Source organism: Ambystoma mexicanum, chromosome 5q (genome assembly GCF_040938575.1).
Source record: "Ambystoma mexicanum isolate Mex_15411 chromosome 5q, UKY_AmexF1_1, whole genome shotgun sequence".
Classification (NCBI taxonomy): Eukaryota; Metazoa; Chordata; class Amphibia; order Caudata; family Ambystomatidae; genus Ambystoma; species Ambystoma mexicanum.
In genome coordinates, this window is record NC_090933.1 from 930,378,140 (window position 1) to 930,522,318 (window position 144,179).

Here is a 144,179-nt window from a genome sequence, read left to right on the forward strand (position 1 = left end):
GGGCGCCGCTCTTCCCTCTGCTACTGGTTGGTGGGCATTTAGTGTGCCTTTTCCTGCTCATGGGCCATCTCGATGCCGTTTTTCTGCGACCCGGCGGTTTGTTTCTCCGGACCCAGTGACAACTTGGGCCCAGTAAGCTGGTCTGCTGGTCCTCCGCCTTGTTATTTGGACAGCTGTTTTGTGATGCAGTGCTGGCTCTGTGCCTAAGCCTCATCCTCCAGTGGGGCTTGTGAGTCCCCAACCTCCCAGTCTGGTCCGATTGAGGCAGCTGTTGTTGTGCCCCTCACCCGCCTCGTCTCGTCCGGGGCAGCCTGCGACCTCTCAGCACCAGGGTCCATACACAATCTGTTTGCTTGCTGCCTGAGCTCCAGTGCAGCCCAGGCCGTGTCCCTCCTCACCGCCAAGGCTCCGGTGGAGCCGCGTTCCGCCCGAGCGTCCCGCTCCCAGGCACAGTGTGAGCCTCTCCCCTCTTCTTTGCTGGAGCTCCCTCCTCTGCGGTGGTGCCCCGGCTGCAGCGTTTGCCCAGGGAGTAGGACCCGCGTAACCGCCGTCTCCAGTTCACTGTTCTTCACTGGCACTGGGGGCTCAGTTGTGCATCCAAGCGCCTCTTGAGGTGTCCGCTATGTCCAGTGTACAGATTATTGTTCACTACCGTCCTTTCCGTGACCCGCAACAGCTTCCATCACTTGTGCGTTTTCCTCCGCCGCGGCTCGCTTATCTGTTACGGGCGCCGCCATCTTGTGCGCCGTAGGGGCTCCACTTCACTCGCTCTGTTAACCCACAATGCGAGTCCATTTTTGAATACAGCGTCAGGAGTCGGAAAACGGTTCCCCTTCCAAATGCTGTAAAGTTTATAACAGTTTGCTATCTTTTGCTGGATTTAGACGGTCCGTGGCAGGATCGCGGGCAAGAGCGCTGGCGGTTCCCATCTTCATGCCATGCACGCCGGCCACGCCCCCCCCAGACTTGCATAAACATATACGTCGCATTTCGCATTCCAGTCTTGATCGTCTGCTCCCCGCACGCCCTCCAAATCCTCCCACCCCTTCCCTGGCCTGCTATGCACTCAATAATGCAACCACCTTGCAACTCTATACATTAGCAACCACCTGAGCATCAGTCTCCTCCTGCACAGGTGTATTGTCCAGTGCTGTAGAACCCTGTTCAAAGATGGCCAGCTCTGTTATCAACTGCCTCCAGGCATCCATCTCTTCATCGTTCTGTTCAGTGTACCGACCCCCTGCATCTTGCCATACCACACTCTCTGCGTTCACCCATTTCAGCAGATCCGTCTACCATACCCGCACCGCTGGCATCGTATATGCTTTCCATCCCGTTGATATCCTGCGTTTTGCAAGTATATATGCCAAATCCTTAAGCATACTCACATGCCTCGCTCTTTTGGGCCTTGTAAATCCTCCCAGCAGGCATGCTAGAGGGGATGCAATATCCAGGGTGATGTCCGCCCATGCTAACATTTGGGCACCTCCACCCAGAAACGTCTAATTTCTGTGCAGGCCCATGACATATGAACCAGATATGCATTGATCTCTCTGAACTTCGGACATGACCGTACTGCTGCTTGGCTGAACTTGGCTATTCTGTTCATGGTAAGATATGTTCTGTGGGTCACGTATAATTGAATCAGTTGTAACCGTTCATTTCTAGACACCTTTTAATGGTACGCTATAGCTCTATTCCACATGGCCTCAGACATTGGTTCCTGAAGTCTGCCTCTCACCTTCACCTCGTCTGCAGTAACACATCTCCCATTTTGGACATCAATAGCTCATATATCTTCGAGGCTTCATGACCTCCCTCTGACACTTCGTAAAATGTCTCTATCGTCTCGTCTGACTGCAAAGGCACCAGGCCATCTGCATCTCAGACTCCTTAAAAGGCTGGTATACGTGGAGTGTTGCCCCTGGTAAACCCCATTGTCCTCTGTTAGTTCCCCAAACTCCCTGGGTAACCCTTCCATTAATACATCTCTCACTGCCGCCACTCCCCTCGGTTCTGAGTACTTCCTCACATTTAACCTAAATTGCTTATCGACTCCTTCCAACGACACCAATGGGATATGTGGTGAATACTGTGCAGGGTTCCCCAGCAAATGGCAAGCCCCACGCAACATTACACATCCTAGCCTCAGCAGCAAGGGCGCGCAAGTTGCCCGAGGGTTGTTTATATATGTCACTTCTTTCAGAAAAAATTAGCACTAACTGCCTGCAGTAACCATGATTCCGGCGTTTGCTCATAAGACAGCCATTTGCCACAAATTGTAACTGGCTAGCAACAAAATACACTTCGAAATTAGGCACTTTTATTCCCCACTGTTCATACGAATTCTGAAGCTTCCCCAGCACCATCCTGTACCTCAAATTATGCATTAGGAAGCTCCTACATATACCATTCATCCTTTTAAAAAAGTTTTCGGTATTGCAAACGGGACATTTGCAAAATAATGAGGGAGCCTCAGTAGCACCACCATCTTCAGTAATGCCGCACTCCTCATTATGAATAGCGTAAATCTGGCCCATAAGGATATGGAGTTCTCAATTGTGTCCACGGCTCTCACCCTGTTCTGTGCGTATTCTGTCCTAGGATCATGATAAATGTCCACACCCAAGTACCTAAAAGTGTCTACCTCACATTTGATTGGTAGCACTGGCAAGACATGCGTGGCGTTCCCGGAATATTCCCCTAAAGGGAACAGACTTGACTTCTGTGGGTTAATTGTTATGCCTAACAATGCCGCATAGCGTTCCATCACATCCAGGATGTACTGCAAATTCGTCTCGGGATGCTGCAAATACAGGAGCATGCCATCCGCATACAATGAAATCAGATGTTGCCCTCCTGGTGTGATTATGCCGCCCTCCCCATATTCTTCCCATAAATAGACTGCTAATGGCTCCAACGCTAAAATGAACAGCATCGGGGACCACGGACATGATCTGGCTTGTTTTGACCCTTTCTATCAGTTCATTATACAGCAAGCCCACCCACTTGATGTATGTGGGTCCCATACCAAACCTCTCTAGCACTGTTAATAGCCAAGGCCACCTGACAGAGTCAAACACCTTAACTGCATCAAGTGATGCCACTGCTAACTGTTGGGTATCTCCTTGGATACAGTCTATTATATGGTGTAATCTTCTCAGGTTATTTGTAATATTTCTATGTGGGACATATCCCGTTTGGTCTCAATGTATAAGCTTGGCGATGGCCGGCTTAAGCCTATTTGCCATTAACGCTGTAATAATCTTCCCATCTTGATTCAATAGTGAGAGGGGTCTATATGAGCCACAGTCTGTAAAAGGTGTGTTCAGTTTAAGAAGGGGAACAATGATCGACTCTCTCAGAGACCCGGGCAGCCTGCCCGTATTCAGCGCTTCGTCCAGCATTGCTAACAATGGGGCTAATACTTCCGCCCTATATTCCATATAGAATTTGGTCCGAAGCCCATCCGCACCTGGGACCTTGCCCGGCAGTAGTTCTTTTATTACATGCTCTAGTTCCTCTATAGTGATGGGGCCTTCTAGCCTGTCCCTCTCCTCCCTGCTTAACCTGGGGAGACTAATTTCTAACAGTGCTTCTTCTATCTCTAACATGTCACACTCAGGTTTCCCCATACAGCTGTTTGTAATAATCATAAAAACATTAATTTACCCCATCCTGCATCTCGCACACTTCAGCGTCACTTCCCACAATCGCTCTAATTGTCTCCCATATGGTCTCCTTCCCACAAAGCCAGGCTAACAGCCACTCGGACTTGTCCCCTTCGGCATGCTGTCTCTCCACATACCTCCTGTAGCTCAGGTTACTTAGCCTGTTCCAGTGCTCTCGACATTCTTGCTGTAGGTGGGACACCTCCTAAGCCTCCTCTAGGGACCTATCTCCAGCTTGCTCTAGGGCTTTTAGTCTGTCTAATAACATCCTGAATCCCTTTCAATTTCGCCATAGCTGCCCCTCTCACCACCACTTTAAAGGCCTCCCACAGTGTACCTGCATATTCCGCACTTACCGTGTTGTACTCAAAATATTCTTTCACCTCTTTCCTCATGTGTTCCCTAAACCCTACATCTTTAAGTGCCTCAACCCTAAGTCTCCATGTGGGAATACTAGCTCGGGGGGAAAGGGACTTCCAGGTAACCAGCACAGGGGCATGGTCCGAGAGGACACTTGCTTTAGTTTCAGCCTTTTTGTTGTTGTAACACAGAGACTGCCTTTGTTTTCTCATTGCAGTTCTTCTAATTTGATTGCACCTCATTTTCCAACATGCTTGTGAGTTCCGCTAACACCCTAACATCTTGTCTCAGGAGGTTTACTTCCATACTTATCGCGTCTATCTTATATTCCAATGAGGACTTTAAAGCTCCTATGGCTTCTAACATTTTCTGATCCCACTCACAGGGGCCTCTGTCTCTGGGGTCCCCGGAGCACCATCTTCATGCTTCCCAGTGCCGGAGCAGGCTTAGCGAACGTTTCTATAGAAGATTGTTTCCCTATGTTCTTGTTGGCTTTGGACAATATAGTTGCCGCAAACTGTTGCTGCGCTCTTCGCCCGCTACTCGGACCCAAGCCCTCTTCTGCCCTCGAGGGTCCATGGCGTAGATTTTCACTGTGCTTCTATGTGCATCTCTTGTGTGGGCTGTATAGTAGGAAGGTCCTTGTGCTCAGCAGGTTTTAATCACCGCCGCCTGCAGTGTATGTGCACTGACTGTTAGAATCTTTGATGTGTCCACTGCTTAATAGCTCAGCCTGGAGTTGCACCCGGTGTCTCCTTTCTCCTATCATGCTTTACGCCTCAAGCTGACCCTCCAGGGCTGTTCTGACTAGTAGCCGTGCTGTGATACCAAACAATGTTAAAGGCGCTGTCTCATTCGCCAGTCCTAGTCCCCACTGAAGTATTAGGCCACAGTGGGGTTAAGTTTTGCTTCCGTAGCCAATAAACAGTTTGCCAGCCTCCCCAGCCCCCCCGCCAGTGCTATCTAGCATAAGGATTGGTCTCCACCTTTGCCTCGCAGCCACACAGTGTTTACTTCTCCTGCAGGCGTTGCCTCTGCTCCTAAAGTCTCTGTGCTTTTAGATTGCCATCATTCGTCTGCCTCATTTAATGCCTCGAAAGTCTTAGCAGCAACCAGTAGAATCCTCTCACGTACCTTGCGTGCTGAGAGTACAAACGCTCCTCTCTTCGGCCGGACCATAGGGGGGACACCATCGTATGTTTTCTCATTTCTATGCTTTGCTATTCCGTATGGGCCTAGCCGTGATGCTGTGTGTGTACCTCGTATTACTGTGCGCGCTGCAGGACAATATCAGGTTAGACTGCAAAGGAGTCTTCGTCCATGCACTTTTTCTACAGCAGTGGGCTCTGTCCGCCGGCCATAGGTCGAGCTGGCTGAGTACATCCAGCCAAGTGTCCCGCAGTAACCCGCTCACCGAACTTGTTGAAAAACATAAGCCGGGCTTGCCGCCGAGTGTTCGATGAAGGCAGGTCAGAGTGGGAACACCAACCTCCACTTCAAGCGCGGGCCGGTTCTGCTGCTGAATGCCCTCGCAGGCAGCACCTCCCGCTGTCCAATGGATCCAAGTGGGTGCCCCCCACAGCAAACATACTCGCTTCGGGCCTGCTTCTCCTACATGCCAATCCGGACCGGGAACTCTCACAGCTCCACTTCGTTCATGTCATCCGCTGCATTCGCTACCATGGGCAGACCAGAGTGGAAGCCACTCGCCACCTGGTGTACTTCGCTGACTCACATGCGTGTTATGCATCCGGACCGCAGTGGAAGCTGCTTATTATTTCTTGTCTTTGTTCACCAGCTCATGCGGCTGTTTCGCTCGTTGGCTTTATGCGCAATCTGTCAGCTGACTGGGCTACGGGTTTCCTACCCTGCTGTCGGCCAGTGTACGGTCCGTGGCTCTTCGGTGGAAGCGCTGCTGCATCCATAGCATGCAACAACTCTGCCGTGCTGCTCACCGTCCTCTCCGCTGCATTAGTCCATTACACACGAACCAGCCTTGTATATCAGGTCTCAGTGGGTTGTCAGCTGCAACGGCTTCACCCGCAATGCTTGCTCTGCTGCGTGGCGTCCCCTGGTGACTTGCTGCTTCTTTTGCCCGCATCCATTAACTCCTTTGTTCTTCGGCCACTGCCATCTTGATTGCTCGTTCTTCTTCAGGTCTCACACTTTCCTTAACGCATAAGTCTGGCGATATTGCTCATTATAATCTGAGAGTCAATCGTTCATCTGCTCAGTCACTTCACGCATCTGGTAGCAGTTTACTTGCACGGGCACAACGTTTCACCGTAGTTAATGCACAGGGTCAGAACGGATTGGCAGGAGCTTGTCGGAAGAGCGTCCGATTGCATGGCTCTATAGCCCCATACCCCTGGATAAATCTATTAATTACCCGGTGGAATGGGGAGAGGGTAACCAGAGAGTTAACACCCAGCTGTGGATAGAGGAAAATGGGCTTAAATACTTAGGGGTGATTGTACAAAAGGTTGAGAGCCTATTTGGCAGACTCAACTTTGAACCAACAATAAGAAGATTCAAACATGATCCAAAGAAATGGACAACTCTACCCATCTCACGGATGGGAAGCGTGGCCATTGTACAAAATGGTGATGATTCCCGACTTCTGTATATAATTCAACACAACCCAAGGGCAAGCAAAGTAGGGTAATTTGATAGAATTGACAAAACGATAAGGGAATTCCTATGGGAATAGAAAAACGAGAGTCAAATTGGAGACGCTGTACAACTTTGACTGAGAGGACGGGGTTGGGGCTTCTGAACATGAGGCTGTACTACTGAGTGTCACAAGTAGCCATAGTAAATGGGTGGGCGTACTGAGAAGGTAAGGACATACTATGTGGAGCTGGCCCTGCTGGGGAGTAATGGTTGGGAGAAGCCATTGTATGGGAGCACACAAACCTTGAAGGTGCTGTCGGTTACAAAAGCGGTGGGGATGGCTTGGATACACTTTGTCTGCCAGACTGTGCGAAAACAGATTAGTTAAACGGATTTACCATCTGAAATTGAGGGGGGGGGAATTGAAGCAAAAAGGAATGAAGCAAAAAGGAATAGTAAAGGAGGGAGACGTGGCGTAGGCCTCACATATTACATAATTCCAGGAGCTACGGGAAGAATGGGGATTGACCACTCACGACCATACCATAATAGATACCTACAAATCAGACATGCCCTGGCACCACACACTGGGAAACGGGGTGAAATCCCACAGGCTTCCTCATTAAAACGAAACCTGTTAGATGGGGAGATTACAGAGAAGCAAGTATCGACCCTTTATAGAGCAATTGTGCTGCATTCAACGAGACAATTGACAGAATTGAAGTTGAGATGGGAAAGGGATTTGCGGGACATGGACAAAGAGGATAAGAGGGAGGCGTTGCAGCACCCAAAGGAGGTGGCGATAGATGCCAAGTTACATGTAACACAATTTAAATATCTGCATACAGTCTATTATTCCAAGGAGAAGCTGAGAAAGATACATGCCCTAAGTGTAGGATAGCTATAGGTACTTACTATCATATGGTCTGGGAATGTCCGGTTTTACAAAAAGACTGTTGTAGAGTGCAGAGGGAGGTGGACTGGGTAATTGAAAGACCAATGTCACTGAACCCCAGAGGGAAATTTCTGGGATTTTGGACGGAAATGGAAACGGATAGATATAGCAAGATATTTCTGAATATAGCATGCTTATCAGCCAAGAGAGTAATAGCGTGAAGATGGATGGGAACAGGGGCCCCAACTATAGCGGCATGGGGGATGGGTATGGACATCATTAAAAGATGGGACTAACTGGTATGCAAGGGCAGAGGCTACTCACATATATTCTAGAAGATCTCGGGGGGATGAGAGGGAGGAGTAAGACGCCAACCAGGTAGAGTGGGAGGAGATCTTTCGGGGGAAAATAAGGAGAGGGGGGAAGAGATCCATTGGGTCCAAATCAATGAGGAGCAGGAGGAGGTACCCCAGATGGGCATGGAGGGGGTCTGGGAATGGGGCGGGACAGCAGAGCGGAGGGGAGATGCTAAGGTGGCAAGGTAATTCAACTGTCTGTACTGACTGTAGTAACGTCTCTGTGATAAAATATGAATTAGGTAAGTTTGTTTAAAAAAAGGCATATATAGAATGTTACTCTACCTGCTTTGAATTTCTGCTCTTGGCGGAACTTGACATCAGTGTTGGGAATTAATCATTTAATTTCTAATAATGTGGGATACCTCCAACAATCCTTGATTTCAGCTTCTTGATTGCTTATACAACATAGCTCTGGAGACATCTTGATAGGGTGTGATTGTCCACTGGATACCTTTATGCAATCTGCCCTTTTGCTTACAGTTGACAAATATTGAGCGTGTGTTTGGGTGTGTGCGGCTGGATAGTGTAGCTTTGTGCCCTAAATTTCATTTTGGGCTTTGTAACTTCCCTCTCCACTCTGGTATTGACAGAGTTGTGCCTTTCATCACGCCCGTCTATCAACACATGATTAAAGACTCTTTATCGATCACGCAAGCTGTTACTGGGCTGAGTGGGTTAGATTACCTTACCTAGTTTGGCCTCAGGGTATTCTCTTTGTGTTTGACTATTTGCTTTTTGGACACCCAAATGGCACACCCCTCTTTGGCAATTACCTATATCCTTTGCAAATTATCAGAATGATTCATAATTGATCTGTTCAATGTAGATGATTTTGGCCTGTTATGAGCACTGTGGAAGGACTCCACTTCATGTGTGACACTAGGCTGTATGCCACAGATTGGAGATGTAAGTGGTCACAATGTTAAGTTATGGGGACCACAGTTTCTGAATTAGGCAATAGGTCCAGTGGTGACTAACTCAGGCTTTTGCATCTTTCTTATCTTGTTGTAGAGTGGCTCACCCTTCAAAGCCGACCACTTGTTCAGAGATGTGTAGGATAGCCTGGGTCTATCTATCATTTGCATGGGTACTTTCAGCACAGATGAAACTTCAGGATTATTCGTACACATCTGGGTTGGGCATCCCACACCTCTATTTTGATAGACTATGGTCACAGGCTCTTTGGGTAGTATTCACTGCCGCTCAGGAACAGGCTTCCTGATTTCATTTTCATATGTGTTTTGCTATCCAATATTTCATAACCATAGGAGACAGCGCTCTTGCAAATGACATAGGGCCTCATTACGAGTTTGGCGGCAGCCATGGAGCTATTAGCTCCATGTCTACCGCCAAACCGGGCTCCTTTACTGGGTTCCCTAAATGGGAATTACCGGGCCATTCCGAGTTCGGAGGACCCGGTAATTCCTCCCTCAGGGAACCCGGGCCCGGACCTTCCCCATTCCCATTTGAGGCCCCATAGGGCTCAATGGGAATGGGAGAGGGAGCTAACAATGGGCCGATTACGACCGGCCCGTTGTTAGCTCCCTCTTCGCCTTGCGGGACCCAGTAATGATGCCTGGTTTTACCAGGCGTCCTTACCGGGTCCCGCGAGGGACCTCGTAATCAGGCGGAATGGTGTTAACGGGCCCGCCACCATTAGCGGAGCCAGTTAACCCATTTCGCCTGACTTGTAATGAGGCCCATAGTGTTTTTAAACGTTGTGTGATAATTGTTGATGATTCTTGGAGCATCTAGTCATGGTACTGCACTCACTAGACCGCCTCCTGTTCACTTCTCTCTCTTTTTCTTTTCTTATTACGCTTGTGTCCCCATAAAGGAACAAAAAGAATAATGAGTTCTTTCATTAATTAATAACTCGTTATTCACATTGTCAACAATGTTGCTATTCGACTGCGATTTTTTGTGATAAAATGTTGTATTTACAATTGTTCTCTATTTTAAATTCTTTAGAATATATCTGGCCCTGGTTGGAGGCTCTTCCTCTAGAGGTGGATACTTTAGCTACAAGTACCTTCTTTCAAACGCATGTACTTGGATTAAAACAGCCACATTATTTGTTATCAGTATATTTTTGAATATATCTGGCTCTGGAGAAGGCTCCATACCTCTGTACTGGATAATCTAGCCACAACCGTATGGCCATGTAAGTGCATTCTTTCAAAAGTATGGACTTAGATTAATCAGCTACATAAGAGCCATATTGTCCTCTTTTTTAAGGGGCTGTGTGGATGAGGACTTGAAAATGTCAACACTAAAGAATTCCACAATAACAGCTTCCTGCCCTACCACTCTAATCGTAAAACAATTAACAAAACAATCTTATTTTCAGTCTATTCTACTAGTCTGCAATCATGTGTTTTGACACATGATTGCAGACTAGTAGAATAGGTCTGTTTTGAAACAAAGTTGAGAGCTCAGTTGTTGAAGTCATGATTTCTCTTTTGTTTATGGCAATATTGTTTCCTTCACATTCATTTAATTAGGATGAATCAAGACTGTGAAAATGAGATTGTTTTGTTAATTGGTCTACGATTATTTTTATATGTGTATATAGAAATTGTATTTTGTTCAAATTAAAATATGAAATAATTTTGTAAGGTGATGTACCTTCAGTCCAATTAATCTAGTGTATACTTTGTCATAAAATAAGGGGGATACTCATAACAGCACAGAGTGGTAGGACAGGAAGCTGTTATTGAAGAATTCTTTTGTGTGGACTTAGAATAGATTAAAACAGGCAAATTAATTTTTAGATGTTTATTTTTGAAAAGGTCGTGGTTGGCTTAAAATGTCCAAACCACCTGTTCCTCATTTTTATTTTGCTTTTTTTGCATGCATTTTTAGATGCGTTATGGATGATTAAAGTGAATGGGATATGATTGAGGAGTATGTATTGAACAGAAAAATTAACTGTTATATGATTTACACATTGTTAATGGATTATAATGTTGTACACTGATCCACATTTACTGTATAAATGCACTGTTTAATTTTGTATACAATATATATTCCTTTACAAAATTCAAAGATTATGATATAGTGATGTTGTGTTGATACAAAGAATTTGTGGATCATGGCTGCATTGTCTACCGTTATAAGTACCCTAGAGAATTCCATGAAATATGGCTGTCTGGCAGATGCGAGATCTTGGAGTGAATTCATCTCCGGGACAAAATGACATCAGGGATATTAATTCACCAAAATAACGTGGGTAGCGGAAGTGACATCACATGCATAATAACATCATAGGAAGTTCATTGCATGACCATTGGCCCCAATTACATTTCAGGAAGTGACATCCCAAATGTAAAATGACACAATAAATACATGATAAAAAAATAATAACACGAAAGCCAGCAGAAGTCTGTTTTCGTTGCCAACCCTTCTGCCTCAAAATGCCGTGGATGCATCCATGACATGTCAAGAACAGAACAAGCCATCATAGACTGGGGAACACCCTCCATATGCTCGCCCAGCATTATAGGGCCATTATCAGTACCACCTTTGGTCTGTTATAATTATAGTTGGTTATTTACAATGTGCTTAATACCAAAGAGGTTTCTAAGCGTCTCCGCCGTCTTGTTGCCACTGAGGTATACTACCCGTTTCTAGTTCAAGTCCGATTTATTTATCTTATTCTAAATATAGCCAAACATACTCAGGCACTGCCACAGTAGGCAAGGTGCATCCTATAATACATACATAGTACCTTCTTATGCCTTGTTAAGCCACACATGAACACAAACTGCCACCATATTCATTCTCAGTCTATATATAACAAAACATAACCAAAATGTTACACTATTTCCTTCCACGGCACTGGTCCTTCAATATGTTTATGTTGGCATACATGTATGGCACACTGGGGTGGGGCACCTGCTCCTGATTCCTCTTCCCCTGTGTTTCCACCTCATTCACTTTGCACACTGTCCACTCCAGGCTCTGTCACATTTGACAGCCAGCTGGGTAATTCCGGAATTATCTCCCTGGGGTCTGTCAGGTTTCCTGACCCTCTAACGGGCAAACAAAGCTACACGCTTCATGAGTACACTGGCACCCATCTCAAGCCCACCGGGCAACACGTTACAGTCTAGTTTCAGTGCTAGAAACTGCCAACACAGGCATATGCTAATCTGCAGGATCATTAAGCATTACCCCTTTTCCGATCAGTGCTGCGCTTTGATTGTTCTGCACTGTTTCTACAGGGTTAGACACTATCACAAACGCCATCCCTACTTCTCATGACCTTTCTTACTTGTACCAATGTTTCATGTAAGGTAACCTATACCCTCCTTTGATCTTCCCTTCATCTCTCACACACCAAGGTCTTGATACTCCTGGCAGGGGCACAGTATGTCGCTCTCGGGACAGGTCTCGGAGCTTAGACCACTGCGGTGGTGACTAGCACAGCATAAAAATCTCTTAACATATGATGCACAACACCTTTGCCAGTAACACCTTTCCGTTCCCTTATTCAAAATCCCCTTCTCTTTTAGCCAAAGGGCCATGAAGGTTCTACACAATTAGGAAATAAAGCAGTACGTTCCTCCACCCCCTGATTTTGTGCATACTTCCCGCTACTCCCCTCTCTTCTTTCCCTTTCATCAGGGTACAGTCAGACATCAAATTGATCTCCCAATTGTTCTTCTTCAACACAGAACACAGCACCTTGAATTGAAATGTTTCACCTCTGCTGCTTGGTTGGATGCAAATGTTGTTGAATTTGAGGTGTGGTTGTTTATATGTTTGTGTTGCATGGAAGGAGGGCATTTAAAACTCGGTCTACTTTATCCCTCCAGCAAATACACAGAAGTGTTTCATGTTCCCCTTGGCTTTCGCTGGAAAATCAAAGGAAAATTGTATTTGGAAAACATTTGAATGAACAAAAATCCTTTTCGAGCCTGAAAGTCCATTTTGGTGCTAATTCATTTCTTTCCACATATTTCGTTTGGAAATGTTTTGTGAAGGATTCTCAACCTTGCCGACTGAACAAAATTCCCATTTCTCCTCCAGATGCTGGCAAAGGGCCTAGTCTGGGAGTCTGTTTTTGGGTCAAATGTATTTTTGGTTTTGATAAGCGTTAATGCAATCCTGCCTGTATATATGAAGGATTTCTAAGCGTGCGAGCTGCTCAGATGACCATTTCTGCCATTTGAGTCCATTTTGGAACAACATAATTTGTACTTCAATCCCATTTTCCTCACTTTAAACCTGAAAAGTGTCCTGCTTCTTGCCCATTTCTACCCTATATGGAAATCTTGCCACACACAAGGCATTCAATTCCTAATGATTCAGTAGAATATACCAAAACTACTTGCAGGGATCAGCCTATTTTCTAATGGTTGTCAAGTAAGTTTGGCCTCTCCAAATGCCCCTTCCCTTGCCTTTCCTTCCACTTCCTCTCTCACCCTTCTGCAATTTTGTTGGTCCAGTGCTCTAAAGAGTGCAGGTTACCAAGTAAACTAAGCCGCTTTCTCAAGGTTATATGGGTTAATTCTACTGCCACTTGTTCACCAAACTAGGCAACTGCAGCCCAGCGAAGTAGTTATGAAGGGGTGTATATAGGCCGATTATTCCCAGAGGATCCCAGGAACCGCCCAAGGGGGCCCAGGCTCCACAACACTAAAGTAATCCCCCCCCATATGTTGATAGCAGGCCTGGTAAATGCTCAAGCTACTGCCTCAGGATGTACTCTCCCAACGAACCTACAAACTGACGGCCATCTTAACATGGAAATGTCCTCAGGGCCCCCTCTTAGCCCTACTATAGAACTAGCTGCAGGGTTTGGCCTGGGGTGACTCGGAAGACGAGTCACCCCAGGCCAAACCCTGCAGCCTCTGCTGGACAAAGGCCCGGTCCTGGGATATTCTCTGCTTCACTACTAAAATTAATTTTTTAGAGTTCAAACTGTTGCATTTAGAGAGCAGGAACGACAGGAAAGCCACCAGGTGGAAGAAGATGAAACGCACAAGGAAGACCAGACGGGGACAAAAGTGTGGAAAATGGCTCCTCCACCGGGCGGACAACTCCTTCTGGGAGAGGACAAAATGTCAAATGGAGAGGTCGAAAGTCTCAGGAACTAAATGCCAAAGTGTTCAACATATCTGAAAGAGCAATCACAAAAACAGAGCAACACAGTCTAGAGCTTGGCCTTTCTTTCCCTCCAACGCAAAACTGTGACTTTGCCCAAACTGGTATTGATCTTTTCCGATTCTTGCGAAAAGTTAAATTAAAAAAGTGATTTCTTACCAAGGTAAGTGGATATTGCCCTACAACAGGGGCTCCTCCCCCTGAGCCTAGCCTATTAAGTGTCAATGATTTAGAATGTCTTATCTGCCTTGACACACTAACACAAGAGGGAAATGAATCGATTTCTGTAGATCTGAATGATGAACAAATTCTGACCAGGTTCTATATCCCTACAGATCTTACCGAAGAAAGTGGAGTAAGAAACAAATCCACTTTGAACCTACAAAAGCTGTCTAATAATATAGAGATATTTGAAGAGTGCGTTATCAAGTATCTGAGAAACCTCATGGAAAAATCTAATAATAGACATTCCAATTTGAATGGTGAACAGAGAAAAACACTTCTTGAATTGAAAAAAGACACGTCAATAGTTATTAGGCAGGTGGATAAGGGAGGAGGTGTGGTTCTTTGGGCGAGAACCAAATATCTTGTAGAAGCAGATAAGCAGTTGAATGATGATGCATGCTATGAACAAGTACCAAAAGATGATAGTATCTATTCAATCAAAATGAAGAACTTGTTGGAACCAGAGGAAGTTACATTTATGAATAAAGACTTCCCTATCACACCCATTCTGTATTTCATCCCGAAAATACATAAATGTCTGCTACACCACCAGGGAGAACAATAGTTTCTTCGAGAGGTTCATTGCTGGAAAATGTTTCAAAATATTTAGACATTTTTCTCCAGCCATTTGTGAAAGACCTTAATTCATATGTGAGAGATACTACAGACCTGCTGAGTAAAGTACAGGCAATAGAATGGGAACCGGATTATATATGGGTCACAATGTAGTATCCCTTTATACCTCAATAATGCACCAAAATGGCCTTAGAGCCTGTGGACACTTTCTCAATTGAAGACCTATTAGCTTCAAACAACACAATGAAGTCATACTAACACTCGTAGAATTTTGCCTAGAACACAACTTGTTCTTGTTTGAGGATAAGTTGTATAGACAAAAATGTGGGACTGCTATGGGGTCCTGGATAGCGCCCACATATGCTAATCTCTATATGGGATGGTGGGAAAAGGAGTGTGCATGGTCAGAACGGTTTGAAGTATTTCTGGGACAAATAGTCTCATGGCACAGGCATATTGTTGATCTGTTCCTAATTTGGAAAGGGACAGAGGAATCATTTGTTGAATACATCTCACTCCTCAATATCAACAAATTGAATCTCAAGTTGACTTTTTCTAGTAGTCCTAACCGAGTGATGTTTCTGGATGTAGACTTGTTCATACTGAACAACAAAATGTGTAGTAAACTACACAGGAAACCCACTGCTTCTAATACTATCTTACATGGGAAGAGCCACCATCCAAAACATTTGATCAAAAGTATTCCTTGTGGCAAAATGGTCAGAGCTAAAAGAAACTGTTTGTTGGATGAGGATTTTGAGTTACAAGCTAGCAATATGGGAGCACGTTTTTTTAGAAAGAAGATACTCCAGACAAAGTGTGACTAATGCCTATGACAAAACCATAAAACGCAATAGAGAGCAACTCCTGAAGGTGAAAGATAAGAAAGATTACAATGACTGTATAAGAATTATTACACACAATTCAGTCTTCAATCACAACAGATTAGGACCATACTACATAAACATTGGCCAATCTTAAAATATGATAATGATCTTAATACAGTACTGTGGCAATCTCACCTAATGATGTTTTCCAGAGACAAATCATTAAAAGATTGAATTTCACCTAGTATGTTGAAACCAATACCCCAGAAAACGAATTGGCTAGGCAGTACGACAGTGAAAAAAGGTTTTGACAAGTGCAAATATTGTAAAATGTGCACATTTGCAGAATAGAAAACTATGGTAGAATATGGAAGCATTAAGAAGTGGTATATCTCGCATAAGATTAACTGCCTAACCAGCTATGTAATGTAAGCCATTAGATGCCCATGCGAAAAAATCTATATAGGGTCAACTATCTGCCAGCTTAAAATCCTTATTCTGCAACACTATCGAGCAATTTTGCATAAAGATCCAAACTTCCCTTTGGGAAGTGCACTTTGCTGATAAGCATAACAGTGATGTGACCCAACTAAAGTACTATGCGCTAGCACAAGTTCCAGAATTGGTAAGAAAAGGTGATAGAGACTACAGAAGTTAGAATCCAAACTATTCATACGAATTTAGTACAAAAAAGGCGTTTGGCATAACTCAGATGATGAGCTGGCTATTCAACTACTTGATGATTAGATTGGTTGGATATGAATGCCAAAATGGAAGTTATGGTCTAATTTCCTCAATTTTATTGTAATGGTTGATTGATTCTACTCTCTCTCTCTTTTCTACATACTGTGTAATACTTGATTGCTTAACCATGAGAGACCTAGAGGTGAAATGTAAACAAAAGAAATTGAGGCACTTCTTTTATAGATATTATTTCACCTTAGCCCACAGGGGCGATTAGATAGATGGTATACGTAGCACAAAGCACTTTAGATATTGTTGCACTTAATCCCACTTGGGCAGGATAAAGATGAAATGATGAAAGCACAAAGCACTTTATGGGGTGTAGTCCACTCGGGCTTGATTAAAGCAAGTTGAATACAAGCACATAAGAGGCTGCTGCGATCCCGAGGTACGTGCCACGCATAATTCAACTGTAGTGGTGTTTATTCATTCACAGGCCATTGGGCTCAAGGGTTGTAAATACAAAAGAAAACATAAACACTTTACCAAGACACAAAGTAATACATATGGTGCTTGCTTATTTGAAGCAATAGACTAGTTAAGTATAAGCTAAGCAATACTTAATTGCTTTACTAATAAATTACAAAATGGCCACCAGGTATATGTATCCTGCAGAGCCAGTTAACTTAGAAGTCATATGACCATAAACATCATGTGCCTTGGTAAAATGTAGAAATAAAAAACAGCCTAACACAATGATTTGTAATTTCGTCTGAGGAAGTCCCTGAAGGAGGGATGGAACACGTGGCACAATTCAACACGGCAGGACTGTAACAAGCCTTTCAGTAAAACCATGTTTGTTATTTTAAAATAACATATTATATATGCGTTTTTATGAAAAGTCAAGATGAAAGTTATTTTTGCACCTCATTTAGACCAAGTGCTCTCGTGTTCACTAGCCTGTTTTTGTTTAAACCTTCTGTAAACATTACGTAGAGTTGAACACGCACACTCAATATATATATAACAATTTAAAACATGTTTTGTTGTGTTTATTGGTTTATCAAATGTTTTACAAATAAAATCCTATGAAAAACTTACAATTACTCATACAAATATAAGAATTCTCCAATATAATTAAATATCCCAATTAACAAAAGGAACAAAAAAGACAGTCACATAACCAAATCATGTTATCAACAGCAGACACTAGTCCAATTACTACAACCATTGCACTTTGCAATAGCCTCCTGATTGGCTACTACTTCTTTTCTTATGCGTTAATATGCCAAACTAATCCTAAACCTTCATTAATAAAATTAATCACAGCAATACAAAGAGAAATTTGAATCCCTCTCACCATTTTCCCCCAGATCTCCTCATCATTCTTATTTGTAAAGGAGCCTATACATTTGGAAAAGTGTGACATGCATTTTTGTTGCACGTCAGGGCAGTCCAAGGTCACATGTTCTTGCGTTTCATGCACTTCCATCTCTTTGCAATATCTGCATGAACCCACTTCTTCCTTAATGCTAGCTCTTATTTTAATAATCTCACAGGTGGGAAGAAGGTTAAGCATAAACCCGAGAAAGTTATATCCCCACCTCTGATTGGGAGATTTTCTTTTTTTCTGTCAAATCATTTTATTACATTTTATAACAGATACAAACAACGAAGCAAAAACAATAAGCAAGTTATTAGAAATGCAGTAGAAATATGCCAACAACAGTAAATACGTTTCCATGTATGGAGAAATGAAAAGGAGCGGGGAAAAAGAAGGGGGGGAAATAGGGAGGGGGAAAATGGACGTTAGACATACAGTTCATTAAAAGCATCCAAAATATCAGAATCTAGCCTTAAGTTTTTCTTGATCTGAAAAGACACTTTCTCCCTGCCATAGGGAATTGATAAGTCATGCAACCAGTCATCAACGGTAGGCTTGAGATCACTCTTCCAAAATGTCCCCAAAAGCTTTATGGCCACTAAAAAGGCTCTATAAACCCAAAAAACAAGCTAATAGGCAGCTTAATGCCAGCTCAGGCACAACACACAGATTGTGGGAGCAAGCCCAACACAAGATCAATACGCTGAAGGACTTCTCTCCAAAAGAAGAGAACTTTCGGACACAGCCAAAACATATGCAGAAAGGTGCCCCCTCCCTCTTGCAGTTCCAACAAGTGTCATCTTGGCGAAACTTGCCGTGCTTCATTTTTCAAGGGGACCAGTAAATACAATGATAGATCCGCTGATGGGTATAAACCTGCAGGGGCCCACACATATACTCCACTCACTATCAGAAATCGTACATCCTAAATCTGAGCTCCAAGTATTTGTACCATGCTCAGATGCAGTTCCAAGTTTGCCGGCGTGAGAAGTTTAGAAAGTAAGAAAGCGGAAAGTGCCATGCCCTTAGCTAAATGCAGAACCGTAGGCATGCCATGTAAAGTAGCATTTGGGGGCAAAAAAGTATCTCAAAAAGATTACGTGAAGCCTGATAATGGAGAGCCTCTGAAGAATGCAGCTTATATTTAAAGTGCAAAAAATATCAAAGTCAAGCATGGAGAGGCCGTCATAAACTTACACCAATCTCCAGATGTTTTCCCTCTGCCAGGAAACTCGAGGGAGAGTGTGATTATCGACCTGCAGCACCACATTTTTCCATAAAGAGGAATCTAAACTAAGCAGGTATATCACACTACAGACGTCACAACTATTCTTCCATTCTCTCATGACATGCTTCACAAACGTCGGGGTCAGACTAACCGGAAGTTTCTCCTTCATATAAAGTAAACAATCTAGCAGGGAAGACTGACAGATTCTCTCTCAATGACAACACAGTTTGGACAGTCTGCCCAATCCGGCATGAGCCAGTAAGAGATTCTCTTAAGTAAGGGGAGATAAAGCAAGGACCTTTTTCAATTAGATGTAAAAAACAAAACAATTTATATTTTGAAAGTGAATATCTGGTTATAATCACAGATCTCCACTGCTTGCATGAGGCACCGCCGAGTTCACGTTCTTCGCAGGATCTCAACGATCCATGGCTCATGCTTTAAAGGGAGCCGCTTAAGAAGGATCCGTCGGCGACCCGTCGACAAACTCTGCTATTCCAGGTACATTGGGGTGGTAGAAACATTGTAGAAGGAAATAAGACTAAATTGAACAATAGATGGACTGGGCTTGTGATATAACTTTATTTTACAGGTTTCCCAGGTGGGGGGATCTCCACACAGAACTGTGTCTAGTGGTAGGAGCCAATTCTTCTAACCAACTGCTTTCCTCCTATATCTATTGTTGGTTATCTTTATTACGTGATTTGTGTGACATTTAACCAGCGTACAGTTGATGCACTTTGATGAAATCTAATAATCATTGTGGTACCACCTAGAACTGTAATTATTTGCCATTGTAGATTAACTAAGCACAAAGTGTCATGATGCCTACCCCCGGAGCACCAGGCCAGGCCCAGCACCCCCGGGAGCAGGCATCACGCCCCCGGGTAAAAGCCCAGCGGCCCTTTATAGGGGCTCTTTGGACTCTGTCCTGGCACCGTTGGCGCCAGGCTCATGTTGGATATCAGTCCTGGCGCCATAGGCGCCAGGCTCATAAAGGGAAGTGTTTGGTGCACTTACCTGAAGCAGACCATGCTGCACACTCACCTGATGCAGACCATGCTACATGAAGAACCAAGCCAAATGAGGCTTAGGAGGGACTATTTTTCTGAAGGAACTATTTTGTTACTTGGGTGGGGCTGTAGAAGAATACTCACCTGGAACTTCTTCCAAGGCTATTTAAGCCACACCCGGACAGCCACACGTGCTTCGCGTTGTTCTGCATCCCAGCAGCTGAACGCTCACCGTGTCTGCTCCTGCACCTGGACTCCAGCCACGCCCGCCTCGAACCTGGAACACATGTAAGGGAATAAGAAAAGAGAAAGGTGAAAACCAAGAACTATTTCAACCTTCTTACCTGCATCCGGAATCTTCACGCCAGCATTCCTGAAGGAAGACTTCCATTTAAAAGCACCGCGTTGCTCGCTGCAGCGCCGCGCTTCACTCACTTGTTCCCGAGAAGCCGCCTAGCTCCAGCGCGGCTCTCAGTGCCGGTCGCCACATCTCTGCACCGCACCTAAGGAGAGAAGAAGAGACAAAAGGTGAGCAAGGGAACACAAGAGGAAAGCCGGATTTTCAGCCATATTACTTACCGGCTATTCTTGGTGAGCCATTCCACATCTCGGGTCGGCGCCACATCTCTGGCAGGTACCACACCCCGGCCCCTATGGGGAAAGGACAAAAGACATTACTGGGGAATTATAAAGACATTTAGAGGGGTCGCCCTCATCACTGACTCACCTGATTTTACCCCGGCAATTTAACCCTTCAACGCATCGCCTTTGTTCTGCACCTGAAATAAAGGACAGAAAAAGACAGCATAAAAGGAGGCTCACACTTGAACTTTTGCATCTTCATACTTACGGCGTATCGCTCAGTAAAGTCAAGCGGATTTGCCAGTGCCATTCTGAAAACCAGTGAAGTAACTGGACGAACGCGCGCCCCTGCACCAGAAGCAGGATGGAGAGTTCATCCTTCCAAACCATAAGGTGAGCTTAAACCGGGGGTTTTGGAGGAAGTCAGAGGAGAACGAAGGGGGAAACGGGGGAGCAAGCACATTATTCAGCAGACAGTTAATCCCCTTTCTCATCTGCAGAAGGATATTCCTACGGGCCAGACAAGCAAGATTTGGGGGTCCTGTTCAATCGGTGGTCCGAATTCTGCGCATCACGCTTGAAGAGGCCACAGCAACCCAGACCAGACCAGCACCTCCGTGGGAGCCAGGAGAGCATTTCAGAACGTGAAGCCTTCCTACAAATTCCCACCCAGGCACTATGGAAACTTCCGAGACTGACCAGTTGGCCCAACTACTGGGGGAATTACGGGCCGAAGTACACACCGCTCGTCAAGAGACTAATGCTCTCAGAAGGGAAGTGATTGTAACAAAGGAAAGAGCTGATGACCTGGCTAGACAGCTTTTGCAAGGTCAAGCTGGACAAACTCCTTTACCCGGTTCCGGAGGGAACCCCGCTCCTGTGCTTTCCAGTAACCCGGTGCAGATTAATCTACCTGGATACATGCCGCTGGCCCCACCCGAACGCTTTGCTGGCGACCCCAAACGATTCCCCATATTCATGAATCAGTGTCGTTTGCATTTCCTGTGCAGATCTGGGGCCTTCCCTAATGACCAGACCAAGGTAGCCTTTGTATTGTCATATCTCAGCGGCAGTGCTGCCGATTGGTCAGTTCCACTGGTAACTCAAGATGACCCGATTCTTTGTGATTTTCAAAGATTTCAAGCAAGCATGGAAAGGCTCATCACTCCCAGGGGCAGGCTCTGGATGACAAACTTTTATCTCTGCGACAGGGCAATCAACACCTCCTTTCCTACATTGCAAACTTTAATAGACTAATTGTGGAAACTGGGTGGCCAGAGGATAAAAGAATCACGTCATTTTATCGAGGTGTACGCGGAGAACTTAAAGATGTCCTGTCCCAAGTTGTAAATCCGCCCCAAGAGTGCTCTGAATATATAGACTTAGTGGTCCAATTGGATCACAGACTGCAAAACAGAAAAGCAGATCGGTCCAAGTTTGAGACCCGGGTGTTAGTCAAGACCCACGCTAACCTCAAGGGGGCTGAAGCCTCAGAGCCAATGCAAATCGGAGGAGTTAAAGGACCTTTAACGCAAAAGGAACGTGAAAGAAGACGGCAGATGCACTTATGTCTTTATTGTGGATCCTCTGGACACTTTCTACGAGATTGCCCGGCAAGGCCGCCCAGGAAGGTGGTAGGAGCCGCTGAAAAAATCCATGAAACCTCTGTATCGGGAAACGACCCCTCCCGACAAGCGTAGGGGTCTGCTTGCCGAGCTTCAAAACGAACTCTCAGACCTCGCATTTCACTGTGCCAATGGTCCTCGTAGATCCGGGACAGCCTAAGCGGTTGCATGCAATAAAGGCGTACATCGATAGTGGGGCTATAGGAAACTACGTGGATCGTGAATTGGTCTCCAGGATTAACCTCCCCCTGCGTCCTAAAACCAGCAAAGATGTCATCACCACAGTCGATGGAACTGAAATTGCCTCAGGACCGGTAACACATTCCACAGCTGAGGTAAGACTTGTAGGTCCGGACGGCCATCGGGAGGCAGTTGTGTTTGATGTAATCAAGGCTCCACAGTTTCAGGTTCTACTCGGAATCCTTTGGTTAGAGACACATAATCCTCGAATTGATTGGCGAGCGAAGAGAATAACCTTTCCAGAGTGTGCACGAACCTGCTACCCAGAAAATCTGAAGGTCAGTCTAGCATCAGTAACCTCTGTCTCCATGCAACTACCTCCGGAATACCAAGACTTCCAGGTTGTCTTCCAAAAGGAACAGGCCAACACGTTACCTCCTCACAGATCGTACGATTGCCAAATCGATCTGGTGCCCGGTGCACAACCCCTTTGTAGCAGGATTTATGCCCTTACTGAGCCGGAGAATCTGCATTTGAGACAATATTTAGATCAATACCTAGCCAATGGTTTCATTCGCCCGTCAAAGTCTCCGGCATCCTCGGCTTTGTTCTTCATGCCAAAAAAAGAAGGCGACCTTAGAACTTGTATTGATTACCGCGCATTGAACCAGATAACTGTTAAAAATCGTTACCCTCTGCCTTTGATCCCTGAACTCCTTGACCAGGTGAAGGACGCTTGCATATACACCAAGTTAGATCTCTGGGGGGCTTATCATCTGGTACGAGTTAAAGAAGGCGACGAATGGAAAACGGCCTTCCGTACAAAATATGGACTATTCGAATACCAGGTGATGCCTTTCGGGTTGTGCAACGCGCCTGCTGCCTTCCAATTCTTCATGAACGATGTCCTTCGGGAACTCATCGACGTCTGTGTTGTCGTGCATATCGATGACATTCTGGTGTACTCCTCTTCAGAATCTGATCACAGAAAACATGTCAGGGCCGTCCTTGAGAAATTGCGCCAGCACAAACTGTTTGCAAAGCTGGAAAAATGCGTTTTTCATACCACCAAGGTTGAATTTCTTGGATTCATCCTAACACCTAAAGGGGTCCGAATGGACTCACGGAAAGTGGATGCCATCCTCAAATGGCCATCACCTAGTTCGGTGAAAGGTGTCCAAAGCATGCTTGGTTTTGCCAATTTTTATCACAGGTTTATCCCAGAATTTTCACGGGTGGTGCAACCCATCACTGCACTCTTGCGGAAGAATAAACGTTTTGAATGGACCGAGGAAGCTGAACAGGCCTTTCAGGAATTAAAAGCTAAATTTACGTCCGCACCTATTTTGAAACATCCACGTCCTGATCTCCCATATATAGTCGAAACCGATGCATCCAGCTTAGCCATGGGAGCTGTCCTGTCTCAGAGAGACCCCGAAACCAACTAACTGCACCCCGTAGCATTTTGGTCCAGAAAGTTCTCGCCGCCGGAGATAAATTATGCAATCACCGATAAGGAATTATTAGCCATTAAGTCCGCCTTTAAGGCATGGCGGCATTATCTTCTTGGCGCCAGGCATACCAAAACCGTGATCACTGATCACCGAAATTTACAATATTTAAAAACTGCCAAGGCTCAGTCTTCACGACAGCTCCGATGGGCTTTATTCTTTGCTGAGTTCGATTTTGTAATCACCTACCGTCCTGGCTGTAAGGATGGCAAAGCGGACGCGCTATCTCGAATTGGAATGGGAGAAATGGACACAAATTCAGAACCTGTGCCGATAATTCCCGAACAAAGAATCTTGGGGATAACCACTTTACAAACCCTTGAAGACATTCAAGCACGGGTAAAACTATTCTTGGACTCTTCAGCCTTGCAGGATTGGATGAAAAGTGGGTCTGCCTTTTCAATCAACGATGGCTTACCTTACTTCCAAGGACGTTTATTTTTGCCAGAAAAGGAATTGCAAGAACTGGTTATTTCCCGTCATCACGATACTCTGATGGAAGGATATCCTGGCATTGCCAAAACAGAGGAAAAAATTAAACGACAATTATGGTGGCCGTCCTGGCAAAAGGATACTAAATCTTTTGTGATGTCCTGTGGAGTTTGCGCCCAAAACAAAGGTCAAAAAACAAAATCCACCGGTCTTCTTCAACCCTTAGACATTCCACCAGCACCTTGGCACACCTTGTCACTAGATTTTATCACGGACCTGCCCTCTTGTAATGGATACAATACTATTCTGGTGGTGGTGGATTTATTTTCCAAGATGGCCCATTTTATTCCGTTGAAAGGATTACCTTCAGCTTTTGTTCTTGCCAAGGAATTCCTCGAAAATGTCATCCGTCTGCATGGATTCCCGTCCATACTAATCTCCGATCGGGGAAGCCAGTTCATTTCTCATTTTTGGAAAAAGTGTTGTCAACTGGCACAAATCGACATAAGACTCTCAACCAGTCACCACCCACAAACCGATGGTCAGACGGAGAGAACGAACCAGACCCTTGAACAATATCTACGATGTATGTTGCACCAATTGGAAGGTAATTGGAAGGACATTTTATGGGTGGCTGAATATGCATACAATAACTCGATACACTCTGGAACTGGTCAGAGCCCCTTTTATACCCTATATGGACATCACCCTCGTACTTCAGACCTGGTGTCAGGGTACCAGCAGTGCCAGGCAGAAGTATAGACTGTCCAGCGTGCGAGGGAATAGTGATTTGCCCTACAGAAGGCTTCTTCATCCTTTCCATAGGAAGAAACCTTCCAGGACCACATTTCCCAGCACACCCGGCGGCAGGAACTACACTTCTCAGGCCACATGGGGTGTGGCGAGCCAGCGCGCATGCGCGAAGCTCCGAGCACGGGGCTTGTGCTCAGAACTTCATCGTGAGCGGTCGCATCTTCCGGAGCTCCAGCCTGAGGGGACTACGCGAGGGGCCACGCCCCACGGATCCTTCAACCCGGCCCCTCGAGGCTCTCAGATAAGTGTCGCATGCTTGCCCAGCTGCGAGAGAGAGAGTTAACGGGGAATCACGCGCAGGGGGTTAACGCCCACACTCTTAAGCCCCCCTGCGCACGGCTAAGTTAAGTTCTGTGCACAGTTGCACTGGATGACATTTAATCCAGGAGGCAACGTACTTTTGAGTTTCACATTAACCCATGCGAATGTGAACTAACAGCGCTTGCGGTTGATCGTAGGCCACGTGCGGCTCCCGCATGTCATGCCCAGAACCCCAAAACAATGCCGGAGCGTCTTTAACCTTGTGCGGTTCTTTTTAAACGCACGGATTGACGACCAGGAGACACAGCCGGCTCAAAACAGTACTAGTTGAAGCGTGAGGTCGCTTCAGCCTTATGAGCCCCTATTCTGGTGTGAGAGTTGGGGGGAACAAAGACACGGCAGGGGCCCCGCGTGGCTTACACACTAATCTCCGTGTACAATGTGCATGCAGGAGTGAATAATCGCTGTGTCGCTGTAATTCAGAGCTATAGGGAGCATTGCCTAATTCTTGCTCTTTTACAGCGATCGATCGCTTCTGATACCAACCGGACCTGGAGTGCGCAGGCAGGTGGCCAGCACTCAACCCAGAGCTAAGTGCCCTATTGTTTTGTTTGTTTGGAATCACTCCCCAAATGGGTGTGGCAATGCATGAGTGAATGTAATGTCATAACTTGGTTTTGAATGACTTTTTCCCTGCTTTTCCCGTGTCCTATCAATACTGTACCCTGCAACCTCAATCCGGTATTCCTACTTCCCCGTACCCATCCAACCAGCGTTCCCTAACCCTCTTTCCCCGCTGGGGTTGCGGATGTCTGCGTAAGCCTTCGCTTGCAGGCGCCAAAACCCTAGAGGGGGTGGTTGGTTCATGCCACTCCTGCGCCTGGACTCCTGGAGCCCTGATACCTGGACTCACCTTTGAGCCTCGAAATTCCCCGCAGTCGACCATTTGCATTCTACGATTACTCAAGCCTTCAAGGATGCTACTGCACACTTACAACATGCAAAAGAGAAATACAAAAAGAATGCGGATCTGCATCGCAAGGAGGCGCCTCCATACCAAATAGGGGATCAAGTATGGTTGGCTACCAAACACTTATCTCTCAAGGGACCTCGGACTTTTAATCCAAGGTATGTAGGCCCTTACTCGATCAAAGCTATAATTAACCCAGTGGCAGTCAAGCTAGATCTACCAGCTAACATGCGGATTCATCCCGTCTTTCATGTGTCGCTTTTGAAACCAGTGCAACCAGGAACCAGATTAATAAAGCCACCAGAACCAATCCAGATAGATGGGGAGCCTGAATTCGAGGTGAAGAACATTTTAGACTCTAAGATCTCAAAATCAAAACTTTTCTATCTAATTGATTGGAAGGGGTACGGGCCTCAGGAAAGATCTTGGGAACCCAGCGACCACGTACATGCACCTCGGCTAGTAAAAAGATTCCACCGGAAATTCCCAAACAAACTGAAACCTCCTGGGGAAAAGGCCTTGGGAGGGGCCTTGGGGGGGAGTGCTGTCATGATGCCTACCCCCGGAGCACCAGGCCAGGCCCAGCACCCCCGGGAGCAGGCATCATGCCCCCGGGTAAAAGCCCAGCTGCCCTTTATAGGGGCTCTTTGGACTCTGTCCTGGCGCCGTTGGCGCCAGGCTCATGTTGGACATCAGTCCTGGCGCCATAGGCGCCAGGCTCATAAAGGGAAGTGTTTGGTGCACTTACCTGAAGCAGACCATGCTGCACACTCACCTGATGCAGACCATGCTGCATGAAGAACCAAGCCAAATGAGGCTTAGGAGGGACTATTTTTCTGAAGGAACTATTTTGTTACTTGGGTGGGGCTGTGGAAGAATACTCACCTGGAACTTCTTCCAAGGCTATTTAAGCCACACCCGGACAGCCACACGTGCTTCGCGTTGTTCCGCATCCCAGCAGCTGAACGCTCACCGTGTCTGCTCCTGCACCTGGACTCCAGCCACGCCCGCCTCAAACCTGGAACACCTGTAAGGGAATAAGAGAAGAGAAAGGTGAAAACCAAGAACTATTTCAACCTTCTTACCTGCATCCGGAATCTTCACGCCAGCATTCCTGAAGGAAGACTTCCATTTAAAAGCACTGCGTTGCTCGCTGCAGCGCCGCGCTTCACTCACCTGTTCCCTAGACGCCGCCCGGCTCCATCGCGGCTCTCAGTGCCGGTCGCCACATCTCTGCACCGCACCTAAGGAGAGAAGAAGAGACAAAAGGTGAGCAAGGGAACACAAGAGGAAAGCCGGATTTTCAGCCATATTACTTACCGGCTATTCTTGGTGAGCCATTCCACATCTCGGGTCGGCGCCACATCTCTGTCAGGTACCGCACCCCGGTCCCTATGGGGAAAGGACAAAAGACATTACTGGGGAATTATAAAGACATTTAGAGGGGTCGCCCTCATCACTGACTCACCTGATTTTACCCCGGCAATTTAACCCTTCAACGCATCGCCTTTGTTCTGCACCTGAAATAAAGTACAGAAAAAGACAACATAAAAGGAGGCTCACACTTGAACTTTTGCATCTTCATACTTACGGCGTATCGTTCAGTAAAGTCAAGTGGATTTGCTAGCGCCATTCTGAAAACCAGTGAAGTAACTGGATGAACGCGCGCCCCTGCACCAGAAGCAGGATGGAGAGTTCATCCTTCCAAACCATAAGGTGAGCTTAAACCGGGGGTTTTGGAGGAAGTCAGAGGAGAATGAAGGGGGAAAGGGGGGAGCAAGCACATTATTCAGCAGACAGTTAATCCCCTTTCTCATCTGCAGAAGGATATTCCTACGGGCCAGACAAGCAAGATTTGGGGGTCCTGTTCAATCGGTGGTCCGAATTCTGCGCATCACGCTTGAAGAGGCCACAGCAACCCAGACCAGACCAGCGCCTCTGTGGGAGCCAGGTGAGCGTTACACAAAGTGAGTTATTGTGATATTGTACATAACCTTGAACCTAATTATATAAAGACTGTGTTTTAACTAATACAGTGTGGACATTCCTTTGTGGGTGCTTGGGGACTACACTGTACTTAAGAACCAGCCTGCATCACCTTCTGAGAAGCTAGGCCTTGATTGCTCGACCATAGCTACCAAATAGAGAATCTTGGCTGGGGTCCTCTGTGCCTCTCCTCTGCCATATCGAGAGCAGGAGTACAGACATCCCCCTCCAGTCTTTACAGGAAGGAGTGGTACAAGCAAGTGAAAAGGCAAGATGTGAATAAATCCAACTGCGGAAGGGTTCCTTCCACACCACCTTAGGAGGAGGCGAATGAGGAGTCTTTGTGGACGCCTCTACCATTTCAGCCGACTTATGCTGGTTTATGGAAAGTTGTGAGCGCCATGTTGGAGACAGAGTCCAAATACGCACAACTAAAATATAATTAGGATTGTGGTCAAATTCTGGTAGCGGCTGCCCTACTTAAGGTAGAAAACGGCCTCATGTGAATATGAAATTATTTTGGCAATCGGGAAATACACAAGAAGTTTGCCCCTTAATTGATACCGGGGCGGAGGCCTCATTGATTCATGGGAATCCTTCAAAGTAAGCATTTCTCCACAACAGGGTTTGGAGGTAAAGGGACTCCCACAGTCCAAACCACAGTTTACATGAAAATTGTTAATTTGAAAAGGAATAAATATCAATTGCTGATTGTTCCTATACCACAATAAATCATTGGCTTTGTTATTCTGCAGGGGTTGACACTAGGGTTGGAATGTAAAACCTATCGATTTGGGGTGAGTGCATTGAGATGTACTGCCGTCTTTGTAGGAAGATCGAAAATGCCTCCCGTTCAGATTCCCCTAGCCACCAAACAAGTATTGGTGAAACAATACTGTAACCCTAGGGGGCAGAAGGAGATTATAGACATAAAGGATATGTTGAAGCAAGTGGGCTATGACCCGTGACTAGGGCTTGGAACAATCTGGTCTGGCCGGCTAAAAAGCTGGATGGAAGCTATAGGATGACTGTGGACTATCGGGAGTTGAATAAGTAGTGCCCGCAGTTCCAGATGCGGTTACCTTGATAGAGAATCTGCAAAAGTTTGAAGCAACCTGGTATGCGGTAATTGATCTGGCAAATGCCTTTTTCACAGTACCGATTTCAGAAGAATGCCAAGAGCAGTTTGCATTCTCGTGGAATGGGAGGCAGTATAAATTTCAACATTTGCCTATGGGGTACATGCATAGTCCAAACATCTGTCACTGGTTGGTTGCAGAACACTTAGATAAGATTCTGTGTCAGACAGATATGCAATTTTCACACTATGTCGATGATATCTTGATACAGGGGAAGGATGTGCAGAGCGTGCAGATGCACTTGGACCTCATTACTGAGGGACTGAGGAAGGAAGGATGGGAAATTAATGAGACGAAAACCCAAGGTCCTGCAGAGACTGATCTTTTTGATTGTTCAGTGGCATAATTGGGCATTGGGAAATGGTGCCAAAGGCTAAACAAAAGATCCTTGAATTCTCCACACTTGTGAATTTGAAATAAGCTCAACAATTCATAGGTCTGTTTGGGTTTTGGAGACAGCATACACCACATTTGGGGCAGATTCTTGCACCCCTTTACTAGGTAACACGAAAGAAATTTCACTTTGAGTGAGGAGAGGAGCAAGAAAAAGCATTTCAATTGGCGAAAGATATGATACACAGGGTGCTTGATTTATGGCCATTGAGGGCAAGAGAAGTGGAGTTGAATGTTTCAGTGCAGGAACCTATGCAAACTGGAGTTTGTGGCAAGAACAGGACCGGAAGCGTGTCCCTTTGGGGCTCTGGAGTCGTAAGTTATCCGATGCTGATGACCGCTATTCTCCTTTTGACAAACAGTTACTGGCATGTTACTGGGCTCTTGTGGATACAGAACAAATGACGGTAGGCCATGATGTATTGATCCGACCGGAAATTCTGATTATGCAATGGGTATTGAGCCCTCCTAAGACACATCAAATAGGGCATGCAAAAGAGGCAAGCATTATTAAATAGAAATGGTACATTAAAGATCGTGCCAACGGGAAAAGGGGGAATTGCAAAACTGCATGAACAGGTAGCTGGTGTTCCATTGGTTGATTTGGAACCTTCGGAGGAGGCTGAAGTGAGGGAGTCTCCTGTGAAATGGGGGGTCCCGTATGGGGAGCTGAAGAGTGAACAAATTGAGCATGCATGGTTTACTGATGGTTCCGTCAAATACGTGGGGAGCGAGCAGCACTGGACAGCTGTGGCATATAATCCCAAAATGAAGAAAATATTGACCACGTCAGGAAAAGGGAAGAGTAGACAATTTGCAGAATTGTATGCAGTATATCAGCCATTAAAGCAGGAGACACCTGGTTATTGTTATGTATGCACAGACTCCTGGTCAGTGGCGAATGGGCTAGCTGTCTGGTTGCCAACATGGCAAAAGAATGGATGGAAGATCCATGTTAAGGAGGTGTGGGGGAAAGAGTTGTGGCAGGATATTGCTGAAATGTTGACGCATAGTACAGTGACTGTGTATCATGTAGACGACCATTGTACAACCGACCCATTGGAACGTTGGTACAATTCTGTTGTAGGTGACCATGCCAAAATGTCAGTCATAGAAATAAGGTATGAGGAGGATGATCTGGAAGGGCTTGCTAAGTGGGCACACCAGAAAAGTGGGCATCTCAGAGAAAAGGCTACTATCAGGTGCGGACAATATCGAGGGATTACTCTTCTGTTAGTGATTGTGAAAACTGTGATTCTACAATGCCCCGTGTGCCAACATCACAAACAAAGGTCTATCCCGCATATCATTGAGGGTACATTGAAAAGGGGCAAGTTGCCTGGACAAATCTGGCCGATCGATTATATCGGTGCAATGCCAATTAGAGGATTTCAATATGCGTGTACTATTGTGGACACATGTTCTGGATATTTGATGGTAATGCCATGCAAGAGAGCTACCCAATTGAATATTACATTATTATACCAAGGGCATTGTATTACAGAATACTTTTACAAATTCAGAGTGACAATGGGTCACATTTCAAAGGAAAACTGATTCAAGACTATTGTCAAGAAAAGGGGGCTGAATGGATTTTTCACATCCCCTATCATCCCGAGGCTTCGGGGTTAATTGAGAGAATTAATGGCTTGTCGAAAGAACAGTTGCGATAAACTGGAGAATGGAGTCTGAAAGGGTGGCGTGAACGAGTTTTGGATGGAGTTCAAGTGCTCAACAATAGGCCCATTGCTAATGGAGAGACCCCTTTGATGAATATGTTAACACCACCTTTACAAATGAAACCGAATAGAGTTGTTGAAACCTTGGTGTATCAGGAAATGTCAGATGGGGCATTAGCCCCTTATCGAGTCACACCAGAATCTGCAAGGGAGGAAATGAGACTGGAGCCAAGGGGAATTGGTGTAATTGACACAGGAATCGGAGTACACATTCCATCAGAGCATATGGGATTAATTGCCCCTACATCTGGGTTAGCTTTAAGAGGAATCCAGGTATTGGGAAGGATTGTTGATGCTGACTACCAAGGGGAAATCAAAGTAATTTTGATTAATAGTGGAGAGAATATGCTGCCTATCCATAGGGAGGATAGGGTGGTGCCGTTAATCATTGTACCTGTAAAAATGTCTATGGTGAATAACTACACGTGGGGATAGAGGTTTTGGCTCTCTTTGTAGAACGTAGCGGGTGAGAGCAGCTCCCCGGCAGTCCAGCTGCTGGTTTAGACCCCAGCCGGTCCATCAGGGCCTCGTGTGAGTTACTTTGTTTTATTTGTAAATTGCTCTCCGAGCGCTTGTGGTCCCCTCCTCCCTCCTACCTCCCTGCCCGCCCATGCCCCCTTCCCCTCCCCCTTGGGTGCACTTCGTGTCTTATACTGACCCTCCTGGGCAGCCCCCTGCCCGGCAGCCCCCACGGCTAAGGGCCCCTTAGACAAATGTCGCTCCCTCGGCTGCGGCTCCTGTTTGTGTCTGCAGGTGTTCGCAGGGGACGCCTGTTGCCTGCCAGTATCCATTGATTTGTCCCACTCACCTCCCTGCCAACCCCTCCTCAGACTAATTAACACAGCTGTGCCATTCCCCTTTTTGGTAATACACACTGTACCAGTATTTAAATTTGCACTGTGAAACTAGGCCTTTTCTCCCCTTTTTAGGATTCTCGTACTTAGGTGGTCTCTACAAAGTTGCTTAATACAAACTGTACCAGTATTTAAATGTGCACTGTGAAACTAGGCCTTTTCTCCCCTTTTTAGAATTCTCATACATAGGTGGCTTCCCCTGGTTTATTTTTAGTATTGGAGCTCTTTAACCCTGAGAGTCTGTTTTGCTGCGCTACTCGATTGCCACCCACTATCTTGTCCGCCTGCTTTCTCCTGTGTCTTCCCCTCTCCCCCCGCCTCTGCTATCCCTACTCTATGGTGCTCTCTATCTCTCCTATCTTCTCTAATTGCTTCTCTATTGACTATCCTGCTCTCCCCACTAAATCTGGTAGGAATAAGTTTAAAAAGGACATCCTGGTCTTCAATCCAGGCCTCCCTATCGCTGACACCTACACCAGTGCCTCCTCCAAGGAAACTCTCACCGACTTCCTCTTTGTCGTGCCTTCACCTGACCTATGGACCCTTCATATGGTCTCTGTGCTTGCTCCTTTCTCCTCTTCTCCCATTAATGGTGGCACCCGTTGGGATGTCCTCTTGGCCTCCTTCCACTCCTCCAAAGTCATCATTAATGTTTACTCTAATGGGACTGTCTTGGTCCAAGGCCCTCAGGCCAACCTTCACCTCTTTGATAGACGCTTCCCACGCCTCATCAACTTCCTTTCTTCTCCTGCTGTCCCCCATCCCCTTTCCTGGGCTACCTTGCCTTCTCCCTCCCTCTCTGCCCCCTGTCGGGCTCTATCTAAACCTCTGCAGGGCGTACCGCTGAGCTGTACCCCTCGACGGAAGTCCTTCAAGGATGGCAACCTTCTCCCCATTGCCACTCTCAACTCTCGTTCTGCTGTCAAACATTCCTCTGATATCTGCCACCTTCTCGAAGAACTTGACCTTGATGTTCTCGGTCTCACTGAGACCTGGTTCAAGACCAGTTCTGTCACTACCTTTGACATGCTCCTACCTGACGGCCACAAGATCCTCTCTGTGCCCAGGCCCAACCGCTCTGGTGGGGGTGTTGCCCTTATCTTCCCAGAGTGGATTCCTGCCTCTGTCACTCCTACGCAGACCTACTCCTCTTTTGAATGCCTTGTCTGCCGGCTCTCTCTTTCTCCTAGCCATTCCCTTACCGTGGCTACTATCTATCGACCACCTGGTCAGATTTCCTCCTTCCTCTCCGAGTGGGCAGACCTCTCCTCCTCTCTCTTGGCCTCAACCACTCAACTCTTCCTTCTTGGAGACTTCAACATCCACTTGGATGCCTCCTGTCCCCCCTCTGGACACTTTCGTGACCTCTGCGACTCTCTTTCACTAACCATTCTCCCCTCCGGCCCGACCCATTCTGCAGGGCACTCTCTCGATGCTCTGATCTTCCCCTCTCTGTCCCCCTCTCCACTCCTCTCTCCTGGAGTGATCAATTTCTCCTATCCTCCCACCTCACCCTCCCTACCCCTCACGCCAAGCCACCTTCATCACTGCCACCCACCTTCGCGGTCATCCGACCCATGAAGCGCGTGTCAGTTGTGGCTTTCGCCGCCACCTTCTCACCTCCTCCTCCCCCTTTGCCTCCCACCCTGACACAGCCCTCTCCATGCTCCACGCTGCTATATCCGATACTCTTGATATCCTTGCCCCTGTCATGAGAATCCGCCTGAAGCCCAAAGCCAAGTGTAACTCCTGGTATGACTCCGATCTCGTCACCCTGAAAGGCAAGTGCAGGGTGGCAGAGAGGAAATGGCGTGCCTCATGTTCATCCTCTGACAAACTGGCCTGCCGCCTGCTGCAACGGCAACACCGTCTCTCCGCTTTCACCAAAAAGACAGCCCATATCCAAGCCCGGATCTCTGTGGCATCTAACAACTTGGCTGAACTCTTTCAAATATGCAAGGAACTGGCCAATCCTGCTGCAGTCTCTACCTCTCCTGTCCCCTCCCAGGCCCTCTGCACGGCACTGGCTTCTCACTTCATTTCCAAAACCCAGGACATCCTGTCCTCACTCTCCTCCTATCAACTCCCTCCCTCTATCCCCTGCTCTTCCTCTGGCCCTTCTGCTGCCACCCCCCTCCCTCCCTCTCTTCATTTCCCCTTTTTTCTGCAGACAAGGTTTCTCGACAAGTCCGATCTATGAAAATCTCGTCAAAACAGGTTCACCCCTGTTCCTCCAAAACTATCAAGGACCACATTGACTCCCTGGCTTCTGCCCTGGCTGATTTCTGCAATCACCCCTTCGCCACTGGAGTCTTCCCATCCCCCTGAAGCCCTCCCTTGTGCACCCTCTTCTTAAGAAACCCTCTGCTGACCCCTCCTGCCCGGCTACCTATCGCCCAAACTCCATCACTCCCTTCCTGGGCAAGCTTCTGGAGAAACTGGCCATCTCCCATCTTAATCTCCACACCGAATCTGTTGGTTGTCTTCATGACCATCAGTCTGGCTTCAGGGCTGTCAGAAGCACGGAAACTGCTCTCCTGAACATCTGTGATGACCTTCTCTCCAACCGTGACTCCAACACCCTGTGTGTCCTTATCTTGCTTGATTTCTCTTCTGCCTTTGACACTGTCAACCACTCCATCCTGCTCAACCACCTCCATGATAACCTGGGTATCACTGGACAGGCTCTGGCGTGGCTGACTTCTTTCCTCTCCGACCGACCCTCCCAGGTCCAACTTGGGTCCTTCCTCTCCGATATCTTTTTCTCTACATGTGGCGTCTTCCAGGGTGCTAACCTCTCTCCTTTCCGATCTTGGGGCCAGGTCCCACCTTTTGCTCACCTGCCCTGTCTCCCTGGCAACCCCCTGCACTTGGGGACTGGTTCTGTATCCCTTTAGTCCCTTTATCAGCACTTATGTCTGCTCTTACCTTGCACTTGCCACCATCAGGCCATTTTAATTATCGTATTTATTCTTCTTTCCCATGTACTGCACTTTCCCCTTTCCCTTCCCCAGGCACTCTTCCCTTTCCCCCTACCCTCGCACTGCGCGATCTGAATGATCTAGTAGGATCGTTGTCTGTCTTCCACTGTTTTCCCCTCCCTTGACTCTTCGCGCCTTGAAACACTTGTGTATAGGTGCGTTATAAATGCCATATCATATCATATCAGACAAAATGGTTCTGGGAGCGAAAGTCTGGGTCAAGAAACCTTGTGGTCCACCGGTTCTGGCAGATGTAATGGCAGCAGGAGAGGACCAAGTAGTCCCTGTAATGGAACCAGGGAAGAGGAAGTGTAGTCATGTTCCCGCTGACAAATGTTATTTACGTGAGTGATGTACTCCACTGATATCTTGCTCTCTTTTGACATTTTGTTTTGAGACCCTGGTCGTGGTGTTTGCACTTGTGGATGTGTGTGGAGTGCATTTGGGCAGGTCCAGGGACATGCGAGAAACGGTGGCAAATGTCTCCATAGTGCAACTGAATTCAACGATCTGGACGACGAATGACGATATTGATTTTATCACGAGGCCTACGGCCAGTTCCGGTGTGGGATATCGTGGCTCCTGGAGGAAGCGTTTCAGGCATGATGTTTGCCCGCTTCTGCAGTTTCCATGTCTTTTGTTCCACATGGCTATGCCTCCATTGTGGATCAACCTGAGAATATATGGGGCTTTTTGGCCCGACGTTTACTGAACATTCCACATTTCTGTTTGGCTGACATACATGATGCTATTAATTTGATTTCAACATGCCTTGTGGGTGTGCCTACGCCGGCCCCTGTGTTGTGGCATATTTTTGGAGTATTGCATAACGACTCCCTCGTGGAGGATTCGGATGCCAGAAACTATTTTTCTGTTTATGAGTACTGCCGATTTTGCGCTGACACTGATTGCAAATGGAGAAACATGACTTGTATTATTACCTACAATATCGCTCCTGCTGATGTGTGATATTTAATGACTTGTGATCCTCAGCGCATTGGCAAGTGCCAACAACTAGACTTGACCAATGATCATAGTGGCACTGACTTGGAAAAACGTGTTTGTGCTCTATCTAAATCTATGTGTATTGATGTATCTAATAATATGTTTTGCAATCTCACTGCTCTGGCAGCCAGTCTCATTTGGCATGTTAAGCTCCCTACTAGCTCGCTGTTTTCCTGTGGTAAGAGTACATATTCATATATATTGCTGCTAACATTTCTGGTGGCCCTTGTGCCTTAACATGCCTTAGCTTAATGATGTTTCCTTTGCAGGCTGTTTTTCGCCGTTCTACGTGAGCTGTTCACCATATCGGTTTATCTCCTGATTGCGATTCTAATGTGCGATTGATGTCCGAAGCTGAAGTGTTAGCACTGGCCTTTTCATTGGTGGGGATGTTTGGGTTAGCTGCGGGGGCTATAAATCTTTAATCAAACTGGCTTGTGTTGTTGTGAAATGCTTAATGAAACCTCTCAAGCTCTAACCGAGCTTCTGTTAAACAACAAGAATTTTAGGAAAGCTATTTTGCAAAACCGGGCAGCTATTGATTATTTGTTTTTGAAACACAATTTGGGTTGCAATGTCGTGGAAGGGATGTGTTGTTTTAATCTAGAGGATCATTCCTTTTCCATCGACAAGCATATCGGTGGTTTAAAAGACCTGATTTCACAAGTCACTCAGGATCAGGGAGGGATCTGGTGGAATCAAATATTCTCATGGATTCCCGGGGCATTGCATTATATTTTTATTTTGATTTTAGCTGTATTGATGGTTCTGATTATTTGTTGTTGTTTTAATTCTTGTATCCCAAATTTATTGGGTATGCTTCTTCGGTGGCAAAGACTGGCTTTTTATCCATCGGGATATGGAAATTGATTGTCCAAAGGGTGGAGTGTAACGCGTGTGTTAAAATTAGCTAAAAAACATGGCACCTGTGCATGGCCATTTTGGACATTCATTTCCATAGACATAATGAAAGTCTATGTATCCGTGAACTTAATTAGCAGACATGAGTTCTGCCATGGTTGCAATGTTTATATTTGGAAGCAGATGAGTTAATTATGGAATATATTATGTGCATTGTTTAATCAAGGATGCGCCAAGAAGGGAGTCAGAGCTGTGCAGGTGCAGTGATAAGGGGTGCTGGGAGCGAGTGCATGAGAGACAAGCTGGGATTTTTCACTATTAACTGTATAATACCACTCTGTGCCCCCATGCTTCCTGGCTGTCCTTTGGCCGGGGACGGTTGGCAAAACATGGAGGGCGGGGACTTCGTTCCCCTTAAGAGAGCGGTATCCAGGTAGTTGAATCAGAATTGGAACCCCGGGTGAAGAAATCTCGCTGAGAGGGAGGACGCTCCGTTTCAGACCCCATTAGAACGTGTGATCTCTCTGCCCACCTGCCTTGGGACTCTGGGTGGTGTTGTCGGGGCTGAGAGGAAGTTCTCCTCTTCAACTACTCTAACGGTGAAGTGTTTTCTTTATTCTTATTGATGTATATGCTGATCTATAGCCGACCTTATCCATTTATAATGTTGTGTGCATGTTTACGCGTATGCGAATAAAGGGCCTCCAAAGAGACAAATTATAGTCTATAATATAAGTGTCGATTATTACCTCCCTGAGTCCAAGAACTTTTTGTCTGTGTGGTCTGTTAAGTGGTTCCTAGGGTAATGACACACGAGACAAAAGCAAAACACCAGGGTACGGCCATCGCCTTTGGATCCAGGCCCTGTGGGTGGACTAGTGAGGGAGGATCACCTGACCTGGGTGAGGGATTTTCGGGAGTGGGGTTGAGGCAACCGATGGAGAGACACAGTATTCCACCCTTTCCCCTACCCATGCCCCATCCTATTTTATAGGATTCTCCAATGTCCCAACACCCCTCCCTTCTGCACAAAAAGTGGGCCGAGGAAGAGGGGACTGAGAGTAAAGAGGCTAACCCTTACATATCTCATTGCACAGGTCCCGCTAATCGGGTCAGGCAAAGTCAGGCACTTGACTATAGTCACATACATCTGAAACCCACTAGCTCTCCCTACACAGATAAAAGGCAGAATATAAAGACAGACTCTGAGCAAGGTGGAACACGAGAAGGAGCAGATCTTCCAGGGCAATGGCAAACCCACTGGAACAGAACAACCGATCGAGTGACGAGAGAAAAGGGCAGCAAACTCCAGGAGATCCCTATAAGAGGTTGTTGCCTCCGAAGAGCTGTGAAAGATATGCATAGAAGGCCAAATCCCAGACAAGATGATTCAAGTTGTTGCTCACAATGTTAATTGTTGTTATTTCTCTGTGTTTTTTGTTCCATTGTACAGCGCCTTGGTGTAAGGTGCTCAATAAATCAATCAATCAATCAATCAATTGTGTTTCAAGCACACCAGAAACCCTCCCGGGTGAACGACAGAATTGGTGAGGCGAGGCCAAGCCTGTTGTTTTAACCTTAACTTGTGAATTAAAGCCGCAAAGACAAGAAAGGAATGCACATAACACGATATGATGGCCGGTATGTCTTAAGGAAAGATTGAAGTTGTAACGGTATATCTCACGATTGAAGGCTGTGCGCGTGCTGAGGAGACACGAAGGAAGGTAGACCTGTGGTGAACTTGAAATTACTGATAACTGTGAAGTCAGTGATACAGAGTAGCAGAGTGGTCTGGCAAGAGGAAATAGCCCACTCGAAAGTCTGCACGAAATATGTGTTATCTTGTTGACCAAGAGACATTGGGGCAAATAACACAAGAGTGTGAGCTGAAGAGAAAGTCGAAGTCCTGTGGAGGTCTATAGTAAAAGCCTTGCACATTCGAAAGTCTTCGACATCCACGAAATGTCCGAGTCCGACTGAGGGAGACCGGAAGTGTGATAAGTTAGGAGAAGGGAACCCCTAACGAATGTGAATAAAGCTTGAGGAAGGGAACCCCTGCAAGGGCTGTGATTGCGAGACCCAAGCCCGACCAAGGGAGATCTACATTGAATCAGGTACTTTTTGGTTGAAAGGTCCGAGCCCGACCGGGGGAGGCCTACGTGAACCTTTGTTGAACTGTGAAAGAACTTTTGAAAGCTAGAATAAGTGACTTTAACGTGGAAGGCCAAGCGGGCCTCATCCACGTTTTGAACTGCCTTTGTTTTCAGAGCCATAGTGTGTCATCCCATTTAAAGGGCCGCCTTACTCCGTGCTGTCCAAGGTGGGAAGGAGCGCTGACACAGCCACCTTGATTCTTTATGTTACAACACTGATTTTCCTTTGCATACATATTCCCCTTTACACACTTTTTGTATAGGAGATATGGCAGGCATTAGGTTTTGTTGGTATAGGCCATTTTGATTTGACATAGACTGACTAGGACTGCATTTTCTTTATTATTTGATGGTGGAGACTACTCCTATCTTAGCTATAGGGCAGAGTAGGAGTTTCTGCAAACCCCAAACAGATAACAATGTTTTGAAATGTGTAACTCTTGTGTCAGTGTCATACTTGTGATACCATGCCTCCCTTACAGCAAACAGATGAATGTTATTCAGTGCCCTTGGAAGGATAGCTCTCCCTGCCCGAGTTCTACAATTGTCACATCAGCGTCTAATCAATTCAGGGACCCGGGCTTAAAATAAAGATTTGAAAAGCAGGGACTACAATATTGGCTACTGGGTTATAGAGCATCCCCATTCCCTTACGATATCTGGGAAAGAGGACTTACGTGTTTGCCACACAGCTGAGCTAGGTGCAATGCATGCATCAGCTCGCACTCAGTCACACACAATCACACATGTCAGTCACGGTTACCAGTCATTTGGTCGACAACCAAATGGTCGAATGACGATTTGGTCGACACCAAATGGTCGAAATCCAAATGGTCGAATTTATTTTTTATTTTTTTTTACATTTCTTTTTTTTGGGGGGGGAATCACCCCGCAACGCCCCTTTTTATATATAAATTTTTTTTAACCAAACAAAACGGAAAAAAATATATAAATAAATAAAAAAAAATTTCAACCATTTTTTTTTCGACCATTTGGTTTCGACCAAATGGTCATTCGATCTTTTTTTCTCGACCAAATGAGCGGACACGGTCAGTCACATAATGAACCAAAAAGTATTACTTTATATATAAACCTATTATGCTTTACATGTCTTCTAGATGTGTGCTACTGTGTTAGTGATCCTTTTATTTACATACTACATCATAATTGGTAGTCCTTGGTGTCAATTTATCCAGGATCTTTCTGCCTAAATTAATTCTGCAAGGTCTTCTGACACCAAGGCTCAGTGACTAGTAGAGCTGCCTTCCTCCTCCTTGTTTATCCATGTGAATTATTTGGGTCAGTTCTCTCTAATGGGTGACAAAATGCAACGTGTATCTACGAGGTGCTGCCTACTAGTTAATAATTTGGATTGGATGAATATAACTTGTAAAAGCCCATGTTAACAATTTCATTGGGGTGTCACTGTTAAAAACACTGTTACGGTTTCACTTAAAAGGAGAAAGGAATGACCTTCTCACAGTTACACTGACTCTAATTGGAATAACTCGACTCCATCAGAGCTATAATTGACTACTTGATTAGCACAGCTACAGGCTCAATAAGATTATTTTATTTCCAAGGTCAAATACTGAGGCAAATTTATAGAAGTGCAGCAAGCAGTTAAAACAACTGTTAGGGCGTACGCCTGTCGCCTAAAGTGGTGAGTGACAAGTTGCAACCAAGTCCAACGATGATGGAAGAGGTAGATAACATGACACCGACACTGTCATCACATCATGTGATGAAATGCTGCTGTTCCCTCCAATGAAACGTTGAACTTCATTTGTGTGGAGCTACTTTGGCTACATTAAAATCAGAGGCGAAATAAAGGAAGATGACTTTCCCATCTGTCGGGCCTACATAAAACAAATTCCGCTAAAACGTAAACACTTGTGTACGAGCGCGATAGAAACAAAATATCAGTCAATCAATCAAGAGTGGAAACACATCGAATATGTTTATTCACCTGGGAGAGCACCATCCAGCCCTTTTTCTAGAAACGCAGCCATCCATCAAAACGGAATGCCTTGCTCCTCCTGTTTCTTTCACTACTACAGCACATTTCACAGAAGCATCATTCACTACAAAGGTAATTTTAGTTTAAACTTTTATTGACATTCACCAAATAAAACCATTTATGAATGATGAGGAGTGCAACACTGCACAATAGTAAGGTGCACTGCTTCATGCACACACACAGCAGCACACAGGCCCAACTTGGCCTGACAACATGTATAATGATGTAGTCTTGACAGAAACGCGGCAGTGTGTGGGACAATGCACTGTGGATGATTTTAACTTGCCTTTGAGTTAATTTTTTTAAATGTCTTTGCAGTGGTGCCAAAACCAATCAGTGAGCAACACTGTTGTTCAACCCTCACCACCAGACAATTCTGGTTCAAGTATAAGATATTCTAAAAACCTCAATATACAATGGAAAATATTTTTGAGAAGCAAATGAAATATGACCATACCTTTCAATCTGCAAAATAAATTACTGCTTCTGTTGCTTTCTTTTTTGCAAACTATATGGTTCCATATCAAATAGTAGAAAGACCAGGTTTTTAGAATTTAGGAAACAAGTTGAATCCTAAATGCAAACTTCCATCGCAAACATTCGTTTCTGGAAAATAAATCCCAAAATTGTATTCAGCTTTGAAAAATTAAGTGGAGGGCGCTATTGGCAGAGCCAGGTGGTATGCAGCAACTACTGATATTTGGACAAGCCATGGTGGCAGAAGGAAGCCATACATTAGCCTTGCACCCCACCACATCTCACCAGAATGGGTTATGCAGTCTCATTGCTTGGAGAAACTGTATGCACCTGAAGACCATACTGTAGGACATGTAGATGAAATATTTGAAGGCATGCTACGACAATGGCTTCTAGACCTTAATAGACTTATTTGCATAGGCACAGATAACGCCATGAATAAAGCCCTTGAACAGGTACTTATACTACCATGCTTAAGCTTCTTTGGCCACAATATGAATGATGGGATTAAAAAGTGTTTGGAAATTCAGCGTGTTGACACAGCAGTGAAAAGTTGTAGACGGCTGGTTGAGTCATCAGCTGCAGCTGAAAGAATAGACGAGAGCTAGCCGCTAAACAAACAGATCTCAACATTGCTAAACATTCCCTGATTTATGATGTAGTCACAAGGTGGGGCTCAACATATGACATTGTAGGACGCTTCATTGAGCAGCAGCAGGCCATGTGCACAGTTTTTGCAGCAGATAGAAATCTCTGACATGTGATGCCAAAACAAAACGACATGAGAAAACTTGAGGACATTGCATTAGTACTTGGATCAGTCCACATGTTCACTGATTCTCTTGCTGGTGACAAACGTCACTGCATCAGGAATCAGACCAACATTAAACCATCTATTGAATAACGTTCTGGCTTGTGCTCCCACTGATCGTCCATTAGCAAAAGAAATTAAGGAAACTATTGCAGCAGACTTGAGCAGTAAATATGAGTCACCTCAAACACGAGTGCTGCTTGGCATCTGTTCATTCCTGGATCCTAGGTTTAAAGAACACTTTCTTAGTAATGTCACTGATATTGCAGACGCAGCAAAGGAAAATGGCTTACAAGGAAAACAGAGCCTAGAAGACCTGAATCAGGATTTTCCCACTGCCATGACAAGCAATATGAAACCCACAGGCAGTGAAGAAGAGAGTGAGCAGCAGCTGCAAAGCCACAGAGTTCCATCACCAAGGCCAACTCCAACATCACTGAGCAAAACAACAGTAGATGTTACTCTCATGAAAGGGACTACATTAATTACTATGGGAAATCACAGAAAGTGTAAAACAGTCCACTTATGCGGCAGAAAACTCTGAACCAGAAGCAGAAATCATTGCTCAAGTCAAACACTACAAAGCTCTGCCAATCCTTCTGGGAAATGAGGATACCCTCATTTGGTGCAAACAACACCAAAATGATTTACCAATACTGACAAGCTTCACAACCTGTGCATCCCAGCAACTAGTGATCCTTCTGAACAGGTCTTTTGTAGCAGTGGTTACATATTGTCACCTTTTAGGAGCAGACAATCTACAGAGAAGGTGAACATGCTGGTATTTCTACACCACAATTCATGATTTTATCTTCTCCCAAAAAAGGTTCTTCAGTTTGCTTACTCTCTGAGTCTAATACTTAAATCCTGTCAATCTTGTTAACTTAAGCTGATATGTAAACTTCTTTGTTTACTGTGGTGTTAAACATAATTCAGCAAAACAAAAGGAGATGGGTCTTTTAATTGATCTCAAACTCTGGCATAGCCACTCTGGGCAAACCTTCTCAGAATCATCATTCTTCAGCCTGCCAATGCCCATGCCATTACAGAAAGGGGAAAAACCAAACTAAAAAATTAAAATCAGGCTTGGTTCCACAAAAGTATGCACCCGGTCCAGCGCTAAATACTGCTGCATCACAGACTCAAGCAAAACAAGAGCTGATGGCTGGAAGGCTTTGAAATAATCGAACCTCTGGCATCACCCTGGGCAAACCTCCAGACATTGGTCTTTTGCCTGCCATTGCCAAGCCATTACAGAAAGGGGAAAAACCATATGCAAATCAGGCTTGGACCCACACCAGAAAGGGCAGTCCAGCCCGAACTGCAGGGCTTGGTCAGTCAAATCATTTCTGCTTGGGACTGCAAGCTGGACTGCCCCATTTGGCATCTGAGTTGGGCCAGGCTTCATTTGTATATGGTCTTTCGGTATTTTCCCTTTCTGTAATGGGCTGATACTGGCAGGCAGACAAATTATGGTCTGGAGGCTTGCCAAGAGTGATGGCAGAGGTTCACATTAATTCAAAACCTTCAGGTAATTGCCTCTTTTGTTTTGCCGAGTCTGTGACTACGCAGTAGTTTGTGCTGGACTGGGTGCGCACTTGTTCTGGGCAAAGCCTGAAAAGGCAAATTCTTGGTGGTGTCCTTTGTTTGTGTTTTGTGTCTTGGTGAAAATGTGTGACATTTCCTCGCAATATATTATTAAGGATAATGGTTAAACATGCGTGTGTGCTATACCGTGATAAACACGATACACCATAATTTCACATGAAGGTTATCATACCGTCAAAAAATCAATACTGTGACATCCTATCCAGTGCATATCCACATCGGACTACACAGACATTCTTTGACTGCATTGCAGGGGCACCAGTAAAGACACTTTTTATTACATAAACATGTTATTAACACACCATTCTACAATGTGTAATCTTGTTCCTAAATTGTACAATCCTGAAAGTCCAGCTCTAGAATTAGAAAAATGAAATGACACTCTATTAACTGGAACAGCACAAGAAGTCCTGTGGTAAATAAACAACATACAAAATAAATATGTTGCTACTGAAGCAAAACTAGAAAACACAACTAACTCACAAAGTAATGACTGGAAATTCCTAACCAGTGCCCATATTTGCAACACATGCAAAATAAGAAATGGCAAAGTTTCAAACTGCCTCTGCTGGAATTCAAGACAAAGTGTGTGTCTGTTGCTGTCAAACTTTCTACAAGCAAAGTACAAAAACAGTAGGTATGTGGCACACAATTGAAGACAAAATGACTAATCACAGTGGTTCAAATTGGACTTGTATCTAACAGCAGAAAATAAATACAACCTAACAGATCCCTTGTTATAATGCACACATTGCAATAATAATCCAGATGATAATAATAACGTATTCCCACTTCTAAATGCTCTCCAACAACTCAATCTATATGAGAGTATTATAATTCAAACAGTACACCAAGTCCAAGGTATAATACGATTACAACCCAAGACTGCCAAATTGCCTCCATCAGAATTACTTAAAGGCATTTGAGGTAATGTAGTATATTGACCATTAGATTGCAATGAAAACGTTGAAACTCTAGGAGCAGGATGATCGTACATAAATCGTTAATTGTACTGGTGAATGATGGACCAACACAAGATAAAAAAATGTGGCAACAACTAGCTGATTGCAGCAAAGTAAAATAACCCCTAGAGTATCTTAAAGAGCACAATGAATACTACAAAGATATAAACAATATAAACATAGACAGCAATATAAAGCAATCACCAGTATATGAAGATACACCACAGACTGGTCAATTTGAGCATGCTGATCCTTAGAGTATGGACACTATGCTTGACCACTGCACAATCCACCCACTACAGTCAAGAGATACCATGGAAGATGCACTGGAAACAGACCTAATGTGTCAAGCCAAAAGATCTCCAGTGAGTGTATGGGAAACGTTTTTAGAAGCATGCTGTTTTCCACTATGCTTCCCTACAGGAAAAGGAGGAAGACGTGATGAAAGACCTATACCAATCAGTGCATCAGAGTATTGTCATCTCAATATGTATTCTGAATATCCAAGATATTATCAAAACATTGAATACGTTTTCCATCTTTTATTTGAAAGCGAACTAGAAACTCGATGCTACACACAAAAAACTAAAACCCACTTAACAAATGTGTTAGCTAGTGAACAACTTTAAAGGATAAAAGACAAAGATGAAGTGTTCGAGTTGAGTTTTATGTATGGTTGGCTTCTTTGTGAGCCAATTCTATGCCTCATGAGTTCTGCATGTGCGAGGGTTCTACAAGGAGAACGGGCCAGATGGCAGTTGGTAGAAGACAGAGTGGCGGGTGCCAGTGGAGCTCCCTTTCCTTATTTCCCGATTAATGTATAATTGTAATTGTACAAATAAATATCTGTCACTCGCCCATACTTAACTTGTGCTGTCTAGTCATTACAGACCAGCGACGAGCGGACCCCATTCGGGAGCACCCGCACCACCAGCATTTGTCCGCATCGCCTGAAGCTCACCGTTTGGGGCATTGACTGAGCACCCCAGGATCTGTTGTGTCCTAGGAACCGCTGGGCAGCAGGGCCAACGTCGGCAGCCCCAAGATAGCGGTGAGAGCCAGCTCGCCTGATTGCTTGTTACGCAAGCAGTGTCATATAATACATAAGGAGCCTCACCCCAAACTATGTTATAACATGTAGGGAGCTCCACCCTCCTATTTCAAGGCTGTGTCATGCAGTGTACCACTCTGCATCTAGTGGTAGGAGCCTGCAGATGTGCAATTCCCCTGCACCAAAGTGTCATTAGAGGAAAGGACATAGTGGAACTGTCCCTTTATCGATGATCTTCTTCCCAGTATCAAGTTGTAGTGTGTACTGAACTGGGAAGCGTAGGCAGCCAACAAAGCTGTCACCCAGTGGACTTTGCTTTATAATATCGCAAATACAGCGCAACTTGCAAGTCAGACTAGCCAGTGCAATAACAATACCCGTGGACAAAGCACACACACACACAAAAACCCCTCATAAACCACCACCCATGAACCAACAGCTACGCAGTCCTTGAGAGGTGCAGGAGACATGGCTGGCCAGAGTGTTCCGCCTTCTCCTTTCTTTTACCTGAAGTTGGAGAAACTTCTGTACCATGGAAGAGGTTGATAAAATCCTTTGAACATTTCGCCAATTATTGTGTGGACAAGAGAAGGTCACGTATTTTGCACTATCTGGGCTCAGCAGAGCAAGAAAGGTTTGAGGATTTGTCAGATCTCAGCAGAGGAAAGTGCAGATCTAAATGAATATGAAAAGTCTGTCAAGAAAATGGAAAAGCATTATGAAAAAAGTATCATTTTAGAATGCTACAAGTTTGGGAAACATACTCAAGTAGAAGGGGAAAGCGTAGAAAAGTATATTACAGCACTTAGGAAACTTGCAAGGACATGTAAATTCAACCAAAGGTTAGATCAATTCATGTTAGATCGATTCATGGTGGAGTGCAGTAGTGGCAAAGTTAGGGAAAAACTATGGGGAAACTATCGTCCCCAGATGACCCACCCTTGGATACGAGACACTGAACAATGTGTCAAAGTGTTAGAAACCAGACTAAGAGAATCAAGCGTCAAAGCTGAAACATCCAAGCAGACAACCACTCCGGTGACTCCATCAGACGCAATTGCCACTATGGGCCTCCAATAAGAAATCTTATCGGGGAAGAATGAGCTTTGAAGGCAGGGGAAGGTTTAACTCGGGGGAAGAGGACGTGGTGACACGAGGAGATGCTTCAGGTGTGATAGCACATCTCACTGGGCGGATGACCCAGAATGCCCTGCCCTGAAGATCATTTGCAGGATTGGCAAAGGGAAAGGACACCTAGCAAGGTCCTGTCAAGTCAGGAAGACCACCAATTGGATTGGGAGTGATCAAAGTGAAGGCGAACAAGAAGAAACTGTTAATTTAATTATGGATGGCGACAAAGCGGTTGATAGTCCGAAGGCACCTGTCCTTGTAAATGGAGTTTCCACAATGATGATGATTGACTCGGGCGCCAAACATATGCTGATGCCAAAGATAATCTGGGAGAACATGGGCCATGAGTATCTGAATGAAGTCCACATATGCCAGAGGGCATATGGAGGAGCGACCATAGACTTAGTAGGTTGGTTCTACGCAACTCTAGATTTCAAAGGAAGGAATACCTTTGGAAAGGTTAATATTTCAAGAAAAAGAGCTATACCACTGCTAAGCGGGATACACAAAAAAAAAGCTCTTAGTCAAACTTGCAGAGGATACAGTTCTGTCAGTGGGAGGTTTGCCACTATCAGCGAATGTGGTACAGGAAAAATTCCAGGAAAAGGTTGGATGTTTGCAAGGGTTTGTTCACCAGATCAGACTTTAAGATAACTGCATGTCTGTGGCACAAAGAATGCAGAACATTCCCCTCTCAATGAGAGATGAGGTCAAATTGGAATTGAAGAAGTTGGTGGAACAAGACATAATTGAGAGCATTGATGCCTCAGAGTTGGTCTCTCCATTAGTTACAGTGAGAAAAAGTTCACGGAAGATATGAATGTGTGTCGATATGAGAGAGCTGAACAAATGCATTGTACCAGAAAGACATCAGCTGCCCAACATCCAAGAAATCATATCCACCGAGGGACCAGCAGGTTTCTTCTCCACATTTGACCTCACTTCAGCGTATCACCACGTGAAACTACATAAAAAGTCCAGACATTTGACTGCGTTCATAACACCAGAAGGTCTATATCAGTATAAGCAGATGCCTTTTTGGACTCATATCCACAGTTTCGGTTTTTCAGAAGAACATTTATTGAATATTTGATTGAAATCCGGGAGTACTTTTTTTTAAGACGAACTACTGGTCCATGCAGTTAATCTTGAAACACAGAAAGAGAGGAAAAGGTGTGTGTTTAAAAAACTACAGAATGCAGGAATGACCCTCAGCAGATAGAGGTGTAAAATCAACAGAAGTGAAATTGAATATCTTGGACATGTTAAATCAAAGGAGGGCATTCGTCCCAAAAAGAATGTGGCAGATGCAATCAAAAGTGTGCCTGCTCCTAAAAGGCAAGATCAACTACAGACATTCCTGGGAATGGCCGAATATTCTTCAAAGTTCATTAACAATTTTGCCATCCACACTGTGAGTATGACAGAGCTTCTGAACAGCAAAGGATGATTCATGTGGAATGACGCCTGCAAGGAAGAGTTTGCACTCATAAAGGATGCGTTAGCTAAAGCCCCACATTACAGAATTACAAGAGAGGGAGAAGCACGATCATCACGGCTGATGCTAGCAACATGGGGTTGGAGGCTGTGATGAGGTTGAAGGCGGCACAGAGTACTTGATATCCTTTGCCTCAAGACTCTTGAAAGGAGCGTAGAAGAACTACGCTACCATTGAAAAGGAGGCTTTGGCTGTCGAATGGGCCACAGAGAAGTTCCAAAATTTGATATGGGGCACAAAGTTCGTATTTCACACAGATCATAAACCTTTAATTCAGATCAACATTTCGAACGAGTTGGTCAAGGTATAAAATAGTTTGTCAAATATCCAAGACACTGGTTTGGATATCACGATGTTTGCTGCATGCTAAGGAATCTAAGTCCCCCACCTGGTTCATTACGCTCAATTGTGCAGAATATGCAAAATATGTAAGGGCTAGTTTACATGACTTTCTATGCACTGCAAATCCAAATAAAGAAAGAATAGACTCAGAAAGTATAAGAGAACTCTGTTCACTAGACCCTTTCACATTGCTTCAACCACAGTTTTACTGCCATGTTACATTTCATCTGCAACAAACATTGCCCTTCACTTGGAGAGATAGAACACTACTTTTGGAGAATAAAATACCAATCTACAGGATCACCACATATCTACATGCTTTTGTGGATAAAATGCTCCCAAATGTGGTCATCATGGGGATGAGACTGTTTTTACAGTTAATTCATAATAGTGAGCTAGGAACTCAAATCTTACATTTCCAATTACATAAGCGTGGCAAATATTGCCAATGTCGATATAGAAACAGAGGGAACTACTTCACCAAATGTCATTTTGGATTCACTAGACCAGTTTGTACCAAAGGTCAAGTAGATAGTTTCATGTCTGCTGTTGTGCGGATAGGCAAATATCCCCAAAAAACATGTAACATTGAAATAAATTAACCCTCCACGTACATACATGATTATAATCCTATCGTTACATTTCAGAAGCTCCTTAAGACTCTCCTCTTTACCTCCTCCTTCTGACCTCCCTCACTCGATTGGCCCACCTCCTGTCTTTCTGCACTTGCACCTACACACTCCGCCATGGTGGCTTGCACCTACACCCCGCGCAGCTCCAGGCCGGGTAGCACTCAACAATCCTAGCACTTCATCTGTGGCTTGCCCTTGAGCTCAAACCCCAGAGCACTTACCCCTGCCTTCTCCCTTGCTGCACTTGCACGTTATAAATACTAACAAGGCATAGTAGTTTCGTCATGTTTTCCTCTTCCCCCACTGCTCTTATTTAATGTGTTTTTAATGTATTTTATTGTATTTATTGTATTTCCCACTCCTGCTCCCTCCCTTGCCCGTGGGCTCTTTTGAACAGTATTTCCTTATTGTACAAGTGCCTAAAAAGCACACAATAAACATGAACAATAAACATTCAGTAAATCACAGGCTACCCCACCAAAGTTGAAAAAACAGAGCTTAAGGACCTCTGAGATGACATTTCACCCGAGAAAGTACTTTCTCAAACGTTGTACACCTTTGGTATCAAAATGCTCTCACATACAAAATGCAGATCAGACAAAGCTGCAGATCGTTTAACAGTGGGAGGCTTGTATGGAAAATCAGAAAATATTCTCTGTTAAACCTTGGTCCAGCTTCTTCTTGAAAAAGAGTACTAAATTCATACTAAGAAATGGAATAGCAAGCTAAGCAAGTAATTACATCAGCCTTTAAGGAGAAAGACAACCTAGATACCTGTGCACTCCACCTATCAAGGGACTATTACAAGAACTTAATCAAGACTAAGAAGAAAGCCCATGTGGAACATTTGTGGCAGGGGCTATTGTAAGACACAGCTAATAAAAATAGCTCAACATTTTGGATAAGGGTATCCCTTGCAAAGATCGATGATAGAAACTGGCTTGAAGGGTGCATCACCGAGAATTCTTGGACTATCCATTTTGCCAATTTATACTCTGCACCAAATGCTCTTAGTGAGACTTATAGTGCTGTCCCATGGATCTAGCCCCAGATGATTCACTTGTGTTAAAACTTTCAATGAAGAAAATCCACGTCGCTTTGAAGCAACAAAAAAGGGGCAAAGCACACGGTCCCAATTTAATTTCAGTCAACATATTTAAGAATTCTAGCAATATTTGGGCCCCTGTATTCCATCGTTTGTTCAAAGGAGGCTGTGAAAAGCCAGTGAACTACAGACCAATATCGTTCCTCAACTTAGTTGGCAAAGTGTACGCAAAGGCACTGCTCATATACCTTGAAAGGTGGCAGCGCGACAACAACATAATTAATCATCTCCAGGCTGTTTTCCAGTCTGGATTTAGCACAGTGGGTCAGTCCTTGTGATTTTATTTGTTAGTCCAGAAATACTGAATTTGAGACACATGAATACATTGCTTTTATAGATCTGAAGTGTGCATTTGATGGGGTTCCCAGGGCAAAGCTATGGAAAGCACTTAGTGATCTAAACTTTCTGTCTGAATTGCTAAAAGGGATTATGGGCTTGTATAAACAAAACATAGTACAAGTTCGGTGGAATCTAGCCAGAGAAGTAACACCCCCTATAAGTGTGAACATAGGGCTGAGAAAGGGCTGTGTCCTTACACCGACTCTTTTTTGTGTCTACATTGACAAGATAATTTCCATCCTTACCAGGTTGCCATCGGATGCTCCCAAATTGGGGAGGTAGATGTGAGGGGTCAGTAATGTGACACTTACAACTGTGTTTAGTTTTCTCAAGGTTCGACATTTTATTTTAAACAAAATTTGAAAATAAACCGTAACTAAACCTACTCTACCAGGGGGTTCCCTACCTAGTCAACAATGTAAGGATCTAAGGGAAAACCTCCTATCGTGCACAAAACTAACCCTCACACTAAACAACAAACATTCAAAACAACATAAATAAAAACGTTGCCAAACAAACAGTGACTTCTTTGATGACTTCTACTTGTCCTGGGCAGATCTTGCTCCACCAGGAATGTCTCAAAGTCAACTTCTTCTAAGGAAATGAAAGTCTTAAATAAAGTCTTGAAAAGTTCCAAAGAAACAAAAGTTCACACAAATAAAAATCAACCGGTAACAGTTCCTTCTTCGCTTGATGAAAAGATTCACTTTCCAAAAAAACAACAGTACCAATGGGATTCCTGGACAGCCTCCTACCAGGAAAGAATGGTTAAAGTTTAAGACAAAAGTACCACTTCTGTTTAACAACAATTATTCTGCTTGCAACCTCTGCAGCGTCTTTTACATACAGTTTGTCAGGATGCTCCTGCTTAGGGTTTGCTCTCTCTCCAGCAATTCCCTTCTACTAATGACACTGTGCGAGCAGGCTCCATTGCCCCACAGTTGACTTCTGCTTCTACTACATTCAACTGCTACAGTTCTGACAATTGTAATGGCGACTACAGTTCTACTGCTGCTAATGCAATTTTACGTTTTAGGCAACTCAATAACGACCTCTATAGGTTGGCACAGCACTCTTCTCTCTTGTATGGCATGAAAGGGCAGCCTCTTTGCCTTTCCTTTCTGTCTTGCAGCTGCCACAAAATCTGTCTTTACCTTCCAGACTTTTCCTTCTCAACTAAAACAGTCCCAGCTTTACAATGTGCTCCTTTTAACAAGTGCCCAGCTCCCTTCCGCAGCTTCATATACACCTTTTCCTCCAGTAGTTACCCCAAAGCTGTAGGCCCACTCTTTCAGCCTTGCATTACCTTATCACCCTGGTATTAGAGGACTCTGGAGTAACAACAGCTTCAACTACTCTAAAATAATGGTGTTCAGTTCTTAAATGAGCTGTATTTACTTTAACAGGGTTTGGTCTACTGGCTTGGGCAATACTTGTTTGTTGTTCAGGTTCAGCCACTTCTACAACTTCGACTTCAGTGTTCGGTATGTTACAAGAACCCAGTTTCTCAATAAAAATTAAATTAGGCACACGCAATGTCATTTTGATCTTGAACTGCCACTTCAAAAGATGCACGTTCCCACCTTTCGGTCAGTGTTAAGCTTCCAAGGTAACACAGAAGCACTATTTCATGCACAACCCCTTCTGATGAAAAACTGTGCTTGTAACATTTCAGAAATTCAGTTCTGCTTCAATAAGTTTACCTGCAACATTCTTCTTGTTATTAGGAGCAAGCCGACCACTCAATGGGGAAAAGAGATGCTTTCACTACACGCGGGTAGTTAATATAAGCGAGTGTTACATTTCTCTCGTTAGAATGACTTCCTACTTCTGCGAACAAATTTTACTCACGCTTACATGTACGCAAGTGTGAATAAAACTGGCTGCAGTTACTGGCAAGGTATTCTTGTTGATTTGGAGTGCGGAGCTTCCCTTTTCTGATTCCACAATCACAGTAACTGGGGGCTACTTAAGCTTCCAGGCTGGGTTTCTTCTACTGCTACTGCTACTGCTATGGGCACTCTTGGGACCCACACTCCTCTGCTGCAAGGGTGTCTCTGATCTGGCTTCATTAAGGTAGAGTCTTCCACTCTCTACTTTCCCTCAGCTTTCTTCTGCACACAGGTCTTGGGTGGATGCGCAACTTCAGCTATGCATTCACAGCAATAGGTGCACCAGGAAAGACTGCCTGTTTCTCCCAGTATCTTACAATGCTGCCACAGCCAAACAGGGTTTGTGAGCACAGGACAAAATAAGAGCCTGCAAGTAAATCTGCTCTTCCTCTGCACCGGCATCCCTTCTGTGGTCACACTTCCTTGTGAACTGCCAGCCTCATGCTCTGCTCATTCTGCTTCTGCTACTGCTGTCCTCCCAGCTTCTGCTCCTACTTCTGCCTCTTTCTACTTCTCCTCCCTGCTGCAGCCTTTTATGCCCCGCATGTTGGTAATTGGTTTCAGGTACAGGCCCTCAGAACTAATTGCCTGACCTTGCCAAAAGCTGTTAGGTTTACTTGCCTGACCTTGACTCCTACATGCCTCTTCAGCCCTCTTCTTCTTCACAGTCCTTGAGGGATTTTGAGACATGTAGTCCATTTTATAGGAATTCCTATTCTCTACTTATCAAAATGATTTAAAGACAAATGCTCCTCCCTTGATGTTATTAAAAGAGGAGTTATATTGTTTAACCCTTTGAGAGACAAATTGGGCAGGACAGGTCACTTGTGCGCCGTTCTTGTTGGCATACCTTTGGCATTGTGGAGGAAATGGGGATTTAGGGATATACAAGATTGGTTCTTTGGGTTCAACACTAGATTTAGTCATTGATTTAGAATGTACCTTTTCATCCTTAGTAGGTCATCGAGATATATCAAAATGGCAATAAACTAATTCCTCTTCCAAGTCTGTGGTAAGAGTATTCCTTTTCAAGGATGTTTACTGTTTTTCACCCTGTGAAATCTCCCCACCGCCCTGGGCCTGGTTTCCAGCCAGGGGATCCTCCTGCAGTACACCACCCCTAGGATTGGGATAAGGAAGCATCTGCCCTCTCCTGGCCCCTTTGGAGGAGACCTTAGGCAGGGTTTTAGTGGGGATCTGAAGGATTCTCCACATAGACCATTCTACTACTTCTATTTGCAGACGATGCAGTTTTGATTTCTTTAGCCCCAAGTGGACTGTGAAGGCAGGTACACATCTTTCATTAGTGCTGCATTGATTGTGGGTTACTTATTAACTATGGCAAAACTAAAACCATGGTTGCCCACCCTCTACACAAAAGAGGTCAACCAAAACTTAACATGGAAATCGATGGGCACAATATTGAGCAAGTAAGGTGCTTCGACTACCTTGGCATTCGGTTTGCCAGTAATGGCAGCTGGGGTAGCCAGGTGGAGAAGGCCCTCTTAACCCTAGAGTGGCATATTAATGAATACTGAAATGATCCTATGACCATGGGAAAGGTGCATTCTCCTCTGTATTACAGCTTTATAACATGCAAGCAAGAGCCTCTGCAACATTCAGCACAGAGATTTGAGGGCATTCGAACACCGTCAGGCTGACCACCATTCAAATCACCTTTTTGAAAAAATCATTGGCCTTACCTCAAAGCACTCCTAACATCACACTATGCCTAGAGCTGAACCAGAAGCCAATTACGGATGCGATGGCTGCATGTCCAGTTCCTTACTGGCTAACGCTATGGACTACCCCCTATTTAAGTATATATAGGGAGGCGATGACAGATCTCATTAAACAACATGGTGTGTGTGATCTTAAATGGTGTAGCCATTTTAGATCCCAATTTACGCGATTGGGCCGCAAAGTCCTTTGGCTCAACCCGGAATTAATAAATAAGCGGCCAAAAATGAATCTTTCCCAAGCACTTACCACTGCATTCCGTTGCAAAGAAAGTATTGCTTGTTGCAAATTCAACTTGGCAGCTGCCTATTGGAATATGAAATTAGACTATGGGCATGAAAATGATCTACCTTTTATTTCCCCAAATTATGCTCGTTCCATTTTCATTAAATTTCACTTCGGCACTTTACCATTGTGTGACCTGAAGTTGGCTTGGCATATGTGCACCTCTGACTTATGCCCATTATGAATGGAAGTCAAATAAGATATTACCCACTTTCCTTTTTCTGCGCGTGCTACAGAGATGTAAGAGCATGTTTCCCTAAGCCCCAATTTCAGAAGCTCTCTGCCATACCAGTGAAGAACTCAAGGTATGTAAATTAACCTCGAGTGACATAATTTTCTGTTCCATTTCATCATACATATATAGGGCTTGGCAGATCCGGAAACACCATATTTCCCTTCTGACCCATCCTGTGATTTGGCATATGAAACCATATTTCCCTTCTAACCCATCCTGTGATTTGGCATATGAAAGCATTCCTATCAACATCTTTTTTGTGTTCTTAAAGTGTCGTTTTGAGTAACTATGCATTGGCACTTCGGGTATTCCATTTTGGAGGCATTCAACCTAATCCATTGAAATGAAATTAGAATAGAGTTAGGCCCATCTCCTTCTAACCTGAGTGGTGATCCTTCTTTTGTGGATTTTCCGGTACGAAACAGCAATTTTGAATTCAAAGAGCAGGCTACAATACAGAGGAACAGGAAGGTGCACTCTGGGCTGAAGAGCTTATGGGCCACTGCCTTAGATGTCTAGGAACCTCTAAAGAGCTAAGAACTATCAGAAAGAACTGGTGTCGGTAGCGACCAGGGAAAATTCTCATATACTGTCAATTCTGAATGAAAAGATGTCTTTTGTTGAGGGTTTCCTTAAAGGCATGTCTTGTAAACAATTTTCTAGTCCGTAAGTCCCAAAACAGGCCTCTACTCATAGTAATTTGTGTTTCACGGTCCCAGAGTTGGTGGTTTCTGTCAAGCCCACTGTAAAGGACCGGAGGGGGTGTCTGTACTTCTGCTCTCTATATGGTAGAGGAGAGGCACAGAGGACCCCAGCCAAGATTCTCTATTATTGGCATGTGGTCGAGCAATCAAGGCCTAGCTTCTCAGGAAGGCGATGCTGGCTGATACAGTTGAGTCCCCAAGCACCCACAAAGGAATGTCCGCACACTGTATCGGTTAAAACACAGTCTTTATATAATTAATATTCAAGGTTATATACAATATCACGATAACGCACTTTGTACTCGGTTATCTATAATGGCAAATATACAGTTCTACGTGGTACCACAATTACTATTAGATCTCTTTAAAGTACATCAACTGTATGGTTAAAATGGCACACAAATCAAGTCGTAAGGGAAACCAACAGTAGAGAAAAGAGGAAAGCAGTTGATAAGAACAATTGGCAGAAATACTGGTCACTACCGTTAAACACAGCTCTGTGTGGACATCCCCCCACCTGGGCCACCTGTAGAATAAAGATACAAGCCCAGTCCATATATTGTTCACATCAAAGTACCTGGCGTTGTAGTGTTCCTCGTCGGGTAATCGATGGCCCTTCTTGAGTGCCCTCCCTTTAAGGCAGGCGTCACGGGTCGTCGAATGTCTGACGGAGAACAGGGTGAGCTAAGACGGTGAAGTGGCAGCTTTGTTCCTAGCGGTGCTCGTTGACGGGTATGCATAAACGTCCTGCAAGGAAGAGGCGTGCGGGGCACCTTGGTGTCGATAGTTCTGGACCGCAAAGAGTTTGAAGAACTCTGGCCCAACAAGGGCGTCAAGTCGTCAGCATCTCTGTGGTCTTTGGGTGGCAGGAAACCCACCGGCGGATGCTCCTCGGCGTGTCGACGGTCAGGCCTTCTCCAGCAGGATACAGCAGCGATGATGTGGACAAGAGCATCTTTGGATTCGAAAGTTCTTAGGCAAACGGGAGCACGGCAGCTCCGGTCGGCGACGGCGATCATCGACAGTGGCGGACAACAGTCCGGGCACTTCTCTTGGGGATCCCGCAGCAGTCCCCATCTCAGGTTGGCAGCCTGTCGAAGGTCTGTCTACCAGGAAGTTTTGCCAAAAATCAGCTGGTGCACGATGGTCCCTCATAGCTCGGGAAGAGGGCGCCTTACCAGGTCCTCTCTGGGTCAGTCCGTGGAGACACAGCAGCTTTCAGATTGTGAAGGACAGCAACAGCAATTCTTCTCATCCAGCAGGGCTTCAAGGTCTAGCTTCAGTTTTACTCCAGTTACTCGTCGTAGTGGACTTCAGCTTCTGAACACGATTCCTAGCAGTGAGAGGTCCCCAGATATACTGTTGATCTCCCATTCATTCAGCTGGGTCATAATCAAGCATCCAATCACGGCGAAGGGCATTCATGCAGGCAGGCAGCCAATCAGGCACACAGTGCACTCAGGCCATTCACTTCTCTCCAGACACTCACAACAAGTTATGTGTATTGGGACAAGTACCCAGCCATTCAACACTCCACACTGCATTCATACCGGTTTCGGGCAGGGCTGTCTCAGTCATTGTGTCAAACACCAGATACTAGACATCCACAACACAGAATGCGTATTCGTCACACACTCCATTCACCCAGGTCCCACCCACAGGTGTACCCACAACATGAGGTCATTGGGAAGGCTCCAGCCAGTCTGGTCAGCACTTCCCCACACTACCATATATGGAACTTCCACCCAACAGCCAGTCAGGGGGAAGGGACAGAGCCAGGTCTTCCCGGGACTTCGGGAAGATCAAGGTAACAGGCGATGGAAGGCAAGCGGCCAGGGGGGCCATCTTGTCTCCATCAGGAATCTACCGATTCCAATGACAGGGCCTGGGCATCCCAAAATGTAGGAGGCTCAGGGCACCAGTCAATTCAGCACGGGGCTGCAACCAGCCCATACCCTGCTCTGTGGGCCACACACAGGTGCCCAAAAACCTACACTAGGGGCACAGGGTTGTACCCCCCCCACTCATGGGTGCCATAAGGGTATCCCATGGGTTCGTTCACCAAAACCAACAGAGAGAGCTGCACCACCAGGAGTCCCATATGAACTCCTGCGCGGAAAACACTGCAGAACACACAATAAAAGGCAGTAAAAGACAAGGATACGGAGGCCCTGTCCCTCCGATGCATTTCCAGCATCACACCCACTAACTTGATTACGCGAATGAAAGCAGAGGCTGCTGTCTCAACCCTTATGTGATGCTGCTGTAAGATTTTTCGAAAGTTCGCATGGGATGCTGGTGGAGACAGCTATCTCTATTGAACCGGACATACTTTGCCTGGCAGAAGATCTATTGGCTGAAGGGAGGGGGGAAGTTTCACTTTACATAGATCCTACAGTGATCCAGCGGCTGGGGTGGCCAATGGTACCATTGCGACCTTTGAAATATTTAATGCAGGACGTAGAAGAAAAAAAGAAATGAGGAAAGGAGGAAAAACCAAAGAAAAACTCATTAATGTAGATATCCCACCAACAAATATGAAAAGTTAAAAAACACAAAGAATGTAAACAAGAACGTGAGGCGGGGTTCAAGAAAATGGCTTAGTACACTCACAAATTCGCAACTGTTATTTCTTCCTCACAATGCTGATATGCATCAAACCAGATCCCAGTGAAACAATCGGAGAGTACATTGCATAGCCCCGACTACAATCACTGCAGAGGCTTTGAGTAAGGATAACTTTCTGGGAATAAGGACGCGGGAGGGGGTACTACCCCCATGGTGCTTTTAGACACAGGGGGCAGCTCCAGAGCCCTGACAAACTAGGGAATGGGCGACATGGCTCAAAACAGTTACGTTCCACTAATGAATGGGAGACAAGGTTCATGTGTTACAACTACAGAGCCCATAGCAGATATTATCTCTGCAAACATGTTTCAGGATCTGCCTCTTCTATATGCAATTAAGGGTTGGTACCCAGTTAGCCCAAGCATGGCAGCTCAACGAATGGGGGACTGGGCTTCCCCCAGGTTTATGACAATGGAAGAAAGAAGGACACAAATTGTGCAAAAGGGGTTGAGAAATACTGACCCTGTCCAAAAAGTGTAGCCCGCCAACTTCACTCTCCTCATGAAATTGGCATTGGAAGATTGTGACCATCTTACCGCTGAACAGGACATCCATTCTGAAGCTACTAACTAAAGGTTCTTCTTCGTCACACCTTGCCTCAGCAGATATTGACCAGTTTGAATTCTGGTACAATGTCAGGCTGGATAAGGTCATTCTACATTTTAAGTCTGGACTTGTTCTGGACCAGGTCTTATTAGCTTCATGTCAACTGAAGGCCTGGGGTTTCTCTGTTGCTGTTTATGAAATGCTTGTGCAAACCCCTAGTCAAAATGATACTATTTGCCCTCCACAGATTGTTGATAGCCTGACCTTCTTTCCTCCAATTTTAACTGTAAAATGTTCGACGGATGCTCAGGGTAGTAGACAAACTGTTAACCATTTAAGGGGTAATGTGGACTCAAATAATGGATCAGATTAGAACTGGGTGGCGGCTTGTCTCAACGCACACAGAAATTAGGCACCAGTTGCTCCTGTCTCATCCGAAATTAGTAAAATCGCCTGTATGTCTTTGAACACTAGGGGATCGGCCCACCTGTTGTCAACTCCAGAGTCACTTTTCATTGGGGCCGACATGTTTTGTATTCAGGAATCTTGCTTGAGAGACGTCCCTAGTGTTGATGGTTATGAATGTCTGCTTAATCCAGCATATAAAGGAGAAAAATTGAGACCCGCTTCTGGCCTGCTCTTTGGGATCCGTGATGATATTAAAATCTCAGCTGCAACCTTTGTGTTGCCTAATTCGTTTGTTCAGGCAGTGGAACTGGCATGGGACATAACTCTCTACCCAGATATGGGCTTCGCCCTGCTCTTAAATCTATACTGGAACCCAGGAGAAATCCACCAAGATGCCTTTTTTGAATCAATCGAAGAGACAATATACTCTTGGCAAGCCAAGAGAAACTGTGACTATCATAATTTGTCAGGACCTGAATTCAACAATCAACAACTATCTTGGCCCTTGGGTAATTGGTAAGCAAAATACAGCTCCAGATGTGAGGGGTAAATTATGGGTCAAATGTATGGACTTTTGGGGAATTAACATATTGAATGGTAATGTTACGGGTGATGTAGCAGCCAAATATACCTGGCATAGTGAAGAGTCAACAAGTGTACTCTATTTTTTTGTATCGGGAGAGATTTTTCAACATGTATTGTCCCTGATAGTCACCCATGCTAATCCTAGTGACCATAACCCTCTATCATTATGTTGGAATGTAGAGAAAAATGGAAGCATGCCCCTGTGCTACCCTTCCCAATTGGAGGTTAACACCAGGAAAAATAGGATTAGGTCAAACGATATGAACATGCAGGAATTCTATTCCATCTTTCATGGTCTCTTCAATATGGTTGAACTTGAGCCAATGCTCCTTGTGGTACCTTACCAGGATATCCTGAACCAGGTTTATGCTTGCATGCCCCGCCCCCTGAATAGAATTAAGTTGATTAGGAATCATACCTATGACTTAGTGGTTCAACAAATAAAGAGGGAATTGAGGAGAGTGCTTAGAAGTAATAAAACCCTTACTGACCATGAGCGTAAATTGAAAACTAAATATAGGCATTGGGTGAGAGCACGCAAATATGGAATGCTGTTGAAAGATGCAACTAAAATGCTGTGCTTGGTTGAGTCTAGAGACACAAGTTCCTTTTGGTGGGTAAACAGTAATACCATCAACCCTCCCTCTTACGCCCTAATCAATCCATTCGGAGAACAATGGTGGATCGAGCATTTTACAAAAGTCTTTAAAATGGTCTCTGGTGAGGCTACCCAGCAAACAACTTCATTAGCAGACCCCTGGTGCCTGGACCGCACTGAGGAGGATACTGAAGAAGATATCAAACTAATAATAACATGCAGTAAGAACTCCTGAGCTCCAGGGCCAGATGGTCTGTCAAATTCGGTATTGAAACTGCATCCAAAAATGGGGCTGGTTCTTGGGTATCATCTTTGGGGTAATTAATTCACCTGTCCTTATACCAAAAACTTGGAAAGAGACGATTGTGGTCCCCATTCACAAGAAGGGTCCTAGACTGAGCCCTGGCAATTATAGACCAATTGCCCTTCTGGATATCCCCGCTAATATTTTTGCATCCTTGTTGAGAGATTTAACCAGATGGGCAGTGAGTGTGGGCAGGTTAGAGCCCCTACAGATGGGCTTTCAAAGGGGTTGGGAACCAACATTAATGGATTTCTTTTGGGACTACTGAAAAAGGAGGCCATGGGGATTTTGAGGCCAGTCTACACAGCTTTTATTGACTTCTCCGTGGCCTTTGGCAGCGTGGACAGACAATGCCTATGGAATGGAGGAAGTTGCAGAGATGGGGATGCCCGGAAAATCTGTTGGGGAAGGTAGTGGCTCTCCACTCAAACACTTCTATTAGGGTGCGACTTAATGGTCAGGGCTAACTGTCTAGTGCAATTGATACCACTCATGGCCTAAAGCAAGGCTGTCTTTGGCCCCTTTGCTGTTTTTCTTGTTTATATCAGATATCCGTAGTATCTACCTGTTTCTTGCCAACTCTCATTTAAACTATTTACTGTACGCAGATTACCTGGCCTTATTTGATTATACAGCAATTGGGCTCCAGTGCAAATTGGAGGCGCTGGAGGCAAATGCTAGAGAAAATAAATTGGTGATTAATCCCGTAAAATCAAAGTTCCTTCTTTTATGGCCAGGTATGAAGCAAAACAGTAAGACCTTTTGCTGGTGTCTGAATGGAGGAGTTTTAGAGAGAGTCCCTCACTTTATCTATTTGGTAATTCGCCTATTTGAGCTAGAATAAAATCGACCTGCAGAATCATTATTGATCTAAAATTATAATGTTGGCTGCACAAGCTCTGGCGGTAAATCGCAGGTTTGGTTACTTTTCTCTGACACCCATGCTCAAATTTTACAAACTCAAGGTTGTGCCAATAATAACCTATGGGCGGGAAAACTTGGGGCTGGCAAGGCCCTTAGACTGGTAGGCGCTGGAAAGGTTATTTTGGAGAAAGCTATTGCAACTATGTAATGGAGTATCAGCGGCAGTAATTTGTTACGAGCTGGGCCTCCCCTCCATTAAATTCTATATTCTCTCAAAAAACCTTTCTTTTCTCGAGGAGCATCTGGTGTGCGGAGAAAGATTTGATCTGGTGGGAACTAAATCTCCTACTGGACAAGAAATCCTGCCCTTCTCTCAATGAATGGGAGAAACAATGTGCTGCCATCCTTGAGGGCTGTTGAATTACCAGAGAAATTATCGTGAGATATCCCGCTAAAACCGAAAAACGTAAAGAAATGGACTGGGTTCATACCATTGAAAAAGTGGGAATTCATCGGCTATATGTAGATATGCTACATGACATAAGGCCAGTGGGTGTGAACCTAGCATATCGGAGTAAATCACCAAGTATTTCCTGGTGTGTCTCGGCTATGAGGTTGAGGCCTAACCTGCTTCTCACAAATGAAATAATGGGTGCTAGAATCAGGAAACCCAGGGAAGAAAGGATTGTGCCAGCCAAGTGGAAACTCAACGTCATATCTTGTTACACTGTAAGGTTCTGTATAATAGGTGTACTCATTATTTTAGTCACTTGCTGGAACGCCATAATTGCTTATGTGCTGAAAGAGTGTGGCAATCTGTTATGACCTCTTATGGGCAAAACCATTGGCTGACAGCTGCAATACATTTTCTTAAGGACGTTTTAGAGTTATCGTAATGGTCAGTGCTTATTTCTGATTGTTGGTATTAATTCTGAAATTATTGGTCTCACTCTGTTGTATATTTTGTTTCTTTTCTTTAGGACTGTGAATTTATTTTATAATACTTGTTTTAAGGTTCTTCTTTTAACATGTTTATTTGAAATGTAATTCATTCTTTGTATGAATTTGTTTAAGGTTATTTTAACATTATAAAAATAAAAAAAGTAAAATGGCAATATCACAAATTTGTCGCAGAAGCTGCATTTAAAGTAGGCAGAATTGTATGAGAAATTAACGTTCTTCTAATAGATGAAGTAAACATGGTTTCTAACTTAATGCTAGCCTTAATTCATCTAAGAATTAAATAAATCCTTGAAAATGGATACAAAGAATTGTTAGAGAAACACATATCATTGTGTTTGGTGGTCTCCTACCGTTAACACCAGTCAAAGGCCGGCCCATATTCAAAATATTTGGCTACAAAGAAAGCACACTCCGCAGCAGAGAACTTGCACAAAATATGCAGCAGTCAGCAGATCCAACATATCCTCAAATTCTAAAGAGCATATGAATTGGTGTACTTACTAAACATGCATCCTTAAAAACCATCCTTAAAAAGTAGACTTTTACATGAACTGTATGGACAATACACATAAGATCATTAAAAGACAATTGGTCAGGGCGTATCTGGACAAGACAACATAAGGCAGAATGAATCGGAAAAAAAACATACTGGTTTGAAAACCATGTCCAATTTTGAGGCCCTGACACATGCTATTCCATCAGAGTTCACTGCTTTGAGAACCCAGTCACAAAAGTCTTTGCCTCTATCTCCAACAATAATTACGTTCGAGACAACATCACAAGAGAAGAGAGAACATCTTTAACGGCACTCAGCAAAGACAAAAACATAACTATAAAACCTGGGTATGAAGCGGTGGCATAGTAATCATGAATACTACAGACTATGAAACTGAGTGCTCACACCTCCTGTCGGATGCACATGCCTATCCGGAACTGGAGATCAATTCCACAAATTGGCTACAAGAAGAAATAAGAAATCTAACCAACCACGCTGAAACAGAGGGATGGATCAGCTTGGAGGAGAAGATGTTTCTTAATAAGAAGAATCCAACAACACCAGCACTTTATATCCTTCCAAAAATACATAAGGATTCAAAGAAACCACCAGGACGCCCCATAATATCTGTGTGTGATTCACTATTAGAACCGTTATCCTTGTACACAGTTTGTTTTCTAAAACCGTTTGTCATGCAGATAACATCATTCATTAAAGACACCACGCAGGCCCTCCATATAGTGGAAGAAGTAAGGATCATAGAATCATGCATATTAGTGACTATGGATGTGGAAGCTCTTTAGACTTCAATCCCACAAATGGACTGTCTAGAAGTGCTACGATACGTCCTGGACACAAGATCTGACATCAACAAGATACCGACAAACTTTATCCTTGAATGCAGTCATCTGGCCATGACCAAGAACTTTATTCTATTTAAAAATAGATGGTTTAAACAAAAAAAAGGCGTGAGTATGGGTGCCACTTTTGCACCCGATGTGGCAAACCTCTTTATGGCTGATTACGAAAACCAATTTATGTATAGCAATACTAATCCATACCCGTCAGAGATCCAAGTGGGGAAATGTGACATAGATGACGTCTTGGTCATTTGGACGGGTACAGTAGATCAATTACAAAAGTTCCTCATATAGCTAAACCAATGCAACAAGAACATTAGGTTTATCATGAGCTGGGCCAACCACTCAATAGATGTTCTAGATTTACACATCTATAGAGTAGATGATCAATTTAAAACTGAACTTTTTTGCAAAAACCAACAGACCATATCAGTCTATTACATTTTGAAAGCTATCACCCAATGGGGCTGAAACACAAGTTACCGTATGGGCAATTCCAGTACATTCGCTGCACTGAACAAGACACCTTTGCAAAACATTCCTTGGACCTCAAACAGAGATTATTAGACAGAGGACACCTAAAAACAGACATACAAAAAAGCATCTAATACACCAAGAGAAGTGTGTCTCATTCCCAAACCAAAGGAAACTTTAGAATGACTGGTATGTGTTACAACATAAAGTGCAATCAGCAACATTCTGAAAAAATCCATCAACAAACATTGGCACCTCATAAAATATGAAGGGACATTGAGAAAGAAACCCCTTTTTCGCTTAAAAATAATAACTTAAAGGAACAGCTAGTACATACCTAAAGGGAAACCAAAACACAAGCCTCATTGGAAAGATCATGAAATTTACTACTGGTAAACGGACACCACAAATATGGCAAATATGTGGCATGTAACTTCATAGATACAAAATTGATTTTTCAACATGGCAACATCCACTGGAATTTGAATCAATACACTAACTGCAATAGCAAAATGGTCGTATACATTATCCAATGCTCATGTGGCTTACTGTATGTGGCTAAAACCATAACACCAGTAAAACAGAATATCTGAACATTGGTCAATCAAGTGGCGGACAAACCTTTGGTGGATCACTTCAAACAGATGAAACATACAGACAAAGATCTGTTTTGGTTTGTGCTGCAAGGGATCAGCCTCAACCAAAGAGGTGGGGACCCAGAGAAAAAGCTGAGGTGTCTGGAACAAAAATGGATTTACAAATCCACCACGGTTTGAACATATCCATTGAATGGAGTGGCATACTGAATAGATAATTTTGACTGCATCAACTGTCTGTATGGTAAGACACATTTTTTACAGAAGATACACACATTAGACTAGTAAAATAAAGAAACATGTGACTAATGAGGGACTATGCATGTACTTGTTGCAAATAGCTGACTATGGGTCTCATTATAAGTCTGGCGGTAATCGTTCCAGTAAAACCAGCAGGTTGCCGCCGGACTTGTAAATTGTAACGGCGCCTGGTTTGCCGGTAACAACAGGGGATTCCCCTCTGGTCCAGGAAGTCAGACACCGGTAAAATGTTGTGCCCCATTCCATAGAGTCCAATAGGACTCTATGGGAGTGGGGACCATGGAAGCACCGGCACCGTTAATAATGGTGTTGGTGCTTCCGTGAAAGTCTGCCTACCATTGCCGCTGTGCCCGGCAGGGTCATACCGGTCGGGCACAGCGTCTCCAGCAGGCAGACTTGTACTTTGCCAGTCTGGAAACAATTGTGCCGGTAAGCTTACCGGCACCATTGCTTTTGGACCAGCAAGGTTGTAGTGAGGCCCTATGTCTATCTACACCACCATAAGTGCATGTTGTACAGCGTGTATGCACTGCATTAAAATGTATCCATGGACTTGGTAATATAGTATGCGCACGTCCATAATGGACGGGTATTTAGATAGGAATCATGCTCCCCTACATAGACACTAGCAAACACAGTTACATGTGATGGATACTAGATTTAGCACCCACCATTTCTAAATAGTAATGATGCTAACACACATATGGTATTTTTGCAGAATATCATGCATGCACCAGAAAACTTGAGTATATCCAGACTACACTGCACTGGTCTAACCGCGCAGAGCAATGTTTGTGCCGACCAAGAGGCTCCAAAAAGGGGCAAACATGCGCTACATGTTGATTTATCTGGCCAAATTGAAAGTTTTGCACTACGGAAGGTTGCACCTATTTGAAAGCACATGCAGGGGATACCGCAGCTCCCGAGCAGGGACAATAACGTACCCTAACGTGGTGGCAAGGGAGCAGCCTTTTGGTTTTTCTTCACTCTACATTCCTGCTGCAAAGGCTGGTAAATATGGGAAAGAACGCAGGAGCAGGCAGTACTGGGTTGCCAGACTGTCACAAACCCTAGTTGTACTTAAGATGCCAGTTTTGAGGCGTTCAGCTGCTGCACATCACCCGAATGGAGGGAGGCAGGGACGGTAGAGTCGGCTGGGCCCGAGCAGGCGATTTACTGCTGGGCTGTTGCTTGGTTTGGTTGGTAGTTATTGGGCTGTTTTTAAAATTGGGGATTGGGGGAGGAGGGCTTAGCGGGAGGACCAACAGTAGGGGCGGGGGGAAGGTTGTGGTCCATAGGGGGAGAGAGGGGAGGGGATGGAATGGTGAGAAGTACAGATGTTAGCAAACAAGTAGAACCATAGAAATTGGGAGTTCGGAGAGGAATGTATAACAATGAAAGGGAACAGAGATTGGGAATGGCTGGGGGGTGCACACATAGGAAGAGCTCTTCAGCAGACTGGTAGGGCGATGGGAAAGAAAGGGACTGACTGTATGTGTGCAGCTATGGCAGGGCCTAGGGGAGTGTACATAGTCACCTGGAATGTGAGATGCATCAATAACTACATTAAGAGACTGCGAGTATGCACCTTCCTGAATAGGAAAGGTATTCAAATAGCACTATTGCAAGAAACACACCTGACCACAGACAGACAGGTCATGCTGGCTAGAAAGTGGGGAGGCAAGATATCGGCTCACCTTTCTCGGCATATGCAAGGGAGGTCCTTGTATGGATTGCTCCAACGGCCCTCTTCCAATTGCTGGAGTTTAAAAAGGATGATGACAGGAGGATGGTAGTTGTGCACAGACTGTGGGAAAACAGGGAAATCTGCGTTGTAAACAACTATGCACCAAATTACTATGCCACAGTGTTTATCAGGTCATTATACTCAAGGCTGACCATGTATAGAGAGGCGACATGGGTGTGGGGAGGAGATTTTAATTGCACTCTTAACCCTGTACTGGACAGATCAGACACTAAACACACAAAACCGGCACCACCGGCCAAGATTCTTGGCAGCCTGCTGCAGGATTTGAGACTGGTGGACATATGGAGAGCGAGGCACGGGGAAGAGTGGGGCTACTCACACTTCTCGGCACCTCATGCGGAACACATACAAATAGATTACATGTTCACAGGAGAAGAAAGACTAGGTGACTTTGTGCACATAGGATATTACACCAGAACGCTATCGGACCATGCCCTACTGATAGCAACATGGCAAACCTTGCCCCGAGACCCTGGATACCTTAATGGCATCTGAGGGAGGAAGCTCTGCGAGATGAATTGTTTAATGACTATCTGAGGGACGAGATAGAGTGAGTACTTTAGTATTGACATAGACAGCGTGGCGAAGATGAGAACAGTATGGGACGCATTTAAGGTGGTCACGCTGGGAAAGGCGATTGGGAAAATAGGGGACCTGAGAGTAGGCATATTAAAAACCCTAGGAGACATCGAGAATGAGATAGCAAGTGTGGAAAAAGCTGAGGGAGGACTGCCTGCTGTGTCAGAGCGGCTGATGGAATGGAGGCAAAAATGTGTGGAAACATGGGAAAGATTGGGACGCTTTGACTTCGCGAAATACACTCACAAACTGCATGCAGAGGGGAACAAACCGGGGAGACTACTGTTGTGGCTATGCAGGTGGGAAGGACCAAGAGATGAGAAGCACAAAAGGAGTACATACATGGACGAGTCAACAGAAAGGGGTGAGGACATATAGGAGGCCTTAGGGCAAACAGACTTACTTAGAGTGGGAGAAGACCAGGTAGACGCACTAGATGCCCCACTGACACTACAAGAAATCAAGAAAGTGATAAGGGAACTTCCGACCTCCAAGACCCCGGGACCGGATGAAAACATATGCAGGAATACTAGTGCCTAGGCTGCTCCAGGTCTATACAGAGGCATTTGAGCTGGGAGTACTACCCAGCAGCCTGAGGGAAGCCATTATCATACCAATTCTTAAACCGGGTAAACAACCACAGTGCTGTGCATCGTACAGGCCCCTCTCTATGGTGATCCAAGACAGCAAAATCCTGATGGCGATTTTAGCAAACAGATTGAGGAGAGTAGTAAGGGACCTTGTACACACAGATAAAACTGGGTATGTAATTTGCGGAACTGCACCATGTCATAGACAGCACTCATTATTTGACAGATGAAAGTGCAGTTGCCTCATTAGATGCAGTCAAGGCCTTTGACTCAGTCTGCTGGGACTGGATGTTTGTGTCCCTGGCACATTTTGGCATTGGCAAAGCTTTCTTGAGATGGGTAAAGCTGATCTATACGGCACCCAGGGTCCGTATGAAGACAGGCAGACAGACCTCTGAGGTGTGGGAAGTGCAGAAGGGCACCAATCAGGGCTGTCCATTATCGCTGATGCTGTATATTCTGGCATCTGAGCCACTGGCTGTGTTCCTCAGGAAGGAGTATGGGGAGGCGGGGATAAAGCTAGACGGAGAGGTGCACCTAATCTTCTTGTACGCAGATGACACACTGTTGTTTGTGAACAGGCCAGAAGATAACTGCACTTGTTGATGTCATTGGCCAGTTCTCTGAGCTGTCAGGGATCAGGGTGAACAGAGAGAAGTCCTGCCTGTTCCCGCTTTCAGGGCTTAGAGACCTTGATGAACAGCATCTGCCCCGACTGGTACATCGGTGGGAGATGAATAACTTTCACTATCTAGGCATTAATGTGTGGCACGACCCAGTGGCCTTGCACAAGAATAATACGCAAACAGCCATGGATAACGTGGCCAGATCCATGAAGTTCTGGAGGAAGCTGCCCCTGGGAGTAACGGGAAGAGCGGCCCTCTTAAAGATGATTGTACTCCCCAGCCTCCTGTGTTATTTCATCAATGTTCCTTATGACGTACCTGCTATTTTCTTTTGAAGGCTGAACGTGTTGGTGAGATACTTCTTGTGGGAGGAAAAGGGAAACAGAATTGCTTTGAGTACCCTACAGAGAGACTATGTGGCAGGTGGAATGAAAGTACCCCAATTCGAGTTCTACTGCCTGGCGGGGCAGCTGCAACACGTGGTGTGCTGGATGGGGGACAAAGCTTCACAGGACACTTTACTGTTACAACTGCTGCTGAAGCAATACTTTTTGAGGGAAGTATTATGGGTTAAGGAGCTTTTTTTGGAGAGACCCTCCTTGCTGTTGCAAATGGGTAAAGACATATGGCGGAGAAGCTGGAAACTCCTAGGTGACTCAGATCCTTGCACGGTGCATGTTCCACTGGTGGGAATCATAGGTGAACTTGCGAGGGACACTGGCACAATATAGAAGACACTGAGAGAACAAGGGGATAGCCACGATTGGGGACCTAGTCAAGAGAAGATAAAATTATTTTTTTTCCAGTCGCTGGTTAGCGAATTTGGTATACACGAAGGGCAATTCCTGCTATACTTAGGCATGGTCAAAAGAATTGGGGAAAGATGGCTTGGGCTGCAGAGTGAAGTGGAGACCAATGAGAAATTATATGCCATGTACGATGTGTCAGAAGGGGGACACATGGTGTCTAGACTATATGATCTGATCCTGAGCAGGTTGGGTGCGTCACAGCTGAAGTTACACAGCAAGTGGGAGACGGACATAGGGAGAGCACTTACAGCTGTGGAATGGGAAAGGGCACTGCACTACACCAAGCGAGTATCTAGGAATGCCAGGTTCAAACTCACCCAATTGTATGTCACTCACAGAACGTATATCACTCCTTACAGGGTGTGCCTTACGGCAAAATGAGGTGACCAGGCCTGTCCAAGATGCACACAGGGGAGAGCGGACTTGATACACATGTTTGGGTATGCCCGGTAATACAGACATCTTGGGGGGATGTAGCGGGGAGGGCAGCACGGGGTGGTATCCAGTTGCAGTCGTGGCCCCCAGAGTACTGCTTATTGGGATTGTTCCGTAGGGGTGAGAGACAATAGGCTCACTTGACCAAAATGAAGGACCTGATTTGTGTATTAGCGAAACGCAGAATTGCCATGGCGTGGAAATCGTCTAAGGGCTCTAAAATAGAAGCCTGGTGGGCAGATCTAAGACGATGGTCACTAGCGGAGTCTGCTGTATGGTATAAAGTGCTTAAGAAGGACACACATGAAGGGAATGAGGGAATCGAGGCAACGAACGCCCTGGTACAGAATATGTTCCGCCCAGGTGAGGATGAAACTTAGAGGTGGTATGTTCCCAGGGGAAAGTTGATGCAGGAGCGGGGAGGTACTTACGGGATGGGGAACATGCAGTCTGGTGGGCAGGAACTGCTGTGGGAGGTGGTGGATCTGCCGGAAAGCTGAAATGGAGGAGGAATTACTACCCCTTAGGGAAATGCCTGAATTGATATATGCCTGTATCACTGAAATGACATGGTGAAGCTTGTCTTTATTTGCTTGTTTGTTTATTGAATAAAATAAAAACATGTTTAAAAAAAACGTTATGTAGTTCCTCAGAAAGATTCCCTTGCGTGCGCCTCTTTAGTCACCATTTTTCAAGCTTAATATTCTGAAAGTCAATTTTCTGGACAAAGCAACTCTAATTTGCTTTGCTTCAGCTCTTGGTGCTCTTCGTGTGTTTTCCCATGATCCTCAATGATATTTTAAAGGGGATATGGATGCTGGAAAGGGCTGAGGATCTCTATAGGTGTTCCTTTCCTTCCAAGTAGTGCCCCCATTATTGTTTAGCTCTGCTTTATGTATTCTGGGGACCTCCCTACTATTCTGTCCAGGAGAATTGGTAAAGGCCTTTATTCTTTCTGAACCAGAGTCATCATGACCACTTACGTTCAATGTGTTCATTGGTTAATTGATTCTCTTGTATGCATTGGGGTGTCAGCTGCATTCCCAATCCTGAAAATTGCACTTTTGGTCTAGCCTGGTGCCCATAATGGGAGGCTTTAAGTGTCCTTTTTCTCTCATGTTTTTTCCAAGAGCCCGCCCATCAGGAAGACAACATTTATGGTGATGATCCTGTCTGCACCGGCTCCACCTCTCTGGCCGCTCTTTTGTGATTCTGTCTCTTTCTCCCACTCTGGACCACTTCTCATATCATTCCCCTCCAGTGGCCACCATCTTGTTGCTGACTGCCCTTTTTAAAAATAAAATCCTCTCCCCTCTGTGTTCACAGCAGCAAGGGTTCTGGATATGCGCCCTTCCTACCGCAGACCTCCTACTTCTTTCATTGGCTGCTTCGATGCTTGACTTGATCATCTGTGTCTCATCAGAGAGGCCTTCAAGTCATGTGTGCCACCATGATAATGTGAGGCACTGTGATTAGGAATCCACCTCCCTGACCTGATCTCAGGAGTTTCTGGCTCATGGGGTCTGCATCTTGATTCTTTTTTCAGTACAGGACTCCCCCTCTATCTGGTTCTCCACCAAGGCATAATTGTTTCCTCGGACATTGAGGCACTTTAAAGATTCATCCTTCACCATTTTTAAGTTCATGAACAAACCATGGTGGTTTATGGTTTTACCATGGTCAGTCATGGACAAAGCCCTGTGCTGGGAAGACCATTGTTTGTCCATGATTTTAACCATGGATGGTCAATGGCTCAGTGAAAGCTCATGGATAACCACTGTCTAATGGAATCCATTATACCATGAACATAAATGGCTGTCCCTAATCCTGAAGAGTATGGAAAGACATGAACATTTAAGTGTTTTGGAATGTTGGATTAGTGCTTGTTCTTTTTTATCAGCCAGATCCGCACTTTCAAAGGACCCTAACAATATCAGGATTACTTAAATTAATTATACAGTGCAAATATCTTACCAGTGTTATATAAAATAAACCCACATAAGCATCCTGTGGAAATATTTTAGGAATGTATTTATTCATGTTGGAATTCAAATTTAACGCATTAAAATTATTCAAAGGATTGTGGGTATGAAAATAGGCTAAGCTCCCGGGTAACAAAATATGCAGTGAACAGAAATACAAATCTTCCTTCAAAACACTAACATCCCTTGACTTAACAACTAGCCACACAATAAAGAGGTGAGAGAGATGAGTAAACTGGAAGTTGCATGCCCATGGATCACCTTTATACCCCTCAATAAGAGGGAGTGAGAGCATGGACGTAATTACTGTGATTCATGAACATACATTGGACATACGTTCCATGGATACAAGTCACAGACAGCACATGTACACACATGAACAACTCTGTGTATCTATGATACTCTAGACAACCGCAGCACAGGGTGGTGACCAGGAGCTCCAATGTCTAGCATTGGCTTGGCTTGGCTTCTGGCCATGTCCCCCCATATTATGACTTTTGTCTCTGTATCTCTATTGTCTGACCATAAACTGTGGCTGACAAGTCTTGTAATGGCCCTACTGCTGAGGCCTCACCCTGTTAGGATCCAGACCCTCCGTTTTCACCCCTTTTCCTGATCTGCTCTAAGAGAGAGCAGTAACATTGGGGCAATGTTGCTTATCATATTCAGTAGCATCCGTTCACAACACCTTGGCCAAAGTGCGTGGGGAGTCCCTGGTGGCTGCATGAAGATGAATGAGAGGCAAACAACAGTTTGGATGAGTCGGATGTTAAACCTCGGCAGGAAGTGAGCATGGACCTTAGTGGTTCTGAACTGATATTAAATTCATTATCAGAAGTTGAGTTGGACATTTTAAATGTCGGTGCCTCCTGTAGCGTTGACGCCTACTTGTATTGCTTTTACCCATGAGTGTCACACAGGTTTTTTTGCATGGGATCAGATGTGGAGATGGTTTCCTGGCTTGCTACATATGCAATAAGATGCAGAAGCTGTAAGGGTCTCAACATTTTATTTCAGTGGAGGTTCCTGGTAAGGTGTGGGAAAAATGGACTATTGATATAATTCGGTACATCGGGCAGTGGCCTTTTTCTATCTGATTGTCCATGTGGTCAGCTGTTTCAATTGGGTTGGAGTGGAACACGTCCAGGTAATTAATACGATACAAGTGGTCAATTATTGCCCAACTTATGATCATGAGTGCACCAACGAAATGCATTACTCGCATTGGCATTTCATTTTCTTTATTGGAAGTGAAGATTTTATAGGAAACTACCAATGTATTTCAATGCACATGTTTGTATAATCTTAGTGCTTAATGAAAGGTTGCATTTTTTATTAAGAACTGAACAATTGTTGATGGTGAATGGTCTCAGCTGGAGTGAAGCTTGGATGAACGTATACGACCGCAAAAGCCTGAGTCTCATTCTTCTTCTCCTCATTCGCCTATTGTTATGATGAAATAATGGTGGCTGGATACCAAAAATATGGTGTCTTGGATGGGTACGTGTGGAATGTCACCACTTACTTGCATGATGTTTTAAAGAGAGGTGCGTTCAAGCAAAGTAGGTGCATGAAGTACCAGGATGATAAGTAGCCGAGTTGGTACTAGCCCATTTGTTCGCAGGCCCATTTGCTCGAGCTATTTTTTACACATTTCGCCACAAATGTAGATGTGGGGTATATTTATTGATTGGTTATTTATAAAGCGCCTATGCACAAGTATGTCCATGTGCAACAAGACAAGAGGGTGGGGGAACAGGGAGGGCAAACAATAATGATCGAACTAGGCCTTGTGATATTCAGATAGTGCAAGTGCAGTAACGAAAAGTGCAGGGGAGAGGGGAAGTGCAAGTTAGGGCGTAATGGCCCGTTAGAAGGTGAGTGCCAGGGGAGGCCAGGTGGACAGAGCCTAGGGAGAGCAGAAAATGCAGGGGAACAAGGTCCACAAACTAAGTGCAAGGTCATGGGTTGGAACGGCTAAAGGGAGCTGGCCCAGTCAGGCTAGTGTGGGGGGAGGGGGCAGGAAGGGCAAGTGCAGGAAGAGGGGGGTCAGGGGAGACCAAGTGCAGGGGTAGACTGGACTAGGAGGGCCTTGTGTCATGTAAGACTCTGAAGTACCCAGGCAGCCAGTCTAGGGTAAAGGGGCATTAGGAGGGGGAAGGGGAAGGAAAAGGAGAAAAGGAAGGTCTTGAGGAGATTCTGGAAATTAAGGAGGTCTGGCTCAAGTCTGAGAGGGGCAGGGAGACCATTCCAGTGGGAGGCACCTTCAGAGGAGAGAGATCTACCCCTGACTATCTGCTTGGAAAAATGTCTGATCTGCACTGAGAGTTAGAGATATTTAGGGAGAGAGAGTTGGATGTAGCAGGGTCCTAGGCCCCAGAAAGCCTTGTGGATGATGCAGAGGGTCTTGTACTTGATCATCACTGCAACTGGGATCCAGTGGAGAGATTTAAGGTCTGGAGAGATGTGAATTAAATTAAATGTTTTATAACAGGCTCAATACCTGAGTTCGGTTTCTAAGTGCAGATCCAGGTTTCAAACCTCTGTTGCTCTGCGTGGTCTTGCTTCCAAAACCACCACATTGCCCTTGTGCTAATTCTTGCAGTCCTGTTCTGAATTAGTTGGAGGGACGAAGGGAAAAGTTAGGCAGATTGAGGCATAGGCTGTTGCAGTAGCCCAGCCTGGAGAGAACCAGAGCTCTGGAGACAATGGGTAAGCTCACTGGCACCCTTGTTTCCGGAATGCCACACTACAAGTCTCCATGTCAGGGCCACTGCGCCCGACAGGTCTGACCCTGCCGGGCACAACACAGAAGCAATGCTGCTGGTGCTTCTATCCCCGCACTCCCATAGAGTCCTATGGGTCTTTATGGGAATGGGGACTTACAAAATCCGGCAACTGACTTCCCGCTCTGCCGGGACCTGTAATGTCACGGTGGCACCGGGAAGTCAGGCTCAGGATTCAGTGTTACGGGTTGGCGGCAAACCCGCCGGTGACACCAGGGTGTCACTGCCAACCTCATAATGAGGCCCGTTGAGTTTCTGGGGGAAGGTGAGGAAAGGGAGAATGCCTCTGAGGAGGTGCCGCTGAAAGTGGGCCTTCTTTATCAGGTCGTGAGTTTAGGTTTAGGTATTTATTAGGGTAAGGTGTGGGGGGGTTACGGGGAGTCTCCGCCCACTTGTTTCATGTTGAAATGTGTACAAAATAAATTTGAGCAAATGGTTCTCGAACACATTTCTTCGAGTAAAAAGCATCTAACGCTTCCAAGTTCAGGACAACTACTCCCGGAGACCTGCCCAACACTTTGCAGGTCTCAAATCCACCACCTAAGAAGACGACATCCTCCCATCCTCCATTGTGAAAGATGCAGCACAAAGCCAGCCACGATGCAATTTATCAACGCACCATTCTCATCACTACTCAACCTCTCTCAGCTCAATATCCTCAAGACCCGCAAGGCCTTTCATGGAACAGTCCTGCAGTTGTTGTCTCCCACCTCTCCAATGGACAACAACTCCAATGGACCCCACCACTGTCACAGCTCTGCCCAGTAACCTATGGAGTTCCATAAGGCTCTGTCATGTCCTCTGTCATTTTCAAACTCTACAAAAAGCATGTACCAGCTTGCATTGCTCCTCAAAGTCAAGCACTTCACCAGTTTCCTTCAACAGTCTTCCAATCCCTGACCATCTCCCACCTTGATGTGGCAGTGCTCTACTCGCTGGAGTCCCAGGTGCCACCTTGGCCCCTAAGAAAGCTGCCCTGCACACTTCAGTACGCCTCATCACTTAAAATATGTAAATTCTACTACATTGTCTCCATCTTCAAGATGCTACACTGTATACCATTTCAAGTATGCATCACGTTCAAGACAGCCTGCATCACCTGCAAATCAGCAAACACCACTCAATCTGGCCAGAAAAATCACAATCTTCAGAGGCAATCACATTGCGAGACTGAACAAAAAAACTTTAATAGGGAAACGCTGTGAAACAGATCTTTTCCTTCTGTGCACCATTTTCAGGAACAAGTTACCATTGTAAATCAGGCAGGCCTCCTCCATCCTACTCTTCAGGAAGGACCCGAAGACCCAACTCTTCAAAGAACATCTCGCCAATTCATTCAAGCCTTCTTCTCTCCATCTAGTGCTCCCTCTGTTCCTCTTACCCATCGCAACAACCACTGCTACCACCACACCAAACCTGTACCCCCTGAGTGCATCCCCTATGTACACTGCTCTGTTGCTTCCCAGCTAGATTTGCGCTTTATAAATATCACACATGTTACATACATGCAAATGGGGGTAGAGGGTGTGCTCTGGATCTACTGAGACTGAAGAAAGATACTGTTTTGTAAATAAGAGTGTACCTGTTTTTATGGTTTGCATCAAGGTTTTCAATGTGAGAAAGAGTCATATGGTGTGGGTGATGGTGCAAGGTGGGGGATGTGTTGTGTTTCCAAGACTGGCAATTTGAGTGCTTCTAATGAGTCTGGGACTCATTGTGTAGGTGTAGGAACATCTGGTGAAAAGAGGGCTAGGGTTGACACAGAGTTGAAGCTAGGCCTTATAGAATTGTTGTGTCTGGAGTAGATGAACCGTGGATGGATTTGATAGTCGACATGATGCTGCTAAGTCACCTTGAGATGTCATACATTCCAGAGTCTCAGGTAGGGGATTCTGGGTGTGCCGGTTGGGCTTTGTCAGTTACTGATTTTCTTTGTGTACTGATGCTTTGTGGGATATTATCTCCTAATGAACTACCTTTAGAAACGTAGTTGCTTGCAGTTATTTTAATATGCATGCACATGTTTCGATAAAGTGAGTGAGACAGAAGGGCTGGTGTTTCTGCAGATAGTGCAGATGAAAATGACTTGCTTGTAGTTGCTCTGTCCTGGTACCTCCTAACGTGCACCAATTTCTTACCCATTCTTATGTTCACTGTCACTTCCTAGTTACTCTTGCAGCTGTTGCCTCTCCTCTTCCTTTTTCATTCCCTCTCTCCTACTTCCTTCCCTTTTCCACGTTTCGGGGTGGCATTAGGGTGATTTTAGATTCTTCAAGCAACCCACAACCTACATAGATCCAGACTGTACAGTTTCATAGCACTGGCAGAGGGAGCTTTCCAGGCCAGGGGCGGCTCATCTACATTGGGCGACGGGGATCTGAGCCGTCACCCACTACAGACAAGCCAAGCCAGCCCATTGAAAACATTGACAACTGGGCCGACTTTAACTGTGCAGGGAAACATGGTTTCCCTTTGACAGTTTGTGGTACCCCAGCGTGCATGTCCAGTGGTCTATGCAAAGCTGGGGGCATTTTACTTTCTAACCTTGCATAGCCCATTGGGGATGCAGGCTGGGTTACTGCAGAGCCAGACTTGTAGAGGGGGACTCCTGTGCCTCCCACACATTTAGAGGCCCAGGGACAGTGTGATGGAGGCCCTCCGGCTTACAGCTCATGTGCAGCTCATGTGCTTTCCCTGCTTCCTGGTTCCTGTTGCATGCTGAGTTTGAGCTGGAGGACCATCAAAGCAGGCATCCTTTGGGTCCAGACAAAAGCATGTATGCATGCATGCATGCAAGGGTTGGTGCCTGTAAGTGTACATGTGAATGAGAGAGTTTATGGTGTTTTGGTTAGTGTGAGAATGAGAAAGTGTATATATGTTGTATGGATGTGCAGGTGAATGAGAGAGTGATGACTGCTGGATGGGTGCATGTGTGAATAAGAGAGTGTTTGAATTCTGTGTGAATGCGTTTATGCAGGACTAGGGAGTGGGCCTCTGATTTGGGGCAGGAGGATCCATTTGTTCAGTCCAGCCATTCTGGAAACATTTCCTTATGGTTGCATTATTTAATCATATACTAGGCATCAAGGCCATCATGGCCAAAAATGGTGCAATCAGTCTGGACATGTTTTCTTACTGTGCCATAGCATTTTGAACTGGCATCAAGGGGAAACAGTTTGATGAGTGTTCTCACATGGCCATAGAGGCCTACATTAGTGGAACCAGTCTAGACATATTTTCTTACTTTGGCATGCCATTTTTTACCACATCAAGGGTAAAGCAAGCAGGATGAGTGTTCTTACATGGCCATATTGGCCCGCATTGGTGAGCCAATCTGGACACATTTTCTTACTGTTGCATGGCATTTTATACTTTACCTGGCATCAAGGGGAAGCCTGCATGATGAGTATTATTCTGTGGCCATACTGGCCTATATTGGTGCAGCCAGTCTGGACATGTTTTTTCACTGTCACATGCCATTTTTCCCGAGCATCAATGGTAAAGCCAACACAAAGAGTGCCGCTACTTGGCCATACTGGATTACTTTGTAGCAGCCAGTCTGGACATGTTTTCTTATTATGGCATGCCATTTCTTACTGGTATCAAGGGTAAAGCCAGCATGATGAGTTTTCTTAAATGGACGTACCCTACATTGGTGCCCCCAGTCTGGACATGTTGCATTACTGTTGCATGGCTTTTAATAGTGACATGAAAGGTAAAGCCAACTGATGAGTGTTCTTGCTTGGCCATACTGGCCTACATTGGTGCAGCCAGTCTGGACATAATGTTTAATTACTGTGGGATGGCATTTTCTTCTGGCAAAGCCAACACGCGTATCTCTTATGTGGGGATATTGGCATATATTAACAGAGCCAGCAAGAACATGTTTTCTTATAGTATAATTGCTGTCAGTATGGGCAAAGCAAACATGAGTACGGTATTACTTGGGAATGCTGGCATATATTGATACAGCCAGTGTTAGGAAAGATTTCTTAATTGTAGGTAATTTTCCTTCCATGTGGCAACCCCTAAACTTTTTGCTGTTGTTTTCACCCTGATCTAGACTTTGCCAGAGAAGCGCAGCCTTCCGCCGCACTCCTCTGGGCTTTCGCTCCATTCTTACGGGAAAACTGACATGCCCTTAAGACAGTCAGTATCGGGAAACGTTGTTTTCTGTAGTTCTTTTATCATGTTGCAGCTTTCGCGCAACATGGCACAAGAGGGCACTGTAAGCTAAGTTACTGCTCTGACACTCTCTTTGGATTGTTAACGAACGGTGCAAGTGAATCACGGATGGGACTGGTGGCAGCGATTGTTTCTTTGTGTTTTGACCTCCTTTTGGCTGTTTAAGCGCGTTTCTCGCGCTTAGCCCAAAATGGTGGCCTGGCTCCCAAAATTGCCAGACCACAAGGCTCTTTGTCCTGCCCGCTGACCGTCTTGCCCCCTTCACCTTCCCCAGGTCGAGCCGACCCGGGGCCTTCCTTATTTGGGCATGTACTTTCCCGCGAAACACAGATGCTTTCGTGGGCTTCTACAGGCCTGGTGTGTGCCTCCAGGATGTGGGCTGGGATGTCTGGTCCCAGTACACATCCTGGGTGCCAGAGAGTCTAGTGTGTCTTGAATGCCTGGGACCACAGTGGTCCGTGATAGGTCCATGTATGGTGTGCGTGTTTTGTGAGCAGATCTCCCATTGGGTCCTCTCCGTTTTGGCGCAAAGGGAACTCTGGATAAGAGGAGGCTGGAAACACCACTACCATGTCGATCTCCTGAGTTCTCACGAACGACGGATACAGGAGCCAAGTATCCTGCAACTAAGAGGCTGAACTGAGAAATCGCTGGTTACCCGATGAAGGACTGCTCCTCTGCACTGCTGTCCCCCTGTGAAACCATTCTGCCTCTGATCGAACGAGAAGGCCTGTACTGGTACTCCGACCCTTTGGAATAGTGGGAACAACTATTCTCGGCATCTTCATCATCTCCTGCACGTAAGCCTTCGGAAGCGTCCCTGGGCCATCCAGTGGACTGACCAGCTTACCCAGGAGTCTTGCTCTGTCACCGCCGTCAGGTTGCTGCTGTATTCCGAGTCCTTGACACTCTCACACGATTCGTACACTTGGCATTCCCAGTTCTGAAGTGAGAAGTGTACATTGGGCTGAAATACATACGGCTGCTTTGTTGCCCTGCTGTGGTAACAATCTGTGCGGGCTTACTGCGTTTGGGACATCCGCAACTCCAACTTCTGCTGCCGCGGAATCTACACGACGCGAGACGTCCCCTGCTCGTATCTGAACCTGCCAGCACTGAAACTGACGCGGAGAAGCCTAGGTCTGCCTGCATCGGGGACCGGTGAGTAGCAACGCTAGGAACCGGTTTCCCTCCTGCAGTAGCCTGTAACTTTTCCTCACTGTGTTAATCAGCACGCCTTTTTCGCACTCGCGCTCTGCTTCTGCCCGCAAGTGGAGGCCGCGCTTGAGTAGCAGAGATCTGTTCGCCCTCCTTTGTTCACTGCTCTGAACTTCCTGATTTCCTTGAAGAGACTCCCCTTTACCCATTGGCACCAGCGTGTGCAGGTACTTTTGAGCACAAGGCTCCACTCTTCGTAGGGCTCGGACTGCCTTCTAGTTAGGTGGCCTCTGAAGGCGAACTGGGTCTAACGATTACTTGTACTGCCTGTTTTCCTCCCCATCTAGGTGGTCTGCATATTTCGTGCTTCTAACTGTTTAGACCCTTCGGTAATTGTATTTGATTGTGATGTGTTGGTTTACTTGAGTTTTATCGTGATTCTTTACTATGGTCAATATTACAAAGGCCTTGTAATAAATGTGTCTATATTTTTAATATAACACCTGCTTGGAGTGATTTGTAAGTGTCCTTGCTTTGTGTGCTCATTGCGGGCTTTCAGTCACCCTCACCCCTCTTGAGACCTAGTCTTGACCGCCGCGATCGCTACCTTGATTGGTCTGGCTTGTCCAGAGGTTACCCTGTTCCAAGAAACTAGGCTGGCCTTCTGAACCTCTGCCCCTCCAGGACAGAGTTCAGAAATCCATCTTAACAGCCAGCACGGACATGTAGGGGAACGCACAGCATGACATTTGTTTTTTAATCCTCACATATTGTGTGGAAAAGCATCATGGAAATAGGTTGGAAAATCCACCTACGGAGTGTTGGTTACTTATGGCTGTTTTCTTTTCATGTGTTCACCTACAACACTGATTACAAAAAGGGATTGCTCACAGAAAGTGTGCTGTAAAATGCACCATTTTAACCCATTATTTTTTAAATGTTCTAATTTTCTAAGGGGATAGGGAAAGAACACCTCTGAACCCTGCCTAGCAGTTCGGGCACCCTCGCTACGCTCGAATGCTCCTGCATATTGGTGGAAAACATTTTTGCCCTTCCAATTAAAAAGTTCACCAGCTGCAACTGCCATTTTCAATGCCTACCACGGTATTTGCACAGCTGCTATTCCCATTTGGAAAGCGTTGTGATTACTATGTTGTAGCTGCAAAAACTACCACTGTGAGCAGTATCACGCAAACTGCACGCATTCCAAAGATGAAAATGTACTTGCCTGGTGTCTGTTCACGCTCAGCAGTCGTTGTGATAGCTTGCTGCTATTTAGAGCTGATAGGAGCCATTGAATTTAATTTCCACATTTCAGGACTTTTGTGCTTTCTACGTAGAGTTGAAGAACAGACTAATTCAGTGACAGAAAATCTCTGAATCGTTTTCTAAACAATGTGCATAATTTCAGTTATAACACATCCTTTCCAGGTGTTTATATATTTCAATAACCTTTTAAGATGCAGCTCCGTGTACCAGAAATAGAACATTTTAACATGGTACTCAAATAAAAGCATAATATGTTATCTATAGACTTACATCATCAGTATCTATTTTGAAAGGGGAACATATAAATGTGTAAAAACACTGATGGATCCAATAGGTCTTTGGTAAAAACAGGCAATATTCCAGGTACAGTCTCTTTTAATAGTTGCCTGATTTTGGGTGAGTATTGATATGATGTTTACCCCTGGATGTTTTATCGAAATATCGCTTGCATTATTACAAATATTGCCAATGTAAATTTTCACACAGTTGTCAGTCGAGATACCACCTAATTGTAACTTGAACTGAAGGTTCCAGGTGAAGCCAATTCAAACACAGGTGAAGTGCGTCACTTCCAAATGTCATGGAAGGACCAGGAAAAGTGGAAGCATTCCACAGATGAACATGCTAGGTGTTGAAAGCTGAACCAGCGCATGCACAAGCTCATGAATGCATTGTCGAGCCAGGCCGCCGGATGTACAGAAGGAAAGGATACAGGTGGCACAGAGAAGGAGGAAACCCACTGCCCAGAGGGCGATCACATACTCCTTGGTTACAGTCTAGGCAAGCATAGCATCAGCTGCACCCTACATCTCATAGAAGGTCAGATTCAGAGCAGTGTGCACATCAGTACTGGAAGGCCTTCCAACATATAGTGGCCATGCTGCATGGCGTGTCCAAGGAAACATTCTCTATCATCCTGCTCCAGGAGTTCACACCACTCTTGTCCCATGCATATTCCACTCCCCAAGATCAAGGACGAACTCATTGCTGCGCCCTTTTCATCAAAGCTTTCACAAAGTTGTGGGAAATTAATTAATTCATCTTTTTATAATGTACTCAAAACCGAAGACCAGTCTCTAAGGCAGAACTGAGATTCAAACCTGTGTTGCGCTGCATTGTCTTGCGTTCAAGACAAATGTGTTGCCCATGAGCTATCCACCCGCCTTGGTTCCCCACCTGAGCCAAGCAAGAATGCTTTCAGCAGGTGGGTGCAGCAGCACACAATGAATGTGTAGGTGACCTGTGGGCCCATCTTCTGTGTGAGCCACTATTGCACCCCATAACTCCTTCACGCTCTGTGATAAATTATTGAAGGTGTAGGTGCTGTTAGGCAGATGACTTTGTCATCTATGGCTTCTGCCCCTCCACTGACCAAAATATAACACATGTGAGAAACGTTACTCACTGAGGCAACCGTGCCACACGTAAGCACTTCACATGAAGAGCACACACAACAGGTAATATATGCATTTATACGTGAAGAAAATTAACATAGCACCCAGAGAAATGAAGAACTCTGACCTAACTAAGCAATGTATACGTTGAATACAAGAACGATACGCGAACATAGCTCACCAACATAGAGGGAAAGTGTAGTTAGGCAGCCATCTTCTTATAAATGGAAGCCGCAGCATGCTTCTAAATAAACAAAGGTCTCAAGACTTCGAGAGTACTCAAAATGCTGAATCCATAGAAATACAAATACGTGCAGAGCCCTGGTGGTATGTAGCAATAAGTGCCAAGGTTAGAATGAAATAGGGAGGGTAGGCACGGCAGAACGAAAGTACGAGCTAGCAGTTCTCTAGACTCGAGCAGGATACTGCCAGATAAATTAAAGTTGTATAAGAGCACAACCAGTCTGTGTTAGGCAGGTGCAACACAACAGTGATCGAAAAGGCTCCATGAAGAGTAACTCAAGAGCATCCACAGTGGTAAAGAGAATATGACACACACATCAATAAGAGTTAGAATCTCAATAAATAGGAGGTAATTCCATTTCATACACAGTCTCGTAGCACGTGACACATCATTGGAGAACATTGATTATTCATTAGAAGTGAACATAGATAATATACCTGCAGTACTCCCTACACACACACATAGACCCGAGAAGCCACGTACAAAGGGATTGCCCGTCTCATGGCCTAAGAATGAAGAATGGTAACTTTAATTGGAGGAATAATGTTCCATGGGCCTCTCTCCCCCCTACTCTATGTCTGGCTCATATCCTGATGTCCTGCCAAGTGTGCAAGGTTGGTAAGCAAGGTGGCAACCTATCAAAATCCTTAGAGACATGCCGCCTATCAAGTAGTATGCCAACCAACCCCTTGCTGTGAAGATGATGTAGATTAACCTTTATCAATAAAAGGGTGGTCCCAGGTGGAGCCATTAATTATGTGTAACCCAATGAAAATGTTTAACCCCTATAGAAGCCACATGTAGCCAAGCTTGCTAAACTATGCCCAGTCCCTGTAGGTTTTTGTAAACTGAGATTATTTTATGACGTCACTGATGACACATCTGTAGTACTTAGGCTTTTGTTTTTAATTGGTATTTCGAGGGACGCAAGATTTGAATGCTTGTCCCTGCTTTATTTGGATGATAATAAAGCTGGGTTTTGCTGCACACTTTGCCTACTTCTTCATTCGAGTCTGGTTTGGATTGACTCCAGTTCCTCTGGGTCTGTTTGGAACTTTTTGGGGCCGTCTTAACATAGGGGTGGCTGCGCTCCACATTTTCAAAAGTTAATAGGTGGTGCTGAACTGACTCCTGGACCCAGGGAGAAAATTGCATGCCTGCATGATAGCAGCCTGCCTGGATACACAGAATCACTCATGAAAATGCAACCTGCCTGCTAGGCATGGTTTGTAATGTCATATGTAATGTTATATAATGTTATATTTATATTGCATCAGTTACCACTGCAGTGGTCTCCTATTGCCAAGGTTTTTCTTGGGGATAGGTATTGTGTCGACGTCTGGTTTTCCAGAGCAGAGTCTGTGGTGGGAAAGGAAGTGGGCGGGGATGGAGATATTACGTATGTTCGTCACCTTGATCCACAATCAGTCCACTATATAATTCCCTAACTCCACTTTCACTCCCCTCGTCTACTCCCAACACCCCACTTCCACTTCCCCCTACACAAGGAAGTCACTGGTGAGAGAAATTGAATGCATGTTCACAGGGGTGAAGGTGGCAAGCAGTGAGAAAATCAGGCAATGCACCCTTATGCAACCCTCCCATTTCACAGGGGACTTCATATATACCACACAGGCCGTTCCTACTGATACCCACCCAGGAACCTCAGAATGTGCATGAGATGAACTGCAATTAGGGACACTCAAGGACTCCAGGAGCCATCGAGAGAGTATTTTCTCTCCTACAGATCACATTGTAGTCTCTGTGCTGGACAACGGGTCCTCTCCAATAAAGACCATAGGAGAGCTGCAAGATTATCATGTTATGCTGTTTGCTGCATAACATGGTCACTACCTCGGAGAGATTTGGGCAAACCCACAAATCTGGATGGTGATGAAGACAAGGGCCAGAAGCAAGCATCTGTGCAGCCTGTTTCTCAGAACGAGTGAGTACGCTTCACTGAAGGTTTATTATGGCATGTGTCATTTTAGTTCTATCTTCCCTTTTTCAATTCCCATATTTTTGTGTATGGTGAAACAGTACATCTGATTTTTGTATTTTCATGCAAGCACAACATGATTATGCTATCAGTTTTTTTTAGTATGTATATGCCCATATTCTTCTCACACTGCCTACACAAACAACCATCACACCACTAATACCCCAAGACGCACTCCCCCCAGTAACCCAACAACCTTTACACCACCAGTGCTCCATGACGCAGTGGCCCCACCAACCCAACAACTATCATGCCACCAATACTCCAAGAAGCACTCCCCCACTAACCCAACAGCCATCAGACCACCAATACTCCAAGATGTGTTCCCCCACTAACCCAACAGCCATCACATTCTCAATACTCCAAGACACACTCCCCTCACTAACACAACAACTATCACACCACCAATGTTCCAAGAATCACTCCCCCTCTAACCCAACAACCATCACACCACCAATATTCCAAGACGCTCCTCCCCACTAACCCAACAACCATCACACCACCAATATTCCAAGACGCACTCCCCCCACTAACCCAACAAGGCTCCTCCAATCTTCTTTGCCATTTCTCCCTGCATCGAGCTCATCTTCTACAACACTTGGGGCTTTCCACCTGCCCCATCTCGCTTCGTGCAACACCACCGAATTACTGGGATAAGCCTGGTGTTTCTGTGTGAAGTGCACGTGGCACTGCATTATTTTGGAAAAAACGCTTTTAAATTGCAATTTATTATCGTGCATATTGAGGATTTACTCTGGAGGAGCAGTGCCTTTGGGGGCATTCACCTTCACTGCTTTTTGTGCCACTTCTTGGCAACCTGTAACCCAGTCCCATTGTCCTTGGGCCTTCCCACATGGTTGAATGTATTTCAAACTGACCTGCTGCCTTGGGTTGGCCCTGCTCTCCCTCCTATTGTTTGCACTTGACTTTCAAGCTAATCAGCTAATCACAGCAACTGGGAGGCGGGAGCCGGCAATAACACCAAAGGCCCACAACAAAGGCCCCTGTCTGCTCCCTGTCTGCTACCAGAACGCAGCTTGAGGTATTTTCTTGTCACCCCTGCACTTGTACTTCAATGATGCTGCTACCTCGCATTACTAAGAAATCTAGACCTCCTTAACACACCTCCATAAATATGAGTTTATGCCCTTCTTCTAGACATGCCTATACCCTCTATTGACTCAGTTTCCTTCTCTGCTTGTCTCCCATGCTTGCACCTCTGATTGCACTGCATTTGTGCACCCACTGCTAGCTTCTGATTCTGCTTGCTATTCAAATCCAAGTAATTATGCATTTAACTTGTTTCAAATCTGGCTTTGTTTATGCATTTAACTTGTTTAAAATCTGGCTGTGTTTATGCATTTAAGTTGTTTCAAATCTGGCTGTGTTCATGCATTTATCTTGTTTCAAATCTAGCTGTGTGTATGCATTTAACTTGTTTCAATTCTGGCTGTGTTTATGCATTTAAGTTGTTTCAAATCTGGCTGTGTTTATGCATATAAATTGTTTCTAATCTGTCTTTGTTTATACATTTAACTTGTTCAAATCTGGCTGTGTTTATGCATTTAACCTATTTCAAATCTGGCTGTGTTTATGCATTTAACCTGTTTCAAATCTGGCTTTGTTTGTGCACTTAACCTGTTTCAAATTTGGCTGTGCTTTTCTGCATTTAACTTCTTTCAAATCTGGCTTTTTTATGCATTTAACCTGTTTCAATGTGGCTGTGTTTATGCATTTAACTTGTTTCAAATCTGGCTGGGTTTATGCATTTAACTTGTCTCACATCTGGCTGTATGTATGCATTTAGCTTGTCTCAAATCTGGCTGTGTTTATGCATTTAACCTGTTTCAAATCTGGCTGGGTTTATACATCTAACCTGTTTCAAATGTGTCTTTGTTTGTGTATTTAACTTGTTTCAAATCTGACTATGTTTATGCATTTAACTTGTTTCAAATCGGGCTGTGTTTATGCATTTGACTTGTTTCAAATATGGCTGTGTTTGATGCAACCTTGCTCTGCCATTTGCACAGGCCCTCCCATGCTTTATGCTTATAATGTCTGTTTGACTGCCTGTTTGTACTTCGCTCCCCCTCCCCCTTCTGCTTGCCTCTTCTTCTTTTTCACCACACTCACCTTTCTCAGTCTTCTCTTCCTCTCCCCTTTTTCTCTTCCCCTTTTACCACTTCCCCTTACTATATTGTTTGCACTTACTCTTCCGAAATGTCATCTGACGTAGTACGATAGAAGCTTGTTTGTTTTCCTCCCCTTCCCTCCTTGTTTGTTCCCTCTGACCCCCTTTGGCACTACCAGAAATTATGTCAGGCCCAGTACGATAGTCGCTTGTTTTGTTCCTCCCTTCCTCCCTCCTCCCCCACACCCTGCACCTCCTGTCAATTCTCTGGCTCTACCAGAAATGTCATCAGGTCTAGTATGATAATTGCTTGTCTGTCTCATCTCCTACACCCCCTCCTCCCCTCCTTATCTTTGTCATAGCTCTTGCACTATCTGAAATGTCGCCAGGCCTAGTACAATTATACAAGTATAATTTTTCACATTTTCAATGTCTCTAGGCCTTGTAAGAATTTATTTTCCCTTGCTTCCTCCCTTGCCTTGAAGCGCTTTGAAACACCTCCCAGGACTAGCCCCCGCCCTTGCAGGAGCAACGGGCACCCGGCGGGCACCCTGCAGCATGACCACTTCACCTTTCATGTTAATAAGGTAAGCGCTAAGCTCGTAGCGCTGATCGCCTAAATTCGCCTTCTTAATTATAGAATCCGTAATCGCCACTGACCAGCATCAAAGGCAAGGCTATTCCACAGCCTACTTCATTAGAAACAAAACCTTAATACAGTTGCTGTATTTAAATTGCCATACAAGTACACAAGGTACTTGCAACCTCCAAAATGGCCGACCGCCTCCCTATTGTCTAACCACAGGGCCCATTGAGGCCACAGCGCTCACATCTGATAGGCTGCCGTCCCTACCTGTTCCCCCATTGGCCGCCAGCAGGCGAAGCCGGCCCACACTCCTCAAGGCCCACAGTAACAAGGCCAGCACCTGTCAGATGCCTGTTTGTGCCTGGGTCTGCCGTCTGCCATACCCCCTGTCTGTCACACACCAGGTAACTTCTGAACTCTCAATGCACTAACATTGCGGCGCAACACCTAGCTACATGTCCTCACTGTCTTCTACTACCACGCTTGCCTGTGGTACAGCAGAAATTGGCATATAGAGTGCAAAAACTTTGCTCACTGTTGGACTGTCTATTTAAAAGCTGCCATTAGCTTGCCTACTGAGCACACTGCATTCAGATTGCTTGAAACTGTCTTGATTAACGGTCACATTAGTGTTTTGTATTTAAAGTACCCTTGCTTTTGCCTGAATGCTTCTACTATTGCATTTAGAGTGCCCTCCAAGTAACTGCCTTTAGATTGCTACCACCTGCTTGACTTTTGGCCACACTAGCAATCACAATAGCAACTTGTACTTAGAGTATCCCAGATTTTGCTTGCCAAATCTAGGTGCTCTTTGCTGTATCCACTTTAGTCACTGCTAAATTTTGACAATTTGATAGACAATGCAATTTAGTGTGAACATGTCTCAACTGTCTACTTGATTCTAAATTTAGGTGAATCTCTGCCCCACTTAGTCAATGCAATTTAGTGTGTCTCAACTATCTACCTGATGTCTGGATTTAGGTGAACCTCTTCCCCACTTAGTCAATGTAATTTAGTGTGTTTCAACTGTCTACTTGACTCTTGAATTTAGGTGAATCTCTGCCCCACTTAGTCAATGTAATTTAGTGTGTCTCAACTGTCTACCAGGTGAACCTCTGCCCAACTTAGTCAATGTAATTTAGTGTGTTTCAACTGTCTACTTGACTCTTGAATTTAGGCGAATCTCTGCCCCACTTAGTCAATGCAATTTAGTGTGTTTCAACTGTCTACCTGATTTCTGAATTTAGGTGAATCTCTGCCCCACTTAGTCAATGCAATTTAGTATGTTTCAACTGTCTACATGATGTCTGAATTTAGGTGAACCTCTGCCACACTTAGTCAATGCAATTTAGTGTGTTTCAACTGTCTACCTGATTTCTGAATTTAGATGAATCTCTGCCCCACTTAGTCAATACAATCCAGTGTGACATTAGATACCTTATGACTCTCATACTTATTTGAAGCCCCGCCACACCTAATATATGCAATCCAAGGTGATTCCTGATGCCCTTGTGATTCGGAAGTCTACTGCCCAGCCCTACTGCCCAGGAACCTAAAAACTCAGGAACCAACTGATACTAGACACATGTCCACTGTTCTCACCTCCTTCCACCAAAATGTACCTACCGGGTATATATTCAGTACTGCTGAGAGTCATCCTCCACCTTATCCATGCATCTAGTCATCTCAGCCCCCGCCCGGGCCCAACGAGCATGGTTATCACCTCACCCCCCACCATCTACCTCTCTACACCGTGCAACCTCTCTGCTAGAAATTCCAAACTACGCGCCAGACTCCCCAAAATATATGAGCCTAGAGCTAGGGATACTACCCATACCAAACCATCAAATTGGCCCCAGCCTTACATCATGGCTATCCCCGCCAACAACTGCACAGACCTACCTAAGACCACCCAAACCAATACTAAGACCAAACACAAGACTCAATCATCAACCCCCACTCCTACTACTAGTAAACCTGCCACTACACCTTTAAGAGGTGCTCTAATCAATGCGAGATCTGTAGTAGCCCACGCAACAGACATAGCAGACCTCATCCTAACAGAAGAATTAGATGTTTTAGCCATCTCTGGCTTCATGCAGCAGCTGGCCCAGCCCTCACGTTAGCCATCCCTGAGAATTTCTCCATCCTCCGAGCAGACAGAACAGATTCCAGAGGCAGTGGCCTTACTATAATCACCAAAACCCACCTCAACCTTAAACCTGACACCACTGATCACTACTCATCATGTGCATTTCTCACAGCCAAACTCCCCACCACTAACTCCCAAACCATCACCATCCACCTACTATACCGACCCCCGGGACCCCTATGCTCCTTCGAGGAAGACCTCAAATCCATCCTCTCTAACAACCTAAAAAATACCTCCCAATGCCTTCTCTGAGGAGACTTTAACCTTGGCTACAATGACTCTAAAGACACCCAAGAATCCGCCATTAATAACTCACTGTCTGAACTAGGCTTCACCCAAAGAGTGTCTACCCCCACTCATAACAAAGGGAGAACCCTTGACTGGATAGCAGACCACAACTGCGTGATTTCCATCACTGCCATCACCCCGCAACCTTGGTCAGACCACCACCTCCTCTCCTTCACACTTGAAGCGTCCAGCCCAATCGCTAACAATTCCTAGCCACAGCCATCCCGACTAGAAGCAAGAAAAATATAACTGCGGAAAAACTCATCCCTCTCATTCTACCTCCATTCTTCCATTCTTCCAGCCAACTCAAACCCCCACCATCTTGTCTTGTTAAAAGCTACAACAATAGCATGCGCCTAGCCTTAGATGCTATTGCACCACTAAAGCTGAGAAAACCCAAGCCGATAAAACATTTGAACACCTGGTTCACGGCCCATCTAAAAGCCCTTAGATTAGAGAAATGCAAAAAGGAACAAATTTGGAGACAAGCTCCCACAGACAGCAACAAGCGGATCCTCAACAAAATAGTTTCTACCTACAAAAAAGAAATCCTCCTCGCCAAACAAGAATCTTACAACCTGAGAATACTGCATGCAAAATCCAGCACTAAAGAATTGTTCACCATATTAAAAGAGCTAGAGACACCCATCCCGGCCTCAGACACCTGTAAGAAAGACAAACAATGGTGCACCAGCATCCAAAATGCCCTTTCCAACAAAGCTGCAGGCCTCCAAATCAAAATTAACAACAAGAAAGAGACCTTATCCAACTCCAAACCTAACAGCACCCCCACACGCACCGGCCTTCAACACCCTCCACCCAACCCCCTCACTCGCTTTAGCTTCTCCAAAGTTTCCACGCTAGAAGTTGAAAAAATCATACTCGGCCTCAAACCTTCTAACTGCCAAGGTGACCTATGCCCACCTCAAATCATCAAATACGCAGCCAGAGACCTATCTCCATTCATTACCAAACTCATCAACGCCTCCTTCTCTTCAGTTACTATCCCCAATAACCTCAAAGAATCTTGGGTCCTCCCCCTACTAAAAAATCCCTCACTCGACCCAGCCGTACCCACTAACTACAAACCCATCACCACCGTCTACTTCCTACTAAAATCCTCGACAAGACAGCCTATCTGCAAATTCAAAAATTCCTTGAACAAAACCACCTCCTAGGAGTCCGGCAATCAGGATTTAGACCCCAACACGGCACAGAAACCGCACTCATTGACCTCAAGGCCCAAATCGACACTCTGAGTGATAATGGGAAAACTGCCTTATTGCTCCTCTTAGACCTCTCGGCAGCTTTTGATCTTGTTGATTATAAAGTCCTATGTAGCCAATTAGACTTGGCTGCCCACTTTTCCCAAGAAGCTATTGGCTGGATCAAATCATTCCTGAGCAATAGATCCATGCGTGTCTTTTCCACCACGGCCTCCGCTGACCCCATCCCCATCACATGTGTGGTCCCTCAGGGGTCATGTGTCTCTCCCACACTGTACAACGTGTTCACTAAGCCCCTATTTGATGATCTCGACGGTCTGGGTATCACCTACACTAACTATGCTGATGATACCCAGATCCTCATCCCGCTGACGGGAGATTACAACAAGGATTTGGCCTTGGTGAACAAGGTGTACCTCATCATTCAGGCATGGATGGCCTCCCATAGCCTATGCCTGAATGAGGACAAGACCAAATTCATCATCCTGGGATCAGCCACGAACCTAAACAAACTGGACCTCAACTATTCCAGCTCCACCATAGACGGCAACTCTATAAAGGTAGCTAAGGAAGTGAAAACCCTTGGCATCTACCTCAATTCCACCCTCTCCTTCCATAAACAGGTCAGCTCCATGGCCTCCACCACAGCCTACACATGCAAGCTTATACGCTCAGCCAAACCCTTCCTCCACACCCAAAGCTGCAATACTCTAGCCAGAGCCCTCATACTTTCAAAACTGGACTATTGGAACTCCCTCTATGTAGGTGCTAACAAACAGGTTACCAATAAAATCCAAATCCTACAGAATAATGCTCTCAGAGCAGCGCTTAGCTTCCCTAAAAGAGAACACATCTCAAATATTAGGAGAACTCATAACTGGCTCACCACCTCGGACAGAATCCTGCTTAAGGTAGCCTCCCTCACCCACAAATGCCTTAACAATGCAGCTCCCAATCTAGACTTTCTGGGGGAAATGCTGCATTGAACTATCCAGGGTGCTAGGCCGCAATATAACACTGGACCCGAAGGTGTTGTTGTTGGGTACTCCCGACGAGAACACTACTAATAAATGGGAAGGACTGCTCCTATCCACGGCCGCAGGATTGATGAAGCGTAACATTGCACAAAAATGGGGTGACCCAGGGTCCCCAACATTGGATCAATGGACAGACGATATGGACACATTTGCAGTGTTAGAGCACAGAGTTTATAAAGCAAGAGGCTGCCCTACCAAAGCTTCTAAGATATGGGGCAAATGGGTGGAGAGGGAACCCCAGTAATTTCATGATGCCCTAAGACACAAGACTAAATTGTAGATGGAATGGGCGACAAATGGAGACCAATTGACTCTTACCATGCCTTCACTTACTGATTCGTTCCTTGAATGCATATGTTTTGACCTTGTTTTTCTTTTGTTTTTCGTTCATTGTATTGTTGTTTAAATCCAATAAAATGCGATATAAAAAAATAAATTGAAAAAAAACAATGCAGCTCCCCGTTATCTAGCCGACAGAATAAGCAGATACACTCCCAAAAGACACACCAGAAATACCAATGCTAACCTGGTCGCTGTTCCCAGATTCAAGCTAATGAAAATGGGCGGTAATATCTTCCAGGTGAAAGCAGCCCAACACTGGAACACACTACCACCCTCCGTTAGAGCACCACAAACCTACTACCAATTTAGGTGTAACTTCATCCAGTGGCTAAAGAACAAAGACCAATAACCAACACCTTTGTAACTATTGCAAATGTTCTTTTCAATTTGTAACTCTTTCGTGATTGTACTCCACTGTCTCCTTGTAACTGCATCTCCTCACTGCGTCCTTTGCATAAAAATGTAAATAATGTACAGCACTGTAACTAAATTGAGAATATACTTGTAATGCTTGCGCCCTCATACCTTCTGGTCCGGTGCGCCATATAAATAAATAAACAAACAAACAAACAAACAAACAAACATTGTTTATAGGCACTATACAAATAAACAATCAATCAATCATCACACCACCAATAATCCAAGTCACACTCCAAACACTAACCCAACGACCATCACACCACCAAGACGCACTCCCCCAACAACCATTGAACCCCCAACACAGTCAAACCCCCACCCGATCGCTAACTTAACTACCATTGAACCCCCAAAACAGTCAAACCCCCCACCCGCTCGCTAACCCACATTCCAAACACATCTCAATCCGCTCCTTAACCAAATACCCTTCACCACTTATACACTCAGCCGGCTTCCCTAACCCAACAACCATCACACCCATACTGCTCGTCTCGGAACGAGTGGGGGGAATCCCAATTACCCTGGCTGGATGCCTCCTGTGGCTGCACCAAAGATGAGTGTGGGTGTAGGAAGGCCTTGCAGTTGAGGGCGTTTGGCTACCCCTTGCCAAACCCAGAGCCACTGAGGAAGGGGTATTCTCTGAGACCAATATTCAGTGTCCAATTGATCTTTTCTGTGGCTTTCTGCGTACTCGGACTCTGGATAACATTGCTAACAGCCAGCAGTGACCACCCTAAAAAAAGGCCTGGTTTCTACTCCCACTCTCCCTCTCCAGCTAGTGGACAGCATACGCTCGTTATTCGTGTGGGAAAATGTGGACATAAGCTTTGCTTGGGAATGCACTTAATTGTTACATTTATATGATATACGTTATATACATACTTACTGGCAGATGTGAATGGTACAGAAAGAACTTCCAGGCTACTAAACCCAATCCAAGCTCCCAAGAACCAACGCAGGCTCTGCTTACTCCTCCCTTACTCCACCCTGAGATTTGTCACAAAAATGTTTGCAAGCATACTTGAATTATTTTAAACCAACAACACCTTCATATCAAAATTTACAGTTCTACAGAGCTGTATTCTTCATTTTATTAAAAAAACGCAAATCTAGACTCAAAACATATAAATCATATCACAACAAACAGATTATCTACTGGTATTAGTTTTGCCTGCCTTCTTTAGGACACAACCAATAATGGAAACAGGAAAATACAATCATACAATTCCTAAACAATTAGTGATAAATAATATACTGCAATCCTTTCATTTATGACTTCGTATAACAGAACAGTGAATACTTTAGCAGTTCCCTTTTCCCCTGTCTTGCAGTGCTTTTTCACGAGGCTTAGTGGAGTTTCACCTGTCATGAGACCAGCGCCACCTCCTCCAGCTTTTCCTGAGACTTTTCCAGCCTTGAAGGAATGTCTCTGGTAATGTAACAAGCAGCGCCTCATACTGATTTTCCCGGCAAATCCTGACTCCTTAAACAAGGGATTTGTTTTTTCCCTCCCTTGCAGTGCTCTTCAACAAGGCTCAGTTGAAAGACCTGGACAGGTGATCAGCATTGCCTCTCACAGCTTTTCCGGGGCAAACGGTACTACTGACAGGCTTTTTATTTCCTCTGCCGCAGAGTACTTCTACCAGTTTTAGAGGAGAGTATCTAGTTAGGCGAACACCTGCTCCTGCTCCAATTTTTCCTATCAAACATTGACTACTTAAGTGCTTATTTTTTTCAGTGCAGTGATCTTCCACCAGGCTCGGAGAAGTGTCCCTGGACATATGACCAGCTCTGCCTCTTCTAGCTTTATCCTACCATCAGTGACTACTTAAGGGTTTATCTTTCCCCCTCCTTTACTGTGTCCTTCCAGCAGGCTCAGAGGATTGTTTCTGGTCACTGTTGTAGAGCGATCAAGGACCGTCCCCCTTAAACAGAAGACCCCCTTAAGGAAGAAATGGAAGGACGACGAACAGGGCTGAGGGAGGAAGAGGAGGGGCTACTAGAGCCCGGGAGGGAACCTGGAATGGAAAATAAAGTAAGGTTGCATATGTCTTTGACTCTGCGTTCCTTTGTATGTTCCTTTGTATGTGGTGATAAGAGACCGGGAGGTTGTGAGGAGGCTGGGCCTCACACTCCTAATAAAGAACGTAACAACTGGTGACGAGAGGGACGACTCGCGTGTGCTCGTTAGCACAGTGGCCATGAGGGAAGCCTCCAAAACGCTGGCAGGGATGCAGCGTGATCCCGTGGCGTGATTTCATGGCGGGGTGGGAGTCGACCAGAGCAAGCAGCGGATGTGCTGCTGAGGATCAGAGGACCCATCAGATGAGCCGTTGCAGTCCTGGTATGTGGGACAGGGTCCCATGAAGGCCAATAAGAGGCGTGCCCAGCACCGTGGGCAGGGAGCAATATAGGTAGGATATACGCAGGCGCAGCCGGCTTGGTGGGGAACAACTGAAGGAGCCGTGACGCTCCGCTTACCGGCAGGCATAAAATAATTCTACTGGCTGAGGAAGGTGCATGCCCACACATAACATAGTGGGGTCAGAAAGAAAAAGGCCTGGGCAACTGGAATTCTGTCATGCCACACAGGAGTATGAGGTGCTAGCAGATGAATGGGAGAGAAGACAAGAAGACAAGAGCATGAGAGAAGGAAAATAAAAATAAAGAGAAAGGCGACTGAAGCACAATGACAGGAAAGGTCAGAAAACCCATAACAGGAAGAAGCCCAGGAAGGAGGGACACAAAGAAGGTCGAGTCCCACAATAGTAGGAAGCCCAGACAGGAGAGCCACAAAAAAGGTCAGGTTACCCACAGCAGAAGGCAGTCCAGAAAGGAGGGCCGCAGGAAAGGTTAAGCAACCCACAGCAGTAGGCAGCCAAGAAAGGATAGCCACAGGAAAGTTCAAGTGACTCACAGCAAAAGGAGGGCCAGAGGAAAGACCAGGTGACCCACGACAGGAGGAAGGGCGGGAGCGAAAGGAGTGGTAGAGTACATTGTCTGGGAGCGACACTCAGGCTGGGGAATACAGAGATACGGGTTGGGACAGAAGGCTTTGAAGATGCCAGACAGCGACTTCTCAAAGGAAGGCAGTGAACAGTGGGCAAAGCAGCAGGCCCTGAGTGCCAGCAGTGAAAATGCTGGTGAAAAGGAGCCTGACAAAAAGGGTGTAGAGAAAAGGGTGTAGAGGACGCCGAAGAGGCTGAAGAAGCAGATGATGCTAAGGAAGAAGGTGACAGTGATCTGCCACGGAAAAAGAAAACATCATGGTGGATCCATTTTGAATGAAGCGGAAGTGGATGATGAGTGCAATGACACTGAAGATCACCGGGAGGGTGAAACTGAGCATGTTAATGGAAAAGAAGAGACCAGGGCCTCCAACAGCGACAAAGCCATGGTGAACGAAGATCGGACTGGGACAGCAAGGTGACAGAATGTTTGGAAGTATCAACGGGAAGAGCTAGCAGCAGAATATTGCACGAAGAAACATGCAGTGTCCTCGGTGAGAGGACATGCACACGTGGGTCGGAGGAGCTGTCTGAGGACATCACACAGCAGCAGATACTGCCTGGAGTTGAAGATCCTAATTTCTTGGCCAGGCAGTGCAAGATTGGTGAGGAACACGCGACAGCCACGATACCGAAAAGGACGTTTGCTGTCTACTAGTTCACAGAGACGCTGGTGCAGATCAAAGCTGTGGTGGCCCAAATGCATTTGAAAGGGTATATCGGTGTTGATGCCTACAAGCAAACCAAAGTGAAGCAAGCAATTGTGGGTGTTAGAAACCTGCCCATGGGCTTCTGGAGACAGCAGATGGTGCCCACCAAGAAGATGACAGAGGGATGAAGGAGATATCCAGTTTGAAGCCCAGGTCCTGGGTGTGACTTAAACATGGGATCCACAGGAACAACATTTGTCCAGCTGAATACATGGAGACAAGCCAAAACACTATCCATAGAAAGATGGTGCTAAGAGCGGACTGTAAGAGAAGTAAAGCTCAGACAACAATGCAAGACAAAGTTTCAAAAGGGAAGAGGCTTAAGAGACCCAAACAGAGGCTCTCTAATCCCGGAAAGATGAGGTCTTTAAGTGGAGAGTTCACCTCTGATGGAGACGTCCTCATACTTGAGGTCAATCGGTACAGATGCAAAGGCTTACTTTTCAAGAGCGTGGCCATACCAGCTGTTAGTGGTGAATGTATGAACCCCACCCTATCTGAACTGGAGAAGTTTGAGGACCAACCAGAAAGGAGTAACTTAAAGGTGATAATAGAAGCCACAGCAAAGGAACACAAGCATACTCTGCAGCTCGGGGGCAATGTGAAAATCTATGAAGGTGAATTGATCAACCTCCAGGGTAAAATCCTGAGTGTAGACGGCAATAAGATCACCATCATGCCAAAGAATGAGGGTATGAAGAATATCCATGAGTCTCCAGCCCAAAAGTTGTGGAAGTACTTCAAGATGGGGGTTCGCGTAAAAGTGATTGCTGGACGCTACAAGAGAGACACAGGACAGATAGGGCCAGTGGAAAAGAACCTTGACAGCTTGTTTCCAGATCTCACAAAGCACGAGCTGAAGGTGCAACCTTGGGACCCGCAGCTGTGTTCGGAGACTGCATCAGGGGTAGAGGTTGGTGGTCAACCCAAGTGGGGCAAAATTGGCCAGCTGGACTCACAGACTGTAGGGTTGATTGTTCGTGTGGAGAGAGACCTTTCAGATCCTGAACATGCAAGAGAAAGTGGTAACCACAAAATACCAGTCTGTGACCGGTAGCAAAGACAATGAGCTGTCTGAGCAAACCATGCGCTTCAACAAGAACCCTATAAAGGGTACATCAGTGTTGTGAAAGACGCCACAGAGCCCACGGCTCGAGTCGAGCTCCACTACACTGGTCAGACCATCTCACCAGATCGGCCATGACTCACCAGTGATGTGACCACCTCTGCCTCTTCCAGTCCACCAGTCAGTTAGGAGATGCCTGCTCTCTCTTATATTGTGCCTTCCCTAGGTGTGTTTAGCTAAGGTAAAGACACACACATCTTCTGTTGGTGCCTGGACAGAACCACTGCCTTTTTTCAATATCAGGCAGAAAGTACAATGTCTCCCCTACACCCACCTATAATTCCCATACTCTCAGGGGCCAGTGCACATCAACACTTGCAGAAATGATGCTCCTGGAAATCCTAGGAACCTCATCCACATTCACTCTCATCTCCACACCACCCCTAACTCTGCTTCTCTTTAGCAATGTGATGCTAATCAATGTTCACTCAGCTGTCCCATACACCACCGACAACACTGACCTAATTTCCATATGTGAACTTGATGCCATCTTTATCATCGAAACATGTCTCACTCCCACCTTCTCCCACGTCTTTGATGTGTTCATCCCGCAGAATCCAACATGACAAGCCCCTGGGGAAGGTATAGGGCTATGACAGTCATCCACAAATCCAACTAGGGCTGCACCATGCTAATCCGGTTGCCTCACATGTGTGCCATTCCTTGACGATACCTCTGATTCCTCACATCTGCGTCACTCTCACACTCAACAACATCTTCCTTGGTGATCTCAATTTACCACGAGTCAAGTCACCAAAAGCACTGGGGATGCTGTCTGTCATCTCATGGAATCCATGAACATAAAACCACACGTTACTGAATTGCACCTACATCATGGGAAACATACTCAACCTCATCTTCTCTGTGTCTCTTCAGATAAAAGGCTTCAATCTGATTGAACTTCACTGGATAGACCACCCAACCAGCCCTAACCACCTTACATATACCCTCCAAACTAATAAGGGGCAGGTTAAGTCCACTTTGACTTCCTGCTGCTCCTTCCAAAACATCTGCACTGAAGCATTAGAAAATAGTAATTGCCTTCAAGCCAGCCCGACCTACCCCAAACGGCGGTACCTTATTGTCAACCTTAAACCAGACTATGAAGGAATGGGTAGACATACATGGCTACCTGAAACAACATTGCTCCAGAACTACCCTCTCCCTCCTGGTATACCCAAGGACTGACTGACAATAAACAAACTATCTAAACACAAGGAAAACACTGGCACAAAGTACAAAAGAACAAGTACCTCCTCAACTTAAAGGCATACCGCTGTCCTTGCCAGCACTCATCACTGAAATTAAAGCTCTGTATTACTCCACAACTTTTGTGGCAGGCGCGAAGAGTGGTAAAGCCCTCTAAGTGGCACTTAAACACTGCTCCAACCTGTTGCCCAGCCGGTAATTCCCGATTCCACCAAAAAATGTAACATGATTAGCAACCTATTTATCACTAGAACTTATAAACATAGACAAAATTCTGATGCGTCAAAATCAGTGGCAATCCTTGCTCATGATCCATCCTCACACTAAACAATACTGGACAACCGTCACACCACTCACTCACAATGATCTCACTGATTTTCTCAAGCCACTGAAAACTACCTCATACAAGGACATCATCTTTCCCTCTGCCATCAAAAAACGGTTCTCAGGATCTGCCCTTTTCACCCTCTGCCAAATACACAAGGCCTCAATCAAGCAGGGCATCTTCCCATGCACATTAAAAATCAGGATTAATCCGCACACGTCTCAAAAAACCCAGTCCAGACCCAGACAACCTTTCTACCTACCGGATGATCACTTGCTTCTATTTATTGGTAAAATCATTGAGAAGGCATTTATCAACAAATTCCATGATCGGATTAATTAACATGGCCCGCTCTGTGACTACCAATATGGATTTAGACCCAGATGTTGCACGGAAACTGCCACATTCAACTCATAGATGATGCTTTCCAAATCAGGGATAAAGATAGCTCCTGCTTCTTCATCCTCCCTTTTTGACACGGTCGACCACTTCACACTTACAAATCTACTTGCAGATAGAATGGAGTTCACAGGCACTGTCCTCAACTGGTTCGCCTCTTCTCATCTGACAGTGGTCCGGTCGCCTGTGAAGTCCAACAGGGTTCAATACTGTCCCTTGTGTCCTTCAATCTCTGTATAGAACACTCAGAACTGTATATTAATAGAATTAACCTAATATCTCACTTCACAATACATCGACCTAACTCAGTTATACCTCATAGTGAATTATACTTAAGCCATTTCATGCCACAGGAAATGTTATGCCTCCATCCATCAATCACACCAAAACGGAATTCATCCTACTAGGCCATCCATCTAAACAGGAGGCCATGCAAGGGTGACTAAAGAACACCTTGATGGATTCAAACTTCAGCTGGCCCCATGTGTCAAACCACTTTCTATCAACTAGCACTCCTGTGAACGATAAAACCCTTCCTCCCACAGGAGGATTTCAGACCCACAGTCCAGACCCTGGTAATCTCATACTTTGATGGAGGGAATGCCCTCCTCCCTAGTGTCTTCCCTACACACCTGGCCTCCCCCTTAGGGCCATTCAGCACGCCACTGAATGCATCAAGTATGGGATTCATAAAGCGCAAAACTAACTGGGAAGCAATGCAGCAGTGTACAAAGGTGATATACCCAGGGGTTTACAAGTAGGGTGCAGGGGTAAAAGAAAAGCACAGATATTTTGGGGGACTCTAGAAGGGGAACTCTAGATGGGGTGAAATAGGGTTTAGTGGAGTGATCACTGTTTGGCAAAAACAAATTCAGAAATAGGGTCTACAGGTCTTTCCTGAAGTGTAGCTTGAAGGGCTGCAGTCCTATCCAGAAGGAAGTTGCATAGTATGGAAAGGCCTGTTTCCTGATTGTTTCCCTCTTGTAATTCTTTGTTTCCAGCCTGGCAATGATGTGGCTTCTGGCAATGGTGATGATGAGTTTCTTGGCCAAGTACAGTTGTATTTTAGTTGTGACTGATTTATAGGTGATGCAGGCAGTCTTTAAAATGATACATGCTTGAAATGGTAGCCAGTTCAGCTCCTTGAGAATGGGGTGATGTAGTTGAAATGTATACTCCTGTGATGAGGCATGCTTAGGCTTTTTGGGATTTCAGAAAAAATCCAATTTAATCCAATGTCTGCCCCTTTCCCCTCTGGAAATAATGTTCCCTTCTTTGGGTTTATCCAAAAACCTGCACTAGATGGCAGCGCTGACCTTGCTACACATGGATTCCTGTATTAAATTGATAATTAAAAGCAAAGTCATCACGGCCATCTAGATCAAATTATTTGACATTTGTGTACCTGAAGATGATCCAAACTGAAATAGGCCGTAAAATATGTTACTCAAAATAATGATTTATTCTATGCACCATGTTTTTGAAAAAGCAGCAATTTAGAGTTAATTATTGGATCCCTCAAATTACAGGGCAGAAAAACCAGTTAGCCACTTGTCAGAGAAGGGCCCTCATTACAAGTTTGCTGATCCGGAAACAACAGTGCTAGTAAGCTTACCGGCACCATTGTTTCCGGACCAGCAAACGACGAGTCTGCAAGTGGGTGCTGTACCGCCAGCCAGGGTCAGACCTGGTGGGCGGAATGGCACCTGCCTGCAGACTTTCACGGAAGCACCAGTGCTTCCGTGATCCCCGTTCCCATTGAGTCCTACGGGACTCAAATGGGAGTGGGGATTAACATTTACCGGCGCCTGACTTCCGGGAATGCCGGGGTCGTAATCCCCTGGTGATTCCGGAAAGTCTGGTGGTGGTAAATCATTACGCGTCCAGCGGCTATCTACCGGTTTTACCGGCCCGTTTCCACCGGACCCGTAATGAAGGCCAAGATCTGTACGGACTACTTGATCAAGTGGCGGCTTGTATTCCTCTGATCATTCATCAAACACTAGTCTGCTCAATTTCTATTGGGGAACTGGATCAAGGAAAGGTTACTTATATTCCCATTATGGAAAGGTTTTTGCAAAATGCGAGTGTACGGTTAAAGAAGCACAGAGCTATATCTGTAATGTGTAATCCCTATTTCCCATCACATTAAACATCTAGCTTTTTTTATGGTCCCAAAATCTATTTATCCATCGATTTAGTAAATATGCAAACTTTATATTTTTACCAAGGGCTTCACTAAAATTCATGTGGTAAGCATCTTAGTTCCCCAAAAGCCACTCTTTAAAACAAGTTTGATTTTTTACAACTTTGGGTAGTGCATGCCTTAGGACCTATTGCAAAATGAATTGGAGCTTTTTTTTAATTTTTATTTACTTGTCTATAATCAAAACAAAATTTGATTTTTACAAGAAATCACATCTCATATCTCACATAGTGGAGGAGAAGAAAAAACCGTTGCACGAAGACAAAGTAGAAATGAGGAAAACACAGTGGAACATAAGAAGAGATGCCAGACAGGGTTGGAGAAACTTTGTTAGGTGATACTGAGTGAGCTATCACTCTCTATTGCTAGTTTGAGTGCAGCCTCCAGCATCTTTACCGCCGCAGTTGACGATTTTGTCTTTTCGCCTGCAACCAGGCGACACCACCATGTGTCTTCCTCTCGAAGTGCCGCATCGTACATTAAAGGTAGCAGGAAAGCTTCTCGCAGAGATGCTGTTTTTGCACAATTTAGAAGTAAGTGTTTTACAGTTTCCACCTCTTGAGTCTCTGGGCATAATCTGCATGTTTTAGAGAGGGATTTTGTCCGAATGGCGTTGATTTCCTAAGTTAGCATTAGATTAAATCTCATTTTCATGAAAATGTTCTGTAACCTTTTGTCAGGAAATTTTATACAATAATTCAAAGGTATGTTGAGCTTGTTTGTTGTCGGCGGTAGGTGAACGAGTAACTTATTTGTCATCGTTACCTCACATGTTTGAATCCAGTCCTCCTGAGCTATTTTTCTCTTTATCTTGCCAGGATTTTGCATTAAGTCCTCTGGCGTACAGGCCAGATCAGTCAGGTTTTTTTGTAGTTCTTGCTCCCATTTATTCAGGGCAATGCAGTGTCCTTGAATATGTTCCTTCTCGATTGCTTTAAATAGTGGTAGAGCATCTGGAGAAATGATTTTGCGCAGGAGTCTTATTTTGTCTTTGCTTGACAGACGCTTTCATTAATAAGAGGCCCAGTTCACGCCTAATAGCTGAAAATGATGTTGATTTTGGGAGGCCCAATACTGCTTTCCACAAAAAACCTTCCAGTTTTGGCCATATCGTATCTTCGATGTTTAGAGCCGCGTCCATTGCGTAGATTATCGATGGAACCCCTTTTTGCTTGTAGAATTGCATCGCTGGCAGTAGGGAACATTTTCCATATTTCCGGTCTACAAGTTTAGTCTGGGTGGTTAGTGTTTTTATTTTCGACCACAAGGCCAAGTGGATAGCCTTTTCTGAGCGTGTAGCGTCGAACATTATTCCCAAGTATTTTATACCAGTGACAGTTTCTATCTTCTTATTGTTCAAAAACCAGCATCCGCTGTTACTTGCGGCCGATCGGTTTTTCCACATGATCAGAATTTTGGATTTGGTGGTGTTTATTTCCAGATCATTTTCGTCAATGTACTTGGCCAAGTTGTTAAGTTGGCGCTGGAGCCCAATTTGGGTCTGATCCATAAGGATTAAGTCGTCCGCGTAGAGTAGTCTAGATATTGAAATATTTCCTACTTTTGGTGGAAACGCTCTTACCGCCGGTTGGGTGTATTGATAATCGCCCAGAAATGCAATGAAGAGGGCCGGGGCGAGCGGACACCCCTGCTTCACGCCTCGTTCAGATGGAAATTGCTCTGACATCAAACCTTGTTTGTTAAGATGAATTCTCAGCTTTGTACCCGTGTGGAGAGCAATCACCGGTCCTAGGATTTCTCCCGGGCAGTTCCATTTTGATAATTTTGACCAAAGCTTCCGTCGACTGATTTTATCGAATGCTTGCGTCAAGTCTACGAACGCTATGAATACTTTTGGCGCGCCGTTCTTCACGTTTTCTTTTATGATGTTTAGTATCATAATATTGATACTTGTACTCGCGTTTTTGACAAAGCCTGTTTGGAGTTCGTCCAGACATGGAGCTGTTCTTGCCCATCTGTGAAATCTAGTGAGTTGCAAAGATCTTGCCCATAATATCTAAGAGGGCTATAGGCCGGTAATTCACTGGGTTGTCTCTGTTTCCCTTTTTAAAGATGGGCACTTTCAGTGCTTCTGTCCATGTTTTGGGGATTTGTTTCTTTGCCTGGCATTGATTGAACATTTTGGTTATGATAATGGACCATTCCTGGGGATGCTGTTTTAGGTCCATGTTGGTTAGGCCATCAGGGCCCGGTGCCCTATATGTTTTCAATTTCAGTATTGTGGCCAAAATCTCTTCTTGAACTTCGAGATCAGCCCATGATGCGCCGTGGGAGATGTGTATATTTCAGTAGTTTCAGGCAAGGGTGCGAATTGGGCTGCAAAGAAGGATATCCAAGTCGATTCTGATATTACATTTGATAGTTGGTTGGCTGTCTCGTTGCTTTTGTTTTTAATCAGCGCCCAGAAATCTTTCGAGTTTTTTGACATCAAGGTTTTAAGCATTTTTTCGGCGTCGTTCTGATACATGGCCCCTTTATGATGTTTCAGCCATGCTCTATATGATTTTGCGGCAGCTTTGGCGAATTCTTTTTGCTCGTTATTATCAGAGACTCTAGCCAAACGCCTCATTTTGCAAACTTCTCTTCTTCTCACTACCAGTTGCACATCGTATTCATGGGTCCTGTTTTCATTTGATGAGCTTTGGTTTCTTTGCTTTTTCCTGTACTTCACAAGTAGCGGGAGGTAGTTTGGCCTGGTTTGCGAGGACGTGATGGTTACGTCTGCCTCGTCGAATTTCCGGGAGATCTCCTTGATGTTTGCTGCTGTGAGTTGTATTCGGGAAGAGTTACGTGATACCTCTAAGTCAAAAGGATAGAATTCTTTTGAAATGCTCACTGACTCGAAGGTCATTGACAGCAAGTTGTGGTCGCTGGCTTTAGTTCGGTAGACATGTCAGACAACTGCAGCTCAACTCCTTTATTGCTGCTTTGATTTTGTGGTACATGTATTTTTCCAAGTCCAAGAATGCAAAGCGATCAAAAGGGCTGCATCAGCATAATCTGTGATGTTTTCCATCTGAGAAAATGTGCATAATGTACATGCAGCAATAAAAGCCACATTTTTGTCCACACTAGAAAAACACAGCTGTCTATGATTCTTTTGAGGGAAACAATGGGTAAGCACAGATAAACCCAGATTTTGAAAAATGTTGAAAATCTGGAAAACTCCACTAGCAAATAAAAACATAAACATGAAAACAGGGAACTCAGTGCATGCAGCAGCATACTGCGCAGCTTTGAGGGGGTGAAGGTGGCATATGGCACGCCTGCGTGTAGGGGATCACCACTGTCTAGCTTGGGGAGAACTAGGGCTTGGACAACTGTTCCGAAATGTGGGGCTGAGATGAAAGGTACCATGCTGCATGGGTCTTCTTTGCAATGTATGTTTTGAATAAGAGGTCACAGTTGCTAGTAAAGCAGATATATTTTGCCCTGGGTGAGAGTTGAGGCGTGAATCCACCAGGTGTCATGCCAGTCAGCCAATTCTGGATTTGGGCATGCTTGGTGGGGTTTCCTAGCATAATGAATTGAGTCTTTTTAAGGTTGTGCTTCAGGTAAGCATTTGACATCCAGGCTTTGATGAGGGACAGATAGGGACATTGAGTCAATAGATATTGTTCATGCAATTGATCATTAGGTAAAGATGTATATCATCTGCTTATTGGTGTATCCGGATGTCATTGTTGGTGAGTAGTTCTCCCATGAGTAGTTCTCCCAGAGTTTCCATGAAGAGGTTGAAGGTGGTCAGGTGATAGTATGGAGCCTTGTGGCGCTCTGCAGGTTACTGGGCGGTGCTGGAATTTGTAATGACTCATCAGGATGACTGGGTGTTTGCTGGAAAGATGTGAGGCAAACTACTGAAGGACTGTTCCGGCAAAGCCGATGCACATGGTAAGGACGTTGAGGAGGGATTCATGGTAAATGGCTTTGAAGGCAGCTGAGATTCATTGGCATGGGTAAGTAGGGGTCCTCGTTATACAGAATGTGTAGGTCATCAATAACTTGGATGGTGGTGCTCTATGTGCTGCATCATGGTTAGAAATCGAATTGATAGTCCTGAAGGATATTATGCTGAGTCGTCCTTTCATGCATCTGTATCACAATGGTCTTCTCAATCACTTTGAAAAGGAAGGGTAGATGTGTAATGGGGCAGTAGAACGCCAGGCCATCTGGGTCGAATGTCAAATTGGTTTCTCAGCAGGGGTAGGATCTGTCCCTTTTTCAGTGCATCTTGGAAGGTATCTTGTGTGAGGGGTGCACTAATTACATTGAGAAATGGTGTGAGTGCTTCACATTTGATGACCTTCACAAAGGAGAAGGGGAGAATGTTGTCTTTGTAAATAGTGTGTTTGAGGGCTGCAAGGGTGTTGGTCAGATCTCATGTAGTAATTATATTCAATTCAATCCATCTTGATATGTTTTGGGCTGGCCTGGGTAAAATGTCTGTGATGTGTTTGAAGCTGTAAACATGTTGCCTTATATTGTCTTTCTTGTTTAGTAAAATGGTGTTTCACTTGTCTTTGGACTGTGGTATTGCAGTGTCTGTCAGTAGATTGAGGCACATATTGGAAGAGTGCTCAGCTCTTGTTGGATGCTTTCATGATGGTTGTTGTATAGAAGTTTGCTTTCAAAAGAGAAAGTGAGACTGTGCTACACTCAAGGAATTCAAAGTTTGGGGTAATGCGTGAAAACAGGTACTTAACACATTTTATACAGAAACAAGTAACAAGGAATTCCAGGTGGAAAAACCACCTGGAAGCACAGTGCACTCTAATTAGCCAAAGGCTTTGCGATGTGGATCCAAACAAATATCCAAAGAAGTGCTGATAACAACAACCATTATTTTAATGCAGATTATATATACAGTTCTATTAAGTCACATTGTAGAACAGGAGACGGTTAAACTCTTCAATAACGTGCCCAGCGAATTTCGGTGCATTGAAATCATCAAGGGGTTAATTCTTCCACACAAAAACGCACACAAAAAAGGGAATCAGTATTAGCTGAAGCACAATATAAATACTCTCATTAAGGGAGAAGAGGAGTAAAGACAACTTGCTTCAAAAGATAAAAAGCACAAGCATACAAGGTACAGCCAGGCATTGCCTTGGTTTCCTTTATGGTCTGTTTACTGTTTTTATATCTTCACAGTCTGTTTTTAACGTTTACTGTGGCATAACTTTCAAGGTGCATGCAGTCTTTCTTTTATTTTCTTGGTTTCCTTTACAGTATGTATTCTATTTTCAAAGTTCAAAGTCTGTTTTCAGGGTTTACTGTCATATGACTCTCAAGTAGCATATATTACAAGCCTCCTCTGCACTGACTCCATTCCTGGTCCTGCTGCTTCCTAACAGAACCAAACAGGAATTGCCTCTTTCTTCGTCTGCCCTTCACTTCAGATTCCCGTGCTAGTGACAGTCTGTGATCTAAGAGTCAACAAGGGAAAGAAAGGGACAGGGGTAAGAAAAGTGTGCCCAAAGGAAACCAAATGATTAGCAGTGATTAGTAGGTGAGTGGGGAAGAGGTCATTTGACCTGGACCCACATGCAAAAGTTGACCAACTCCAAAGGAAAAGAGCCTGAAAGGAATATGAAGAAGGAAAAGGAAGAGGCGTGGCCACAAAAAAGCACTAGAAAAGGGCAGCAAATATTAAAAATAGGTGGGTGAGGCAGAGGTTGAATGACCTAGAGCCACTTGCACCAGCTGTCCAACTGCTCATAACAGGAACTAAGAAATGTTCCCCCATCCTAAGAGCATTACACCAATTCCCATCCCAGCCAGGATACTCTTCAAAACTGCCTGCATCACATATATAAATACTAGTGCCTGAACACCAGCTGACCAAGTTACAAAACTCGTGGGCTCAGGTGGGACAGGCTTCTCTAGTAGCAAGACTATTGTTAGGTTTTAGACTAAACTGCCACTTAAAGAGAACACGAGGAAACAGACCTAGGGGGTCATTACGAGTTTGGGGCTGCCTCCAAACCGGGGTCCGGTCTGGTTGAATGGGGACTTAACGGGACTTCCCGGGACATTCCGACCTGTGCAGACCCGGTAAGTCCCCATTCAACCAACCATTCCCCATTCCCATTTGAGCCCCCACATGGGGGAATGGAGAGTGCGCTAATTACGGGACCGTTATTAGCCCCTGGTCCCTTAGCGGGACCCGCAAAGGACGTGTGGTCAGACCACACGTCCTTTGCGAGTCCTGCTAAGCGAACTCGGAATTGGGCAGTAAGGGTTTACCGGCATCGGGTTCCTTACCGGTGACTGTTAACCCTTACCGCACAACTCGGAATGAGGCCCCTAGTCTTGCTACACCCCAGCCTTCTGTAACATAATCCTGTTCGCAATCAGGACCACTCCAAAGCTCACACAGTTCAGGGGATACCTAGGGATCACTTACGACCTGCTACTCTTAGGAATATACCACACATGTAGTATGGTTTCCATTAGTCTAACATCCTGTATCTGATCATAAGACTGACTGAAATAGCAAACAAGCAGTCTCTCTTACCCTACTGAGACAACAGTCAAATGTAAAAAAAAAAAATATTGCTGTCCTTTGTTGTTAACTGGGTGAAATAACCCTTGGGTCCAGATTAACTAACGTTTGCAACTGCATTTAGCACCAAGTGTACTGCTTAAATGATATGGAATTGAGCAAAAACAGTATTTTCCCAGTCTGTATTATCTAAAATGTATTTGCATCAGGCTAAAAACGACTCAATCTGCTTTTTGGGATGTGCTTGCTGCATAACATAAAAGAGTTGCAGTTCGTATTAAGTTACACAGCAAGAAGTTAAAAAAACACTGTGCTCTAGTTTGTCCCCAGTGAAAGCATTTGTATACAGTACGGATTGGGGCAAAACCTGTTTGCTCCATTCCCTAAGCAGCAACACTTCTGACAAATGCATTTCTGCAATATTTTGCACAAGGTTTAGCTAATATGAACCAAGGTCATAATTATCAGAAGCTCAGAGAATCAGTGTGCACTTGTTAACTTTATTTAGATTTGAGTGGGGCCAACGAAAAGGAACACTGGGAGGCCGTTGTAGACAGGAGAAATCACGTGGAGTGCATGTGAGTGACTGTGTGGTGTTACCAGAGGTTTTGGTTTGTCCTCAAGAGAAAAAAGCAACAATTAGCATCTTTGATTACCTTGTTTTCAATATTCCAATTCACTGAATTATGGTACTTTATGAGGGGAGGCACATTCCTGCATTCATTATTAAGGCCATGCGCTGCCACAATCCTAAACACTCTCTACTTTAAGTTATTCAACCCCTTCTTCACCACCTGCACGGTGGGGTAGATGGAGGCGAGTACTTTTGGGCATCAGTTATCCGATCAGCGCTAGTTCCTCCTTGCCCTTCTCCTTCTCAATGCCTTTGAGGTCCTGCTCTGTGAATTTCGGCTTTTGGGGTCATCCATTTTATGGTGTAAAGGATATACATACACTTCAGGATGTTTGAATGGCAATAGTTCTTCTTAGTAATTGGATTAACTTCCCAAGAAGTCTGCCACGTGGGTACATGCGGCAATAGAATATCACATTCAGTTTATTTACCTATGGTATGTTATATGGCATTTGTATAGGGCCTAATGCCATTGGTATGGCATAAAAGTGCTGTTGGTGAATTTCCTTGGAGGACGTAGTCTGAGGTATGAGAATTGACAAGATGATTTTAGAATGTGGGTGTGCATTTTAGCTAGTACGCAGGTAGACAGAGGCGGCTACACCCTGCTAGCGACCCATGGAGATCTGGCTAGTGAATAGGAGCTGTGATAGGCAGTCGGGAGAGTATGCAAGTCTATGAGACTGATTATGTGCCCAGCTGGACAGAGTTTTTGTCGTGGGACTCAGCTGCATTCTAGTGGTAGAGATGATGTGCATAATGAGGGTGAGTATTGAATTCTTGCTCATGTATGCAGGTGGGTGGTCGTGCCCCGGGAGGTATACGGCTATGTTCCATTGAGATGGAGTGCTACACGTACCAGAGAGTCATGCCTGATATCTAGTTGCAATGAGGGTATTCAGATGGTATCATACAGATCTATTGGAATCCTTTATGTGCATGCTAGGTACCATCGTGATGTCTCCTCATTTGACTGATCGTGCCCCCACCTACCTGTCTAGGGATGATGGTTCACCCATGGGGTGGACTAGGTCAGTCAAGATGCAGAAGGAAGGAGCCAGGTCTTGAAGTTCTTCCAGAAAGCGAGATGATCCTCTATGCAGCAGATGCTAAACGTGATCGAGTTCCAGATGATAGGAACTTGGATGGAGAAAGAGGAGCCCCCTTTTCTGGTTGATTTAGTGACTCAGATGACAAGGAGAGAGGTGTGCCTGATCTCAGGTTTCTTGAGGGCCTGTAGGGTGTGAACTTGTATTATAGATATTCTGGGCCTGTGTTGTGCAGAGCACGGTGGGTGATGCATATTGCCTTGAAGTTGGATCGACGCCGTATCAGCAGCTAGTAAACGACACTGAGGACACGTGTGATGTGTTCTCTGGGGCCTATGGCAAGAAGGAGCCTTGTAATGTTTTGAAACCAGAAGAGTTTTCTAAGTTGTGATGCCTGGGCGCCAAGGTATAGGGTGTAGCAAAAAGCATTTTTTACAGCCCTTTTAGAAGTACACCACAGATTTCTGCATGAGGTAACTAACAATAATCACGTCATTCGTCTTTTTTAAAGGTAATACTGCACAATAAGTCTTGTTTATAGATTAGGTACATTTGTGTGTATACATAAAAACATACTTGATGTAGCTGTTCGCTTTTAAGGATGAGTCTTGGCCGGGCAACAATCTATTATCAGGGGTCAAGTCCTAAGAATTAAAGTGGAGGGACTCATCCACAAACGCAATCGGATGTGATGGATGGCATTTGCCTTTCATAAAATCAACACGCAGACAAAACTAAGAGAGGATATTTTCTTCTAATAGTGTATTTGAAATGTTAAAAGGTATGCATGTTTTAAACTCCAAGAACCAACATAAATGTTTTCCCTGGGACTTTCATCAACGAAATGAGACATTTCACTGTTAGTTGTTTGTTATTTTTCATCAGGTTATATAGTGCATTGGTGAAGGGTCCAGCCTGGAAACCTGACAACTGCTTTTCGATTCCTGAGGTCGTCTTTAATTCAAAAATCCAAATAGGACATTCAATGTTTCTCATTTTAGCAGGGGGGACTAAGTCCACACTCAGAAATAAGTGGGTGGACTCCGCCCCCCTGCGTGTACCCTCGACTTGAGCCCTGTGTATTATCTATTATTGGCACTAGTCTGAAGGTCATATCAGAACTGGAAGTTCACACACTTCAGCAGACTTCCAGGTGGAGTTCTGCCATTATACATAACGCATGGATCTCTCAAGCTCTCAGAACTCTCAGCAAGGTTCACTGGCCAAATTGTTCTCTTGAGCACCTTTGATGGAGCTCAGCGCACTTTAGATGTAGACATTGCTTTCTTGAGAAGTGTTCAGGGTTCATCATTCTATCAGAGGCAAAAGCAGGAAAGGTTTGTAAAGGGAGGATGGTAAATGTTAAATCAGTAAGGTGTGATGCAGGATGGCGCTGAGGAGATACTCGTAGTTTCTCTGTGTGCACAACTCCCTCCTCAGACACCAACATTGAGCCAGGATGGGCTTTTTTTAACAGGCTGTTTGCTGTGTGCTGAGGGACAAAACTTTTGTGGGTTCCTCAAACAGCAATCTCTTCTATGCTGGTTTAAAAGTAGATTAACATGGGTCTGATACCAACATGGACCTAGGGTGCCATTCAGTGGTTAATGTCATAGTCCTCATTCTCTGAGGAATGTAGATGGCCAGGAGGTGTCGTAGATGACACCACAGCCACTGGCTTTGCCCTGAGGCTGGCACTGGGAGCACAGTACGTGGGGTAATGGGAACATTTTCAGTCACAACCTGAAGGACTATATTCGGTCTGTCTCCAGGAGTTCACACTGTTATTTGAGGACATATTCAGAGAAACTGTCAATGTTGCTCGTGTGTGCAGGAGACCAAGGGGCCAAAGCAACTGTCCATAGATCCCCCATTCAGCTTTTACTAAAGTGACCGAGTCACAAGTTACCGGTCCTATGCCGTCCTCAGGCAGTCGCCATAGTTGCTTTGGTTTGTGAGACCATCAGCAGAGTCATCTCGAAGCACATACTGATTTTACATTAGGAGTGCCTGTTCAGTACAAGTACTGGATCCTCTGGACAGATGGTCTGGCCTCCTCATCCGTGTGTTATTTCTAGTTCCCTGCTCCTCTGGTATGCATTGGTTCAGTGTTAGCTCAGAAGCTGTGTGATGGTATGGTGTGGGCAGTGGGTTGACTGGTGAGGCATGGCCCTGCCCCATGCGTTACTGTGTGGATGTCAGGTTTGTTCTCAAGAATCTCATTTGGAGTTCTAGCCCTGTCATTTTTCTTGCATGCTCCTCTTCAGAGTTATCATGTATCAGTCACCCTTCATGTTGGCTTGAGGACAAGATGGGGAAATTAGAGTACATTTGACACTAACTCGGTTTGTGATTCTTTTCATTGGCATGATGGACTGTTGATTGCATCGAGCACCTTGGAATGCCTTGGGTTGCTAGGATCTTTTTGAGCTTTGGAACTGCTGCATCACTGACTGCCTCTACCTCCAGTCTCTGAAGTATTTTCTCACAACTAACAAAGGGTGGGCATCACCACGCAGGAAGAAGGAAGCCAAGCTAATCTTTGTTGACTGCCATCAATTTATGTATGGGGAGGTGGACTGATGAGCAAGTGGCTTTGAATAAGATGCTGTGTTGTGACTTGGTTAATGTCATCCTGTCCTGCTGACCGGATGGTAATGTGTGCTAGTGGAATGTTGATGCATGAGAATGAATGACAGCTCAGGCGAATGTTGCAGAGTGAAAAGTGCGTCAATGTTCTAAATGTTTTAGTTGGGCGCCTGACTGAGCTGTAGTGAATCGGGATGGTCAGTGGATAGGTGGCGTAACACAAAATGGGTGGGACCCCTGAGAGCCGTGCTGAGCCCCCGCTCCACCCCTAGGCTTGGCAACAAATCATGGGCCATGCCACACTCTGGGCTGGATTGGACCACCACATATGTGCAATGCACGCAATGATTGTGCTGCTGCAGGACAACAAAAGGGGTGATGCCCACTAGGGGTGAGTAGAGCAAAATAAAAAGGAGGTGATGGCTGGAAGGTTTAGAATTAATCTTAACCTCTGACATTGCTCTCGGCAACCCTCCAGACCATCGTTCTCTGCCTGCCAATCCATTATAAAAGGGGAAAGACCCTAGGATAGAAACAAGGGGACTCTGCCTGGTTCCTGAGTCCTGATACCCAAATATACCAGTCACTTCTGTGCGTGGCCAGTAATACTCACAGTAATGAAAACATGTTCATCCTGACTCTGCTATTGTATGCCAGTATTCCCATGTAAGAGAATTCTCTTAGCTTGCACTTAATGTCAGTGAAAATCTCCTGCCACAGGAAAAAAAACATGTTATTGGTGCTGCACAAATGCTCGCAACACCTTGTAAGAATGCTCTTCATGATGACTTTGCCCTCAACGCCAGTGAAAAATGCAATGCTACAGAAGGATCCATTTCCTTTTTTGGCTGCACAAATACCTCCACCTACCATGTACGAACACTCATATTGACTTTGCCCTTAACACCAGTAAAACATGCAATGCTACAGTAACAATATATTTCTGAAAGGCACAGGGGATCCCACACTCTAGATTAGGGTATTAACATAACAATTAGTCTCAGAAAGGAAATCCAGAGGATACAATTTAAAGATCCAGTATCAAGGAGTTTATTAGACCTGATACATTTTTCTATTGTGTGAATTAAATCACGATTTAATCTGCACTTAGGCAATAATTTTACATAGCAGGAAAATTAAGATCACAATAATTCAATATAATTCATACTATTAAATCATTCAACCATTCACCCACATACATTCATCATACACCAATCCGCTCATACCAAACATCAATAGGTATACGAGAAAAACCTATAAAAATCATAACAAACAATTCATCATCAATTCAATTATTATACAAAAGTTGTGCAAAAAACGCATGGCCACAGAAGATTATATTAGTGGTCAGCACTGGAAATGGGTCCCAGAAATCTTCAAAGATGACCTCATCTCAAATTCCTCTCTACCGGTTTCGACGTATTAAAGTTGCTTATGTTACGTCTTCATCAGGAGATAAAGATTACTTTCTTAGCACAAAAAACACAGAGCATTCCATTGCTTCTTTTATGGTGACCTGGAGATGCCGCCGTAGAGATTGACAGCGTCCAGATAGGTTTTCCTGCGTAACAGCTTGCTGAGCTTTGAGCTCCAATCTAATTGGTCCAAATGTTTGGAAGATATAGGGAAGAGTATTCCAACTCTTCTAGCTCTTCTAAAGATCTTTACAGTGACCGTAATGCAGTCACAGAGTCATCCGGGGATATTGCGTCTCTGCAGCAGACGACCGCAATGACTCAGCAGACGGCCCGCGGATCGAATTCTCTAAACAGGCCGGCTCGCGAGAGTTCTCTAAACAGGCCGGCTACATTGCATTTTATACAGAGGCTTAGGGCTGATCACTGTGTGGGGATGCACTTCCCTCTTTATAAAAGTTAAACGTTAAATGTTAAAGATATTTTTACCGCGCACCATCACCAACGGCTTTGGTCCCCAGGCATTCTGTCAGATCTGCAAACGAGAAGGCGGGGTGGTTTGCTAAGGTGAAGAGGGAGTAGGATAGTGAGAGGAGTGGTGTTCTGTTGGCAGCTTCAACTCGGTATACACCTTGTGCTGAGCTTTTGGGGCGAGTATCAGAGCGATGTCAGTCCTCATGTGCTGTTGGTGCGGTTTATGTGTTGTAGCGGTGTGGTGAAGTGCATGCAGCTTGCGGTGCGAGAGGCGGTTTTGTTAGTTCTAAGTGAGATAAGTATGAAGAAAGTGTTGAGATTCTTCTGGTTAGTGGGTTATATGTTTTGCAGCTGGTGAGGAGGATGAAAATGGACCAAGAACAACAAAGGAAAACCAGTAAATAGTGCTATGGTGGGGTACGCAGCCAAAACAGATTAAGCCCCACCCGCCCAAGCCCCTCTGCGAAATGTCACCCATCATCAGAGGAGCCATGTGCAGTGCCAATAGAAAGGAGGCAGTCAATAGGTACAGGCGTCCATCACTGCACTAATGGGAGGCACAACTCAAAATAAACAAATGAATCGTGCACACATGGAAGAGAGCAATCGAGACCCAGAGAAAGAAAATTTCCTGCCAGGCTGGCACAGCCCCATCTTTCCTTTGCAGCGGGCAGAATGGAGAGCAACCATATGGCTCACTGGGAATAGCAACAAAGTAGGCCGAGCGGATATTGTCCCATGTTGGATTAGCCCAATGGGAACTAGCTCAGACAGTGGTGACCCCATTTGCTTCTGGGACCCTTGCAAGGGGCGAGGCAGCACAGTGGGGGGTGTCAGCTGTGATTTCGGGCAAGTCCTTTACAAAGAGGGCCTGGTGCAGTCCGTACATCTGTTTGGGCATGAGTGAGGGATTGACAGCTCGACTCTCCCCACCCTGCTAACCATAAATGATGATGTTTTGGAAAGCCGGCCCCGCACAGCAGGGGAAAGAAGAGGCAACCACATAACTGAAATGGGGATTCAAGCAGGAGGAGCAGAAGTTGAAATGTTGATTTTGTGCCATCTGCAAGGTGTCCACCTCCCAGTCCATGTCTGCCTCATATATATGGTCTCAGCATGCTGCCCTGGTCAAAAGGTGCTGTCTATATTATAGTCAGGCGAGTGTGTTGTAGTCCAGTCCTTCCAAACAACCGCAAAGAGTGTGGCTGGACTGTGCCATGTGCCTCTATGATTGAATTTCGGCCGCTCTGGCCCGAGGATTCATGGAGCATCAGACCACCCGCCACTCAGCCACAAACAGCGATTTTGGACACTCACATGGCCTGCCCCAACTGGTACCTGTATAGGCAATATGCACAACGATAAATGGGTTTGCTGGGGAAATGACATGCAGGGTATCCTCCTAGAATGTGGTGTTCAGTGGGATGTGGGCATGACATGAGTCGTCCATTCCTGGCATCAGAGGCCCAGGGGCTTGCGGTGTGGGTAGTTAGTTGCAGGACGGTTAGTATTTATTTATTTATTGCTCACTTGTTTGGCGGTAATACAGGAAGCAAATACTGTTTCAAAGCACCTACAGGGCAACAGGGAGGGGGCAGGGGATGATAGACAATGTAATTACAACAACGATAAATAATTAAGTTAATTAAATACTTAAGAAAGAAGAGAAGTGGGGAGGGGAAGATGAACCTACTATGCCTTGTGAGTGTTCAAAACGTGCAAGTGCAGAGGGGAGAGGGGTACGGGATAGGTGATGTGATGCTCATGGCGAGCAGCAGGTGAAGTGCTATGAAGAAATGGTAAGTGCAACCTCCAATGGGGAGGGTGAGCTTAAGCAAGTGCAGAGGATGGACAGCAGCTGAGATGAAAAGAAGTGGGAGGTTAGGGCCACGAGGATGCATAAACACCAACACTTCAGTCAAGATACTCTGTGATTTGCAGGGGAGAGAGGGTGTGAAGGAAGAGGTGAAGAGGAAGGTCTTGAGGCTTTTCCAAAACTTAAGGATGTCCTACTCAAGATGCAGAGGGAGGGGGAGCCAACTGAGGAATACGATCAACCACCTGCTCTCTGTTTAGCAAACTGCTTCACACCAAAGGAGTTGGTGCCAGAGGAACGGAGGTGTCTAGAGGGGGAGTATTTGGTCAGAAAGAGTTGCAGATAGAGTGGTCCCCGGCCCCAGACAGCCTTGTGGATGATGCAGAGGGATTTGGATTTAATCCGTGCTGCGATCGAGAGCCAGTGGAGATTGTGTAGGGCAGGAGAGATGCTGTCCCTGGGCTTGGGGGTAGGAAAAGTCTTGCTGCCCTATTCTGTATTAGCTGGAGGGGTCGTAGAGTGTACAAAGGTAGATTAAGGAGGAGGCTTCTGCAATAGTTAAGCCTAGAGAGAACCAGAGCCCTGGTAACATTGAGTCTCTGGGGGGAAGGTGAGGAAAAGTATAATTCCTTTCAAACGGAAGAGCTGAAAGTGGGACTTATTGACATTGTCTGGAGTATGAATGAGGAAGGAGAGAGAGGAGTCGAAGATGACTCTGAGATTCCTGGCGTCCGAGGAGGGTGCAGGGGTAGGACCTGTGGATGAAGGCTAGAGAGAAGGGAAGAAGTAGAGTGCCGGGGTCCCAATAGGGAGGATCTCTGTGTTGCTGGCATTAAGGCAAAGATCATTAGAAGTGCACCAGGCCTGGATGGCCGAGGCAGTCAGGGATGAAGGAGGGTGCAAGAGCGTCTGTAGGAAGTTTGTAGGAAGTTTGAAGAAAAGATGTGTGTCTTCAGCATAGCACTGGAAGGTGGGGGAGAAGGAGGAAATGAGGTGTGCCAGCAGAGTAAGGTAGATGTTAAAGAGCCAAGGTGAAAGAATGGAGCCCAGGGGACACCGCAGGTCGAGGAGGAATTAGGGGAGGAGAAGGAGCCCAGGGTGACTTTGGAAGAGCGATCGGTTAGGAAGGAGGTAAGCCAGTCCAGTGCCTGCTCTGAGATACCAAGGGTGTCGTGGAGCCTTTGTATGAGGAAGAGTGGTTCACTGTGTCAATTGCAGAAGAGAGATCAAGAAGGATGAGGACAGCAGGGGAGTTGGAGTCAAGGGATGCAAGCAGTTCTTCACGGGTGTTCAGAAGAGCAGTTTCCGTGCCTCTGGATGCTTGGAATCCAGACTGATGGTCGTGAAGACCGCCAACAAGTTCAGTGTGGGCGGGCGATAGTTGGCCTGGCAGGAAGGATCTGCTGATGGTTTCTTAAGGATGGGTGCACAAGGGAGTGCTTGAGAGAGGATGGAAAAGAACCAGTGGCAAAGGATTGGTTACAGAGATCGGCGAGAGCAGGGGCAAGAGAGGAAATGTTATCCTTGATGGTTCTGGATGAGCAAGGGGCAATCCGTTTAGAAGAGACCTTCCTGGCGTTGACTACTCTGGTGACTTCTTCCGGAGAGAAAGGGGTGAAGGAGGAGGGTGAGTGGTCAGGGGAGGCAACGGGTTGGAGGGATGGGTTGGGAGAGTGCGTGACAAGGCTGATCAGTATGTCCTGGGTTTTGGAAGTGAAGTGAGTGATGAGTGCATTGCAAAGGGCCCGGGATGGAGTAGGGGCATATGATACTGCTGACCGGTTGGCAAGTTCCCTGGAGATTATGAAGAGGCCAGCCGTGTTGTTGGAAGCGCCAGATACTCGTACCGGATGGATGTTTGTGAATGAGGTTGGCAGGGCTTTTTGAGGAGTTGTCACTGGGCCATATGGACCCAGCTGGGAGGTGAGAAGAGAGTGGTCAGACCAGGAGAGAGGGCTGACCAGGAGAGTAGAGAGAGGGAGGTTGAAATGGATCATGGCGTCTAGCGTGTGTCCGGCAGAATGGGCTGGGCCCAAGGGAAGAATGGAGAGGGATAGGGAGGAGCAGAGGTCAATGAAGATGGTGGATGCTGTGCTCGGGGAGTCTAAGTGGATGTTGAAGTCACCTACGAGTAGCAGGTTGGAGGTGGTAGAGTGTAGGGAGGAACAGAAGTCTGCCCACTCAGAGAGGAACAGAGAGGAAGCGCCTGAAGGCCGGTAGATGGTAGCAATGGTCGGGGTGGAGGAAGGAGAGATGACTAATTTGCATACTAGCCTCTCAAAGGACGAATAGATCTGAGTGGGTAGGATGGAAGAAGGAATCCACTCAGGGAAGATTAAGGCAACCCCACCGCCAGCACAGTGAGGTCAAGGCTTGAAGGTGATCTAAAAGCCATCGGGTAAGAGTGAGTCAAAGGAAATGACTGAGCTGACATTTAACCAAGTCTCAGTGAGTGCGAGTATATCCAGCTCAGTGTCTTCAAGGAGAAGGCAGATGTCAGCAGAGTGTTTGATGGGTGAGAGTGCGTTGAGGTATTATGTACTGGATCATCAGCTAAGATCTAGGTTATAGGCTGTTGTTCCGTTGGATGTCTGAGATGTGTGTTCAATGTTGTGGCCTCTCACTGACCCCTTGCTGTAGTAAAACACTGCCTGTAACCTTAGATTGTCTAGTATAAACTTTGGTATAGGTTAGGTAAAGGTTTAGGAATAGGTCTGGTTTAAGTATTAATAGGTAATGTCATGACAGAGTATAGATTATCCATGGTTCTTGCAAATTAACAGTTGGACATTTAGGGCTAGTTGTACCAATACATGAGGTGCCCATACCTAATGTATTTTGCATGGTTGGGAATGAATGCCTCTGTGAATGGTTAGTAAAATGGGGTTTGCCTGTCAGTGCAGGAATGTCTGCAAAAACAAATTGGTGCATCTGGTGATGCGGTAAGAGTCTGTAGACACAAATCGGTAGGCCTTGTGGTGTGATTAGTGTCTGTGGATACAAATGGATGCACCTGGTGATTTGGAGAGCATCTTGAGACACAAAGGGTGACCATGTGGCACATTAAGTGTTTGGTGATCCAATCAGGTGCGATTGGTGATGCAGAAATGTTTGGTGGCCCAAAGGGGTGCGTCTGGTGCAGTGGCGTAGCACCAAATTTGGGGCCCCTCTGCCAGCCATGCGGAAGGGGACCCCTCAAGCTGGGCAACTTATCACAGGTCACGCCACACACTAGACTACCACGCTTGCGCAATATACACGATGATCATGGTGCTGCAGGGGCACGCCATACTCTGCACTAGGAGACATATATAATTATGTGTTTTAATGCATTATAAATCACACTTTCTGAGAAGAATTGTCTAAAAAGCCAGAGCGTTTACATTTGTTCTGTAGGGTAATACCAATCCAAAAATTCAATACATGCAAGTCACCAACAGTTGTGAGAAACCTGATGGTATCTCCCTGACTAGTCCCCAGGGATCTGACATCCAGGTGGCCAGGACACAGCCATCGCTATTGGGTCCATTTTCTGGGGGTGGACCAGTGAAGGAGGATCACCTGGATGGTGGGGTCCTCTGGGAGTGGCAGTGGGACACCGATGGGTAAGACGTGGTATCCCCCTTCTTATAACACCTTTTCCCCATCCTACCCGGTAGGATATACAAACACTCCACACACACCCCCCTTTCCAACTGTAACAATTTTGCACATCATGAAAGACGACAGACAAACACCAGAGCCATTTACCTGACATTTCCCAACACAAGGGTCAGGCAAAGTCAGGCAATTAACCAGAATCACACACACCTGACGGCCCTTTCCCTTTGCCAGAGGGATAAAAGGTGTAGCACGAGAGCACCATACGAGCAAGACAGACCGCACAACAAGACATCCAGGTTAGGCAATAAATAGGTCCTTGTGATTGCAGATTATTTGGCCTGATATCCTGAGGCTTTCCCAATGCGAAATAATACCACACAGCAGATCCTTACACAGCTTCTACCGTATTTCTCCAGGGTCGGCTTTCCCAAGGAAATATTGACAGAAAAGGGTTTGAATTGTATGAGTAAGCTTATGGCCGAAGTCAAGCAACTGCTTCACATTACCAGCCTGCAAACTTCAGTCTATCATCCCCAAACCAATGGCTTGGTGGAGATATTCAATAAAACCCTGAAGCTAATTTTTTACGAACATTGGTAGACAAGGATGGGAAAGACTGGGACTGGAGGATGATAGCTTGGGCACTATTTGCTGTGAGGAAAACCCCCCAACCTTCCACAGGTTTCTCTCCGTTAAAGCTGCTCTATGGTAGAGAACCCAGAGATGTCCTGGACATGCTCTGGAAAACCTGGGAAGAATGAGAGGAGTCCCCCCATTCCCATCTCGCAAACCGCCACCACATGCGTGAACATATGAAATTGGTTCGAGACTTAGTTTTTACGCATATGGGAAATGCACAGAGCCAACAAAACACTGCTTATGATAAAAAGGTAAATTTAAGATAATTCTCCATAGGACAAAGGCACTGGTCCTTTTACCAACCTCAGAAAACAAACTTGTCTCCAAATGGCACAGGCCTTATGAGATAGTAGAACGAGTGGGAACCTGCACTTATAAAGTAGCCCAACCAGACAGAAAGCAGAAGATCCACCGATATCACATTAGTCTCTTGAAAGAGAACCCATCAGCCACCCATGCCAAAGTACTAGCCTGTCTGGTTCCCGAAGAGATACATAACTTTGTATTAATTCCTCCCGAGCTATTTATCCAACAACAAGAAGATTTAAAAGATGTAGTAGTCTTATTTACCGATGTATTCTCAGAAAAATAAGGAAGGGTACAAGGCACGTACCACTATATTAGAACACCTAAAGGTAAAGTGGTTCACTTAACACCATATCGACTCCCAGAAGCCCGTAAACAGATAGTGATTGAGGAAGTCAACAAAATGTTGAAAGCCAATATAATTGAATCATATTCCAGCCGCTGGTCCTCTCCTATCACGTTTGTCACTAGACCTGACCATTCTGCATAGATTTCCGTCAAGTTAATGCCATCTCGGACTTCGATGCATATCCCATGCCTCGCATCGATGACCTAATTGATAAATGTGGAGCAGTCACCTTTCTATCTACCCTAGATTTAACCAAAGGGTACTGGCAAGTCCCTGTATATGGGCCAGATAAAGAAAAAAATGTGTTCTCAACTCCTCTAGGACTATTTCAATTTAAAGTCCTGTCTTTTGGCATACACGGCGCGCCAGACACTCTTCAACCCCACATGGAACAAATTTTACAACCCTACTCTGATTTCTGTGCAGTTTACATTGATGATATTGTCATTTATAGTAAAACCTGGAGGACCATCTCTTCCATCATTATACCATTGTGAAAGGTCCTCAGAAAAGCTGGCCTTACTGCAAATCCAGCTAAGTGCAGATTGGCCCAGTCAGCCGTAAAATACCTAGGCTTGTTCATAGGGATTGGGAATGTACAGCCTCAACATGAGAAGGTAAAAGTTGTCTTGGATAAACAAACCCCCAAGACCAAAAGAGACAGAGCTTTTCTCGGTTTAATAGGGTATTACCGTAGGTTTATCCCCAACTTTTCAGATAAAACAGCCCGGCTAACTGATAAACTTAAGAAGGCCGAACCCCAGAAACTTCATTGGAATGACGAGGATGAGATATACTATAACACCTTGAAACAGACTATGTGCCTGAACCCGATCCTAAAAGTAGTCGACTTCTCCAAAGAATTTGTCTTACAAACGGATGCCTCCCTTACAGGGTTAGGAGCTGTCCCGTACCAGGTTTGCAGTGGATTGGAACACCCCATATCATTCACCAGCCGCAAACTGTTCCCAAGTGAAAAAAATTACTCTGTGTTGGAATTAGAGGCCCTGGCCATCAAGTGGGCCATAATCCATCTTAGATACTACCTATTAGGATGAAAGTTCAAACTCCTCACAGATGACTCAACCCTAGTTTGGATTAGCCAATGCAAAGACTCCAATCCTCGGGGCATGCAATGGTTTCTAGACCTACAATCCTGTTGTTTCACTGGGGAGCACCGAAAAGGAAAAGACCAGGTAAATGTAGATTTTCTTTCCCGGTTCCCCTGTCAAATAAATGTGGCTACATCGAATGGAGGAAGGGTATGTGAGAAACCCGACGCGTCTCCCTGACTAGTCCCCAGGGATCTGTCATACAGGTGGACAGTACACAGCCATCGCTATTGGATCCAGTTCCTGGGGGTGGACCAGTGAGGAGGGATCACCTGGATGGGGGGTCCTCGGGAGTGGAAGTGAACACCGATGGGTGAGACGCGGTATCTCCCTTCTTATAACACCTTTTCCCAATCCTACCCCATAGGATATACAAACACTCTACCCCACCCCCTTTTTCCAACTGTAACACTTTTGCACATAACGAAAGATGATGCACAAACACCAGAGCCATTTACCTGACGTGTCCCAACACAAGGGTCAGGCAAAGTTAGGCAATTGACCTGAATTATATACACCTGACAGCCCTTTCCCTTCCCCACGGGGATAAAAGGTGGAGCACGAGAGCACCAGACGAGCAAGGCAAACCTCACGATGAGACAGCGAACCAGGCATGGCAGTTCAAGAGGAGGAGAAAGATGGCACGAACCAAGAGGGTGACAAAGAGAGAAGCGGCCTTGCCCTTTCTAACCCAGGCCCGTGACACCTTAGTGAAAGGAATTGTAAGACCGCGAACAACAGCCCAAGTTTATTGCAGCAGATATGTCAATGGTACATGGAGCGTGCCTACGCTGATAAGCAGGATAGAGGGAGATGCCTGCTACTGTGGTACAGGCCTTGACTCCCGATACAAAGAAAGCCAAGTCGTTCATCACAGCCAGTGAATCGAGGGGAGAACCGATAAGGAAACCGAACTGTGTTGAACAAAAGTAGCAAACGGCTGATTGCAGAATGTACAAAGAACTTTTGATGTAAAAGGGGAAAATCAGCAGCAGATGAGCCAGGCACCACATGGGTACTCACCCGAGAAACTCTGGGCGATTATCCGATTGTTGAAACTACTATTACCAGAAGGCCTTGGGAAAGGAGAGAAGAGGGTCAAAGTGGCAATAGGGGCCTCTAATGAATTCCTCTGTACAGTCGAAAGTCTTTGGGCCTCATTACACGGACGGCGGTAAGGGTTTACCGGTACTGGTATTTTACCGGTACCGGTAAAACCTTACTGCTTTACTACGAGGTCCCTTTGCGGGTTGGAGAATTTAATGCCTGCTTTTTGCAGGCGTTAAAAACGAACCCGCAAAGGGACCAGGGAGCTAATTACGGTACAGCAATTTGCGGTGCCGTAATTAGCACCTTCCCCATTCCCATTATGCCCTATGGGGCAAAAATGGGAATGGGGAAGGGCAATGGGGGAAGGGGGAATTACCGCCCCACCAACCTTGGAATAGGGCGGTAATTCCCCTTTCCACCAAGGCGGTTCCAGTATTTTACCGGCATGGACCAATAGCACCTTGGTCCACCGCCGTCCGTTTAACGAGGCCCTTTGACCGGCAGATGATTGTGAATTGGTGAAGTGAATCCCAGATTGTAAGAAAGTAGAAGGAACTGTGAGATTGGCAAGAGTGAACCCGAAGGAGGGATGCCGATGGAAAGGGGCAAAGTCTAAAGTCCTAAAGAACAATGGGCCTCATTACGACCCAGGCGGATTTCGCGGTGCTAAATGCACCGCGAAGCATGGCGGAAAGCCGCCGATAGCGCCATGGGGGTTGGCGGATTTACCGCCCCATTCCGACCTTGGCGGGGCGGTAAATCCCCAATCCCCATTCTGCCCTTCCCCATTCCCATTTTTGCCCCATAGGGTATAATGGGAGTGGGGAAGGAGTTAATTACGCCACCGTAAAATACGGTGGCGTAATTAACAACGAGGTCCCGTAGCGCCATGGTTTTCTCCGCCTGGTAAAACCAGGCGGAAAAGGCCGCCATGGCGCTACGGGAACTCGTAGTATGGCGGAGAGGTACGCCATGCACTACGCTGGCGTAAAACCCTCTCCGCCAGGGTCCTAATGAGGCCCAATGTGTTGACAAGAGTGAACCCGGCAGAGGGTTGTTCACATTAAGATTTGTGAATACCACAGAGGGGGATCCAAGGTTGAAAAAGCATCACCCAACGTACAAGCAGAAAGAAACTCTTGTTGTTTTTTTTAATGCATCAGGCCCTCAAAAGCAAGGCTGACAACTTTTGGACTCTTAGGAGTCACTGCCAGTACATACCTACTGGATGAATCAATTTTACCCCCTACAGCGTCAGTAAAGTGTGTCTTTGTGTAAAAAGAGTTAACAGAGACCACTGCATGTTCTAGAGAATGGAATATAGAATGTTTATGTGAAGAATTGTTGTCAGCTTGATTATCGGGTGGCATAACCTATGCAGAACTCTCATTTAGTTTGTGGGCATGGATTTTGCTCGTATTCTATATCCTATGTGTTCTCTGTGATTTTTGTAACAGCAAACCTTTCTCTAGCCAATACCGATGGGTAAAATTCAATTGCTTTTTGAATCATTGTTTGTGAATTTTAGCTGTCATATTTTGGTAACCATGTCTAACTTGACAAAGGTTTTCTCCTTGATGTTCTATATGATTGTCTTTGACAATAGTTTTTTCATTATTATTTTTTGGTACACTGTATTTGCTTTATAAGCGATTTTCCTTTAAAGGTCACAGATATTTAACACCAAACCATTGTATTTTCATAAATTGTATTCTTAGTCGTGAAAACAAGATCAACTTTCCAGTATAATTTATTGAGCTTACTCCTTAGTTCGTCCGTGTGTTTCTTTTCGGACAACTTTTGAATTTCATGATTTATTCTATCAGTAATGTTGGGGATCTCCAATAAGGTTCTGATTAATACAACCAATATGGGCACTACCCCCTGGTAGCAGTACCTTCTTTTTTGATTGTCTTTATGATTGCCCCAGTCTGCTACCTGTCACTCTGGGTAAACCAAATCCTTTTTTGTGTGTTTCCGCGAAGGCAAGAGACTTTTTACAGAGCCAGAGACTTGGCCATCGAAGATCCTGATAGATGAAAACAGAACTGTCGTCTCATTCTGGGAAAGCTTGAGCGTGTGCTGTGCTCCAGAGTCCCGCCTTGTCCTGTGCTCAAAACGTGCGGAAGGGTGACCACGACTACAGCATCCTGACTCATTTTTTGTAAACACTTCTTTATTTCTTGTGAGCCCTATCCAACACTCCTTTGTATTTAGCGTAATGATTGGCAATAGACTTTTCTTAGTATAGGCCTTTTTATTTGGCAAGATGCAACTAGGATTGCCTTATTTCTGATTTGATGGCTGTAGCTTGCGCCAATCTTAGGTTTAGACTAGGTGTTTTTCCACCCTACATATACAGTTTAATAAACACCCTTGAACTGTGCTCACTTGGCTCTGTCTATTCTTGATCCCAAACCTTTCTTTTTTCCAAATATATTTTTATTGGTTTTATACATGCATTGCATTGGATGTTTGCAGGTACATAAATAGCGCTGGGCGCTGCGCGCCGCGCGCTTGAGTTCAGTTGTGCAAGTGTTAAATCAACAAGGACAATGTCCTTCATAACAGAACAACAGTCATAACAACAACAGGTCAGGGGAGGGATTCTGGGGTGAGGACAGCGATTAGTTTAGCCCTGGTGGGCCGAAATGGGGTAAATGTGGGTGACAAGGGGACTTTGTGTGAGCTTTTATGCCCTTGATCGATTTCAGCTCGCAGTGCGTGGGATTGTTTAGGCCTTAGAGCCTCATTCCTGGGTTCGTTGACAGGCCAGACCCTGGACCTCTTTGTACCTCCGCACAGCCTTGGCCCCTTTGTGTTTAGTCGGTTTTGTTCATCCAACGCAGGGAAGGGGGTTGTCGTGCTAGGCCTGGAAATTGTTGGGTAAAGTCTAGAAAGGGAGCCCACGTTTGGAAGAATTTATCTCTGTTTCCGAGTCTTAGGGCAGTAATTTTCTCCGCTGCAATTATGTCCCAACATTTTGTCCACCACATTTGCACTGCCGGGCCCTCTGGGTTTTTCCACAGCCTGGCTATGGAGATTTTTGCCGCCGTGAGCAGATGGGAGCATAGTTCTGCTCTATGCCCGGAGAGGGGGAATTGGTCTGCCCCGCTTGATCCAAGTAGGACAATGCCTGGGTCCCAAGGGATGGTGAGGCCTGTGATTTTGTTGATGTGGTCCAGCACTGTTTTCCAGAACTCCGTGGCCCTGGGACATGTCCAGAGTAGATGAAAGAGTGTGCCTTTGTCTGGGCACCCTCTCCAGCAGGACGGGGGGATTGCGGGATTGCATTTATTGAGTATCTCTGGGGTCCGATACCATCTGAAGCATACCTTAAATGCACCTTCCTTGTTGGTAACGCATTTCGAACTCCTGTTCGCTCTAGCCCAGATGTGGTTCCACTCCTCCACCTCGATAGGTCTCCCTATGTCGTTTTCCCACTTTAGCATGTATGGCTCTTTGCGTGCTGGGTCGGTTCTGTCCAAGAGCTTATAGAGGGTGGAGATTCTGCCCTTTGGCGGGGGACCGGTGAGGGTGAGTTCCAGGGCGGTAAGGGCTCTGCTTCCATGGCGTTTCACCTCCCTGTTCGATAGCCAGTGGCGGAGCTGCGTGTATCTAAATCTCTCGCTCTCTGGCACATCAAATTTTTCCTTGCAGGCCTCGAAGTCCAGGGGGTTTCCCTCCTCATAAAAATCTTGCAGTCTTTCCAGCCCTCCATTCTTCCATCTCCCAAAGATCTTGGGGTTACAGCCCGGGGTGAAATCTGGGTTTCCCCAGACTGGGGTGAGGGGGCCCGTCGTGCTGCGTAGATTCCAGAGTCGCGCTGCTGTCTTCCAGCTTCTTACAGTATTTACCGTCGCCGTTAGAGGACCCATGTCCCCGATTGCACTGGGTTCCTTTAGGTGTGGCAGCGAAGTTATTGGACTTGAGCTCCAGGCCTCCTCCAGCTCCAGCCAGCGGGGCTTGGAGGTGGTGGGGAGCCAGGCGAACGCCGACGAGAGCTGAGCAGCCAGCACATATCTTGCCACATCGGGCGCTCCCAGGCCTCCAGTCTCACGGCCCCGGAGCATGATCCTTCGCGAAATGCGTGGCTGTTTCCCCTCCCAGATATAGCTCATGACATATTTTTGTAGCTTCTGGATCTCCTGTTTCGGGATCAAGGTGGGTATGGCAGCGCACTGATAAAGGAGTCTGGGGATGAGGTTCATTTTCAGGGCAGTGATTCTTCCGAACCATGAGATCTCCTGCTTTTGCCATCGTCTGATATCAGCTCTGAGTTCTCTCAGGAATGCCGGGAAGTTTGCTTTGTATAGTCTGCTGGGAGCGCCGGGGAGCTGGACCCCCAGGTATGGGAGGTTCTTCTTGGCCCAGGGTATCTGGTATTTTTCCTCCAGGTCTGCTACTAGCTGGCTCGGTAGGTTGATGCTCAGTGCTGTAGATTTGGTAAGGTTGACCTTAAAGCCTGAGGCGTCCCCGAATTCTAGCAGTTCTTTCCATAAGGCCTTCATGGATTCCTCTGGCTTGACTAAGGTGAGAAGGACGTCGTCGGCGTAAAGGGCGATTTTATATGTTTGGGCCTTGATTGACAGCCCTTGGATCTTTACATTGCGGCGAATTCTGGTCGCGAATGGCTCCATGGAGAGGGCGAATACCAGGGGGGAGAGGGGGCAGCCCTGTCTAGTGCCCCTTGAGATTTTGATCGTGTCGGATCTGACTCCATTCATTCTGAGGCTGGTGGAGGGGTGTTGATAATTAGCTAGTGTCCATTTTATAAAGTTTGGGCCGAAGCCGTAATGAACGAGTGAATTTCGAATGAAGCCCCAGTCAACCATATCGAAAGCTTTATGTGCGTCCAAGGATAGTACCATCGCTGCCTGCCCCCTCCTGTTGGCTGATTCAATGACATTGATAGTTCTTCTTATATTATCATGGGTGCTACGGCCGGGTATAAATCCCGTCTGATCCGGGTGGATGATAGCCGGGAGCAGTGGGGCCAGTCTGTTCGCTAGGGTTTTAGTGAAAATTTTTGCGTCATAATTCAGGAGGGTGATTGGTCTATATGAGGTGCACTGGCTCCGGTCTTTTCCAGGTTTCGGCAGTAGCACTGTGATTGATTCTTCCATGGAAGGAGTGGTTGTGCTTGAGGATAGAAATGAGTTAAATAGGGTAGCCAGGTGGGGGGCTAGGATGTATGCAAACTTTTTATAGAATTGGGCCGTGAGCCCGTCTGGGCCGGGGGTTGAGTTTTTCAGTTTGGTTATGGTTTCACTGACTTCTTCTGACGAAAAGGGGGCTTCCAGGGCCTCAAGTTGCGGACCTGGGAGGGGAAGTTGTACTTCAGCTAGGTATTTGGCTTGTGCTGCTTCGGAGGTGGGAGCACCCGACATAATCGATCTATGATGAGAAGCCATTATTTCCATTTTCTCTTTGATAGAGTAGCGAAGTGTCCCTTGCTCATCAGCGAGGCTGTGGATGAGGTTTCTAGTTTGTAGCTTTTTTAGTTTGTGAACCAGGAGCCGATTTGCTTTATTGCTGTGCACATAATAAAACTGTTTTGTGTAAGTTAGCGCTCTGACAGCTTTGTCGGCCAGGTGCATTTCTAGGGAACGTTTCGCCTTTTGGTGGATGCGGCTCGCTTTCCTGTTTGGGCCTCGTTTAAGGGTGTTTTCCGCTTCTGCCACCTCTGCTTCGAGTGCGTCTTGCTGTACTTTATCCCGACGTCTGAGTCGGGCTGTGCAGTCGTTCACCGTGCCCCTGATGACGGGTTTCATGGCGTCCCAAATCATAGCCAACGATGAGTCTTCGGTAGTGTTTTCCCTGAAATAATTCTTAAGGGCTTCCGCAATTTCAGTTCTGGTTGCGATGTCTGAGAGGATGTGCTCTTGGAGTTTCCATTGCCTCTGGGGTGGCTCCGGAAGGCAGGATACCCTTAGGTTCAATGTGACTGGAGAATGATCTGAGAGGGCTCTGAGCCCGATTTGGATGGCTTCGACACAGGGAATGAGGTTACTTGAGATTAGAAGGAGATCGATCCGTGAGTATCCCAGGTGCACGTGAGAGAAGAAAGTGTAGTCCCTCTCCCCCATGTTGGCCAGTCTCCATACATCTATGGTGTCGGTTTCCCTTAAGAATTCTGCCATGGCCAGGGCTTTGCTGAAATCATCATTCGATGGTGGGAGCGATTTGTCAAGATTTGGGTCGGGAGTCAAGTTGAAGTCACCCCCTATGAATAATTGACCCTCTCTGAAGGCAGACAGAGTTGGTAGGAGATTCCGCAGGAATTTGCTTTGCCCGGTGTTTGGGCAATATATGGCGACGATGGTGATGGGTAGTTCTACCAGGAGGCCTTTTAGCAGGAGATAACGGCCCTCGGGGTCCCGTTTGGTGGTTATATTGGTCAAAGGTAAGTCCCGGTTTAGCAGGATGGCCACCCCCCTCTTTTTGAGATCTGCTGAAGCGAAGAAGCTTTTGTTGTATCGGTGGAAGGCAATGCGGCGTTCGTCGCTCCTGAGGAGATGAGTCTCCTGTAGGCAAGCAATGTCAGGTGCCAGTTGAGCGAGCCTGTGTTCCACAGACTTTCTTTTCCGGGGGGAGTTTAGACCCTGGACGTTCCAGGTCAGCATTGAGAGTTCCTTATCCGGTTGAGACATTATTAGGTAGGATTGATAGCGGGTTTATGTGGCATCTTTTGGATTGTAGAGCTGGGGCCTCCTCAGCGCTGAGTGGACCCTCCGCCACTGCCTTGGGGCCGCCGTGCGGGGAGGGGGGCGCTCCGATTACTTGTATTTTGACCTTCGTTTCCACGTCACCTCCCGCCCGAGCCCAGACTCCGAATCTCATTTTCCCCCCGACCAAGGAGAACCAACAACATAAACTAAAACATAACTTAAAACAGTTAACATGTACAGGTATCCAGACCAGCTTTCTACCAACGGGGCTGTCGGCTGGGTCACGGACGCCAATTGTGTCGGAGACCACGGGGTCTCATGCTGTAGTGGTGAAGTTCTTGCAAATCAAGAGAGCGCTCCGCCGGCAGCTCTGGCCCACCCGGCTGTGAGGACACAGGGTAGGTTGGCGCCGCCCCGAGTAGGCCATAAAAGTGTGAGTATTTAGGGTAGCCCTTTTGGCCCCCAGGAAGGTGGGCCGGTGTATGTTGACAGGTTCTGGAGAGGATCAGCATGGGACCGGGGAGACCGGCCTCTCAGTTGGTGTTGGTTTTATTCCCCCTAACAGGAGGGCCGCGCATCCTGCGTCGGCCAACCACCCGGGACCAGGAGCAAGAGGCCCCCCCCCCGACCCCCTCGGGGGAGCGGGCCGGGTCCCCTGGGACCTCCCCCTCCAGGTCCGGATTCATAAACACTGCAGCCTCCCGCGGGGATGGAATTTGCTGAGTCTTTCCCTCCCAAGTGAAGGAGAGACCTGAAGGGAAGCTCCAGCGGTAGGGGATTTTGCGCTCTCGTAGCCAGTCGGTCATAGGTTTAAGAGCTCTTCGTTTGGCTAGGGTGGAAGCAGCTAAGTCTTGGAACAGGGCGATCTCCGAGTCTCGGAAGTGGATCTGGCCCATGGCCCTGGCCTCCTGCATGATCTCCTCTTTGAGTTTGTAGAAATGAATCCTGACCAGGACATCGGCCGCCCCATTTGACCTCTGCCTGGGTCTAGCCCTGTGTACTCTGTCCAGTTCCAGGGGAGAGTTGTCTGGGAGGGTGATAATGTGGCGGAGAAGGTCGGAGACGTAGGATGGGAGCTCCTTCTCTGAGACTGCAGCTGGGATTCCCCGGATTCTAATGTTATTCCGCCTCGAGCGGTTTTCAGCGTCCTCTTGTCTGGCCTCAAGCGCCTCGCACCTGCACTCCAGGGCCCTGATCCTGTCGGCCCCCTCTCCGATCTCAAAGTTCTGCTCACATAATGTAGACTCAATCTCCTCGGCTCTGGCCTCCACCTCCCCCACTCTCTTGTCTAGCTGGGTAATTTGGGTCTTGACCTCCTCAGTGCCCTTCTGGAATTCCCTGGTGAGGGCCGATAGAAGCTCATGGAGGTCTGCTTTCGTGACCGCCTGTGATGCTTGGTCACCGGGGAGGCCGTTCCCCATCCCCGTGTCCATGCGTTCACCCCTCTTGCTTTTTTCCCCCGCAGGAGGCATTGTTAATAGAGTAGAAATATCCGACTGTTTGGCGGCTTTGCCCGATTTGGACATGGTAACCCGGGGACGTCCCTGCAGCTACGACGGGGGCGGAGGGGCCACCAGCCAGGCCCGAGGGGCAGCAGAGCGTCCAGTTAGGGCGAGATGCGGCAGGTGCCGCCTTACCTTGTGGCAGTGCTTTAGGGGGGGCTACCTCCCCTCCCCGGAGATGCCCGAAGCGTGCGGCGAAAGGAAGTCCAGGGGCTCAGGAGAGTGAGGAAGAAGCTGAAGGGAACCCCGGCGCGGGCCCAACCTGCAGGGTAGGAAGCGTGGGGAGACCCCGGGGTCGTTAGTTGCCGGGTTCGCCTTGCTTCCGGAGATGAGCCCCCCCTGGGAGGTATGCTGGGTGATGGGGCCTCCGTGGCCCTGAGGTGGATGGGCCCCGTCCACACTGAAGCGGGCAGATCCAGGCGGCTGCGTAACTGAAGTTGAGGCTTTGTGGCCGACGTGAGGAGGAAAGGGCGGGGGCTGCTGCGGCGAGCTCGCATCAGCCCCTGGGCGTCTATTCAATTGTGGCCTCTGACCAGGTCTGTCCAGGCCGGGGGGCCCCCCCTGATCGTTCCGCAGGACCGCCGGTCCGGAGGTCTGGAGGCCGGGTCCCCAGACGGCCCGCAGCTGCTGGGTGCCCTCCGGATCGGCTCAATTTGCTGGTCTGCCCCCACAGGAGGCGGGAGGCAGACGGTGGTCGCCGAAGTAATTATCCAGGAGGGAGGAGGGAGGAGGGAGGAAACCAGGAGGCCCCCCGGGCACCCAGCCCCCACCCGGGCACCGCGGCCCCGATCGATCGGCTGGTGCGTGGGGCTGGCGTAAAACGGCAGACCGCCGATCCCTGGAGCAGGAGAAGCGGGGGAGGGGCCCCCAGAGCCGGAACCACCCTCGGGCGCAGCCGGGCCCCCGAAGGGAGCCGGAGAGCCTCCGGGGCGATGTGGTGGCCGAGTCGCTGGGTTCCGCCGGCCCGATCCCGCACCCGGGGTGCTCCGATCCAACCCCTAGGCCCCGGAGTTAGTGCCGGGCAGGGTGGGCGGCCGCCATCTTGCTACGTCCTGCGCTCCCTCTTGGTGTGTCGCAGGCGGCGGATCTTTGCCATCCGCGTCTGCAGGGCTCCACTATGCCGCCCCAGTGTTCCGCAGCATCTCAGCTGTCGATCGCTGAAGAGTGGATCGAGAAGATCTATCGTTCACCGGGCATTTTCCGTGGCGACGTGACACCAGCCGGGAGCTCTCACTGAGCACGTCCGACTGCCATGGCTCCAAGCCACGCCCCCCTCCCAAACCTTTCTTACACAGTGCACAGGAACATTAATACTTTAATTGATTTAATGTGTGCTATTACAAATTCCATACCACAATGAAATCATGTCTGACTGGCTGCACAATGTGGACCATTCTAGACACGTAATGAACATTATAGTAAAACATGCCATGCCACATTAAGACATTGGTTGTACAAAAATGCCAGTCAGAGCAATAACAATTATCATGGTTATTTTATCACAGATACTAGAAAAATATACAATGCCACAGTAAGAAACGGCAGTAGCAGCTGGTGATTCTTTTAAGTGGAAGTGCGTAATATATTTTCCCCATATATGTCTTAGTGACCGAGCGTAGCGAGGGAGCGCGAACCAATTAAGGGGGGTGCGGGTGGGTTCGGGTTTACATGATTATTTAGTTTAAATTACAAATTCAAAATTTTCAAAAAGGTAATAATCACGAACATCTTCCCTGCCCGCTAGCCCCCCTCCCTCCAACTTTTTTCTAAAAAACATGTTGTCCCCTGCTTTCCTTTTTATGGAAGCAGGGGACACCCACGCAACCCTCGAAGTTCCATAATGTTGATCAAAGGGAGCGGGGACACCCCCGCAACCCCTGCACCCCTTGATCGGCATTATACAATTTTGGTTATTTTTCGAATACCCGGTTCAGCATTTTCATCTGTTCGTTTTTTTATTTTCTATTTTTTCTACAGAACCTGGTGGGATCTCCCCCTGCAATTTATTGTTTTAAATAATGGGTTAAAATGGTGCATTTTACAGCACACTTTTTAAAAAATTGTTTAAAAAGAAAAACAGTTTGCATTTGATTTTGTAGAGTTGCTCATGAACAAAATCCAATAGATGCAAGTTACCAATGTGCACAGGAGCATTTCTCCAATATATTTTCATGATGCCTTTCCGCACAACATGTACAAGTTTAAAAACATGTTCACGCTCGCTGTGCCCATACATTTCCACACTGGCTGCACCAATACATGCCAGTATTCCCATATAAGAGCATACGCATGGTTGCTTTGCACATAATGCCCGTAATGATACTATAAGAATATATGTCCACACTGGTTCTGCCAATATATACCAGTACCCCCAAAACATACTGCTGTTGGCTTTACTAAAATGCATGTCACAGTGTGAAAATATATCCAAACTGGCTGCACCGAAATTCCAGTCTAGTTACATAATAACATGTCATGCCACAAAAAGAAATGGCTAGACTGGTTACATTAAAAAGCCAGTCTAGCTACATAACAGTTATCAGGCTTGTTTTATTGAAGATGCCAATACAAAATATCATGCCGCAGTAAGAAATGTAATACACCAAAAGTCCCAAGATGCGCCTCACATTTAAACAATCCAGAGTCATGTACTCATTACTTTAGGTATTGCATGATGTATTCAGTAATTTCAAATTAATACAATTATTAGAAAAAACAGGTAATCGATTTAATACAATCATTGGAAAAACAAATAGTCAGCCAACGTGTGTTTCAAGCTTTGCCTTCTTCACGGCTGTTAGTCACAAGTACAAAATTGTACACTACTGGATCTATTTTCCATTCTTTGATCAGCCGCGGCTATCATATTGCGGACCAACCGCCACAAGTAATAATGTTGCACCAGACCAGGGTGCTACACAGGACAGCAGAGCTATCAAACTGCTTCTTCCAAACAACATAAACACAGCCATTTGCGAGAGATCCCGTAACACTGGGATCCTACCATTTGCTGGCCTCATCCAACCAATTGCTTAGAGGACACTGTTGCGCATTAAGTACGCTGATCAAATAATGGAAAATAGATCCAGTAGGGTACAATTTTGCACCAATTAATTTTACCAGGAGTCAGTGAGAACAGACTTGCGTACTGGCCCAGCAGTTGCCAGCAGTTCTGCAATTTCTATTCTCTCGGTTCTGGGGAGATATGAACTCCCTCTCGAGACAAATCGGTGGACTCTGCATGCAACAGGTCTGGGAGGGGATCTGTCTCCTCAGTTGCATCAACCCTCATGAGAGGCATCACCAAGTTATTTTTGCTAAAATGAGCCTTCAGCGTCTGTATAGGGGTCTTTGTATCAAAGAGGTAGTTTACCTCACTGATCTTCTCACGCACCACATAGGGCCCAGTCCACTTATCGTGAAGGACACTAAGTTTGACAGGTTCCATAATCCAGACCATATGGCGCTTTGGTCATGCCAGTGCTTCATGAGCTCCGTGCTGGCCTTCAGACTTTGAGTGCTCTGTTGTCTGTACTTGGCCATCTTGCATCTCAGGCCAAGTGCATAATTCACTATGTTGAGGGAAGGAGTATGGGGATTGCCCTCCCATCCTTTCCGCAACAGGATTAGTAGACCCCTAAACGGATGGCCAAACAGAAGCTCAAAAGGACTAAACCCTACACCGCTCTGTGGTCCCCTGTCAGAAATGGCTTCTTTGGGGAATCCCACATGAGAGAATATCCCTATCAAAGTTTTTAGGCACCACCGGGGCGTTGATGTTTCTCAAGAGTACAGCCTCTGGGTACCGGATGGCATGGTCTACCACAACCAAAATGTACCAGTTCCCTGAGGAGGTCTCGGGATCCAAAGGACCCACAATGCCCATGCCAATTCTTTCAAAAGGCTGCTAGAATACTGGTGGTGGAATTAAAGGGGTCTTTATTGCCCCACCAGACTTACCGGATGCTTGGCAAGTTGGGCAGGACCTTACAAACGCCTTTATTTTTAAACCCATCTGGGGCCATTAAAAATGGGTGGACAATCTTTCAGTTGTCCTGGCCACTCCTAAGTGACCTGCCAAAGGAATGAGCTAAGTTCAGGGGGAACCTCCTGTGACATTGGGGCACCACCAACCTTTGGTTGGCCCCTGCCACAGAATTTTTTAGCTCAGAGTACAGGAGACCAGTAAAACCTGAACACCCCAGGGGTTTCCCCCTGAGCATTTTTCTCTGCCTGCTCATGCAGATCTGCCAGAGTTGGACAGTCGTGTTGCACCTTGCAAAAGTTAGCTTGGCTGGGACCTCCAGCTAAGGACAAGTCACTTAGCTCAGACAGGCCCTTGAGGACTGAGAATACCATGTCCTCCACCCAAGGCTGTGGTTCTATCCCTGAAGGTAACCCTGGGGTCACTGAATCTGGTGCCACTGCAGTAGGCACCTCAGTGGCCACTAGGTCCTCTCCACCAGGAGCAGGTCCCTCTGTGGACTCTGGATCTGGACTAGGCAGCACCGGCAGTGCCGTTTCCTCTCTATCTTTAGCTGGTAGCTCCTCTGGACTCATGGACTTGAGGGTTGCTAGCCATGCTGCTTCTTTGTCCCTAAATCATGTGATTACAACAATTATTTCAGAATCAGGCTTGTCATTCCCTAACAGACGGACCACTGGAATTGGGGTGTTGACAGTGACGGGCAGCTGGGAGGTTTCACCCCTACAGCTAAACCCTACAATAGCCAGTTGGCATCTGGTGTGGCCATCAAGTTCCCTGACTGACCTTGGAAGGCCAGGAAAAATGTGGTCCTCTTGCACCCATGGTCATATGACAGCGGTGATACTTGCAGCAGTATCACAAAGGGCTGGAGCTTTGCTCCCATTTATGAACACATGGTTCAAAAATATGGCTGTGTCAGCGGTAACCAGGGTTTCAGTGGGAAATCTAGTACCTTTCCCACATAGCGATATTAGGGTGCAGTCGGCCAACTCCTGGCCTAGTGGGAATTCATCAACTATGATGCCCACATTCTCCAGTGCTAGGGGTGCCCTCACTCCTTTCTGCAGATGTTGACAAAACATTTGTCGGGGATTTCCCTTTGTGCTTTTGGGGCCCATTGTTAGCAGGGAGGCGAGAGCCTGTGCTCTTGCCCTCCTTAGGTTTCGTTTTTATCAATTCCCTTAGCATCTGGTTTAGATGTAGTTGCCCAACCCTTTTTCTGGACTCTAGTGCTCACATACCTGTCATCAGCCTTTGAAAGCTCCCTTGGGTCTGTAATGCTCTTGTCCACTAGATGCTGGTGTAACTCCATTTCACTATTCTTAAGTATATTCGCACATGCAATCAACTTTGTTACCTGTAATCAATCCATTCGGGTACTTAAAAGATTGATGCGCAAACACCTAAAAGGTGTGTCCTCCTTTCTTTGTGAGCTCTCTAAAGCTCCTGAAGTACTGTTCGTGGTCTTGCAAAACTTCCTGAGGACGGTGGCCTTCATTTTCATATAAATGGCCTTCTCCTCAGGAGTCAACTGAATTATTACATCAGTACCAGCTGTCAGTAGACGACTCATAAGGGCTGCTCCCCACAACTCTTCTTTAACATTCTGTCTGCGGAAGAGGAGCCTGGATTCCACAAAACAATCTATTATGTCCTTCCCCATGTCATAAGGAGGAACTGAGCCCTTGGTGATGTGGCACATAGGATTCCCTTGGGTGCCACCACTGTAGGCACTACCTTCCCCACCTTTCGTCCCTTTGCTGCTCTATCTATCCAGAGCAGCTCTCTGCTCTTTTTCCTCTAGAGCAACAGCAGCAGCAGCAGAAGCAGCAGGCTTCTACTGTACCTTTAAGGCCCACTTATTTTCCTCAAGGAAGAGTTCCCTATCGGTTAAACCAGCTCCAGGTTGGCTAAACCTGAACTTAACAGAAACCCTTAACCTTACAGGAGGTTGGGACCTGGCTGAGGCCTGGGACCTGTGGGACCTCTGAGAAACTATACCATCTGCTCTCTGGGAGGAATGGTGGGAGGCGTATCACTGTTGCCCTCCCCATACACTTTCACTCCTCCCTCCCCTGAGAAATGGGATCTTGAGCTAAAGGATTAACACTGGTGCTGGCCTCCGGGAAATCTTCCAGCCCCCTACCTTCCTCGAAGGCTTGGAGACACTTCAGCAGTTCAGTCTTCTTTACCATACCGCCACATGGGAGATCCCTGGCTTGACAAAGCTCTTGCAGTTCATCTACTGACAAGGTGGCTGCAGAGCTCATATCAAGTTCTATTGTGCACTTAAAAAATATGCTGTGACAGTGAAATTAATGTTAGTCCCAACCGCTGCCCACCAATCTGACAAATTGACTTCTTCCCTGCAGGAGTACAAGGATGGAGGCTAAAACACCAAGCCCTCAAACCTCTACAAACCAAGGGCCAACAAAATTATAAAGGTAAAACAGGCACATCCAAGGAATATATCTCCTTCGCCATTTGTGGTAATGTGGGCTGAGGAAAGGGTATACTCACAAAAGTATAACAGTTAAAAAAAAATAAAGGTATGTCCAATTAAGGTTCTATACAAATATATACTTTAATCAAACCCACCATGTACAATAATAACTAACTAGAAAACACTGTAAAAACCCACACATATAGAAAGAACAGAGCATATGCAAAGATAGAAAAGATGCAGCACTCTGGGTGATGTGACAGGGAGAGAAAAGGCAATAAAGACCACAATGTTCAAAGGATATGTTCTTGAGGATGCAAAGGGGATTAAAATGACTTAGCCAGTCTTTAGGGCCCTCGTCTCGGGAGGATAGCTCAGGGGCAACGTGCTCGCCTTGGAAGCAAGACGACATGGAGCAACACAGGTTTGATCCCAGGGTCCGCGCTTTGAAACCTCTGGGTATAAAGCGCAATATAAATAATCTATCATATCATCATAACAAAGGTGGACATGGGGGGCAGATATTAGTCAAAGGTGTTGGTGGTTCGACAGAGTCGAACCAGTCTTCTCTGCGTCAATCTCGGGTTCTCTTGAGTTCGAAGATGCAGCAGTCACGGTGGTCCAGCAGCAAGCTGGCATAAAGTTGGGATCGAACGTAAGGAAGCTGCAGTCTCGAATCCCCTACCTGAGCGGTGCGGATTGAGAGGTCACCAGGTTCAGTTTGGTGGTCAAGGACCAACAGGCAGTGGGGCAGGTGCTGGAATGTGAATACAAGTCAATTGTATGTAGGGCCCAGAAAGAGACACCAGGGTTGGATCGATTGACTTACAGGAGTGGCAATGAAGAGGCTGGAGTTTCAGAGGGGGACTCAAGCAATGCAAGTCAGCGGTGCTTCGTTGGTTCGAGCTGAGGCAACGACGTGCTTCAGTGGGCGTGGTGCATCGTCAAATGGAGTTGAACAGGCAACTGTGAGTTGGAGAACAATGAACGCCAAAAGCAGCACCAAGGGGTCCTGATAGTTCGCTCTGTGTCAAACACTCTTCAATCACGGCTTGCAGAGGGCCAATGTTGACAACATGAATCTTGGCTGTTCTGGCTTCTAGGTGCTGCAAGTCCCAAACCAAGGCCTCAAGGGCCAAGGTTAGTCCTTCTTCAGGCATCCACATAAGTGGAGGGGACCGGAACGAGTGAGAGAGACGAGAAACAAAAAGGCTCCTACACCCTTGCCAGGTGGCAATTCCTCACACAGACAAATGAAGTTTATGGAAGCATAAAATAAATTGCAAGCAAAGAGAATAAAGTACACTTGGGGCTTTGCACCAGTTTCACTCAGTTCCCCACTCAACAACAAAAAACACGACATGTTGGTTTCAAAAGAGAGCCTACTGGCAATAGAGGAAGAAGGAAAGGAAAGGAGAGCTAGATACCCAAGAAAATCTAAGTCACACAACAATGGTAAGAAGAAAGTCATAGGACCTATACCAACAGTGCATTAGTGAAATGATAAAAGAAAGGGAGAACTCTTACAGGATTCACTAATACAATATCTCAGCTGGCTTAGAAAACAAAACTGGCCAATCTTCAAGGAATATTGTGTGAAACATCTCTGGGAACATGCTGGCTCGGTGTGCATACCAATTGAATACGAACACCTAGCTGGGGTTTGGGATGCCCTTCAGTGGCACAGCCCTCTTTTCTAATGTTACAAAGTACAACCAGAAAGGAATGAAGCAACAGCTCATTGTATCTAAGAATGATAGGAACTCCATTACATATTATCAGTTGGAACATTAACAGACCTAATAGCCCAATCAAAACGTCTAATGAACTCTCCAATTAAATGAAATTCAAAGCAGATGTTGTTCTACTTCAGGAGTCTCACCTTTCAGAAACGGAACATTTGAAATTGGGGAAGAGATAGAAGAGACAGTTGGTTTGTATGTCCTCCTTGGTAGAAAGAAGGGAGGGTAACTATTTTGATTAGGGATACACTACCCTTAATGCTTACACACTCCATCCATAACACAGAGTGTAGATGTGTGAAGGTCTCTGGTAAAATTGTCTCAAACCACATCGCTCTTATGTCAGCTATATACATCTTGCTGTAATTTTCAACACTATTTATTTCATTTATTTACTGGGGATTTATAGTGCGCCTATACAGCCAAATGGTGTTTCAAGGCGCATCAAGACAAAGGAGGTGGAGGCACAGGGAAGAAAAACCAAAACAATAATGTTCCTATATTCGGATCGCGCAAGTGCCGTAACAAGAATGCAGGGGAAAGGGGGTGGGGGGAGGAGGGGAGGTGAAGGATGGGGGTACAGGGAAGAAGACAACAGTAACGTTCCTACTAGGTCGTGAGACAATTCAGAGGATGCAAGTGCAGTAACAGAAAGAGGGGAGAAAGGGAGGAGTGGAAGTAAGAGGTTGGAGGTGAACAGGGAAGAAGACAAACAATAACGTTCCTACTAGGTCGTGAGACAATTCGGAGTGCTCATGTGCAGTAACAGAATGAGGGGAGAGGAGGAGGAGAAGTGCAGGGCGGGGAGGAAGGGTAATGCTCAGGCCAGAGGGAGGAGAAGGGTACAATTAAGTGCAAGTGAATAAGTTCACTTGCACTTTTGAGGAGAGGGTGCACAAGGGAGTGCTTGTGGAGAAGCGGGAAGGAGCCAGTGGAAACGAGTGATTGCAGAATCCACCAAGTCTGGCGCAACAGAGGCAATGTCATGAAAAGGTTTGGAGGAGCAGAGGAAAACCTGTTTGAATGAGACTCTCAGAGAGCGGGCCGTTGCGAGACCTCACCAGGTGAAGTGGGATAGAAAGAGGAGAGAAGGAGGGGAGGGGTGAGGGGGGACAAGGGAGCCTTGAGAGCAGGTGAGGGAGAAGCACAAAGCAACTCCAACACAACAGCAATACAACCATCTATATTCAAGTGTCCAGGATAAAGGGGAAAAGCCTAGGTTTCCACATGCAGCAGGGTAAGCAAAAACACCTAGTTGTAAGTTTCTTGGAAAAGGAAAACAAGCCTAAGGTTTCAACATACAGCACAAAAAGCAAAAACACTGAGATGCGAGTTTCCTGGAAAGGTGGAAAATGCCTAGGTTTCAACATACAGCAGAAAAGGCAAAACACCTAGATGTGAGTTACCTGGATAGGGCCTAGATGGGGATGGACAACATACAATTGTGGGAGACGTACAGCAGACTAAAGCATGGGTAAAAGGAGTAATAAGAGAGGTGAGACAGTTTAAAAGGGAGCAGTAATGGCTGTTCCCCTGTCTGCACCTTGCTTACCTTGTCAGTAGCTGCTGGTTCCTGGCTGTGCTGCAGGTGAACACAGGCAAACACAATCAGACCCCCAGTGGCCACTGGTTCCATTCAGGCACTCAGGCAGACAAAGGGCAGGGTAGTAAATAACTCCTCCCCCACTTGCTGCCTGCCCAGACACACTGGAGCCTAGGCGGGGTCACCCAAGGGATCCCGCCAAAGGCAGAACTCACACACAGACCTCCCCCTACCAGTACGGTAGAAGAAGGGCAAACAAAGAACAACCACGATAGAAATGGCTAAAAAATATAACATACTCCAGTTGGGCAATTCCCATGGCTGGCATTTGCATCAGAATAACCTGGAATGTGTTCAACCCACTGCAAATTGTTTTCTATTTCCTTTCACCTGCTTAATCCATCCCTATCCACTTTTATTCATTCTCTCTTATCTATCTTTCCATCCTTCCCCCCTTGGTGACACAAACCATACCCATATGTTTGCAGGCCCTAAAAATGATTATTACATACATAAAAAATAAATTGTCTAATAAAAAGCCCTGCACATGCATAGAGTTATCCCACTCTTGTCTGTATGAATCTATGTCACAGATGGGAAGCCTTCTAATAGGAGGAGGGCATGAATTAACCTTTAGAGGCTACAAGCCCTGGGGACAGTCCGGCTCCTTGTGGTTCTTGTGATCTTGACTGCACCCATGTGAATAGCTGAATATAGTATAAGATTTTTGCTGTTAGTAAAATGGTGGCATTTGTGGTGTGGATATGTCCTAAATGACAGGAGTTCAGCATTCTGAAGATTTTGTCCATAATACTCTCTGCAGGAGCATTTTTGTTGCCAATTCTTCTGGATCTGGTCACCAAATAAACAAACTCATTGGTGTCTGACTTCAAGAAGGTCCACCTAACATGGGCCCCCTTGCATCCATACTTTCTTAAACATGCTGGAATCCAGCATCCAATTCCTCTAATCTGCCAGAAATCTGTTTGGAGGCTTGGTAAATGCTCTACATAGATCGCAATTTGACAGTCTAGAAAATAGTGGCAGAGGTCCTTTAATGGTGATTCTCGCGGATTGGACCTCATTCCTCCCAAATGCAGCATTTACATCGTGTCTCCTGAAAGACACTTCAAAGCGAAGGACACTGTTAACTGTCAATGCATCGTCAAACTGCTCTCTGGACAGCTAGCTTCTCTCCAATAGGGTCTTCTGCTTCCCTGGCACGACAGCTAGGCTGACTGGCAATTAATTCAATAATAATTTCTGGGGAGTCTTTAAACTATTGTTCTACAATTCCAAAGAAGCATATGGTCCAACCATTGCAGCTCAGTTCTACTTTCCCCACTGAGTAACAATTGCTACGCATAAAATAAACATTGATAAAGATGCTTGAAGGGTCTTGTGATGAATGAGACCTGGAAATATTCCATGTATTGATGACGATGGCAGTCTTGTTTTGCTGGTCCATTCTGTTAATGACAGTGCTGCACACATCTCTCTCCCGATTCTCAATCAGACACCTTTATGGGAAGCAGGTGCTATCCACCATGAATACCAGAAATTCCAGTTGCTTGGACCAAATCACCTCTGACTTTCCGTAATATTTTGAAGAAAATGAGAACATGAAGCATACCTGTTGTCATCCTGAAATGCTCTCCAAGAAGCATGTCATCTTGAGACATGAGAAACATGTTGTCTAGGTATATGATTAGTCTCATGCCTTTTTCCCTTAGTCCTGGTGAAACAACAACAGGGACGAAGAGTCACAAACATGTCCGCCCCAGAGGAATGGCAGGCAATTCCTCGAAGGCAGAAATTCAGAAGCACAGTCAGGTGTGCATCTTTTAGATCCAGCCTAACTAGTAAGTCACCTGGGAGTAGTGTGACCTGCCTTTG

The 144,179-nt window shown here is 45.7% G+C and overlaps 1 pseudogene; it reads left to right on the forward strand.

Moving 5' to 3' along the window:
- The first annotated feature begins 30,327 nt into the window (after positions 1–30,327).
- On the forward strand, positions 30,328–98,697 carry LOC138498329 (transcription elongation factor SPT5 pseudogene; annotated as a pseudogene).
- The last annotated feature ends 45,482 nt before the right edge of the window (positions 98,698–144,179 follow it).